The following is a 130,859-nucleotide window of genomic DNA, read 5'->3' on the forward strand; positions in this document are numbered from 1 at the left end:
GCACTACTTTCTAAGCATATTCTATAAAGTGGCGCACATAAATTCTGGTGTGCAAATCTCAAAAGGGGGCGTGGCCAGGAGGAGGAGCATGTGCGGGATGTGGGCATTCCTCACAGTTAGATGCACTGTTATAGAATATGCCAAATCCATGCACAACTTCTCAAGGGAGGGAGGATTCTTGAGTGGGCAGACTTGATGGGCCGCTGGCCCTTTTCTGCCGTCATGCTCTATATTTCTCTATGTTTCTAACTTAGGCACAGGTATTTAGACCTAAATGGCCTAAATGGGTACGCTTAAATGCGTATGGGTGCTAAGCATGATTCTATGAACTGCTTATAACTTTGGAGGCATTTTATAGAATCACACTAAACACCATCTTTATCGGTGCAAATTTTTTAGAAACCATATATAGAATATTGTTTATTGAAAGCTTCTATACCACTACTAATGACTAGGGCAGGGGCGTCAAACTCAAATCACATAAGGGGCCAAAATCTAAAAGACAGGCTAAGTTGCGGCCAAATTTTTTTATTAAGATACTTAGGGCTCCGTTTATCAAGCCCCGCTAGCGGTTTTTATCTTTATCTTTATCTAATTTTTTGATTAAACGCTTATCCAAAAGTACAAAGCGTTGCACAAGATATTTAAAAATAGCTGGAAGATAAATAGCGTGCGTTAAACTGCCGGCCGCGCTAGCCTCTAATGCCTGCCTTGAGCAGGCGGTAGTATTTTGGCCAGCATGGAGGTTAGCGCGTGATTAAAAGTCACGCTTGCTAACCCCGCTAGCGCGGCTTGATAAAAGGAGCCCTTAGAGGTCCTTTTACTAAGGCACGCTAGCTATTTTAGCACGCACTAAATATTAGCATGCGCTAAACGCTAACATGTCCATTATATTCTATGGACGTGTTTGCTTTTAGCGCGCGATAAAACGGCTAGCGTGCCTTAGTAAAAGAGGGGGTTAGTCTGAGTAGAAGTATAGGGATACACCGGCTCTTTAGTATAAACAAAATAAATTAAAAAATACTTTTCCTCTCTTTTTTTAGGTCCTAGTTCACGCTTGCTGTCTAACACCAGATCTGACAGGATACACATTTCAAATCTGACATATTGTAATCACAAAATAGAAAATAATTTTTTTTTCTACCTTTTGTTGTCTGGTCATTTTGCTTTTCCATCATCTTTGTCCCAGTTTCTCTTTCTGCTTTTTGTCTATCTTCTACTAATTTTCTTTCCAGTGTCTGCTGTCCATTTTTTCTCCTCTTCTCTCTTGTTCCATTCCCTCCTTATGCCTGTCTCCAACATATTGATTTTTCCCATTCAGCTTTCTTAACTTTTTCACCTCTGTCCACTCAAATCTTGCCCTCTTTTTCACCCTTCTTTTTAAATTTTCAGCTACCTCTCAATTCTCCATCTCCTCTCAGACCCTAGCTCTCCCATTTCCCATCTCACTCCTTTCCCAGCCTCCTATTTCCTCTAGCTACTCCCCATTACCACATCTCTCCTTCTCTCTACCCATGATCCAAGATTTTGCTCCCTCTTTTTTCTGTTGTTGTTCTTCCTTCCCTACTTGAAGCTGAACAATGAGATGGAAGGGAAAAAAGATGCTGCATCTCTCTCTCCCTTCCACCCCTAAGCCTAACATTTCTCCCTCCCTTCCATTCCCAGATCCAACTTCTCCCCCCTTTCTCTTCCTAATGGCCCCCCATCCCATCTCTCCCCCTGTCTGCCTGCCTGCCTTCCTCCCTCTCCCCAGGTCCACTATTTCTCCCTTTCTCTTCCCAACAGTTCACCTTCAAGTATCTCTTTCCCTCTTCCTCCATACCACCCCAGGTCTAACCTCTCTGCCTTCATCTCTCTCTCTTCACAGCCCAGCATGTCTTCCCTCCTGCGTCAGTCCCCCTTCCTCACAGCCCAGCATGTGCTCTCTCCTGCACCGGTCCCTCTCTCTTCACAACCCAGCATGCGTTCTTTCCCACGCTGCTCCTTCTCTCCTCACAGCCCAGCATGTCTTCCTTCCTGCGCCGGTCCCTCTCTCCTCACAGCCCAGCATGTCTACCCTCCTGCGCCGGTCCCTCTCTCCTCACAGCCCAGCATGTCTACCCTCCTCTGCCGGTCCCTCTCTCCTCACATCCCAGCATGTCTACCCTCCTGCGCCGGTCCCTCTCTCCTCACATCCCAGCATGCGTTCTCTCCTGCACTGGTCCGATGTCGCCGTCAAGCTGAAAAATCTGCCGGCCTCAGCAGTGATTCATTAATGTTGTCCATGGCTCCTATTCCCGCTTTCCGTCTGCCGTGGTCTGACTCCAATGATGCACAACTTCCTGTTTCCACCTGGGTGGACCACGGCAGACAGAAAGCAGAAAGGGGAGCCATGGACAACATTGTTGAATCGCTGCCAAGTCCGGCAGATTTTTCATCGTGACGGCAACATCGGACCAGCGCAGACGGGAAGACATTCTGGGCTGTGAGAAGGGGATGTTCGGGAGTACTGGAGCAGGCCACATAAAACAACCAGGCCCGCGGGCCTTGTGTTTGACACATGTGGACTAGGGAGTCGATTCAGAGAAGTTTACATGAGCTTTAATAATGGTGTTACAATACATGAGCTTCTGTAATTGTATCAAGTTTCAAGTTTATTATAAAATTTGATTAATCGCTTATTCAAAATTCTAAGTGATGAACAAATCAATAAAATTACAAAATAGTGAGGACAAACAAAAGTAACAAAAAAACTGAACCTTACAAAACATATTGAAGACTAACTTAAACATAATAAAACATGAGGAAAGGATGGGGACAGAAATATAATTTGGTTGATAGAAGAAAAGACACTTATGGTTGAAAACAATAGGAAGGGAAAGAATCTCAAAGAAGTTATGAAAATAAAATGAAGCTCCTAGACAGTCCTTTTAGTCATTAAATGCATCTATAAAAAGAAAGCTTTTAAGTTTGCTCTTAAATTTATCCAAATTTTTTTCTTCTCTTAAGTAAATAGGGAGGGAATTCCGTGTTTGAGGAGATGTAACGGAAAAGATGAAGTGCCGTCGGTATTAATAATTTTAAGTGAGGGGATGACTAATAAGTGTTGGTCATTGGACCTCAGTAGTCTGGATCAGGTATAAGGAATCAATGATTTGTAAATGAAAGCCGGAGTTTTGTATATTACACTACATGAGTTTCTGCAATGGTGTTACACTATGTGAGCTTTTGTAATTGTGTTACAATACACGTGCTTCTGTGATGGTACAGAGTTAGCATGTTTCTGTGATGGTCCTTAGGAGGAAATGTCTTTACAGAATTCTAATGATAGTCAATTAAACTATATCGGAACCTGCAAAGAATCCAGTTTGTCTCATGCTACCAGACTTCAGTATCGTAAGTCTGCAGAACTAATACAAGTAAACCCTTACAAGGTCAAAGTTCATTCTCACTGTTTGCTTTTGCTGTCTTTTCTCAGGCTTAGCCATTCTTTTCACTTTCAGTCAACACTCTTCTGGTCGGATTTGACTATGCTTATTTATCATAATTATTTACCTATAAATCCTTAGCTTTTATTTGCCTATCAGGGAGCTGTTCGTCAGATTTAAGATCCCTTGACAAAGCTAATTCCCCTAGGCTTGGAGAGCCCTGCTGACTGCTGCTGGAATTCCACACAGAGAAAGCAGCAATTGAATCCTCATTCTTTAGTCGTTTTTTTAATTTTCTTCTGACACCAGGGGTCTTCAGCTTCAGTTTGCAGACATTGGCAGGACTCCGCTCGGCCTTCGGACCTGGCTCCCCTGCACTCTTGACAAAAGATGACATCACAGGGAACGGTCGCCATGGATACCACAAGTTCCCATGGCAGAGATTAGATAAAGCGCCAATGCTACCTCCAGAAAATAAATAAAAGTTTTAGATAATTCAGCTGGTGGCTGAAAGGAGTGAAAACTGCCCAGCTCTTCCTTTTTATGCCATTTAATTCTTGAAGTTTTATTGTAAGCCACCTAGAAATATGCTGATATGTGACTTCTAAATAGAGCGATAATGTTATAGATGTCATCCAGATGTCTGTGCAACACCTAAAAGGTGATTCTACAAAGCATGCACATAAGAACACTCAATTCTATAAAGGACACTTAACTATATACAAGTAGATGCGCTTAAATTCGCCGGGCACGATTCTCTATTGTGCATCTATGCATAATAGAATCACGCTGAGTGTTAAGCTGCTGGACATCTAAACGATGCCTAACTTTTAGGCGTCTTTTATAGAATTTGCCCCTCTATGTCCACTAAAGAGGAACTAGAGTCCCTGTTCATTATCTTACCTATCAGAATGCAAAAATCATAGAGGTTGGGACAATCTTCCACTAAGATCCAGACTTGTGTGTAAAAAGAACGTTCAGATGCTTCACTGACTCTCAGATGCCTGCTCGGGTGAATCATCAAAGATTTCTATCCCGAATAGCAGGAGAAGGTATCATTCATTGAGTACAGTGCAAGCAAAAATATAAGCAAATTAAACTCAGTGCTCAAAAGAACTCAAAATACAAATTAAGGCTTCATCAGGGGTCAAAATTGTGCCGGTTAGCTCGATTTATGAGACAAAATGGCGCTGGCTAACCGGCACAATTCCGACCCCTGATGAAGCCTTAATTGGTGAAACGGGTCCCCGTAGGGTTTATACCACTCTGCAATGATTCCACTTTGCTTTAAGATAAGTGTGGTTTCTTTGAATTTCACTGGCACGTGTAATGTATTTTGAGTTCTTTTGAGCACTGAGTTTAGTTTGCTTATATTTTTGCTTGCACTGTACTCAATGAATGATACCTTCTCCTGCTATTCGGGATAGAAATCTTTGATGATTCACCCGAGCAGGCATCTGAGAGTCAGTGAAGCATCTGAACGTTCTTTTTACACACAAGTCTGGATCTTAGTGGAATATTATACTTGTGAGACTTGTTTCCATTGATACTGTTTAAGTATTCTTACTACAAATATAATGGCGGTTGGGACAATCTACCATTCATTTTGCAAGGGCATTTCTTTCCTTCATCGCTTTTGGAGTCAAGAATACATAGTCTTGCATCCATGAGAGTCAGGAGAAACAAGAGAGGCTGTAGAAGGCCAGAGGGGGCCCAGGAAATGCCTGATGTCCTTACTTGATGTCTAGCTAGCTCATCAGCTGGACATACTGTTATCCCATAAGCAACTAAACTTAACAGACTACAAGTTTATCTATCTGACCAATGAGACTGCAGCATTTGATGGTTTTGCAGAACTACTGAGCAGCACATTGTCAGCAAGCACAAAGCATATAACTAGGGATTCTCAAGAATGCTCTGCCATCTATTTGCCTCAGAATCTGATTAGATGCAATATCATAGTCCCCTTGCAATTCCAGATACTTCCACTAGTGGCCAGTATTTTCAAAAAGGCTGGAGGTGCTAGACTCAACAGAAATTACATCTTTCTGTATACAGTGAGAGTTTGGATCTGGAGTTTCTGTTACTCACATTTTCAAATTACTGCTAATCGTATATATACATTACAATTATCATTCCCATAACCTCACTTACGCAAGAGACAGAACAACTCACCTCATCTGTCCTCACTAAGGTAGAACAATGGACTACGCAATTTAAATTAAAACTGAACTCAGAAAAAAACAAGATTTTCTTGGCAAGTCCTAATTACAAGATCATGAACGGCTCCCTTGAATTGTTAACTTCTATCTGTCACCTCTGTTAAGTTCATTCAACTTGTACCATCTTTTAATCTTTGTAAACCGCATAGAACTTCACGATCCTGCGGTATATAAGATATTATTATTATTATTTATTATGAATACCTCTTTGAGATTAAATGTGTTAGATTACCCAATTAGTTCTACTATCAAAATCCTTGGAGTCATCCTGGACCTATGCTTGACTTTTGAAGACCATACTAATGCTCAGGTTAAAACTTGTTTTTTCACCTTATAGAAACTTCGTACCATCAAACACTATTTTGACTTCCTCTCCTTTCGACTGATGGTTGAATTTCTGATCTTAAGCATCTTAGATTACTGCAATATTATGTACTTGGGATCCTTTAAGAAAACCATCAAATAGAAACATAGAAACATAGAAAACATAGAAAAATGACGGCAGAAAAGGGCCAAAGCCCATCAAGTCTGCCCACTCCAGTGACCCTTCCCCCAACCTCCTGCCCTCACCTCATTAGAGATCCCACATGAATATCCCATTTATTTTTGAAATCTGCCACGCTGTTGGTCTCAATCACCTGCCGTGGGAGTTCATTCCAATGATCGACCACCCTCTCAGTGAAGAAATACTTTCTGGAGTCCCCATGAAATTTCCCTCCCCTGATTTTCAGCGGATGCCCTCTGGTGGACGAAGGTCCCATAAGACGAAAGATATCCTCTTCCACCTCGATACGACCCGTGATATATTTAAATGTCTCAATCATGTCTCCTCTCTCTCTTCGTTCTTCAAGTGAGTACAGCTGCAATTTATTCAGCCTTACTTCATACGGAAGATCCTTGAGCCCCGAGACCATCCTGGTGGCCATCCGCTGAACTGACTCAACTCTCAGCACATCTTTCTGGTAATGTGGTCTCCAGAATTGAACACAATATTCCAAATGAGGTCTCACCATGGACCTGTACAGTGGCATTATGACCTCTGGCATCCTGCTGATAAAACCTCTACGGATACAACCCATCATTTGCCTTGCCTTGGAGGAAGCCTTTTCCACTTGATTGGCAGTTTTCATGTCATCACTAATGATTACTCCTAAATCCCGTTCTTCCGTGGTCCTAACTAAGGTCTCACCATTTAACGTGTAAGTCCTGCACAGATTTCTTTTACCCAGGTGCATCACTTTGCATTTTTTAGCATTGAAGTTGAGCTGCCAAGTCGATGACCATTGTTCTAATAGTAGTAGGTCCTGCGTCATACTGTCAGGCATAGTGCTTTTACCTACTATGTTGCACAGTTTGGCGTCATCGGCGAACAATGATATTTTTCCTCTGAGCCCTTGGGTCATATCACTTATGAATATGTTGAATAGGATTGGACCTAAGACCGAGCCTTGTGGCACTCCACTGGTCACATCTGATGTTTTGGATGGGGTACCATTTACCATCACCCTCTGAATTCTACCGCTCAGCCAATCTTTAACCCATGCAGCTAGTGTTTCCCCTAATCCCAGCGATTTCAACTTGTTCAATAACCTGCGGTGTGGGACGCTATCAAAAGCTTTGCTGAAGTCCAAATACATTACGTCCAGGGACTCCCCGGCATCCAGTTGTCTTGTTACCCAGTCGAAGAAGCTAATCAGATTTGATTGGCAGGACCTGCCCTTGGTAAATCTATGTTGATGGGGATCACGTAGATTTTCTTCATCCAGTATTGTATCAAGTTTCTGTTTGATCAGTGTTTCCATGAGCTTGCATACTATGGATGTGAGACTTACCGGTCTGTAATTTGCCGTCTCTGTCCTGCAGCCCTTTTTGTGGAGTGGAATAACGTTAGCTGTTTTCCAGTCCAAGGGGACTCTTCCCGTGCTTAGGGAGAGATTGAAGAGCTCAGACAATGGTTCCGCCAGGACTTCACTCAACTCTCTGAGCACCCTGGGGTGTAGGTTGTCTGGTCCCATGGCTTTGTTCACTTTGAGTCTTGAAAGTTCGCAGTAGACGCTACTGGGCGTAAACTTGAAGTCTTGAAATGGGTCTTTCTGGCTTTCCCTTGTCTGTAAAAGTGGACCGGATCCCGGTGCCTCACAGGTGAAAACCGAGCAGAAGTATTCATTTAGTAGCTCGGCCTTAGTGGAATCCGATTCTGCATAATTCCCGTCCGATTTCCTGAGTCGTTCTATCCCATCTTTGTTTCTTTTCCTGTCACTAATATACCTAAAGAAGGATTTATCCCCTTTCTTAATGTTCCGCGCTAGATTCTCCTCTATTCGGAGCTTGGCCTCTCTGACTGTCTTCTTGACAGCTTTAGACCTGTCCTGATAGTCTTCTTTTGCCTCCTGCTTTCCTAAATGTTTGTAGGCGATAAATGCTTTTTTCTTCTCCTTAACGAGGTCCGAAATTTCAGTACTGAACCACTGGGGTCTCTTGTTTCTCCGACTTTTGCTGACCTTTTTTACATAGCGATTTGTTGCTTCATGCAAGGTGGATTTCAGAGTCGACCACATATTCTCCACGTTGTCGGTTTGTGCTTGGTTCTGCAGCTCCCGGTGGACAAAATCTCCCATGTGTTCGAAGTCTGTGCCTTTAAAGTTGAGGACTCTCGTCACTATATTTGATCTAGAGAAACCCCATCTGAGGTTAAGCCATACCATGTTATGGTCGCTGGAGGCCAGCGTATCTCCTACCAATACTTCTGTGACGCTGTCTCCGTTGGTGAGTACCAGGTCTAGTATCGCCTGGTTTCTAGTGGGCTCCAGTATCATTTGTTTGAGTCGTGCTGCCTTTATGGAGGTTAACATTCTTTGAGAGTCATTCAGAATGCTGCCATCCGTCTCATTTATAGTCTCAAAAAATCAGATTATGTAAGCCCTTATTACAAAAAAACTACACAGGCTGCCAGTGGAAGCAAGGGTCATTTTCAAGTTTGCCTACCTCTGCTTCAAAACTATAACAGGTTCATCCCCAATCTACCTATCGCACCATTTTGAATTTCCAGGCACCACTTGCACACGTAGAGCCTACCTGTTTGCTTTTCCATCCTTGAAGGGATGTATGTACAAGAGATCCCTTGATAGATCATTATCATTCCAAGCAGGCAAAAGGAATAAATGTTTAACCAACTTCATTTCAAATGCACCCTCCTACCAAACCTTCAGGAAATCACTTAAAACCTATCTCTTTGATAAATAGCTCTGACTCCTTTCCTGTCTTGTATCTTTGAAATGCTTCCAGATAAATCTTGACTACTCTTGGCATGCTAATATAAACTGAAAGTCTTTTTTTGTAACATCGCTGTCTGTATAAAGTCTCTTCCTCTGTAAACTGCTCTGAACTGCTTGTGGTATAGTGGTATACAAAAATAAAGTTGTTGTTATTATTATTATTAAATGTGAATTATACATTCAGGTATAGTTTGCTCAGTATTGTACTTCATGCACAGTCAGACCTAACACCTAGGCACACTGCAACACTTTGGTTCTATGCTTTCCTTTTTATTTCCTACTAGTCTTTAAGCCCGTTACATTAACGGGTGCTAGAATAGATGTGTGTGTCTGTCTTTCTTTCTCTTCTTTGACTGGGTAACAAGAAAGTTGGACTTGGGAGAGTCTTTGGACGTCGTGTACCTGGACTTCAGTAAAGCTTTTGACAGTGTCCCACACCGCAGGCTGCTAAGCAAGATGGAATCGATGGGGTTAGGAGAGACACTAACTGCATGGGTCAATGATTGGCTGAGTGGCAGACTTCAGAGGGTGGTGGTTAATGGTACCCTCTCTAAAACATCGGAGGTGACCAGTGGAGTGCCGCAGTGCTCGGTCCTGGGTCCACTCCTTTTCAACATATTCATAGGGGATCTGACTCAAGGGCTTCAAGGTAAAATAACACTATTCGCCGATGACGCCAAACTATGTAATATAGTAAGTGAATGCAGTTTACAGAATTATATGGCGCAGGACCTGCTTACATTGGAAAGTTGGTCCTCAACCTGGCAGCTAGGCTTCAATGCTAAGAAATGTAAGGTCATGCACCTCAGAAGCGGAAATCCATGCAGGACGTACTTCTTGAACGGAGAAACTTTAACTAGGACTTCAGCAGAACGAGATTTAGGAGTAATCATCAGTGCAGACATGAAAACTGCCAATCAAGTGGAGAAAGCTTCATCTAAGGCAAGGCAGATATTGGGTTGTATCAATAGAAGTTTCGTCAGCCGAAAGCCTGAAGTCATAATGCCGTTGTACAGGGCCATGGTGAGACCTCATCTGGAGTACTGTGTGCAATTCTGGAGGCCACATTACAGTAAAGATGTGCGCAGAATTGAATCGGTTCAACGGACGGCCACCAGGATGATCTCGGGGCTCAAGGGTCTCTCGTACGAAGAGAGACTGAACAAATTGCAGCTCTACACTCTTGAGGAACGTAGGGAGAGGGGAGACATGATAGAAACATTTAAGTACCTCACGGGACGTGTCGAAGTGGAAGATGATATTTTCTTTCTCAAGGGACCCTCGGCCACAAGAGGGCACCCGCTCAAACTCAGGGGCGGAAAATTTCATGGCGACACCAGAAAGTATTTCTTTACAGAGAGAGTGATTGATCATTGGAACAAGCTTCCAGTGCAGGTGATCGAGGCAGACAGCGTGCCAGACTTTAAGAATAAATGGGATACCCATGTGGGATCCCTACGAGGGTCAAGATAAGAAAATTGGGTCATTAGGGGGTGGGTAAGCAGAGTGGGCAGACTTGATGGGCTGTAGCCCTTTTCTGCCGTCATGTTTCTATGTTTCTATGTTTCTCTCTCTCCTTGGCTGCTTTCTGTCTGCTTGTTTTTCTTTCTTTCTGTCTCTCTCTTTCCTCGGCTGTCCACCACCACCCCTTGCCTGCTCCCCTTGTCCAGCAGCAGCCCTTCTCTCTTTGTTTACATCTCCCCTGTCCAGCAGCACCCTTTCACTGCTCCCCTTGTCCAGCAGCAGCCCTTCTCCCTTCGTTTTACCTCCCCCCTGTCCAGCAGCATCTCTTCCCTGCTCCCCCTGTCCAGCAGCACCCCTTCTGGCCCACCGGCAAGGACCTGATGTCCATCTCTCCCTCTCTTACTTCCTCTGTCCATATCTCTCCCTCCCCCTCCTGTCCCCTCCCTGAATCTCTCTCCCTCTCCCCATCTTGCCTCCTCCACATCCATTTCTCCCTTCCCCCTGCTTCCCTCATGTCCATCTCTCCCTCTCTTACTTCCTCTGTCCATATCTCTCACTTTCCCCAGTCCCATATGCTTTTCCCTTCTACACCTAGCTATCTGTCAGTGTGCTTGCTGGTTGACACTCTGTAACGCACCCCTGCCAGCATCTATTCCTCCCCCTCCTCCCTCCCACCTGCTCATCCGCCCGCCCTGTTTAACTTCATAGAAAAGCACTGCACCGCGCTGCTGCTGGCCTCGGCGTCTTCTGTCCACTGCAGCCAGCCCTAGCAGAAACAGGAAGTTGTCAGAGAGGGTGGGCCACAGTGGAGAGAAGACGGCGAGGCCAGCAGCAGCACAGTGCAGCGCTTTTCTAAAAAGTTAAACGCGGCGGGTGGGTAAGCAGGCAAGAGGAAGGATGGGGAGAAGTAGATGCCGGCAAGAGCAGCAAGCTCCCAGCCTCGGAAGAAGTAGGGGGTTTCCCCCCCCACTGGATCATGTACAGGAGGGGCAATTTTGGGGAGGCCATGGTCCCTATGCTGCCCCCTCCCCCCCGTTCCGACGCCTATGGAATCAGCGGCGGCAGCGGTTTGTCTGGCAGTGAGTGAAGGCGGGAGGAGGAAGTCGCCAGCGTGTTCCCTGTCTCCATGTTCGAAAATGGAATTCGGCACGGAGGGACACATCATGCTGTCAGGGAACACGCCATCCTAAGTGCGCATGCACACTTAGGATTTTATTATAGAGGATGGATCCATTTCTTACAAGTGTTTGAAAGAATACTTAAATAGGGTTAAGCAGTGTCAGATGCAAGCAAGTGTTTTCAGCTGTTTGCCCATATTCCACACTGACATCACTCCCTGCTCTATTCCAGATGTTGCCAACATCATCAAACTACTTTGAATATAATGGAATAATGAATCTCATCCACATTTATAACAAAACTGATGGTTGATTGCATGTTGGATAGGGGGTGCTAGCCTAAAAGCCCCCCAAAAGGGTAAAGTTTATTCAGATTTTCCACTTACACAAGACTTTTCTGGAGCCTGAACCAATACTTTTTATCACTAGATCACGGTGAGTTACCATCTGACACAGTAAGAATTTTTCTGTCAGAAGAGGACTTAAAATCTAAATTAATTCCTGCAGCAACAGCAGACAAAATGACTTGTCCAAGGTCAAAGGAGTAAGCACTGAGGAAGAAGAAGGTTTGGAATCCTAGCACCACTCCATACCAGGGCTAAATCTCACAGACTTGCAATCTCTGGCCTAGGTGCTCAAAACTTCAGTGCTGGAGGCACAAGAGCAGTACTGAAAACTAGCCCCCCTGATACCCAAAACAAATGGGATGCAAATTGTAGGCAATGCCATGCAAGATGGGAGGAATGTGACTGACGCATGGGCACAAGAGCTGCGTTTACCAAGAAACTCCCAGGTGCATGCGCCAGGCAAAACTGGAGTGAAAGAACACATCGGTACCCTTCCCCCAAGCCATGAAATATAAGACCCTTCCCCCCCAATTTTTGAAGTTTTAAATCCCTTAAGAGGCTCACACCAGAGTGCAGGAAAACATGTGCCAATGCCCACCCACACATTCAGCTTTGCTCAGACTTGCAGACATGCTATCAGTACTACACATAGGCGTCGGAAGGGGGGGCCCACAGGGACCATGGCCTCCCCCATATTGGCAGTCAGTGTCAGTTACGGCTCAACTACCTCACCCACCCCCCTCCCGGCTGCTGTAATTTTAAATCTTCAAGCAAATTTCCACGCAGCATTGCTGCAGAATGAAGATTTCCTGGGCAGGCCTGCTCGTTGACACTGCGCAGTGGCTGCTGGAAGATTTTAAATTACAGCGACCAGGGAAGGTAGGTGGGGAAGTCGGGAGCTGAAAAGAGAGGTCATGCCACAGGATCCTACTGGGGCTAGGGGACAAAGCCTTTGAGGTCCTCCCCCCTCCCCCGCCATCCCCCAATGAAATAGCGTTCCACTGCCTATGGTACTACAGGCTGCACAAGCTTTTTTCTCCTTTCAAAAGAAGCCAAAAACCAGCAAGCTAATGTGAAAAAATGCAGAAGAAATCCTCTCCTCAAAACCCAAACTCCATCCCCAACCTTGTGGTGTGTTTTCAGTGTAAAGGCCAGAGTTAGCTTCTGGAGTTAGCACTGAAGTCACCCTGATTTGAATCCATTTAGATGTATGTAAATACAATTTTCACTGATCTTCAGAGTAGGTCCTCGGGAGTGGAATAAGCTTCAAGAAATATTTATGACAGCAAACAAGTTTGAGTAGTTTTACGAAATTGCTGAAGACACACTTCTTCTGTAAGATGAAATATGGGACTTGATTTATAGTTTTTTGATGCGAGGCGCTGGTAGCCTCTTCATAATGTTAGGAGGCTTTACATTATTGCTATTATGTTTTACTGATGTTCGATTTGTTGTAATGTACGTGATTCTGTTTGTGTATGTACTCTATTGTGACCCGCCTTGGGAAAGGTGGGGTATAAATAAAGAAATACAAATACAGATTAGCGCACACGCTGGAGGGTTTTCTGCATGCTGCACACGTTAACATGCGTGCAGTTCTGGTGCTAATCATACCTAGCGTCGGTGCAAGGTTTTCAACATCTGGGCCTCTGGATTCTCCAATAAATAGATTTTTGATAGAAGATGTATATGACAAGCAATGGAACTAAACTGAGCCTTAAATTCCATTGTAAAACTCATAGTCATGGCAGTCTCCTCCCACTATTGTGGCTTGATGAAGCATACCCAATCAGAACATCCTACAGGACTCCAGCCGCATTATAAGGCAGCGCAGGGTAACATAAACTAACGCTGCTTTTGAACTTTTAACTTCAGGGTTGTTTACAGCAGTGATTCCCAACCCTGTCCTGGAGGAACACCAGGCCAATCGGGTTTTCAGGCTAGCCCTAATGAATATGCATGAGAGAGATTTGCATATGATGGAAGTGATAGGCATGCAAATTTGCTTCATGCATATTCATTAGGGCTAGCCTGAAAACCCGATTGGCCTGATGGCCCTCCAGGACAGGGTTGGGAACCACTGGTTTACAGTATGTACCCTTTCACCATAGTGGTATTCTGATTATAACATTTGGCATAGCTCATACTAAACACAGTATAATTATATAACCATAGCATGGTATTACATAATTATTTTCAATTTATTACAACTACATTGCAAAAATTCTTTACAGATAAAGACGTCCACAGCGCATTTGATTCGCCTAAACAAAAGGTCTTACCCTATGAAATATTTTAAAGCCGCTGTACAGTTGGAACCCAAGCACAGTACCGGGTAAAGCTTTGGATTCTCGCCCAGAAATAGCTAAGAAGAAAAAAAAAAAAAAAAAAAAAAAAAAAAAATTTAAATTGAATCAGGTTGGGCAGACTGGATGGACCATTCGGGTCTTTATCTGCCGTCATCTACTATGTTACTATGTTTCTATGTTTTACATAGAATGTAGAGGTTGGAATTGAAATCTATCGAAAAGGTAAAAACAAAATAATACACTTGCCAATTATCTGTGACTGAATTATGATCCTCTTTATCAAGCCGAAGTAGTGAGTGCAATGCGGCAAATGCACTGAAGCTCATTACCTAAGAATTACCATAGTGGGACAGACCGAAGGACTATCAAGCCCAGTATCCTGTTTCCAACAGTGGCCAACCCAGGTCCCAAGTACCTAGCTAGATCCCAAGTAGTAAAACAAATTCTAATGCTGCTTATCCTAGGAATCAGCAGTGGATTTCCCCATGCCATCTCAACAATGGTCTATGGACTTCTCTTTTAGGAAATTAGCCAAACCTTTTTTAAACCCCGCTATGCTAACTGAGTTCACCATATTCTCCAGCAATGAATTCCAGAGTCTAATTACACATTGTGTGAAGAAATATTTTTTCTAGTTTGTTTTAAATCTACTACTTAGTAGCTTCACTTGCATGCCCTCTTGGCCTAGTATTTTTGGAAAGAGTGAACAAGCAAAGTGACATTAGAGAGACAACCGAGGCTGGTGCAAGAGGCAGGTTACAGATGCTGCTTGCTGCCAGTGAAGATTTAAAGAGGTATGGGGAGGGGAGGGGAAGCAGAGAGGAGGAGAGGTGCCGGGGACAGAGCGTGTTCTAAAGATGACTATCATTGGTTTGGCAAATGGTTAATCCAGTAAGTGTTTGGAACCAGGGGTGCTGGAAAATCGGTGGTGTGCCTGTACATAAACCTCCTCAGAATTTAGAACCAGGGGTGTTGGAAAATTAGTAGTGTACCTGTATGAGAAAACCAGGATAGACTCACTTGTATCTGATGACTTGAAGTCATATGGTCAAGCACGCCACAATTCACAGTTTTGGACAGAAGAAACTTCTGTTGGCCTATCTAAGTTCAAAAGAATGAAGTTTCTAGTCTATAAGAAGTCAATTGAGGCACAACTAAAAATACCTCAGGAGCCAAGGAGAGATGACAGCTATAATGAGCCAAGGTGAATGATTTGAAAAGCAGTAATCCTGTATCCATGTCATAAAACACTGCAGCAGCATTCACTACATGGTATATCTCAGGTGATAGGTCATCCCTTCAGGAGAGAACCAAGAATTAGCATTCCTCAAATCTACATGTTCTGTAATAGAATGTCCTGTTTATATAATTAAGCTAGAAGGCAGAACAGGGCACACATTGTTAAGCCCAAGTCAAATGCCTGGAATAAACTAGAAGAAAGCTTTACGGGAGTCAGCTCTGCTTGAAATACAGACATATGCTGTAAATACTTTTCCAAAAGAAGCATCAACGCTTTACTAGCAGTCCGTTAAGTCATTCGGCACTCAGAGTTCAAAAGGAAAGCCCCTGCATAACTAAACAACTTCCTCTGTGTATATCCCAAGCTTTCCTGAATTCCCATGACATTTTTTGCCTCCACCATCTCCCTTGAGGGAATTACCACAGACGTCCTAACACTCTATTCAAAAGTGAGACCAACTGTTAATATTTTTTGTTCAGGGTCTTGGTACTCTTTACTTATGTCGCTGTAAATTAGTCCCAGTTGTTTCATAACAGTCTAGAGCACAGGTGTCAAACTCAAGGCCCATGGGCCAAATCCGGCCAGCCTGGTCGTTTTATGCGGCACACAGTCTGATGCTCCCAGTGTTACCTTGTGGCCGGCTCCCTCCTCCTCATAGCCATAGTGTACACGGAGCCCCATGCAATGGCTCCTCACGCGTCCCACCGTCCCACACCTCATCCAGAAGCATCCCCTCTAACGTTGCGACGTCAGAGAGAAGGCTTCATGTTTAGCTGCAGGACACACGAGGAGCCGCTGCACACGGCTCCGAGCACACTACGGCTGTGAGGAGGACGGAACCAGCCACATGATGACACCGGAGGGCATCGGACCGCGGGCCGCATAAAACGGCCAAGTTGGAGCCAGCCAGAAGGTTAGACAACCGCCAGAGGGAGGCACAGCATGGAGGGAGGGAGACAACAAAGGTAGGGGGAAATGATTTTATTTTCAAGTTAGTGTTTGAATTGTGTCAATTTTGAGCATTTTAATCTTCTGTCTATCTTTTGCATTGCTCAGGAAGAAATACATTTGTTTCTTTTTCTCTGGGGGTTGTACCGCATGCAGAATCCTGAATCTTAGGGTGTTTTTAAAAAAATATATTAGTACTTTTAGTTTTTGGTCCCGTATTTGCATAGTGGTTATCTGTGTTCTGGTAGGAATGACTGTTGAGAAGCATACGGTGTGTTTTGTGTAGTTTAATTTTGTGGTTAACCATTACCATTATGTGTTAATAAGATTATATTGTGTGTGTATATATATATGAAAAATAAATGGAAAAAATGGTGTTATAATTAGTATTATTATGGGGTTGTGGTGTGGGGCAGAGATTGGGCAGGGTTTGGGGGCGGAGATTGAGTGGGGTCTAGCCCGCGACTTAGCCTTTGTTTTGGATTTCGGCCCCTTAATGTGATTGGGTTTGACACCCCTGGTCTAGAGGATCCTTTTTGGTGTGTATTGATAAGAGATCCTGGTGAATAAGGCCATTGTGGCAAAGTGATTCAATGGCTAGGGTTGGAATTCTCAGGCACACAGCCACACACAAGGGTTGAAAGTGCAACAATAGCTTTGTTAACTTCTGCCATACTCCTAGGCTGGGCTTGTAATGCTGTTAGCAGAACTTAATCTGAAGACTGTGAATAAATATCTATATTAGGTACCGAGAGGAAGTCAGGACCAGTGGCATACCTGCATTCATAGGGGGGTCAGAGGGTCGGAACGGGGGAGGCCACAGGGGCAATGGCCTTCCCAATAATTGATTGTCAGAAGAGTCAGTTATGGCTCTACTCCCCCCCCCCTCCCCCACTGTAATTTAAAATCTTCAGGCAGCCGCAGCGCATAATCAACGAGCAGGCCTACCACGGAACCCTTCATTCTGCTGTGTTTCACCTACATGGGAACAGGAAGTCGCTACAGAATGAATGGAATTATCTCAGGAATCCTAGTACACCCCCTACTGGACTGGAACAGTTACTGTCCCGGCAAAGAGGTTACAGGATTATACCATTCCTGTACAGCAAAAGGGCCTTACATTAGTTTACTCGACATGCTGGTAATCTACAACTGTAGTGTTTCATGTTTCATGCCTTATAAGGAATTGCAGGCATTGTTATGTGCCCTAATAGAATGTTTTCTGCTTATGTGTCTTCATGACCATATGTTATATATTATTTCTTATAAAGCGAGGCAAGTGTTAGTTTGAAAGCATATTTAAATGAGGCCATAGGCCAGCTGAAATATAAGATAATGGTTTTGGTTTTGGCTTCTTGCTGATGACACACCATGACTTGCTTCATGCATTTGCTTAGACCAGAAGTTAGTGGCTGCGGGTCAACAGCATTGCATGTTTAAAATGGAGCCTCATTCACGATGCTTAATAAAGCTTATAGGTAATACATGATGCGCTGGAATGTGAGGCAGACCTAATATTCTGTCTAAAAAGGTTGTATTTGCGGTTGCTGGGAAACATGAGAATCTCTCAGCAGCATTTTATAAACTCAGGGCATGATCTTTTTTTAATGAGAATAAATACATTTTTACCAGAAAAAATTCTAAGTACACAAACATAACCAAATCTACCCCTAAAGAGAAAAGGAACAATTTCTTTTTAACTTTCTTGGCCAAATGACAGGGGGCATCAGTCTTGAAAATGAAAGTCCTCAACTATGGAGAAGTGCTTCTTTCCTCAGATTACGGTAGACTAGGGTTACCATATGGCTCCAGAAAAAGGAGGACGGATTAAGAAATCTTTCAATGGAAGTAAAAGCCCAGATATCTCAGTCTATCCTCCTTACTTCCATTGCTTTCAATGGAAGTAAAACCTGAATGACTCAATCTGTCCTCCTTTATCTGGCGCCATATGGTAGACCCTATTAAATAAAAAAAAATATTTTCTATAGGTGCAGAATAGATTAAGTGCAGTTAAAAAAAAAAGCCCAAGCCCATCAGTCAAAAGCAAAATCTGGAACAATCTCCATGCAGGAATGTATCCAGCTATAGAGAGTGGTGTGGTAAGAACACTGCAGCCACAAGTTCAGCTGTGAGGGAGCGCTGTCTGATTTCTGAAGCTTTGTGTGACCACCGCATGGGCTTGTAATTAGCAGCAGATACCAGTTGTGTCACTTTTGATCTTGTCATCAATCTTCTTACAAAGTAAAGCCTGTGAATGATGGGGGGGTGGCAATTTTGTCTCAGAAATCGTAGGTTATGACGTTTTAATTGTTTGCAGAGGAATGGGAACCCAAGTCTGCTAAGGAGACCCCCACCTGAAGTGGGGCAGAAAGGAGAAACAGCCTAAATTGTCATCTGTAGACCCAGAGAGCAGCTGGGCTGAGGCTCTCAGCGGATCCCCACTGCAGTTTATTAACTCATTAAGGCCACATTTCTCAGATCTTTTATCTCAGCTTTTACGAGGATTATAAAACTGTAAAATTTCCAGCGTGAGTAATTCTTTCCTTTCTTTAAGTGGTCCCAGCAGGCTTTTTTTTTGTTTATCACATATATATGCAGCCAATCTGCACCAGGCTGAATCTAGAAAATGTCACAACGTCTTTTTAGATAATAATTAGGCCCCTCTTATCAAAACTGCCAGAAACTTCAGGGATAATATCTCTGTATGAAAACATTTGTAACCACACAGAAGAATTTTAGGTACTGTCCAGTGAGATCTGGGGAAATACCATTCTCCTGCGTACATTCCGGTTCAGCAGGAACTTGTCTTTGTCTTGAATCCCTGGAGGGATGCTAGTCTGTGTTTTTTCCCTGATGCAACCTAGGGTGAAACATGGCCGTGTCGGGTTTTGTCATGTTGGGTTTTTTTTATTTGAATTGCTTATGAAGTTTTCATTTTAGACTTTTCTACATACTGGCGCAGATTTTGTCTTGCATAATTCTGGAGGGGACAAGTTTCTAGTTTATGGGGACAGTTTTCAAACCAGATGCTTTCTACTCATGGACTTTGCACTACATTTCTAAATGGAAAGTGCACACATCTTCTCCCTTTGAAAATGGGCATGGTACAAAGTAGACATGGACTTTTGTACCTGCCTTTTGTGAGGGCAAGTTATTTGTGGACAGCAACACAGAGAATCAGGGCAGGATTAATTTGTCGAGGGCCCCTAGGCACACAAGTATACTGGGCCCCCCCCCTGCCCTGCCCCACCCCACCATGTGCCCAGGCGGAAACAGAAAGCTGCAACAGAGGGAAGCTTTGGGCAAGCAGCACCGCTTGCAAAATTACAGTTCCCGTTGCCTTTCTTACCCGCGTTGCTTGCTTGTCTTAATTTCCGTCGATGGAGGTGGGCGCATTGCTGGTCGGGGGGGGCCCGCATTGCCGATCGGGGGGGCCCGCGTTGCTGATCGATGCTGGAGGGGCCCATCGCTGTTTGGAAAAAACAATGTTGATGCCCTCCTTCATTGGGCCCCCCTGACCATTTCGGGCCCTAGGCACGTGCCTACTAGGTCTATTGGTTAATCTTGCCCTGCAGAGAAAGCAATGTTACTTACCGTAACAGTTGTTATCCAGGGACAGCAGGCAGCTATTCTCACTAGTGGGTGATGTCATCAGACAGAGCCCCGGTACGGACGTCTCACAAGCACGTGTTGCTTGTAGAAACTTAAAGTTTCTAGATGCCCGCACCGCGCATGCGCCGGTGCCTTCCTACCCGGAGATCCGGGCGTGTCTCCTCAGTTCAGGTAGCTAGCCTGAGAAGCCAACCCAGGGGAGGTGGGTGGGACGTGAGAATAGCTGCCTGCTGTCCCTGGATAACAACTGTTACGGTAAGTAACATTGCTTTATCCCAGGACAAGCAGGCAGGTATTCTCACTAGTGGGTGACCTCCAAGCTAACCTCAGTGGGATGGAGGGGGAGTTGGCGACTTAAGAGAATAAATTTTTCAATACTGTTTGGCCAAACTGTCCATCCCGTCTGGATAGGGTATCCAGACAATAATGTGAGGTGAATGTGTGAACCGAGGACCAGGTGGCAGCCTTGCAAATTTCCTCGATTGGTGTTGATCTGAGGAATGCTACTGAGGCTGCCATTGCTCTGACCTTATGGGCTGTGACCTTACAAGGGAGTGATAATCCAGCCTGGGCATAGCAGAAAGAGATACAAGCCGCCATCCAGTTAGAGATGGTGCGCTTTGATACGGGTCTTCCCAACTTGTTAGGGTCGAAGGAGACAAAAAGTTGAGGAGTGGTTCTGTGTGGCTTGGTGCGATCCAGGTAGAAAGCCAAGGCACGTTTACAGTCTAGAGTGTGAAGGGCCGATTCTCCGTGGTGAGAATGAGGCTTAGGGAAGAATACTGGAAGTACAATGGATTGGTTGAGATGAAATTCGGAGACCACCTTAGGCAGGAATTTCGGGTGAGTGCGGAGGACCACCTTGTCATGGTGGAATACTGTGAATGGTGGGTCCGCCATCAATGCCTGGAGTTCGCTGACTCTGCGAGCGGACGTAAGGGCTACAAGGAAAAGAACTTTCCAGGTGAGATACTTCAGAGGGGCCCTGTTGAGTGGTTCAAACGGGGGCTTCATGAGGTGGGAAAGGACTACATTGAGGTCCCAAACCACTGGGGGTGGTTTGAGAGGAGGGTTAACATGGAAGAGTCCTTTCATAAATCTGGCGACCACCGGATGGGCCGAGAGGGGTTTCCCTTGTAGAGGTTGGTGGAACGCCGCAATAGCGCTCAGGTGGACTCGTATGGATGTGGACTTGAGCCCAGATTGAGATAGGTGCAGGAGATAGTCCAGCACGGAGGATAAGGAAGCTCGCTGGGGTTCCTTTGACTTAGAAACGCACCATGAGGAGAATCTGGTCCATTTCTGGGAGTAGCATTGACGAGTGGCGGGCTTCCTGGAAGCTTCCAAGACTTCCCTCACTTCTTGTGAGAATTGGTGAGGGGTTACGTTGAGAGGAACCAAGCTGTCAGGTGGAGAGACTGCAGGTTGGGATGAAGTAGTGATCCTTGATGTTGAGTAAGTAGTGAAGGAAACACTGGAAGTGGTACTGGTTCCCTGCTGCTGAGTTGAAGTAGGAGGGAGAACCAAGGTTGTCTGGGCCACCGAGGGGCTATTAGAATCATGGTGGCCCGTTCGAGTTTCAGCTTGACCAGAGTCTTCTGGATCAGCGGGAATGGTGGGAACGCATATAGAAATCGTTTCCCCCAGTTCAGTAGAAAAGCATCTGCCTCGAGGCGATGAGGAGTGTAGATCCTGGAGCAAAACTGAGGCAGTTTGGCGTTGTGGGGAGCCGCAAAGAGGTCTATCTGAGGCGTCCCCCATTGCGTGAAGATTTGGTGAAGGGGGTTGGAATGGAGAGTCCATTCGTGCGGTTGTAGCAGACGGCTTAGTTTGTCTGCTAGGACGTTGTTCTCCCCCTGGATGTATACTGCTCTGAGTAAGGCGTTGTGGCGCACCGCCCAGTCCCAGACTCGTAGAGCTTCCTGGCAAAGGAGGGACGAGCCCGTGCCCCCTTGCTTGTTGATGTAATACATGGCAGCCTGATTGTCTGTGCGAATGAGGATTACCGTGTCGTGAAGTAGGTGTTGGAAAGCTTGGAGCGCATTGAAGATGGCTCTGAGTTCCAATAGATTGATTTGGTGTAGTCTTTCCGCACTGGTCCAGAATCCTTGGGTGCGGAGACCCTCCAGGTGGGCCCCCCATGCGTAATTCGACGAGTCGGTTGTGAGAACTTTCTGATGGGGGGGAGAGTGCATCAGCAAACCTCTGGATAGATTCGAAGAGGTCATCCACCAAAGTAGAGACTGCCGAAGAGCAGGTGTGACTACGATGCGTTTGGATAGTGGATCGGATGTCTGATTCCACTGTGATGCCAGGGTCCACTGGGGGATCCTGAGGTGGAGTCTGGCAAAGGGTGTCACGTGTACTGTGGAGGCCATATGGCCCAGGAGCACCATCAGTTGTCTCGCCGGTATGGTTTGGTGAGTGATCACCGACTGGCAGAGGTGAAGAAGAGACTCCATGCGTTGCCGGGGCAGGAATGCTCGGAGTCGGGTGGTGTCCAGGACCGCTCCGATGAAGGGGAGGGACTGGGTAGGTTGTAGATGGGACTTGGAGAAGTTGATCTCGAAGCCCAAATTCTGGAGGAAGTAGGTTGTAGCCAAGGCCGCCGAAGTGACCTCTGGGGCTGACGGGGCCTTGATGAGCCAGTCGTCGAGGTATGGAAAGACCTGTAGACCCCTGTCCCTGAGTGCTGCGGCCACTACCACCAGGCACTTTGTGAAGACTCTGGGGGACGAAGATAGGCCGAATGGTAGCACTCGATACTGTAGGTGCAGATTTCCCACCCGAAATCTGAGGAACTTTCGGGAGGCCGGGTGAATGGGGATGTGAGTGTAGGCCTCTTTGAGATCCAGGGAGCATAACCAGTCGTTCTGCTCGAGGAGGGGGTATAGAGAAGCCAAAGTCAACATGCGAAACTTCTCTTTGACCAGGAACTTGTTGAGGGCCCGAAGGTCTAAAATGGGTCGCAGGTCGCCCGTTTTCTTCGGGACGAGGAAGTACCGGGAGTAAAACCCTCGGTTCAATTGGTCTGACGGGACCGTCTCGACCGCCCGAAGCTGAAGTAAGTTTTGGACTTCCTGAAGAAGAAGGGAGGTCTGCGTCGAGCTTGAAGGATACTCTCTTGAAGGATGGTCCGGGGGGACCCGGTGGAATTGAAGGGAGTATCCTTCTCTTATGATGGAGAGGACCCATAGGTCCGTGGTTATGGCCTCCCATCTGTGGTAAAAAAGATGGAGGCGGCCCCCTATGGGAGAGGCCGAGGTTATGCTCCCGGGAGGGGCGTCAAAAGGGCTGGGGAGCCTTAGGTACAGCGGGTGGCTGGACTTTTTGCTGAGACTTCTGGGGGGGTTGTCTCTTCGCAGGCTGTCTCGCCGCGGGCGTTTGTCTGGGCATGTAACGCCGCTGGTAAATCAGGGGTGGCCTGGAAGGTCGAGACTGTTGAGGTTTGGGTTTGGGCCGTAGGATGGATTGAAAGGATTTTTCATGATCCGACAGCTTCTTGGTAACAGTTTCGATAGACTCATCGAACAGGTCGGCTCCAGCACATGGTACGTTGGCGAGTCTGTCCTGTAGGTTGGGATCCATATCGATAGTACGGAGCCATGCCAGGCGACGCATAGCTACCGCGCTTGCGGCGGCGCGTGCCGAGAGTTCGAATGCATCGAAGGAGGATTGCATCAGCTGGAGGCGTAATTGGGAGAGGGAGGCTACCACTTCCTCGAACTCGAATCGAGCTTGGTTGTCTATGAACGGAGTGAACTTGCGGAGTACCGGCAAGAAGAACTCCAGATAGGAAGAGAAAAAGAAGTTGTAGTTTAGCACCCGTGACGCCATCATGGAGTTTTGGTAGAATTTTCTACCAAATTTGTCCATCGTTCTTCCCTCTCGGCCCGGCGGTACAGAAGCGTAGACCTGGGAGGGATGAGAGCGTTTGAGGGAGGACTCGACCAATAGGGATTGGTGGGAGAGTTGGGGGCCCTCGAACCCTTTATGGTGCACGATGCGGTATCGAGCATCGAGTTTGCTGGGGATCGCCGGTATGGAATACGGCGTTTCGAAGCACTGCATGAAGGTCTGGTCCAGTAATTTATGCAGGGGGAGCCGGAGCGACTCCGTTGGAGGGTTAGGTAAGTGCATGGTGTCCAGATACTCTTTGGAGTATCTGGAGCCCGTGTCAAGGGTCACATCCAGATCATCCGCCATTTGTCGGAGGAATGATGAGAAGGACAATTGTTCCGCCAGCGTCGGTCTGTGGGACGGGCTGGAGGAGGATGAGGCCTCCAGGTCTGTGGACATCGGGGAGTGACAAGGAGAATCGGGTACCGGTGTCTCCTCGTACTCCGGGCCCCTCGGAGGGGACGCCTCTGTTGAGGAGTATCCCCTACGTTGCAGTTTTTTCTGCGGTGACACCTCCGAATGGCGTGAGGAGTGCCAGGATGAGTGTCTCGATCGGTGCCCGTCTCGGTAGCGGGACGGGGATCGGGATCGTATGTGCATCGCATGGTCTCCCGAGGCCCCCAAGTGGATAGGGCTGGAAGCGGTGGATCGCAACTGGGTTTGCGATGCGGATTCTTGCGATGCTACCCAAGTCTGGTAAGGAGTGCGGAAGAACTCTTCCTGACTATGCCCAGGGCTTCGAGTATCGAGCGGGGGTCTGGTCCCATGTTGGCGCGGAGGCGTAATGGGTTCTAATGGCGGCATATCGGTAAGCGAGGTTTGCCGCGTGGGCATCGCCGCCCTCCCCCGTTCGTCCTCGTCGGTTGTCGAGGTCGAACGGTGTGGGGGAGGGGGAGGGGGCGGACCGCCCCTTTGGGTCGGTACCGGGAGGTCACCCTGTATGGCAGCGATGAGCCCGGGTCCGATGGTCTGCATGAGCTCAACGAATTGAGCTTCCAGCACGGACCGTAGCGAAGCCGATAGGGAGGGATCCGCACCGAAAGGGGGTCCTCCTGCACGGACATCGCGCTCCTTCGAGGTCGAGTGCTTCTGCTTAGCAGCTTTCGGCACTTTGATGACCATTGGTGGCACTGTGGAAGGAAGAGGTACCTGAACCGAGGAGACCGGGGCAGGCACCGACGTCGAGCTCGTGGATGGTGTCGGGGCGAGCGATGCCGGTTTCACCACACTCGATGCAGGGGTGGTCGATGCCGGTTTCGCCCGAACCGGGGAGGTATCAGATGAAGTGGAGGCTGTGGGATCCTTAGCTGCGTCCATCTTGAACATCGATTCCCACAATAGGCAACGCCGCTTGAAAGAGCGTGCCGTAAGGGTAGAGCAAGGCCCGCACGATTTCGGGATGTGGTCAGGGCCCAAACACTGCAAACAGCGCCAGTGAGGGTCCGTGAGTGAAATCGCGCGTTGGCACTTGCTGCACTTTTTAAACCCGGTGGTTGGCCGGGACATAGGCCAGAAAATCTCCGCCGCGAGGTCGAAGCCAGTGGGCCTGAGCCACGTGGCCGGCCCGTTCGACCCGCCGGAGGAAATAATCTTCTTTTTTTTTTTTTTTTTTTTTTACGAAAATAAAAGAACTGTTAACTGTAATTAAAAGAAAGGCGAAAACGCGGACAAGGAAGGCAAATTTAACTGAATTCAGCTAGCGCATGATGAAGTTGAACTTCTCAGCTCCGCGGAAAAGAAAGAACTGAGGAGACACGCCCGGATCTCCGGGTAGGAAGGCACCGGCGCATGCGCGGTGCGGGCATCTAGAAACTTTAAGTTTCTACAAGCAACACGTGCTTGTGAGACGTCCGTACCGGGGCTCTGTCTGATGACATCACCCACTAGTGAGAATACCTGCCTGCTTGTCCTGGGATAATTGAAAAATTAATCTATGTATTTTTATTTTCGAAACCCTCTGCAGGAATGCCCCTGTCAAATGCAGTTAAAATTACGTGTATTGAGAAACACTTTTGGGTGGATTAGAGGAGGCCTGTTTTCAGAGAGCCAAAAGAACTGTTTTCTGCACCCTCACTTCAAAAGTGTTCCTACTACCCTAAGTAGTTCATGGTTCTGAAAAATAGGACACCTCGAAGTAAGAATTAAAAACAAATAGAAGGGAACCACTCCTAAGGCAGGTCTCCCAGGAAAGAGGCAGAATTATCGAATGAGGTGTGTCAGAGAGTGATGTTCCGACTTGTAGAGAATAATTGAAAAACACCTGCGTTCCCAAAGCACCAATGCAGCTTTGGGTAGTTCCAACGCTTCTCTGAACTGGCAGCTGCTGACTAATCCATAAATTGTTATTCTCTTCATCACGATGTTAGGTCATGCCATGATGTCAAGGCATCCAAATGATCCTGAAAAACATAAACATGAAAAAAAGCTCTTTTGCTAAAGCAGTGATGTCTGAGCCATTGTTCAGTATATCTCTATATCTCTAATCAATATGATGCACCTTCTGTCTCCCATGTGCTACTAAGGAGAAGGACAGTAATGAAATCAGAGCAGCAGCTGTAGGAGTGGCTCTGAACCCTAGAGAAGAAGCTTAAAACCAGAAAATCAGGCTCCCAGTACCTAGAAATCATTACACTATTAATGGGAGAAGGAAAAAAAAAACCCTCTTAATATCTACATTTGCGCAAGCGGAACCTGGATGCCATGAAGAATTATTGATGTGTTCTAAGGTCAAAAGCCCACTTTGAATAGCAACCATTACCTGAGTGCACAGTGCCTTGCAAAGGTTTCACACTTTTTTACATTTTTTTCACATTTTGTTATCTAAGAAATATCACTTAAAATGCATTAAAAAGGAGTTTGTTTCACAGATCTCCACAACATACTCTTATGTTTTCTGGAGGGAAGTAAAGGAAGTAAAACTATCAGGTAAGATTTGATTTTTTTCTTATTCAACAAATAATTAAGAATAAGAAATCAAAAAACCTTGATTGCATCAGTCTTCACAATCTTACTCAATGGTTGGTGAAAGCCCCTTTTGCAGCAATAAAAATCATGAGTCATTTATAATAAGTGCATATCGACTTTGCAAGTAGGATGGTACACTTTCTTGGCAGAATAGTTCAGGCTCTTTTTAAGTTGGCTGTGGATTGTAGTCCTCAAGCCTCACCATAGATTTTTTTTTTTTTTTTGGATTCAGTCTGGTCTTTCATTGAGCCACTTGAAGCCATTCATTTTTTTTTCTTCTTCCTGAGTCACTCCATTGTTATTTTTGCTTTGGGCTTAGGATCATTGTCTTCTGCAAGTTCTATGGCAGACTGGATCTGGTTTTTCCTCTAGATCTGCCTGTATTTTGCATCTCATCTTGATTTTCACAAACCTCCATGGCCCTTCTGCTGCGAACTATCCCTGTAGCACAGTGTTTCTCAAACTTTTTTTTTTGAGCTCTGGCACACAAAACGGAGCACATGTTTTTCGCGGCACATTATAATTGAAATTATAAAATTGCAAAACAAACCAAAAATTAAATTTGAGAGTTATTTATTAGAAAGTTCTTTAAGCTATGTATGGGTACTTGTAACTACGGTGAAACTAATGTAGATAGAATAGAATTGCTAATCAATGTGATGGATGGGCTAGTTTTTGAGTGCAAATTAGCTCAAAAAGCGGATCTGTAGTCAAGAAACAAACACGCACTTCATCATCCACCGTCTGCAGTCATTCTCTTTTTTTCGATTTAATTTCTGTCAGAGCTGAAAATCCAAGCTTACAAAGATAAGAAGATCCAAATGGTAACAAAGCCTTGATTGATTAGTTGCTCAAGTCTAAGATAATTACTGCATAGAAAATAAAATTACTTGCTGTTAGTTCTCAAGGACCAATCACATCAAAGAATAAGAACATAAGAATAGCCTTACTGGGTCAGACCAATGGTCCATCAAGCCCTGTAGCCCGTTCTCACAGTGGCCAATCCAGGTCACTAGTACCTGGTCAAAACCCAAGGTGTAGCAATATTCCATGCTACCAATACAGGGCAAGCAGTGGCTTCCCCCATGTCTTTCTCAATAACAGATTATGGATTTTTCTTCCAGAAACTTATCCAAACCTTTCTTATAACCAGCTACACTATCCGCTCTTACCACATCCTCTGGTAACGCATTCCAGAGCTTAACTATTCTCTGAGTGAAAAAAAATTCCTCCTATTGGTTTTAAAAGTATTTCCCTGTAACTTCATCGAGTATCCTCTAGTCTTTGTAATTTTTGATGGAGTGAAAAATCGATCCACTTGTACCCGTTCTACTCCACTCAGGATTTTGTAGACTTCAATCATATCTCTCCTCAGCCATCTCTTTTCCAAGCTGATGAGCCCTAACCGTTTTAGTCTTTCCTCATCCGAAAGGAGTTTCAACCCCTTTATCATCTTGGTCGCTCTTCTTTGAACCTTTTCTGGTGCCACTATATCTTTCTTGAGATAAGAAGACCAGAACTGAACGCAATACTCCAGATGAGGTCGCACCATGGAGCGATACAGGGGCATTATGACATTCTTAGTCTTGTTAACCATCCCTTTTTTAATAATTCCCAGCTCCTGTTTGCTTTTTTGGCTGCCACTGCACATTGGGTGGAAGGTTTCATCATATTGTCTACAATGATACCCAGATCCTTTTCCTGGGCAGTTGTATTCTTACGCACACAGACGCTTATAACATTGACAGACTCTTGCATACGCAACGTACATGTCATCTATTCTAGTGTATACTTATGAAGGGAATTTTAAAAAATAAAGTAAAATTCTGAAATATCTTGTGGCACACCCAGAATCTCTTTGGGGCACACCAAACAGAAAAAGTCTTTAATAATTTCCTAAAATGCAGATAACTGCATGTATCTCTAATATAACCTGCGAGAGATTAGAGAAACTGGACCTCTTCTCCCTTGGAAAGAGGAGACTGAGAGGGGATATGATCGAAACATTCAAGATACTGAAATGAATAGACTTAGTAGATAAAGACAGGTTGTTCACCCTCTACAAGGTAGGGAGAACGAGAGGGCACTCTCTGAAGTTAAAAGGGGATAGATTCCGTATAAACGTAAGGAAGTTCTTCTTCACCCAGAGAGTGGTGGAAAACTGGAACGCTCTTCTGGAGGCTATTAGAGGGGAAAACACCCTCCAGGGGTTCAAGACAAAGTTAGACAAGTTCCTGCTGAATCGGAACGTACGCAGGTAGGGCTGGTCTCAGTTAAGACACTGGTCTTTGACCTAGGGGCCGCCGCAGGAGCGAACTGCTGGGCACGATGGACCACTGGTCTGACCCAGCAGCAGCAATTATTATGTTCTTAGAGAGCTCCAGAAACTGAGAGCTTGATAAACAAAACTAGCTGAAAAGATAGATTTATATTTTCCTTTAGAGGGATTTGGGAAATGCAACACAGATTTATCCCTAACACCTTTGTCACTCTTCTAATAGATATAGAGAGGTCTTACCATTAATAATTTTATGTATCATCATATAGACTTTAAATTGAATACACACCTCTATTGTTAACTAATGGAGTTCCACCAAAAATGGTGACATTTTAAGAAATATTTTTCAGAACAGATCTCATCAGCTAGCAGGCATCAAACATCTCCACAAGCAAAAATAAGAAATATGGCGGGGGTGTGGGGGGAGAAGGAAATGCATTGCCCCCCAGTCCACTCCTAGGCCTCCCTAAAAATCCAGGGCTGGCTATGCCCCTGCCAGAGGCATAGCGAAGGTGAAAGGCATCCAGTGCGGTGGCACCCCACCCTCTTCTCTGCACCCCCCTCACTACTTCTTCCCTGACCCTCCCTGCTGCTCCCTCCTGCTCCCCCCCCCCCACAATGATGGAACCCAGGGTAGACACCCCCCTTATTCGCCACTGGCCCCTGCTATAGCAACACAGAGAGTGGTAGAAATCTGGAACGCTCTTCCGAAGGCTGTTATAGGAGAAAACACCCTCCAGGGATTCAAGACAAAGTTAGACAAGTTCCTGCTGAACCAGAACATACGCAGATAAGGCTAGTCTCAGTTAGGGCACTGGTCTTTGACTTAAGGGCCGCCGTGGGAGCGGACTGCTGGGCATGATGTCTGGCCCAGCAGCGACAATTCTTATGTTCTTCCATAATGGGATGAGCAGGACTCTATTTTTTTTTTACTCAGATGTAGCTTTTAAATATCACAGTTTCCCCTGGACATACTGGCAAATACCCATGATTTCTCAAACCTTTTACCAATTACCTGGGAAACTGAGCATGTTCCAATCCAGTGGTCTCAAACTCAAACCCTTTGCAGGGCCACATTTTGGATTTGTAGGTACTTGGAGGACCTCAGAAAAAATAGTTAATGTCTTATTAAAGAAATGACAACTTTGCATGAGGTAAAACTCGTCATAGTTTATAAATCCTTAATTGCTTCTGATAATTTCAGCTATATACAAGGCCTCAAAATAGTACCTGGCGGGCTGCGAGTTTGAGACCACTGTTCTAATCTGAATGTCTCACTTCCTTCCTTGACATTCTGTGCAAGAAAGAGTATTTACATGCAGATACATAGCATTTCATAATCATGCACATATAAATAATAGTTTTACACATGCCGGTACATTATATGTACTTGAGCCTCAGCAACACCACTTAAAATTCAAAAATTTCATGACTTTAGGCAGCATTAGTCCCAAAAAAATCCACAGGCTAAGTAACCTGTAATATTTATTGAGAATTTGGATAAAAGTTATTAATGAAATAATTTAAATTTGAGCCAGTGAAGATTGAACACATAAAGTTTTAAAGTAATGACATTTTTTAACTTTCAGTGATGTTGCTGAGGCTTGAGTATGGATAATGTGTAAAACTATTGTTTATATGTGCGTGATTATGAAGAGTACAAGTTTCATTATCCTAGGAGAATAAGTGTTCGCCCAAACCGACAGCACTAAACACAACAATTGGAGTACAGGAGATGATTGGAGATGCTGGCCCCTGGCAGCTAGTAACCTCCTCTACGGGCAAGCGAAATAAACCCACCCCATTCTCACGCTCTTCTTCTTTTTCTTTTTCTCTTCAACAGGATAGCCGTTCATCAATACCACAGCTAACTCTCAGAAATAGATTTCAAATCCTACAAGATGAAACCACCGAGGAAACAGCAGAAGAGGCTTACGAGGATACCCAGCACACAACGTCAAATCCAGAGCACGCAGACCGACCCCCTCGAAAGGAACGAAGAGTGGTAGTCATTGGTGACTCCATGCTAAGGGGCACCGAGGGACCAATTTGCAGGCCTAATTTACAATCAAGAGAGGTCTGCTGTCTCCCTGGAGCCAGGATCCAGGATATTACCACTAGCCTGGACAAAATTCTAAAACCTAATGATCATTTTCCCATGTTTCTCATCCATGTAGGCACAAATGACACTGCTAGGAGCGACACAGAGAACATCCCCAGAGATTTTGGAGCACTAGGAAAGAAGCTGAAGCAGACAGGAGCACAGGTGGTCTTTTCGTCAATTCTTCCAGTGAGAAACAGAGGCAGAGCGAGAGAAGAGCGTATTCAACGGACTAACGAATGGCTCCGAAAATGGTGCATAGAAATGAACTTCGGATTCCTGAACCACGGCGATACACTCCAGGGACTGCAGGGGCCAGACGGACTCCACCTGACCAGAAGAGGTAGAAACGTATTTGGACATCGATTGGCCCGCCTACTCAACAGGGCTTTAAACTAGGTAAGTTGGGGGAGGGTACATACTTATATCCCAGAGCAGTAAGAAACCACCCTGAGGAGGCGAGTCGCACTGACACTACCAAATCTAAGGTAAGTACCAATGATATCCACAATTATTCAGAGAGAAAAATCACTGATAATTTAGAAGCCACACTAACTCATAAAGGAATCTCTTCACAGATATGGAGGGCTATGTATGTTAATGCACACAGCTTGGGCAATAAAATTCTAGAATTAGAGACTGAGATAGCAAACGCTGATCTTGACGTGATAGCGATATCTGAAACCTGGTTCACAGAATCGCATGGGTGGGATATGGTTATACCAGGGTACAACCTACTTCGTTGCGACCGAGTGGGAAAATTGGGGGGAGGAGTAGCACTATACACTAAGGAAAGCATCAAAACCACCAGAATCACAGATGTTAGATACACCGGGGAATCCATCTGGGTGAACCTGGCCAGAGGAAAGGAAAAATGCCTATACCTTGGTGTGATATATAGACCTCCCAGGCAACAGGAGGACAAAGACATAGAATTAATCGAGGACATGGAGAACATCACACTGCGCGGGGACTCAGTAATGCTAGGAGACTTCAACATGCCAGATGCAGATTGGAACACACTCTCCGCGACTACGGGTAGCAGCAAAAGAATATTAAACTCCATAAAGGTAGCAAATCTCAAGCAATTGGTATTGGAGCCCACCAGGGACCAGGCATTACTAGACCTAGTTCTCACCAATGGAGATAGCGTCACGGAAGTCTCAGTAGGAGACACACTAGCCTCCAGCGACCATAATATGGTATGGCTCAACCTCAAGAAAGGTTTTCCTAAGACAAAAACAGCAACAAGGGTTCTCAACTTTAGAGGCACAGACTTCAACCGCATGGGAGATTTTGTCCATCAGGAGCTACATAAACAAGCAAGATCTGACAATGTGGAGGACATGTGGATGTCTCTGAAGTCCATACTACACGAAGCAACAGACCGATACATAAAAACAGTAAATAAACGCAGGAGAAACAAAAGACCCCAATGGTTCAGTAAAGAAATTTCAGACCTAGTTAAACAGAAAAAAGACGCATTTATCACCTACAAACACTTAGGCAGAGAGAGGGCAAAAGAGGACTATCTAGAGAGATCTAAAGCTGTCAAAACAGCAGTCAGAGAGGCCAAACTCCGAATGGAGGAAGAGCTAGCACGGAAAATTAAGAAAGGGGATAAATCTTTCTTCAGCTATATTAGCGACAGGAAAAGAAATAAAGATGGGATAGTACGCCTGAAGAAATCGGACGGTAACTTTGCGGAATCAGATTCTGAGAAGGCAGAACTACTAAACCAATACTTCTGTTCAGTGTTCACCCGCGAAATGCCGGGAGCTGGTCCACAGCTGCAGAAAGGAGATAATCAGAAAGACCCATTTCAAGATTTCGAATTTACGCCCAGTAGCGTCTACGAAGAAATATCAAGACTCAAAGTAAACAAAGCCATGGGACCGGACAACCTACATCCCAGAATGCTCAGGGAGTTAAGGGAAGTCCTAGCTGAACCATTATCTGTTCTTTTCAATCTTTCCCTAAGCGCAGGAAGGGTCCCCTTGGACTGGAAAACCGCTAATGTAATCCCACTCCACAAGAAGGGCTGCAGGACAGAGACAGCAAACTACAGACCAGTGAGTCTCACGTCTATAGTCTGTAAACTCATGGAAACACTGATCAAACAGAATATTGACACAATCCTAGACGAAAAAAAACTGCGTGATCCACACCAACACGGGTTCACCCAGGGAAGATCCTGCCAAACTAATCTGATTAGCTTTTTTGACTGGGTTACTAGACAACTGGATGCAGGAGAGTCACTGGACGTGGTATACTTGGATTTCAGTAAAGCATTTGATAGCGTCCCTCATCGAAGATTACTGAACAAGCTGAAATCGATAGGATTAGGAGACACTCTAACTACATGGGTTGGGGATTGGCTGAGCGGTAGACTTCAGAAAGTGGTGGTGAACGGTACCCCATCCGAAGCATCAGAAGTGATCAGTGGAGTGCCGCAGGGCTCGGTCCTGGGCCCGATTCTATTCAACTTATTCATAAGAGATATGACGCGGGGACTTAGAGGAAGGGTATCACTGTTCGCCGACGATGCCAAACTTTGCAACATAGTAGGCAGAAGCTTGTTACCTGATGATGATATGACACACGACCTACTGCTTCTGGAACAATGGTCGACTACTTGGCAGCTGGGATTCAATGCTAAAAAATGCAAGATAATGCACCTGGGAAAGAGAAACCCGTGCAGAACTTATGTTCTAAATGGTGAGACCTTGGTTAGGACCACGGCGGAACGAGATCTAGGAGTGATCATTAGTGAGGACATGAAGGTTGCCAATCAAGTGGAAAAGGCTACCTCCAGGGCAAGACAAATGATGGGATGTATCCGCAGAGGTTTTGTCAGCAGGAGACCTGAAGTTATGATGCCGTTGTACAGAGCCATGGTGAGGCCTCACTTGGAGTACTGTGTCCAGTTTTGGAGACCACATTACCGAAAGGATGTGCTGAGGATCGAGTCGGTGCAGCGAGCGATAACCAGGATGGTCTTGGGGCTCAGGGATCTCACGTATGAAGAAAGACTAAAGAAATTGCGGCTGTACTCACTTGAGGAAAGAAGAGAACGGGGAGATATGATTGAAACGTATAAGTACATCACGGGACGCATCGAGACAGAAGAGGATATCTTCTGGCTCATGGGACCCTCGACCACCAGAGGGCATCCACTGAAAGTCAGGGGAGGGAAGTTTCATGGAGACTCCAGGAAGTACTTCTTCACCGAAAGAGTGGTGGATCATTGGAACAGACTCCCACTCCAGGTGATAGAGGCTAGCAACGTGACGGAGTTTAAGAGAAAATGGGATACTCATGTGGGATCGTTAAGGGAGTAAACTCAGGGGGGAGGGATACTTGGAATGGGCAGACTTGGTGGGCTATAGCCCTTTTCTGCCGCTTTTTTTTCTATGTTTCTATGTTTCTATACTCAGGTACAGATAACATAACATAAAATTGCATTTGTATACCGCAATATACCATGAAGTTTGATGCGGTTATCAGGAGTTAAGTAGAAGATCATACATGAGAGGTGAGGATACGAGTACAAATAATACAGGATCATGACGCGGTCAGGGTCAAATACAATTATGGTAGGGTAATATGAGAAGAACTTGAGTAGATGAACAGCTTTCGAATAGCGCCGGTACAGATAAAGATACAGAGACCCAAAAGAAGGAGGTGAGAGAAGTGAGGTGGGGGGGCGGTGGTAAGAGCTGAATGAGTCTGACATTTTCCTTCACCTCCCTCTGTTCCTTCAGAGAAAAAATGGCCACACAATAGTAAGATGGGAGAGGAGGAAAAAGGAAGTTTGACTGAGATGTATTGAGAAATCCAGGCACTCAAATAGGGTCACAAATCATGTGGAAACACAAATCCAGCAGGCTAATTCTATTTTTTTTATTAGGTGTTTATATACCGCCTATCAAGGTTGTCTAAGCGGTTTTACAATCAGGTACTCAAGCATTTTCCCTATCTGTCCCGGTGGGCTCACAATCTATCTAACGTACTTGGGGCTATGGAGGATTAAATGACTTGACCAGGGTCACATGGAGCAGCATGGGGTTTGAACCCACAACCCCAGAGTGCTGAGGCAGTAGCTCCAACCACCGTGCCATACGCTCCTCCTCCATTGTATTTAAGCTTGTAGAGCTGTTTTATTTTTAGCATGATAAGCTAAAAAGAAAAAAAGAAAAATGCTGGCCTCTGATCTCCTTCTGCCTGGCAGATGCATGCATGGGGGCACAGAAGAAATTTTCCCGTTTGAATCCTTTCTGTTGTCTTTGAAACGACAGCACAGAGAACTGCGGAGCACGCAGTACAACAATGTTGCTTAAAAATGGTTTGGCTGGAAAAGCAGCACAATCAATCCAATGTGAGGTCACTGCATTCTTTGCATTCTTCAGCTTCCCATCTGTGTTAAAACCAGATTTGCTGCAGGGGTACCACCAACTACCAGGGAAAGTAAATGCTGAGTGGGTACTGACTGTACAGGCAACAAAATTGCCCACTAATGCCCTGATTCCATGGAAGCACTAGGCAGATTTGCATCATACTTGAGGGAACCTATATTCAAATACAGCCCATATCAGTCCAAGACAAAAATCACAGCTGATACATTTTAATAAGACTAACCAATCCCCTTCTGATTGAATTTCGAGAGCTATATGAGTACTTCCTTCATCAAGATTAGAATGCCTTCAATCTCAAAGGCAGTATTGTGACTAAAAGGGAATCAATAAATAGGTGTGAAAGGGAAATCACGTGTGAGACAAGTCAATGTACGGGTTTATTGAAATGAAAATAATTCAGTTCAAGAAAGAGCTGAAAACATTTCTTTTTTTCTGATATGGGTGGGGACTAACTACCAAATAATGGAAAGGGCCTGCCTTGGGGGATGGTTGGGTCAGGTTGGGGCCTACCTTGGCGGGGCAGGTCTGGCCCTGTCTTGGGGATCCGAGTCAGGGTCCCAACTAGGCCAGCAATTAAGGTCATTGAGGTCCAAAGTTAAATTTGGCCTACCTGACTTTTGCTGTTGCAGTTCACAGACATAGGGTGGAAGTATACACAATGGGCCTTCACTGCTCCCTCTGGGCCTCCTTAATCTAGCTATACCCTGAGTTTTATACTTCCTGGACCATGCCCTCCTAGCTCCACCCCTCTCATGTCACTTCCCTGTTAGTTCTGACTCTGTGAGGGAGTGTCCTTAAGGGAGGAACTGGCCATGTCCTAGAGACCCTCACAGGATCTTTACATTGTAAGTCATAGAAACATAGAAATAGACAGCAGATAAGGGCCATGGCCCATCAAGTCTGCCCACTCCAATGATCCTCCCTATCTATCTTTGCGGATAGATCCCACATGTCTATCCCATCTGGCCTTAAAATCTGGCACACTGCTGGCCTCAATAACCTGAAGTGGAAGACTATTCCAGCGATCAACCACCCTTTCAGTGAAGAAGAACTTCCTAGTGTCACTGTGCAGTTTCCCGCCCCTGGGGACAGAGAACTACCTAGTGTATTTGAATGTAATTCACCTCAAAGTATCACCAGAAAGGTATGAGCTAAATTCTAAAAAAAATAAATAAATAAATAAATGAAAGAAAAAAAAAAACCCACAGAGTTCGGAGCAGAATGGTCAGCTTGTGAATGTTTCCTAAAACTAAAACAGATGCTTAGCTCTAATTACATGGTATCATCTGGAAATTTTAGGAGACTGAACTGGAAACAGTTCAAGTACAAAACATGTTGCAGGTGTTATTGACATTTGAAGGGGCATTATTTTGTGGTGGTTATCTTGATTATAGTATAACTCTTCCATGTATCCTGAGCAAAATAGAATTTTGGGAATCAGTGGCACAGTTAAGATCAATTCTTGTGCACAGCTGTGCACTGAGCAGGGCCTTCAGAGGTTCACTGAATTTAATTGCTGTATACTGCAAATTACAGATATTGCTGCGTTCCGCAGATTCCACATAATGCTACATAGAGAATGCATCCTCTCCACTCAGCCACCTCGGCCACACTACTTAATAACTTTCAGGCCACCATTCAAAGCTATTTAACTGGCCAGGAACAACTCCTGGCTGGTTAAATAGCATTTTTAAGTCTAACTGTGGATATTGAGCGGGAGATAACTCGCACTGATTATTGGCAATTAACAAATACTAATTGGCAATTACATGCTCAACATTCTAAGTATCTTAAATAATAAAATGCTAGCCTGCGCATGCGCACTCGCGACGCGTGTTCCCTGATCCCTTTTCTGTCGGGATGTGGCCGCATGAGTGCGCATGCGTGCGTAGTACCTCACAACAGCCTCCCTGCTCTCCACCTAGCGCTGCTTTCAAAGGGCCCGGTAAAGGTCGGAGAAGGCGGCGAGCTCTGACACCAACAGCAGCGCCACTGCACACCCGCCGCCACCCCCCTCCGGCAGCTCGCACGGCAGCTCCAGCAGTCCCCGATGATCCGTGTAGCCGCCCGCCTCGCGTGCTCTGGTCGGCATTCGCCCCGCCCCCGCGAAGGGAGCCACCTCTCCATGAAGCGTGCCGGGCACCTGGTAGCGGGGACGGCCGGGCTTACCTCCTCAAGGGGGGGATAGGGGTAGCGCCTCTCACTCACCCACCGTTTCCCTTGAGCAAGGGTCTCCTGAAGCTCTTCGTTCCACGCGCAAATTCCAGCCGCCCCGAGCAACGGCCGTGTCCAGCGCGAGCTTTTAACCAGCGCGGGAGAGGTGCGAGTGCAGCCCCGCCCACCCCAGCGCTGCGAGGGACCTTACCCCCTCTGCTCGCGCTGCGTGAGGTGATGGACAGCGTGGCTTTCATTGAAAGGGGACCAGCAGCGGCTCAGGTAACGGAACGCGGGGTGTGGCATGGATCACCACCCACTAACACCCCTCCCTTCAATCCTTTGACTGACAGCTGAAGAATCCTCTCTGGACCCAGGGCAGTTGGTGATACTCTTCCAACCACTAATATTGAAAATCTTGCACATACTCAGTTCATGTACAGGGGCTGTCAGCATTGGTGGCTAGAAAGGTGCTACATTGCTACCAACTGCCCTAGGCCTGAAACAGTTCACTGTGGGCTGCTTACTCCATCCTCACACACAAAAAACACCTGTACCTGGACTTTAGCAAAGCATTCGATAGCGTACCACACCGCAGGTTGCTGGGCAAGATGAGTTCTATAGGATTAGGTGACACATTGACGCAATGGGTTGGGAACTGGCTTGGAGGTAGGCTTCAAAGGGTGGTGGTGAATGGCACCCCCTCCGAAATGACGGAGGTGATCAGTGGAGTGCCACAGGGCTCAGTCTTGGGCCCAATCCTATGCAACATCTTTATAAGGGACTTGGCAGAAGGGCTTCGAGGTAAAATAACATTATTCGCCGATGACGCCAAACTAAGTAATGTAGTGGGCAAATGCACAACAGATGAAGATTCAATGCCCGACAACATGATGCACGACCTACTCCTGCTGGAGCGCTGGTCTAGGACATGGCAACTCAACTTCAATGCCAAAAAATGCAAAATTATGCACCTGGGCAGCCAAAATCCATGCAAGTCTTATACCCTTAATGGCGAGATCCTAGCAAAAACGGTAGCAGAACGAGACTTGGGGGGTGATCGTCAGTGAGGACATGAAGTCTGCCAATCAAGTGGAGCAGGCTTCATCCAAGGCAAGACAAATAATGGGTTGCATACGAAGGGGTTTCGTCAGCCGTAAGGAGGAAGTCATTATGCCATTGTATAGATCCATGGTGAGGCCCCACCTGGAATACTGTGTGCAATTTTGGAGGCCACATTATCGCAAGGATGTGCTGAGACTGGAGTCGGTGCAGAGAATGGCCACCCGGATGGTCTCGGGACTCAAGGATCTTCCATATGAAGAACGGCTTGACAAATTACAGCTATACTCGCTCGAGGAGCGCAGAGAGAGGGGAGACATGATCGAGACGTTCAAGTATCTTACGGGCCGCATTGAGGCGGAGGAAGATATCTTCTTTTTCAAGGGTCCCACGACAACAAGAGGGCACCGTGGAAAATCAGGGGCGGGAAACTACGAGGTGACACCAGGAAATTCTTTTTCACTGAAAGAGTGGTTGATCGCTGGAACAGTCTTCCACTACAGGTGATTGAGGCCAGCAGCGTGCCTGATTTTAAGACCAAATGGGATAGACACGTGGGATCTATTCACAGAGAAAGGTAGGGGAGGGTCATTAGGGTGGGCAGACTAGATGGGCCGTGGCCCTTATCTGCCGTGTATTTCTATGTTTCTATGTTTCTATGTTTCTATGTCTGCACAGACTGAACAGACATGTGGCTAATTAACTTAACTGTGTGAGGGAGAGAGGACAGGGAAGAACATGTGTCTCTTAATATCCAGGATGGCGTGGCTTTCGCTGAAAGGGGACCAACAGCGGATCAGATAACGGAACGCAAATGTGTGGGGGTGGGGGAGGGGGGATGGTCTCTCAAGGCCAGAGACCTTTCAAGGATGCCATTTCTTCTGGGTTGGTACATTGGCTCTGGCTCAGGCTACGAATGACTCGGGGAACCGATTGTTTTTTTTTTTTAATTGTTTTTATTACATTAGCAATAATGTATCATATCCACAGAAAATTTAAAAGGCCAGGCATAAGGTGCTTTTTGGACACTATGATCATCTGTTGCTATAGATCAGTGGTCTCAAACTCGCGGCCCACCAGGTCTATTTTGAGGCTCTGTCTTTCTTTCTGTCTCTTTCCCTGGTCCCCTGTCTGTCTTTCTTTCTGTTGCTCTCCCTTCCACCTGTCTGTCTTTCTTTCTTTCTCTCTCTCCCCCTGTATATCTTTCTTTCTGTTGCTGCACTGACCGTGTGGAGCATCCTAAGGAGTAGCACTACCGTACTACGTGAAAAGGGAAGAAAAAAATATTTTGCAAGAACTTCTAATACCAAAAATAGGAGAGGCACAGAAACTATTGTCTTGAAACAGTGGGAGAAAGACAGAAAGAAAGACAGACAGGGGGAAGGGAGAGTGACAGAAAAGAAGACAGACAGGGGGCCAGGGAAAGAGACAGAAAGAAAGAAATAAATGCCTAAGTCTACACATTTATTCTAGCACCCGTTAATGTAACGGGCTAAAAAACTAGTATTCTATAAAGTGGTATGCATAAAATTCTAGTGCATGGTTCTCATGCCCTCTGGACCATCTCCATCCTACTTATATCTTTTGGAAGCTGTGGCTTCTAGAACTGTATACAGTACTCTAAATGAGGTCTTACCAGAGACTTATACTGAGGCTTTATCACCTCTTTTTCCTACTGACCATTCCTTTCTGTATGCACTAGAGAGTTGCACAGGGACAGAAATCCCACCCATCCCCACCCGTCCCCGCCAGGATCCTCTCCGTTCCCACCCGTCCCCGCAAGGAATTACCTCCATCCCCGCCCATCCCCATAAAAAGCAGCAATTACTTCTGACAGGATCATCAGTTCCACAGTTTCTTTTGTGTTTGCACTGCTGTTTTCCTTGTGGAATCTCTTTGGTGGAACCCTTTTTTTGTTTTCTGTTCAGGTAATTAACTTATAAACCCCCTCTTTTACTAAGGCTGACGTGTCCATTACATTATATGGACGAGCCCTGCTTCCAAAGCCTTCCATCCCCGTGGGAGTCCCGTGGGCCAGAGGGGGGTCCCTGTGGGAGTCCCTTGGGATAAGGGGGGATTCCTGCGAGACCCCCACGGGACCCGCAGGATTTCCACGATCCACGTTCCCGTGCACCTCAGCATCCTTCTGGCTTTTGCCGTCACCTTCTCTACCTGCTTGGCCCCTTAAGATCATCACACACGATCACACCCAACTCCTGCCTCTCTTTTGTGCACTGTAATATATCACCCCCTAAACTGAAGAACTTCTGACAGGTATGTTACCCTGGTAAATCATTTTCCCCTAATCTCAAAAGGGTAAATTCACAACAGATCTCTAATACCAGTTGATAAGACTTCTCATAAATCTGAAAATCTGAAAACTCACCAGTGTTGGAATTGAAAAATGGAAGGGAAAGGAGAATGGAGGGGATGAGTGCCAGAGAGAAAGAACATACGGGAGGGAGGGGGGTGCTGAAAGGTTCTCAGTTAACCGTTTCATAAATTCTGAGCGTTATTTTGCCACTGTAGCTGAAAAGTGTTATCTTATTATTGCAGAAACAAAATTCTGTTTTGACCCTGGACAAGAAACTTAATCCCCTCATTGTCCCAGGTACATTAGATAGATTGTGATCCCGCTGGGACATACAGGGAAAAATGCTGGAGTACCTGAATAAATTCATGTAAACTCTTCTGAGCTCCCTTGGGGAGAACGGTATTGAAAACTGAATAAATAAATAAATATTTACCCCTCAATAATTCCACAGTGGGGGGGGGGTCAGCATTCTTGTTCCACTTGCTGCGCTGCATTAAGATGAGCCTTAAACTGACAGACCAGGAGAAAATTCCCCCAGAATATCATGGAACAGTTGCTGAATCTCTTGTTGATTAATGCAAACCCAGCATGAAATCACCAGGTCTTTAGGATCCACTGGATAACTGAAAAAAGGGCTGTAAATGGCCATTTCTTGTACTACGTGGCATGGGCTGCTCCTTATAACGGCTCAGGAATGACTCAAACTATTTTCATGACAATAACTTGATCCAAACCTCAGGCTCAGATTAAATCAATTTTTTTCAGGCAGCAACATTTCCATCCATGAGCCCTAACCAGAACTGTTCCGCTTCCAGCTCCTGTCTGTCACCACCAAGGCTAACAATAGCCTCCTTTTAGCCATGTCTTCCAAAGTCATGCGGAAACTTCCAAAAACAACAAGGACGAGGTATTTGAGATCCAGAAATTGCTGGGTAGGCGGCAGGTGGTTTCTGTCTGTTTTCAAAAGGATCTTATTCCCTTTCCCCCCACTCTCCCCAAAAGAAAAAAAAAAATTATATTGTGAGCACATAGATGTTTTATTGTATTTCCTGTTTTCTCTCTTTTTCTCTTCCTGGCTGTTTCTTTATGTTCTTAAATATTTAATGTATAGTGCCGCATATGTCTAGTAGCGCCATAGAAATGATAAGAAGTAGTAGGAGCTCTCTCTCTTAAGTTTTCTCCCTTTCCTTCTATTTTATTCTTTTCTCCCTTTCCTTCTAATAATAATAATAATAATAATAATAACTTTATTTTTCTATACCGCCATAGTCAGGCGACTTCTAGGCGGTTTACATTGTAAGAAGGCTGGACATTCAGCGAATAACAAGTACAGTACAATACTAATACAATACAATAAATTCACATATAATACAGTAGAGTGAGTCCAAATTCAAAACATACAATAAGTTTAAATACAGTACCGAATAAAGAGACTAGATGTAGTACAATAGTCTAAATGGTAACTTACATATTAATTGGAGATCTAAGGGTAATGAGTGTCTGAAAGATTTAGAACATCCGTGAGAGGGGTCTTAGTGGGGAGGGGACCGTTTTAGCCGATGAATTTAGCGAATAGGGTGGTTTTGATCGATTTGCGGAAAGTATTATAAGTCATGTTTGGTTCGTTTATGTGGTTTTTCAGCCAGGTTTGCTGTCTGTTCGCTTGGAACTGGAAGGTTCTGTCCATCTAATGGAGACTGTGAGTTTGCAGAAGCTGCTTGGCTTTGTGTTATGGGAACCTTTCTGGTGAGGACAGTTGACTCAGCACTCAACATTTGTGCTTGTTCAGGGCTCTGGCTGCAGGTGCACAGCAGGGGCCGAGCTGACTCAGCACTCAACATTTGTGTTTGTTTGGGGCTCTGACTGCAAATACACAGCAAGGACAGTGCTGACTCAGATAGGCACTGGCTATAAGTTCTTTTTTTCTAAAGATGCTGCACATTAAGGCCCCGATTCTATAAAGGGTGCCTAAAGCCCGCCTAACGCTGAACGGGACTTAGGCGTCCAAACTAAGTGGTTAATGAGCCATTTAAAGGTCTTAACGAGCAATAATTGGCATATGGACGTCCAAAGAATGTGGATGTCACTTTGTAGGCGTGTCCACAATTTCATGGATGCCCATTGGGAAAATTCACACTTAACAGAATAGGCGTGGGCGTGGAATGGATGTGGTCTGGGTGAGGCTTCAATATGGGTGTCTTTTGATTCATTTGCATAACGCTGAGTGACCTAAGGCGTCCATCTCATGCCTACATTGTAGACGAATGAAAACCAGGTCTACTTTTGAGCCTAGTTTGGACTTCAGATAGATCTGAGTTCTATAGACAGAACTTAGGCACAGTTTGGACATCCTTAATGCGATCTGCTAACTAGCTCTCTGGGTTTTTATTTTTGCTTTATTAAGCTCAAAATGCATTTAATAAGGTACCACATAAACATGGCAAATCAAAACAGATATATTGCATGCAAAACCTTCTATTTTGTGGACAAACAGCAATGTTATTTGCTAATTAGAAGAAAACATCCATTAACTGAAGCAGAACATATGAAAAAAACACCGCTTTAGGTTTCTTGAAAAAGCTACCCCTTTTTCTCTGACTAAACAGTGCTCCAATCAACTCATTACAGAAAGTAAGGAAAGCACATGAAAAAAATATATAGATTGCATACATTACTTCATTTGTAAAAGCTTAAAAACTGAAAAAAACAGACTCTGTAATGAATGACTCTATAGAATGGCCCGGGTGCCGCTCACTTTTACTACGCCACTGCCTATCCAGATAGTGGCTCAAGCATAGGGATTAAGTTAAAAAACCACTGCCAGCAATTCTGAAAATAAAGATCAGATTTATCTTCTTATTGATGTCCCATAAGGGTAATTCGTATTCCAGGAGATCTCAGTCCTATCACTCTTTGCAATACTGAACACTGAGGGGAAACACATGAATAAGGAAACTCAGGCAGAAGATGTAGGGTGAATCTAGCACCATGTGTTTATTTTGTAAATCTATGATACATATGAAATATCCAGAACTTGCTTAACTATTGGACCAAGGTGAGGCATTGGTTTAGTGCGCTGAGTGATAATGGGCGCCAAACTCCGCAGCCTCTGATGTCACTAGTGCCTCTAAAATGTTAAACTTTCTCTCTCCCACCCTTTCCACTATGGTCCCATACACTTTACCTTGGTTGAAGGCAGTGGCAGCAGCAGCAGCAGCATAAAGAACAGGCGGCTTTTGACCCCACCCTGCAGCTTCCCTCTGTCATGTCCCACCCACAGGAAATTAATCAGCTGAGGCAAGATGCAGCAGAGGGAAAATGCAGGGGTTGGCCGAAAGGCTACTGTTGTTGCCAGCAACCAAGGTAAAGTTTACAGGACCCGATGGAAGAGAGAGGGAGAAAGAGACTGGACTAGGGGGAGTGGAGAAAGATACTGGACCAAGGAAGTGAAGGCGAAATGCTGGACCTGTGGGAGGCACTGGAAATGTAGGCCCAGAAAACCCTGGCCTACATTTCTGGTGCCTATCTTTCCTGTAGGCAAGATTCTGACATGCAATCGGCAGCTACTTTTAAGGCGGTTGCAGATATCGGCACCGGTTACACAATCTGGCCTACCGTGTAATATAAAACATCTAATCTCACAAGCTACTACTGATACCGAGATTCAAGCTCCTGCTAGGGACTTCTTGAAAAGCCATGCTTTCAGACCTTTGCGAAACCGTGCATATATAGTAGTTCCATGAATTTTGATAGGGCATTCCATACTTTTGCAATTTGATAGTTAACTGATTTGCTGTATTTTATATCCATCTGAGTTGGAAATGGCAGGATCAGGTGGTCAAAGTTACAGTGATTAGCAGATCTACCTAATAGTTCGGTAAATCTGGGGAAGCTATTGGGAGCAACACCACATAGTGTTTTGAATGCCAGGCAGTATAGCTATTTGTATTTTCTATCGGTAACCAGTGTAGCTCCATGAGCAGTGGTGTGACATAGTCAAATCTTGATTTGTAGCAGTGGCGTAGTAAGGGGGGAGGGATGGTTCATCCTGGGCGCCATCGTGGTGGGGACGCCAGCACCTGTCCTCCTTCCCCACCCCTCGTTCCTTCTTTACTCCCCCCACTACTGCACGCGCGCACCCATTCCCTTCTCCTGTACCTCTTTAATGTTCCCAGCTTGCGCCAGCATCAGCTCTTCCTCTGATGTCACTTCTTGGACCCACCCCTAGGAAGTGACATCAGAGGATGAGCCAACGCTGGTGCGAGCAGCAGGTTGGGGTTGCTGCTCACCCCGGGAACATTAAAGAGGTATGGGGGGAGGGAAGGGGCAAGCACACATGGCAGGAGGGGGCGGGGAGGAGTGAATGGGGGTGGGGGTGGAGAAGAGGGCCTTGGAGGGGTGCCATCGCCCAAGGTGCCTTTCACCCTCACTGTGCCACTGATTTGTAGTATATACATTGTGCTGCAGTGATTCATATCAGCTGGAGTTTTACTATTAGGGGTGATGCTGGAGTGATACTGTTTGAGTTTAATTATCGAAATCTTAAGTGGAGGCCTAGATATATGAAAGTTAATCGACAGTGAAAAGGTGCAAAACTGAAAGTTTGCCTCTGAGCCTAACTCCCTTGTACTAGCCCCGCTGTTGAGTTAATAATGAAAACTATTTGCCCAGCCCCCACATTACACTCTTGACAGATGCCTTGAGAAAGATTACACCCCAGAAACTATGACAATGGCATCCTATGCAAAGGAGGCTAATACCATCCCTGAGACTGAGTCACGGCGGCCACTGTGCACCACCTGCAACCCCAGCCCAGTGCGGACACAAAGGGCAAAGCTGAGTCAGCAGACTCGCGAGGACAAAACCCTTTCTCTCTGAATTCAGGACTTATGAAGCGCCTTCTCCTCAAATGAGTTTTCTTGCTCTATTAAAGCATTCCTATCCTTTCCTCAAATGAGTTTTTTTCTCTGTTATCACATTCCTGCCCTGTTGTATGCCTCTTAGCATAGCACTTATGTAGCTCTTTCAAAACACGGATGAGAACTGAACCTTCCTGCCTGTAGAAGCAGGCGGTTTAGCAATTTTGCTGAAGGACAATGTGATCCAGTATAAACAAGGGAACAGACAGGGAAGTGCAATCAGAAGAAGAAAATCAAAATAATAATTAGTCTTTTTCACCTACTCTGTGCATGCCAGTTTTTTTTTTTTTTTTTGCTGGTAACGCAAATCCTTTTGATTTTTAGCGATATGCATGATGTGTGCATGTATATTTGCTTGTATATTTGCTTCAAGTTGGTTTGGGGATTAGCCCCTACCTATCTTTTGTCCCATTTCGTACTATACAGTCCTACAAGGATAACCAGAAATTGTAATTTATTTCCCTATCCAAAGATCACCGGTTGCAGATACAGGTCCTTTTTGGATAGGACTTTTATGCTTCAAGCAGGTAAACAGCAGTCTTGGTTAGGTAATTACATTAATGGAGCCAGGCTGACTTATGGTGCATTTCGGAAAAAAATCAAGACTGTATTGTTTGATAGATTCATTTCATAAAGAGAAGTTATACTAACTACAATAACTTTACTCTGACTATTCTTAAGAAATATGTTGTACTTTTGCTATTTGTAATTTGTATTTCGCTGATTGACCAGCTCTCTTCGGTGTAAACTGCCTAGAAATCGTTTGATTGTGGTGGTATAGAAGAATATGTTATGTAAAGGGCCCCATTAAGAAATTTCATGTTGGTTACCTATGCTGGCTCTTGCACTAGAGTCAGAAAGTTGGAGTAGGCTGACCAGCAGCAGAAATACGCAACTTTGGTTTGTGTTCCCATGGCTAGAGAATATGGCTGGGAAACATGGAGAGCTCAGCATGTTTCCAAAAGCACTTAGTCTCAGATTCTATCATGTTACACACTTAAGTTTCCAACTAGCATGGAAGTTTGGGAGTGCAAGTTATAGAATAGTGCCAGTTGCTCACATAACTTAATTATTAAATTAGGTGTCAATGGGCCTTAAATACCAATAATAGCCCTTAAGTGGCGTTAACCGGTGCTAATTGAAATTAGTTTGTAGTAACTGCTCTTAGGCATTATTCTATAAACTCAACACCTAAATTCTATAGCACACAACTACAAATGGGGTGTGCACAGATGCAGATCAGTTTAGACACCCATTTTTACAGAATAGCGCAGAGCCAGATTGGCACCTAAATTGTAATTGATGCCAATTAAGGCCCGGATTCTCTATACAGCCGCCGATATCGGCAGCCGCCATAAAGCAGGAAAGATAGGCACCAGATGTGTAGGTCAATGTGTAGGACCTACATTTCTGGTGCCTATCTTCGTCGCAAATCACACCTTTGTAGACACTTTAGGCTGCCTAATGCCATGCCCACAGTGGCATTAGGCGGCTTAATGCACCTATAGAGGTGCGATTCCGGCACTATTTTAGGTGTCAGTAGACGCCTTGAAATAGTTAAAAATATCATTTAAATGGTGGTTTGGTTTGTTTTTTACTGAACTTGGGCGCTTACCGGCGCCAATTAGAGATCCTGATTGTGGGTGAGATGAATGAATATCTGTGGCCTAAAGAGAGGAATGTTTGTGAACACTTGATCTGTGAAGAAATTAGAGTATTTAGCGTGGTGGTAGATGCGCATCTATCCTTCAAAACACAGATCTCAAAAGTAGTGAGGTCTGCTTATTTCACCATGCGGAAACTGTCTCATTTGAAGAATATTCTGTCAGACTGGGATTTGAGCCAGGTACTTCGAGCGCTAGTACTATCCCAGATAGATTACTGTAATGGTATCTACCTAGGTTTACCTCAAGTACGTATTAAAGTGTTACAAATGATACAAAACTCAGGTGCCTGGCTACTGGCAGGAGTATCTCGATACGAACACATTACACCTATTTTAAAAAATATTGTACTGGTTGCCGATTTTGTTTCGGATCCAAATCAAAGTTTTGAAACTTGTCCAACAAGGTGTTTATGACATCTTGCAAATTATTTGGCAAAATGCCTAACACTATATCCTCCGCCAAGGACGCTGAGGTCACAGAATTGTTGGTTGTTAAGACACATCAAAAGGGAATATTTTACGATATGTACGAACCAAAAACTCATGTTTCTCTATAGCTGGACCAATTAAGTGGAATGCATTGTCTGGTACCTTACACTTTTGTAGAAATCTATTGCAATTTAGAAAGCTGCTTATGTCCCATTTGTTTGTTTAAGCTTTTTTAAGCTAATATTCTGCTCCCTGAGTTAATATTTTACTTTCTGAATATCATCTTTTTTGCAGGTTATTAGATTTGCGCTGCTTGATTGAATTAATGTAGTAAATGAGTAATTGAGATGGTATTATCTTGTGATTTTTTGCTGATGTATGAGATTTTTATGTTGTGCAAATCCTGAAATATCTATGTCAGGGGTAGGGAACTCCGGTCCTTGAGAGCCGTTGGGTTTTCAGGATTTCCTCAATGAATATGCATTGAAAGTAGTGCAAGCAAATAGATCTCATGCATATTCATTGGGGAAATCCTGAAAACCCGACTGGAATACAGCTCTCGAGGACCCGGAGTTCCCTACCCCTGATCTATGTAATACTGTGAGCCGCCTCGGATAAAGGCAGATTAAAAATGTTTTAAATCAATCAATCCGGGCCTAAGTGCTTGTTATCTCTAATAATTAAATTATTGGGAGCCCAATAACTAATTATTTGGGATGCCAACCTGGGGCCTTTACAGAAGCTGAGGTTACACTATGGAAGACCATGCATACTGTTAACTGCAAAGAGGGTTACTTCTGTCAGGGCAAGCAGAGTCTTGCATGGGCGTAACCACACCGAAGCGCCATTATCGTTGAGAACTTTAGGATCTCCTCGTGCTCTCCTGGCATCCTAACCTCTCCTGTCCAGTGTACTGCTCCTGAAGAAAGGGGCTGTAAACTCCCGTAACGGAGCTCTATAGAGCTGAGCACCTAGCACGGACTTCGGAAGTGTTACAACCATTACCATCATGGACACTAATGCTATTGGAGATAAGTACTTGTATTATATTCTGAAAATTATCACAGACATTGATGTTTAGAGCCGCACTTGGGGATAGGATCTTCCTTTGATTGATTTTGATTTTTTGCGCCATACCCCAGAGTAAAGCCCTTGTTCAATTAGGAGGACGTTGTGTTGACTTCATTTCCAGCACTTTATATAATCAGGTCCAGGGATGTATTATGTTTAATTTACCCCTTTGTGTTTTCAAGTTTACAACTCACTACCAAAACCCTATGTGAGCTGTTATTACTGAGGACCATACAATTGATGACTGATGTGCCGATATGCAGTTTTTCCCACATAACTTTACACTTTTGTTAGCCCCCTTTCAGTGAACCTCGCTGTAGTATTAAAAAGAATTCTATTTTATTTTTCATACACCTTTACTTGTCAGGTTAAATGTTTTGGACCAGTGTCCTCAGTGTAAATAACCCAAGCAACACTGGCAGCTCTCTTTGCATTCCATCATTGTTCAATAACCTCAAGACTGCAGGAGTTTTCCCAAGTCACTTGCAAAGATCTCCCGCCTTCAACAGCTTCCAGTAAAGCTTCAGCTTCAGAAGTATGCCTGTGTCTGTCCCTGCTGATGAGAGACTAGTACTCTTGGCTTCAGGTTCCAGGTCATGAGAGGTCAGGTTTTAGTCTTTTATATTAGTTTCATCATTACTTATATTTATTTGGTGTTAGCTCATGTCTTTTCATTGTGAGTTACATTCAGATAAAGTAGGTATCTGTGTCACAGAGGACTTATTTCAGGAATGAATCTAGATTGTAACAGAGGACAAAGTAGCTTGCCCAAGGTCACAAGGAATAAGCAGCGAGGAAGAAGTGGGTTTTGAATCTTAGCACCAGGGCTAAATCACACATACTTGCAAACTCTGACATGGATTTATCTTCAGCATCCAGAACATATGATTTAAGCTCCTGTTACCCAAAACCTGTCCTGGGGAATCCCCAGCCAACAGAGATTTCAGGATATCCACAATGAATATGCATGAGAGATATCTGCAAACAATGGAGGCAGGGCATGCAAATGTATCTCATGAATATTCATTGCAGATAACTGTCTAACTGGAGGTACCCCAGGACAAGTGTGGGAACTTTAGGTTCTAATGCAGTGGTTCCCAAACCTGTTCTGGGGGACCCCCAGCCAGTCAGGTTTTCAAGATATCCCTAATGAATATGCATGAGAGAGATTTGCATATAATGGAAGTGACAGGTATGCAAATCTCTCTCATGCATATTCATTAGGGATATCTTGAAAACCTGACTGGCTGGGGGTCCCCCAGGACAGGTTTGGGAACTACTGTTCTAATGTATCTTTTCACATGTCTTCTAGTGTAGTGGAGGACCACCAAGCCAATCTGGTTTTCAGGCTAGCTCTAATGAATATGCATGAGAGAGTTTTGCATATAATGGATGTGACAGGCATGCAGATCTGCTCCATGCATATTCATTAGGGCTATCCTGAAAACCCGATTGGCCTGGTGGTCCTCCAGGACAGGGTTGGGAACCACTGTTCTAGTGCAGACTCCATAACATGTTGGTCTTTCTTTTCTTTCCGTCATTTCCATGGGTTTTGGACCATTCCTCACTTTCTGGAAATCTCTCTCTGCTACAAGAGTGATGCTTCTAGACAGGTCAGTTATCTCCAGATACATTTTATGTATTAATTTACCCAGCTTCTGGAAAAATCACTATTGGGCCGACTGGATTTGCCATTCTGGTGTTTGTCTACTCTCATTTAGAGCTCCTTTCACAAAGCATTAGCAATTCCGGAATGGCTTCATCACATTTGCCAAGCTGGGAATTGTTACTGCAGCTTTGAAAAAAGTAGCCCTGACTAAATATCTACCATTACTTCAATGTTTGAACTAGTAACTGTACAATGCATTATAATTCCGTTTGGCTATTGTAACTGCAACTCGGTATCTAAGCCATTCTAACTTAACAATGTGATTTTTTTAAAAACACACACACAGTAATATTATGTCTGGTGGATGTTCAGTGAACTTGGGACTAGTTTATCAGACTAAAATTGAGTTATTAGAACCTTATCAGACAGCTTCCCAACGTCAACTCTATCCTGTATCTCCTGCTGGGGACAGATTAGTGTCTGCATTCCAGCCTGGGGGGGACACAGAAATGGATGTTTCAGGGTTGTTGGGGTGAAAGCTTTTTGATGCCCTTGGTTTTAACAGGAATTTTTCATCGAGCCACTTTATGAAAACCTTAATTTCTTACAATGTATGCTGTTTAATAGCATATTCCGGATTCCATTTCCAGAAGCTGCACACACCCCCTCCCCCCAAAAAACAACAAACTAAAGACAGAAATGCTAAAGAAGGTGAAGAGAAAGGCCAGCAGATTGGTGCAGTATCTATTAAGCTTAGAGGTACATGAAAAAAGTGTCATTTTGGTTTTCATCTTGGGGGAGGAGGGATTTATTTTCAGAAGGAGGGAGTTTTGTTCTTAAGCATATACTATTTATCACATGTATATTTTTTCTATTAGCGTGTGATACACTAATTAAGCATGTTCATTGTTACAAAAACAAACAAGCCCATAACAATGACATTTTAGCAGGTGCTGTTTTTCACAAACAGTATGATGCAAAGTATTTATGAAATATAAAATTGGAAACAACACAACCTAATATACATATATAGGGGTAAATATTCAGCTGGTTGCAGTCAGCATCTTTTTTTTTGTGGCAGGGGTGGTGTTGTGCCTGCACATTCAATTCTAAGCCACGTCCGGGCACCAGCACGGAATATCTGAGTTTGTGAGGAGTGGCCTAGTGGTTAGAGCAGCTGATTCAGCACTCTGAGGTTGTGAGTTCAATTCTCATTGTAGCTCCTTGTGGCTAGTATTGCCAGATTTCTAATGTTAAAAAGAGGACACATAGCCCTGCCCTGTTTTGCCCCCAGTCACGCCCCAACACAAACCTTCGTCTTCTTCCCTGAGCTCAGGGCTGCATTTGGAGGGCCTCAAGCATCTGCAGATGCAATATGATAATGTCGTGTGCATGTATGTGATGCCATCATGTCACATCCACGCATGTGCAGAAGGCCGCCCCCCCCTAAGGGGCCCATCAAGACGTGATTCCATAATATTAGCGTAAGGTCAGCATCGGGGCACCCATGTTTAGGCACGCCCTATGAGACCATGTCAATGGCAGATGTAAGTTGGTATGAAACCTCTTTAAATCTTCCCCAGCGTAAGCAGCTTCTCCGGCCTGCTGCTCGTGTCGACGTTGGCTTTCCCTCCAACATCACTTCCTGAACCCCGTAACCCGGAAGTAATTTCAGAGAGGAGCCAGGCTGGCACGAGCCGTTAGATGGAGAATTTGCTCACGCTGGTGAAGATTAAAAAGGTATGGGAGGGTTACGAGTGTGGTGTGAGGGGGGTGGAGGTGCCAGCGCCCCCACCAAGATACCAAGATAGCACCCGGGGCAGTCTGCCCCCCTCACTTACTACACCACTGATGTTAACCATGTTTACCACATCCTCTGGCAATGCATTCCAGAGCATAACTGTTCTTAACTATTGGTTTTAAAAGTATCTCCCTGTAACTTCATCAAGTGTCCCCTAGTCTTTGTAATTTTTGATGGCATTTACCATCACAAATTTCTGACTAATTGTCAAGTAATAAATTACAAACCAAGTGTGATCCAATTATGTGTTCTTACAGGACTTTTCTGGGAAAGATGGTGATTATGACTGAGCTTAATTATCAAGAGTGAAGGTTTGCTTAGGGCACCTCCCTTCAGTCTGTAGTAATAGTCACACAGATGAGTTACTATTATGTAAAAGAAAAGAAATAAAATATAGATATTGCCAAGTTCTTAGTTTCTCATCTCCCCACCCACCCTCATATCATAATACAAATGTATGGTAGGTTCTCATACAACCAGACAACCAAGTAATTTAGTTGACTGGTAATAAGATGGCTGTAGAATTATGTTTTAAGTTCCCAATAAAAAATAATGTACAAAGACATAAAAAAGTAACACATGTTAATTGAAGAGGACTTAGCTGGTATGGAAATGATTCACTTATCCAAATACAAAAGATTGCAATTAAACCTTTATAAAAATAAAAAGCAACAAAACAAGTTTGGCTCCATGTATTTCTGTCATAAGAAATAACTTCAAATTGTACACCAAGCTTTTTACAAAGCATCAATGTTAAAAGTTGTTTTAACTCTGCTCTATTCCATTTACAACACTTTATACAGATTCAAATGCTACACTGTTTTAAAGATGTTTTTAAAACATTAGTATTCAAGAGATACACGGCAGGTTTTCCTTTCTTAAGACATGGGAATTTCTTAAAAAAAAAAAAAGAACACACACACAAAAAAAAGAGCCATAATACAATAACTTAGTTCTCATTTACAAGAAGAGGAATTGCTTAAAATTTGGCCTTGGTACCGACTAGCTCTGTTGGTCGTACCTCTGGTGCTTTCAGTGGGTTTTCAGCATGCTGTGTACTAAAAAGTCTGTTTGACCACCACTTGACAAGCAGCTTTCTTCCTCATATTGCTTCTTCCGCTGGACGCCTTCACTATCGCCACAAAGCAGCACAGTCCACAATCTATAAGCCAAGGGTCCCATCAAAGAGAAGCTTCATTCTGTGCCAACTTCACATGGGTTTAGCCCTTTGTCCTTGGCCTCTCTGTACATCCTTTGGAAGTCTTTATAACGAGGGGCACAACCTAGTCTGGGCTCCCCAAAGTGCATGCGTCCCATGAATAGGAAATCTCCTTCTCCCGGTTTTACCCCACATTCTAGCAGGGTCCAAATCTGTCCCACCCAGCCTCCCGTCTTCTCCTTGGGCATGAAGATTTTATTCTTTTGTTTATAGAGTTTTTCCACATTGACATCTATGATCGATTCCTGCTGCTCCGCATTATTTGTTACCTTGCCAATGGATCCTTTGACAACTGATAAGAAAAAAAAAAGCAGAGGGAACAGGATATTAGTGATCGATCTGGAAGAGCTAAGAGTAGCTATGAAAAAATATGAGAAGCAGAAATAATACATAGTATAACATATTCAAAGCAGCTTAACCCTTTCAGGACCATAAGGATCGTAGGCCAATTTTTGTGGTTTTGACGACATTTTTATGGTAAAAAGGGCTTGCAGATGCCAAAAAATTGATTTTTTTTGTGAAATATCATTATTTTTTTTTAAAAAATCACACTTCTGGCTTATGGACAGTGTGGCAAGTGAATCTTCTCGTCAATCTGGCAACGACGCTAATGAATGAATGTCGGAACCAGTTTGTTTACATAAAGGCAGTATCCTATGGAATCCGTACATATCAAATTTAGAACTGTAGACTATCCCAATCAAAATTTATAGGATTTTAAAGTTATGGGACAAATATGTCCCTTGGTCCTGAAAGGGTTAAAACAATCAGATACTTTAAATAAATCCTAAAATACCTAACCAGGAATCTTGTGGAGGGGAGGGGGAGGGGGAGACGGTCTCTTCTGGGAGAAAGGAGGCAAAAAGTTACTATGGGTCATTTTAATAAAGTTCATTAGGCACTTGGGACTAGATTTTGGGTGCTGAAAAAAAATCTACATGGGAGCACTATTGTGTAAGTGGTGCTCCGAATTAGAGAATGACACGGAGGCAAATTTTTCCCCTTTCCCGCAAGTTTTGTCACTCTCCCTGTCCCTGCCCCATTCCTGTAAACTCTGCCTTTACCACACAAGCCTTGAACACTTATGATTTTAAAGCGTTTGAGGCTTGTGCAGTTGTGGATGGAGCTTGCAGGGACAGGGGAAAAAAAACCTCACTGGTTGAGACGGGAAAATGAGTTCCTGCGGGGACGGAGAAAAATTTGTCCGCATGTCATTCTCCGAATTGCACCCCCATTTATAAAGTAGTATTTAGAGCAGATTTCTACACCAAACTTTAGGCGTGAGGATATACACCAACTGAAATACACCATCCTTACACTAAGTTAGGTGTTGATCCCTGCTACATACTCTGTAATACTGCACACATCCTTCGTGAACACTCCTAACCCGCCTTTGCCCCTCCCATGGCCACACCCCCTTAGTTGCACATTATAAAATTTGCATACAGATCTTTATAGCAACATGTACACATAAATCCAAATTGTTGCCAATTAACACCCATAATTATTAGCTCCCAATTACTGGATCTAAAAGGTGCCATCCAGTTTAAACTGGGTGGCTAATAACATTGGGGGAAGTCAAAGCCCAAAGAAAAAGATTGGGTGGAGGCAGGGGAGAAGGAGAAGGCTTAGGATAGATACGAAAGGGAGAGAATAGGATTGGTTGGGAGGGATGGGATCGGGATTGGCTGAAAAAGAGGTAAGGAGGGAAAAAGAAAGGGATTGGGAGTCAGGTTTGTGCGGGTAAAAATTAGTTTGGTGAGAAGGGTTGAAGGGGGCGGTGTGGGAGGTGAATTGGGGGACAGGGGTACGTGGTGGAGATTGGTGTTTGGGACTGTGTGGGGACGGATTGCAGCTGGGGGGATGGGCCTAGAGGAGAGCATTTTATTTCAAATGGTTTGAAAGTTAATATATATGAGATAGGAGTTGAATTATGTCCTCGTGGGCGGCACCACCACGAGTTGAGGTAGCTTGACGACACTGTGGTCACCGGAGAATGTAAAGGAGGATAGGGGGAGACGGGGGCTAGTGTCGATACTGAGTAGCACCAGGAATTGATTCAAGAAAATTTTGAGGAATTGTTTGAGAATTGGTTGTATGTTAAATGTTATAAATTGAGTATTGAAGATGATAAAGCTGCGGCCAACTTTTTGCCAATTAAAGAGTGTATTTGAATTATTTGTAAAAGGGGCGTGGTAAATATGAGATATATATGAGGAGTGTGGCTGATGTACGAGTCCCAATGTTATTGGCTCATTAGTCAATCTAGTTCTACACATCTCAAAATATCACGCAATTTTCTGCACCATTTACAAAATCTTGGGGTTAATGTGTGAATTAGTGCATATTAACTGCTAGCACACAACATGATAACCAATTGAGTCATTTTAGCATTTGATAGAGTGGTCATTTGATAGAGTGGTATATAAACAAAGATGAAGTACTTCTGTACATGAAAGAGTAGAACTCAGAGGTGTTCCTATCTCAGAAGGTTACTTGGTTGGGTGCATAAGGAGAAGGGGGATTGATATACTTTTTGTGGCCTTGGCAATTCAAAGCTGACATTCAAAGCAGTGAGTACTGGAGGATTGACTTGCCCAGGGACACAAGGAGCAGAACTAGGATTTGATCTCACAACCTCTAGGTGCACATTCCAGCTGAGAGGAATGGCCAGCGTGAAAAGAGGAGGCGAAAGCACATATGTACGGTATATTAAAAGTCTCTGGTGAGACCCCATTTAGAATCCTGTGTATAGTTCTGGAGGCTATACCTTCAGAAAGATATAAAAACAGGATGGAGTCGGTCCAGAGGGCTGCTGCTAAAATGATCGGTGATCTCCGTCATAAAGTGTATGGAGTGAAACTTATAGACCTCAAAATGTATACTTTCGAAGAGTGGGAGGAGATAAGTGAGATACATTTTAGCATCTCTATGGCACAAATGAAAGGAAGCTCAGGAAAGAAGGGACACAACATGAAGGTGAAAGTGGTCTGTCCAAGGAGTAACTGAAGAAAATACTTCTTTATGGAAAAAGTGTTGGATGCTCGTAAAGGAGGTGGAGACAGACTGACTGAATTCAAGAAAGCTTGGGATCTCTAAAGGAGAGGGATGGTATAGATGGTATGGATGGGCAGACTGGATAGGCCCTAAGGTCTTTATCTACTATCATTTTCAATAGGTCTCTCAACTGGTTGTGGCTAAAGCAAGATAGTTAGAGCTTATAGGTCCAACTTCTATATTGGTCCAATTTATATATTGTAAAGTTTAGGCGTTTGATTCTTTGATGTTTGTTTTGTTTTGTAGCTCAGGTATCATTGCTGGGTACATTTTTTGGTGGAATTAAATATATACATTTGTGAAGCTGAGAATGAGTTAACAAGGACCACCCCCCCCCCCCCCAGAAGTAGAATGGAGGGGTATTATATTGTTCAAAATATAAAAATCAAAAGCCCTGCTTATTGCATATATCCATGAACATTGAGATCCTGTTGAGACCTCATTTTCCAAATGTCAATTAACCCCCACACTCTTTTTAAAGTTAAACTACAAACCGCTTTACGAACATCTCCATTGAATTATCTCAAACAATACATGCTACACCATATTAGTGCCGACTAGGATCAGATGTTTCACAGAGTCACTGATGCCAATTTAACTCCCTGCTGCTTTCCCAGACCTAAAGACAGGGAGTAGAGGCCCAAAATAAAGCTGTGATGTGGATCATAAAACACAAACCTTGCTCAACTATAGAGAGAGAGTTTAATCCAGTGATTCCCAAACTGGGTTTCGTGGAACCTTAAGGAACTCTGTGTCAATCAGGGCAGGAGTGATCCCCATGCTGACTCCACTGAGAAAATGGCTGCTGGGACCTCCCTTGCAAGACTGCCTTGGGAAGTACCTGCAACCATTTCGTTGTTGGAACCAACATAAGCAGGAGTGACTGGGGGTCACTCCTGCCCTATCTTTACTACCAATGTGGTAGGACTGGAAGGGGGGTATGGAGGGCCAAAATGTGGTTCTGGGAGAGGGGTACTTTGTGTAGGGAAGATGGGAGTGGGGTTTCTCTGCGTATGAAAAAATATTTTGGGGAGTTCCACCATAGAAAATAAAGTTTGGAAATCTTTGGTTTAATCAGACCACAACAGATCCCTTTAAAATGAGGGGCAGCAAAATAAAAGAGCTGTAAACAGAAGGAAGAAGGAGCCCCAGAGAGAAGTAAAGAACCAAGAGAAGTAAAGAACCAGGAAAAGTAAAGAACCAGGAAAAGTGAAGCAGAGTGGTTACATTATAGAGAAAAAGATAGAAAGAAGATGAGAAGGAAGAAGAAGCCTCAGAGAGAAGTAGAGAACCAGGAAAAGTGAAGCTGAGTGGTTACATTATAGAGAAAAAGATAGAATAGTATATTACATTACATTATCAACACAATAGAACAAGATAAATATAAATATAAACAATCCTATATAATAAAATCCTAGAGCGCTCATGCGCTCTTGAAATTTCGTGATCCCTGCCGCCGTGATTTCTGATCTGTGGCAGCCAATCCGGCAGCAGGGAACATTCTGGCCACTCCCCCCTCCCGCCCTCACTCACCATGGAAGCCAGGCAAGCTCTCTCCCTGCCCCCGTCCTCAGCAGGGAAAACACCTCCCGCTCTAACTCGCCGCTGCCGCCGCCGCTGCTGCTGATCCTCCTGTAAAGAGCAGCCTGCGATGGTGTCCGGCTTTAGCGAACCTCGCAGGCCGCTCTCCAACCTCGGTAGCACGTTCCCTCTGACGCACGGGATCGCGTCAGAGGGAACGTGCAACCGAGTTGGAGAGCGGCCTGCGAGGTTCGCTAAAGCTGGACACCATCGCAGGCTGCTCTTTACAGGAGAATCAGCCACCACGGGGATCGTGAGAAGAGCCGCCGAAAAAAACCCTTCAGCCGCAGCAGGCCAGCCCGCGGGAAGGGAAGGGGGAGGGGCCGAACGGAGCAGGGCAGCTCACGGTAAGAGAAGGGAATGGGGGGTGGGGGGAAATGCTGCTACTGCTTCAGCAGGGACCTGGAGGGGAAGGGAAATACCGCTGCTGCTTCTGCAAAGGAAAGTGGTGGGGGGGGGAGACAGAAAGAAATACAGACAGACAAAGGAGGCCAGGGAGAGAGAGAGAAAAATAGCAGGAGGGAGAGAGACAGAAAGAAAGGAAGAAAGTAAGAGACAGGAGCAGGGAGAGAGACATAAAGAAAGAAAGACAGACAGGCATATATTCTAGCACCCGTTAATGTAATGGGCTTAAACACTAGTATAAATATAAAATTAGTAAATCAGGCAGGAGAAAAGAAAAAAATAAAATAAGACAAACCCAGCAAAATAAATACAAAACAAGGTAGGAATAGTTGGAGGGAGAAATTGCAATTGTGGATTATGGAGAGCATCGCACAGAATTCCATAGTGTTGATGAAATAGAATAGAATTTGGGGTTTAGGTGCTTCAGTGTGATGCCTATGTGATATTCACAGCACAATGACACCCTCTCCCTCAATACATAGTGGTAGGGATGGTTGAGTGACAGAAGTTTGCAGAAAGGGAGATTCCAGCGATTTCATTTTTAGCTGCTATGTGAATTACCTAAAGTTTAATGAAAACCAGATATCGGGGCCCAGATTGTTTAATAGTTCCTCTCTTCTTTCATCAGTTCCTGTCTACCAAGCACAGATCTAACCCCATAGTCACCTTTTCTCGTTTGTCAATTGAGATGAAATACCATCTCCCCGTCTTAAGAAATCTTTACCCCTGCTTGTGCTGCCAGGCCCTTCTCTAAAATTAACCAGGCCTCCCCCTCCTCCTGAATACTAGGAGCATCTAGTTATAAAGGAGATGCTGCTCACTTCCTGTTTGCATTTCAGCTGTTGTACGAGGAGGTAGCGGCAGCCAACAGAGTAGGATTTAAAAAAGCATTACTGGAGAAATATATTACTCACCAAAATCACTAGTACAGGCAGCCAGAAGGACCTCTGTATCACTGCAAGGTCGACAAGGAGCTGGAAAGAGAAGGAGCAGGAATTAACTTCAGTCAGTAGCATGAGAAAGACACAATGGGAAAAACTTCAAGGAAAAGCATCTTGGATATATTCCATCATAGCTAACAAGATGGAACATGCCAATTTTCAAATTAAGAAAAAAATATACACTAAATCCCTAATGGATATAAGCTGAGACTAACATTACTCAAAATCAAATCTCATCAGAAACTGAAGCATCTTATACTCTGGATTATCCACTGTGTGTGGCTAGTCATCATTGCCAGACCCTATGGTGGTGACTTAAACATATGACATGAGTTACACTGTTCTAATCACGATAATGTTCCTATTTACCACAAGAGCATTAGTAAAATCAATTTAATATGAGGCTGCTACAGGATGGGACATATGTTGAGACCCAAAAATTTAAACTCTCCAAACCAGATACTTCTCTATACAGTTCTTTGAATATGAAAGTTTAAAAGGCCAGTGATGTTGGGAGGGTGGGAAGTGCCCTAGGTGGTGGTGACCCCTCCCCCCTCCTCCATACTTGTGCCCTCCCTTCCCATCCAAGTACCTCTTTAAATATCTGCAAATGAGAGCAGTTTCTCTGGTCTGCTGCTTGTGCTGGCATTGGTTTTCCCTCTGATGTCACTTCCTGGCTCCTGTGACCCGGAAGTGATTTCAGAGGGAGACAGGCCAGTGTGAGCAGCAGGCTAGAATAGTTGCTTGCGCTGCAAAGATTTTAAAGAGGTACAGGGGCAGGTAAGGAAGGGCGCAAATATGGCATGGGAGAGCACCCACACCAACAGTGCCCCCCCTTTACTACACCACTTTAAAAAACTGTGCTATTGTAGAAGGATACAAAACAATAGTAAGTAATTTGCACACTTGGTACACACTGTAAAACAAAACAAAAAAAAGAAGCCTCAAAGAGTGATTTCAAATGGCAGAAACCCCTATTTAAATATTAGTTCAGCTATGTGGTATTTTTGTGGCATAAACCAAAGCTCACTGAAGGTTTAGAAAAGCCACGACTGGGAATACTCTGAAAACCAATGGGTTGTTGTTTTGTTTTTGTTTTTTTCATAGTTTCACTTCCCTTTCATGTATTTCTGCCTCTTATTCTTGAATCCTTAATGGTGCCACAGCTTAGAATTAAAGCACCAGAGTAAGGGGTCCTTTTACTAAGCTGCGGTAACAAATGACCTCAGCACGCCCTTACACAGGTCATTTCCGCATGCTAAGGCCATTTTTACCATGGCTGTAAAACCCCCAATTTTCTATTTTGTTTTATGAATGGCTGTGCACTAATGTTGCCATGAGTGTGTGGACATTTTTATAAATTATCATGGGAGCATTTATCCATTATCCATGCGCTAACTGGTTAATGCAAGAACATCCACTCTCCTTCCCTAATACACCCCCTAAAAATTTCTACAAAACAATATTTACCAGACGACGTAATAGGACAGAGTACGGTACTGGAGTTCAAGAAAGGATTGGACAATTTCCTACTGGAAAAAGGGATAGAAGGGTATAGATAGAGGGCTACTGCACAGGTCCTAGACCTGTTGGGCCGCCGCGTGAGCAGACTGCTGGGCACGATGGACCTCGGGTCTGACCCAGTGGAGGCATTGCTTATGTTCTTATGTTATTTGGTTAGTGCACATGCATGCAAACACTAGCATCTGACGCTTTAGCACAGCGGTCTCAAACTCAAACCCTTTGCAGGGCCACATTTTGGATTTGTAGGTACTTGGAGGACCGCAGAAAAAAACAGTTAATGTCTTATTAGAGAAATGACCATTTTGAATGAAGTAAAACTAGTTTATAGTTTATAAATCTTTCCTTTTGGTTAAGTCTTAATAATAATATTGTCATTTATAGCTAAAGAGACATATGATCAAGAAACTGTTTTATTTTACTTTTGTGATTATGATAAACATACCAAGGGCCTCAAAATAGTATCTGGTGGGCCACAAGTAGGCCTCCGGGCCGCAAGTTTGAAACCTCTGCTTTAGCAAGACCACGTGCATTAGCACCTAACGCAGCTTAGTAGAAGAACCCTTAAAAGGGGGGGGGGGGGGAAATTCATCAAGAGACGCTAAACCAGTTTTAACCGGTTTAGTGTCGAAGCATTTCAGCGATCTATGCCCAAAATGACTAATTGCGATCTTTTCCGTGGTTTGTAGCAGCCTCCGATCATCGTATGTAAATGGATAACAAGCTCATCAGTTTTAAAATGAGTACTTCAACCAATGGCCAGATGATGCACAAAATGAACTGCTGGCCTTTAATGATCCAAAATTTGTGGCAGGTCAGGAGGCTCCAGTGGCATTGAAATGCGTGTATTAGAAACGTCTGGGCCGCCCATTGCAAGTAAAAGTTCATAAAAATGCTCTTCGTGGGATTGAGGACCATATAATATACGCGTGTGTAAAGAGCACAACTCATGCATGTCTGTTAAAGGCACGTCTCATGTGTGCTCGTTTGAAGCTGCCGATTGTATAAGATATGGAAGTTAAAAAAAAAAATTGGGGAGGGGCTGCATATATGTGCCACAGAAGCAGTATAGAAAAAAAGCATTTGCATAGTTTGCTGGAATTTCTCTGCCCCCCCCCCCACCTCCTCCTCCGCCTATGACACGCAACAATAAAGCACGCCCATGATCGATACTCAAGCGTAAGTATAATGTAGCTTTTCCTGGTGCATGCGAACATTTCTGCCTCTATCCTTGATCTATTCTGCGCACACGTCGGTCGCTTTCTCCTTTGACCGATCGGATGGGATTACGGCAGACTTCCGAGACACTCATTTGCATGCGAAGTTGTTTGAACATTGATCGCCATTTTAAAACTGGACAATTTACCGGCACCACAGTGACCCACAGGATTTTAGTGATGATTTTAGATTGTGTGGCACAGCTTTGGCACCCTGCGGTTGTGGGTTCAAATCCCATGCTGTCCTTGTGAGCCTGGGCAAGTCCCACTTAATCCCTCTAAAAAAATACTCTCTTTTCACTATTTTGTAATAAGTGAAAACATAGATGCAATGGGACGATTTTATTTATTTAATTATAACATACTTCGGAGGAAGAACCTCAGATCCTAGTTTGCCATTGTGATAGCCTAGGTCTGATGGGGACACAGAATTCAGAAGATACCACCTACATTTTGTTCTCCATGCTTCCTCCTCCTCCCCCTTACCCCTCCTTCCCACCCCCACCCCATCCTCAGCTGGAAAAAGCTCACACCTGAGGTGTCCTGCCACACCAGCCCTAATAGAGTTTAGCAGGAAGCTGGAACAAAGGAGCACAGCAGGAAATAAAGCTCCAGATCTATTCTATAGATAGGTTTATCACATTTTCTTTTAAGCACATAAACATGACCACTTATGTTAAATGTTCAACAACTCAAAATTCCTTCAGGTTAATGGGGGAGACAGGGCATGTCTCTCTCCCCTATGTACAATCATTTTGATCTAAATTTAACTGTTGAGATACGTGCGATTACACTACATTAACAGAGAAGCAGGATGCTTACAGAAATGTGTCATCCTGATACTGCCTACACCCAGCTTCTTGTTCCCTGTTTGCAAGACAGCAAGTATTCAATATTATGACTCACGGAGTTGTTTTCTCTTTCTCTTTGTACATCTAAGACACCCAAATGAAAAAGGACAAGACTAACCAGTTTCATTCCTTCTAGGCTTTGGTGACCCAACAAACCCCGTTCAATCAACATAAAAGTACCACTCAAGGGCCAGATGCCCAAAAACTGTGCCACTTGTGGCAGAGATTTAGCCTTGTGTGTGTCGGCTGCCAAACCTGCCACACTGAGAATCCCGCCGACAGAACCTTGAAGCGGTCCCTGAGGGCATCTCTACTCCCTTCTCCCTTCTCAACAGAATGGATGTAATTAACATCATTCCCCAAGGGCCTGCACAGCTTCAGCTGCTAAGAGAGAGACTTAGCCTTTGAACCCAAGGTTACCAAAGGCAGTGTGGGTATGCTAACAATAGGGAACACTTGTTGAGTAGCCGAGTTTCTTGCCCTTCCCAGCCTACGGAGGAGACCTGCTATTCCAACGCTCACAATAAAGGCATTACTGAAAAAGGTGGCAGGTTCTATTTCAGAAAGGTACTCAAGGAATAAGGCAAGACGTGCAACAGCTGATTTCAGCCCATTGGCAACTGGTAACCAGGTTTGCTCATAAATTGCACTATTGTGTGCAAGTTGTGTAAGTGAAAAGTGGGGGGAAGATTACAATGAAGAAAAAGGTGCCAATTTACCAAAGAAGCATATAGGTCCAGGTCTGCCCAGGTCCAGTCATCGAGATCTACTGGCAGGCCAGGTTTTTAGGATATTCACAATGAATATGCATGAGAAAGATTTGACTGCACTGCCTTCTTGGTATGCAAATCTCTCTCATGCATATTCATTGTGGATATCCTGAAAACCTGGCCTGCCAGTAGATCTCGAGGACCGGACTTGGGCAACCCTGGTTTAAACAGTGCCTTAAGTTAGGCGCCGGTAAACACCCTACTGGGGCCTAACCTAAGTTGAAAACACCGTTTAAAAACAAAAGGATTTTATTTGTTTTCTATCCCGTTCTCCCCAACGAGTTCAGAACGGGTTAAAGGTTAACATACATAATATAAAGTCAACATGGGTTACAAGCAGGGGTCTCAAAGTCCCTCCTTGAGGGCCGCAATCCAGTTGGGTTTTCAGGATTTCCCCAATGAATATGCATGAGATCTATTTTCATGCACTGCTTTCAATGCAAATTCATTGGGGAAATCCTGAAAACCCGACTGGATTGCGGCCCTCAAGGAGGGACTTTGAGATCTCTGGACAGGTACACATACACAGAAGAAAGCCGCATTTAACTGCTCAGAGCAAAATTCGAAAGGGTCATCTCGAATTGGGATTGGTTTTCCTATATATACAGTGTTCCCCCGGTTATTCGCGGTTCGCTGTCCTGGTCATTTGCAGATTTTCCGACCACAAATGACCAGGCAGGAAAGGGCAGCCAGAGCACCGGTGAGTGAAGGAAATCACTCGCGGTATGCTTCGACCGCCTCTTCCTGCACTAAAGCTGGGCCTCACCAATCAGGAGCTGCGTGTCAAAGATGGATATTGGTGTTTAGCAAGTGGGTTGGAGTTTGGAATTGAAAGCAGCTTCAAAGTGGGCTTTGAGTCTGGATTAGATAATGATACGGGAACAAATTTTTCCCTGTCCCCGCGGGAACTCATTTATCGGTCCCGTCCCCGCGAGTTATTTTCCTGTTCCTGCCCCTGCCCCATTCCTGAAAGCTCTGTCCTCATCTGCACAAGCCTCAAACACTTTAAAATCATAAGTAGCAACATTCTAGAGCTCAGATTGTGATGTCATAATGCCTCATTCCACCAATGCCTAAGCTCTGTCCTCATCTGCACAAACCTCAAACACTTTAAAATCGTAAGTTTTTGAGGCTTGTGTGATTAAGGCACTCCCCCCCCTCCCCCGGCTGCGCACACACACCCTTCCCTTCCCCTTACCTCTAACTTCCCCGGCGCAAGCAGCTTCACTCACTAACTGCCTGCGCTGACGTCAGCTCTCCCTCTGATGTCATTTCCTAGGTGTGGGACCCAGAAGTGACATCAGAGGGAGAGCCGATGCCAGTGCAGTCAGCAGTTTGGAGCTGCTGCTTGCGCCTGGGAAGGACTGGAAAAGAGCAGAGGGTGGAGAGGAGTAGGGGTACCAGCACCCCCACCCCCTCCTTACTACACCACTGGGTTACACTAGGGGGCTCTTAAACCAGTCCATGGGACATATCCTGAAAACCCGATTGGATGGGTATCCATAATGAATATGTACGAGTCAAATCTGCATACACTACCTCCATTTTATGCAGATCTTTCTCATACCTAACTAGCTATGTATATTCTGAGGACTGGGTTGAAATTTCCTGTTACACAGTAATATAGATTAAAAGCGGGGGGAAAAATGGGGGGGCATCTTAGCAGCTAATAAAGAGAATTACCATGCCATGGCACTAGTACGAACTGGTTCCAATTTACATGAAAGCCCAAAGCAGCAAACGGAAATTAGCTGGGGATAAAAACAAAAAACAACAAAAAAACCACATAAAAACAAAAACACACCCGACATCAATGTTGCAACAAAGCTTTTACGTTTAATTAGTTTTCCAATAAAACGTTTCAGCTTTTTCAGTATTTTTGAGACGCTGCTTGTAAATTTCTCCAGGGTTAAATGTGGGTTTCTCGGTTCTCGGACATAGCCAGAAAGCAGAGTGTAAATATTTCACACAAAGTGCAAGTGGCAATGGTGTACCAACACCTAAGCAATACGTTGACCTACTTTTCAAACTAATTGTCTCTGGGCAGAAACATGTTGCCCAAGTTAAGCAATTAATTCCAGTGACTAGAGTTCCCCCAGGTGACCTGCAGGAGAGACATGAATCCATTAGCACAGTGTTGCACCAACAGAAGTGTGTACATTAGGTGGTACTGTCTATACATTTCACCATGTTTGGGAGAGAGATACAGAAACTACATTAACATAATGATTTCTTAAGTCTCATTTTAGTGGTATCTGTCACGAGGTTACCTGTACACTTACCCCTCCATATTCGCGGTTTCGCAGTTTCGGTTATTTGCGGTTTTTCGCTCGAAGGCCCCGCCCCCAAATTTATGTCACAGGAAATCACTGCATTGCATAGAGAATATAATCGCTGCTCCCAACTTCACTTTCTTCACTGGAACAGGTCAGGTTATTTGCAGTTTTGGGTCTTTTTGGGTGTTTGTGGTTTTTTGTTTTTTGTTTTTGTTTACAGAAAAACCATGAATAACATATGAAAAGTTATTCACAATTTTTCTCTATTCGCTGCCTTGCTGTTCCCCTATCACCGCGAATGCGAAGGGGGAAGTGTATTTGACTTTCATATTCCTCACCTTAGATTTTTCTAAAAAAAAAGGGATTTTTGAGTCTCGGCCCCCATTCATCATATTTTAATAAAGAACCGTGAGCTGTATGTTCTCTTTTTTTCCAGTTTCCCCCTGCTTTTCTGTTGGGCTATGACGCTAGGAGAGGGGAGGGAGGAGAGAATAGAGATGTTTTATTTATTTGTTTTAGGTATTTATATACCGCCTATCAAAGTTATCTAAGCGGTTTACAATCAGGTACTCAAGCATTTTCCCCCTATTTGTCCCGGTGGGCTCACAATCTATCTAATGTATCTGGGGCAACGGAGGATTGAGTGACTTGCCCAGGGGCACAAGGAGCAGCATGGCAATTGAACCCACAACCTCAGGGTGCTGAGGCTTTAGCTCTAACCACTACGCCACTCCTTCCTCCTCGACATAAATGCGCATGAGGCGAGTCTCTTTCAACCGAAAAGAAAACTCTGAGATGAGGGGGGCATAGGATGAAGATGAAAAGGGGAGAGATTCAGTGTTTGTGTGGTGGGGTTTGGTATTTTAAAATGTCAATTGTGAGGGGAACCCACTCATGGGGTTTTTTGTACTGCGATTATTTGTTGTTCTGATATCCTGTACTGTTTCTGGATGCTCTGTTTTCTGATTGTTTCACTCGTGGTTGTGTGTTCCTTTGCAGTTGTCAATAAAGATAATTTACAAAAAAAAAAAAAAAAAAAGAAGTAACCTCAACAAATACTTTTTCACAGAAAGGGTGAATACATGGAATGGCCTCCCGGTAGAGGTGGTGAAGACAAAAAGTGTATCTGAATTCAAGAAAGCTTGGGACATGTACGCTGGATCTCTAAGGGAGAGGAGGAGATAATAGGAAGCTTGGTTAGGCGGACTAGATAAGCCGTATGGTCTTCATTTTTCTCTGTTTCCATGTAACTCAGTCTAGTGCGTGCAGAACTAGTGGAGGGGAGGCGTTGGTGGTTAGAGCACCAGGATTCCAGGTTTATTAAGGGTTTACCCTGCCCACCAGTTTATCTGCCTTGGCTGTTTAGATTGTAAGCTCTTTCGAGCAGGGACTGTTTTCTTCCTCTTTGTGACTCTGAAGCGCTGCGTGCATCTGGTAGTGCTATACATATAAGAACATAAGAACATAAGAACTGCCATCTCCGGATCAGACCCATGGTCCATCAAGTCCGGCGATCCGCACACGCGGAGGCCCAGTCAGGTATACACCTGATGTAGTTTTAGTCACCCATATCCCTCTATGCCTCTCATAAGGAGATGTGCATCTAATTTGCCTTTGAATCCCAGCACAGTGGATTCCTTGATAACCTCCTTTGGGAGAGCATTCCAGGCGTCTACCACTCGCTGCGTAAAACAGAACTTCCTGACATTTGTCCTGGACTTGTCCCACCTTAGCTTCAAACCATGTCCTCTTGTCCGTGTCGCGTTGGACAATGTAAATAATTTATTTTCCTGCTCTATTTTATCGATGCCTTTCAGCATACAATACAAATAATTAATAGTTGTAGTAGCAGCAGAGTAAGAAATAAAGACAGGAATGGAATATCAGGGAGAAAGGATGTGGGGTAAGAACAAGGGGGATCCTAGTTCAAATCCCACTGTTGCTCTTTGTGATCTTGGGCAAGTTACTTAACCCTCCATTACACCTCAGGGACTAATTTAGATTGTAAACCCTTGCAAAGACAGGGAAATACCTATTGTACCAAAATGTAACTCACCTTGAAATTACTACTGAAAAGGTGGGAGTTAAATCCAAATTTATTTAAAAAAAAAAAAGCAAGCCCTTAGCCCGGGGAACATAGGCTTCAGCTTCCTCTGGACCCTCCTGGACTAACATAGATCTAAAGTCTATTCAGTAGAAATCTCCTCTATAGCATCTCCAGTCTGAGATGCAGACACAGAAAACAGAAATCAAGCTCAAGTCTTCCACATGAAAATATAGCACACTTGTTAGAGAATTAGCCAATCTTCGGATTACACTGAAGCAAATGGAGGCAGACCAGCAAAGCAGTATTGCACTATTGGTTTTCAAAGTGTGTACAACGTATCTATGGTGATATTTAGTGCTAACACAGACACTGCACCAATGTGCTTATTTCAAGAATCTTCCAGTTTGTAAGCCTGAAGAGAAAGAAGGTCTTGCAACTTGTTGAGGTTATTTATTTATTTATTTCGATTTCTATCCCGTTCTCCCAGAAGCTCAGAACGGGTTACAAGTAAACATTCACAATCGTTTGAAAACAGACTAGTCATGACAACAAATAGGTTACAGTAGACAATAACGGAGCTTATTCTAGAGACCAGGTTGATGGTTAGGGTGCTCAGAAAGAATTCTGCCAGGGGTCCTGGCCGTGTGGAAAGTGGCAAGCTGGGTCAGTAGCAAAGAATGTCCATGTAGCCCAGCAGCGAGTGCTTTAGGGAAACTGTTCTACACATAACCTATCCTTCCCTTCCATGTCCAGCAGTCATGGTTTAGGGACACACTAAAACCAATTGTGATGGGAACCCACCCATGGGGTTTTTTGTACTGTGATCATTTGTTGTTCTGGAATCCAGTGCTGTTTCTGGCTGCTATGTTTTATGATTGTTTTACTCGTGGTTGTATGTTCCTTTGCAGTTGTCAATAAAGATAATTGAAAAAAAAAAACAAAAAAAAACAAGATGGCATCTCCAATTGTGCTCTATCAGCCTCTGAATTCAGACAGTAAAAAAAAAAAAAAAAAAGTGATGGAGCTAGGTAAATCATAGCCGAGGGAGGCATTTGATACAGTGCCATGAAAAGGTTATATGAATACACACACACAAAAACCATACAGTACATACTGAGACCCACAGAGAAGTTAATTAATCTTCCTAACATTCTATGCTACCTTTTCACCGGATCAGGGTAGGCATGCGATGATGCAACAGTTGGGTGGCAAATGTTTTCCACCACCATGAGGAGAAGACACTTCAGCGATTCAAGCACTTCATCTGACATGTCCTACCATGCAGCAGCCAGCAGAAAATATAGTAAAACCAGACTCCAAACCAGCTGGATGCGAATATTACTCACCTCTCCAAACCCAAGCTCAAGGCAAGCCACATCACAGGTACAGGAGGTATATAATTAGCCTCTGAACATTATTCCTAAAGAATTATCACTCTTTAAATCATGACCTGTATGCCGCATTGAAACTACCACAGCCCAATGGACTGGAATTCTCTAGTTCTGGTTAAACATAGGACTTTCTGGCTTCTAGATCATTCCTTGCTACTGAAGTCAAGAATAGTTTTAAGTGGCAAGGCCTCATATCTTAGCTCTAATCTGCAAACAACATCAAGACGCAAGGACTATTATGCTCAAGCCTTTCACAAATGCTCTGTTCTGAGCCACTTAGCACAAACTGCTTGTTGATAAGATTCTGCGATGGCTTTCAATCAAATCAGGTAACAACAACCATAGTTTTGAGAAGGAAGAATCCATGGAAAATGCTGAAACAAAACTAATAAAAAACCCCCTATATATGCTCAATTGAGAATCTAACTCCCTGGAAAAACAAATTAACTTTCCACATAAATCCAAGTCCTGTGGCCAACTTTTGCAAATGTTTGTGCCCAGGGATAATTAATAATAATAATGTTACATTGTCTCTTCTAAGAGAAATTCATATGAATTGCCAGGAAAAGTCCAGACCCTCCCAGTGCTGTCCACCGGGGCATATCACATCTCAAGAGCACATTCAGGCTGGCCCAGAATGTCCTCTCTGACGTCAGAATTGACGTCGGAAAGAAGACTTTGTGTCAGCTTTAGCAGTAGCAGCAGCAGGGCGGTAAAATAGCAGCGGACCGGGGGAAAGGAAGGAGGGAGGCTTTTTTTTTTTTTTTTGCGCAGCAGGGAGGGAAGGAGATAGGTAAGCAGGCAAGCAGGCTGGCTTTGACTAGGGAGAGAGGTAGATAGGCACTGTTTCCTGTAAGCTGAGCAAATGTCCTCCACCTACAGTCCTGCTAGTGGGGGGTGCTACTTAATTTCACATTTTTGCAAAACTCCAGAGAACCTGCGTATCCCTAGCATTTGAAAACACAATATTGAAGCGCCACCCCCTATTGGCAGCAATGACTCCCATGCAGTGCCAAAAGAACTCGGACCATGCTTCATACTCTGCAGGATTGTAGGGGTGAAGGACAGAGCTCTTTGTTATTATGCAATTTCTCTTCTATTTTTATCATTTCAGAATTTTTTCTTTTATTCTTTTGTCTGCTGGTCTCATATGACTCTCACTGTGTAGTTTTTAACCACTCTCTTGGTTTGTGCATACAGGTGGGCTAGACCAGTGGTTCCCAACCCTGTCCTGGAGGACCACTAGGCCAATCAGGTTTTCAGGCTAGCCCTAATGAATATGCATGAGAGAGATTTGCATATAATGGAAGTGACAGGCATGCAAATCTGCTCCATGCATATTCATTAGAGTTATCCTGAAAACCCGATTGGCCTGGTGGTGCTCCAGGACAGGGTTGGGAACCATTGGTCTAGACTGCACTACTATTACATGGCTTTAAAGCACTGTCTAGCATTTGAAGCATCATACATCATCTCTGTTGCTATGGCTTTGTTTCTTTATGATCTCATATTTCTCTTTAGTTTTCAATACAACCACAGCACTTTTGCCCAAGTCCTGAATGGCAAGTAACAGGGAACGGAATAAGCACACAAAAGTTACAGGCATATCTGAACAGACTATGCCTGAAGATGACAGAGCTTAAAAATGTGGCTATGCCACCAAGACAAGCACTTTTTTTTTTTACTGTTATAAAACTTGTCCTGGGAGTTGTAAATGTTCCGAATAGAGAAGAGTTCAGATTAAGAGCAGTTTTCTCAGTGCCAGAGCATCCTTTTATGCACTGGACCACTGTCTCTGGGCTAGCTTGGAATGAAAAAAAAAAAAAAATCCTTGAAGGTTTTCCACACAAAAGTTTGTATTTTGTGGTGACCCTGGGGTGACCAGTTTTCAACATAAAAATGACTATCAAAATAACAGCTTAAAAAAATTAAAGAAAAGAAAGAAAAAGAAATTGCTTTTGAGTTAGCCGTAGCAAACCGTGAAAATAAATTGCATGACCAGTGTCACAAAGAAACTAAGTTTGATAAATTTTTGCATGATACCTTCCCCGAAGGCTTCATGATATCAAAGATGTGTTTATGTTTAAATCTTTTTTATTCATTTAAATAAGTAACAAAACAAAGAATCAATCAATCCAGCAACAGAGTCAAGGCAGCACTTTCCAACCCTAACAAGTCAATCTCCCAACCACCCGACCACCCTCCCGCTCCCTCCCATGGGAACAGCCATAAAATTAGCACATCAATTCAACAGTCTACTGCATACAACTGGTGTCAAAGTAGCACAAAAAGGCATCCAACAACGTAAATATAATGAACCTGATTTAGAGTTCATATCTGCAATGGCCAGACGTTCATATCCCGCCAATTGAATCATCTGTGTTCGCCAATGGGCTACAGTTGGGGTATGTGAGGACAGCCAGCATTGGAGGATAGTTTTAAGGCCCATGAATATAGTCTTTTGAACAAACGCTGCTGCGCCTGGACGGTTGGGTGTTAAAATAAATTTCAACGTAAAGAGAAAAGTGTTCGTTGGTGTCCAGGTACAGTTCCAAATGGATTGAACATGTAGACAAATACGTTTCCAATAAGCTTTTATGCCCGGACATAGCCAAAACATGTGTCCCAAAGAGGCCCTCGGGGCCGCGCACTTCGGGCAACAATCAGTAATACTCACATGTGCCCGATAGGCTCGAACTGGGGCAAAATACGCCAGGGCCAAAAACTTGTAATAGCGTTCCTTTTCTGCAGGAGATACCAATAGTTTCATTCCCAAGGAGAAACTCCGTTTAAGCACATCCATCGAGATAGTAATATGTAAATCTTGAGTCCATTGAAAGGCCAAAGAAGCATAATCCAGTTCACCGGCTAGGTCTTGTAGAAAGCGGTGATGAAAGCGTAATGGTATGGGCTCCTGAGCCGTCAAACAGAAAGCTTCTGACAATTTGTCCTGAACTTCTTTTCTTAAAGCTGGTCTGGGCAAAGAGCTGACATAATGATGTAGTTGGTTATAGGAGAACCAATCACCGGACTCTAGCACGGAAGAGTCACATAATGTATGAAAAGATTGGAGAGATCCATCAGACTGTAATACATGAAACAAGTAATACATTCCCCTCCCAGTCCACCAAATGCGGGCTCCCAAGTCCATGCCCGGGGAAAAGGCTCCATTACCAGTTACAGGGAGACATGGGGTCACATCATATCTAATGGCCAGTCGCTGGCAAAGAGATTTCCAAATTTTCCTCAGGGGAAGCAAAAACAAATCACCATAAGTCACCTCCCTTTTAGGTAGGCAACTAACATGTAGTAGGTAACTAAAGTGGTAGGGGGCAAATGCTAAACATTCCACCCCCGTAGCCGTAAAATATGAGGTGTTACAGAACCAGTTGTTCAGATGCCGGATTTGGCAAGCCTCGTTAAATCTACCTATGTGTAAGAGACCCAGACCCCCTTGGGAGGTAGGTAGTGATAAGTTATGCAAAGTAATCCTAGATCTTTTACCCCCCCCATAGAAATCGTGTAACTGAACGGTGATGCTGTCGGAGATGGGTGTGCAATAAAAGAATAGGTAAAGTTTGCAAAATATAAAGCCATTGTGGGATCACCATCATGTTATATAAAGCGATCCTACCCATTAACGTCAAAGGATAAGCTCGCCACGCCTGCAGACGCTGTTCAGTTCGAGAGAGCAAAGGCAATACATTTATAGAATAAAGGGTGGTTAAGTCCCTAGGAATGAGGACACCCAGATATCTGATGGATGAGATAGCCCATACAAGAGGAAAGGGACCAGGCCAGGAGTCACAAATTATGGGTTGAAGTGGAAGTACCAAAGATTTCTGGTTATTCAGCGTCAGTCCAGAATATAAATGAAATTCATCCAGAAGCTCCAAAGCACGCGTCAAGGAGCGATGCGGCTGAGCAAGGGTAAGCAGAATGTCATCCGCAAAAGCTAGCACTCGTAATTGGGTGTCTCCCTCCAACAACCCAACCACAACATCATACCGCTGTATAGTTCGTAAAAGAGGCTCTAAGTAGAGAAGAAAAAGTAAAGGGGACAACGGGCAACCCTGACGAGTACCCCGGCCAACTGCAAAGGTCCGTGTTAAGATACCATTCACTAATAGGGAGGCAGTAGGAGCAGAGTATAACACCCGCAGAGCTGACCAAAACCAGCCACCCACCCCCACATATTGCAATACCTCAAAAAGGTAGGTCCAGTTGACTTGATCGAAGGCCTTTGCAGCGTCTAAACTGGCCAAAATACCTGGTGTAGATGTCGCCTGTGCTCTGGACATTGCCAATAGTACTCTCCTGACATTCACCACCGAGTGCCGGCCCTGGACAAACCCTGCCTGTGCAGGTGAGATCACATGCGGTAAGATAGGAGTCAAACGGTTGGCCAACAAACGGGCCAAAATTTTAATATCTACATTAAGGAGGGATATGGGACGGTAAGAGTCAACCTCATCTTTGGATTTACCCGGTTTAGGGAGTAATGTAATGGTGGCTGTGTTGGCATGAGATGGAAAGGTTCCTTTCTCCAATGCCACCACATAGTAGCTTAGAAGAGATTCACACACCTGCAGTGACATGGCTTTATAAAATTCAGTTGAAAACCCGTCAGGGCCTGGAGCTGTACAAGATCGTAAATGTTTGATCGCTTTCTGGATCTCCGTACCCTAAATCGGTCCATTCAACACCGATCTCTGCAGGTCTGTGAATTTAGGCATGCCCGCATCTTCCAAATAGTCTAAGACATCAGGGCCCATATAATTGCCAGGACTTTTATAAAAATTAGAGAAATGTTGATAAAATGTCTCAGCAATGTCTGCCGGTTTAGTATGGTAAGAATGAGTTCCTGATTTAACTCGGGGGATATAGCGATCGTCCTGCCAGTTCCTAGTCAAGGTGGCTAACAATTTACCTGTTCTGTTCCCGAAACGATGAAACCTATACTTTCTATAAAAAAGGGAGCGCTTTGCCCGATCATGCAATAAAGCATTCAATGCTACTTGCGCTGAGTGCATTTCCTCTCGAAGTATTCGAGTAGGATGGAGGAGGTAGCGAGCTTTTAAGCGAGTATATTGATTCTCCAGTCTAATAATACCATTGGAAATTCGTTTGCGACGAGCTGTGACAAAAGAAATTATCGCCCCTCTAAGTACAGCCTTGGCCGTGTCCCAAAAGAGATCTGGAGTGGATTGATGGTGTCCATTAGTTACCAAGAAATCCTCCCAACAAGAACGTAAGTACGCTAGAAAAGAAGGATCATCCTTCAAGTATGAAGGAAAGTGCCACCGGTAGCTTCCCGAAGGAGACGAGCCCCAGGACACATCCAGCCAGACAGGACAATGATCAGATATCGCCAACGGTCCAATGGATGCCTCAGTTACCCGAGAAAAGAAAGATTCCGAGATCAGGATATAGTCTAAGCGGGAAAAGAGCCCATGTGCCCGAGATTGGTGAGTATAGTCCCGCTCGAACGGATGAAGGAGGCGCCAGGGGTCCACCAGGCCCAGGGACTTGCAAATGAAGGGTAATCCCTTAGTATTAGGTGTAGAGGGAGAAGTGGAATGACCAGAACGGTCAACTGTAGCATCCATTACTTGATTAAAATCCCCCACCACCAGTAAAGGAACAGAAGCATCTTGGAGTCCCAGCGAAACTAAAGAATTAAGGTAGGTTTGAGAGTGAGTGTTAGGCCCATATGTAATCAACAGTCTGAATTCTGTACCCTGCAATGAGATATGTAATAGTAAATTCCTACCCCGAGTGTCAGGATGGCAGGAGGTGACAGCACACTTCAAACCCTTGCGAATCAGTAAACATACTCCAGCCCGCTTACCTGAGGAGGAGGCATAAAAAACAGATCCCACCCATCCTCGCCTCAATTTCTCATGTTCTGCGGCAGTCAATTTAGTCTCCTGCAAACAGGCCAAATCTGCTCAGTGATGTTTCAATTGTTGTAATATTTTGGATCTTTTAACCGGTGATGTTATACCGGAAACATTCCAAGAGACAATTCGAAACGTGCTGTCACCCAGGGTCCCTCAAGGAGTCATTTATACAGAAAAGTATACCCAAATGCCACGCCCAGGTGCCCAGCCTCACCCGAGCGCATGCCACATAGCGCCAGTCAGATCGCAGAAGAAGCAAAAAGAAATGCAGTATTGAAGCATTCAAACAAACCCAAAGTAATAGCATAACCATAGCAAATTGTATCCCCCAAGGCTGTTCCCATCCCCTCCCACAACCCCAAATCCCACCCCCAGCAATCCCAAATACCCCACAGATCATATCCCTTCCGGAATATGCTAGAGGCCCGTAGGACACCAAACGGAACCCCAATCCCCTTAATGAATAGTAACCTAAAGTGCTCTATGAGCTTCAATACATTGAACACATACTTAAACAGAACAGTGGGAAATCCATCTCAGCCAGAAGTAAAGATGATCAGTTCCAGGGACACTCAAGGAGGGTCTCCCGGAGATTTTAGGCGAGTATTGATGAAATCAGCTGCTTCAGATGCATGAGAAAAAGAGTGCCAAGCACCCTCATGTTGGATCTTCAAGAGAGCAGGATAAACAAACAAAAAGCGCTGTTTAAGTTCCACCAAACAAGTGCAGAGAGGATAAAATTCCTTTCTCTTGTCGGTAAGGGCCGTCGAATAATCTTGGCTAATTCGAATAGTCGACCCACGTAGTGTCAAGGAATCTTTTCTAGCCCGGTACTGGCGTAGTATGGCCACTTTATGTCGGTAATTCAGAAATTTTGCAATTACCACACGTGGTCTAGCATCTTGTGCAGGCCTCGCTCCCAATCGATGGGCCCTTTCTAAGCAGAGGGAGCTGGAAACCATGGCCTCCGGAAATTCTTTTTCAAGCCAGCCCTCCAGTTCTGCAGGCAAGCGTGCATCGGGGATTAGTTCTGGAACACCCATAAAGCGGAGGTTGCTGCGACGCGACCTATTTTCCAGGTCGTCAATCTTTTCAGCTTGCCGATGCACCGTTTCTTGTAAAGCAGCTACATCCATCTCGTGGGAGTTAATGTTATCCTCTGCCGTGGAAACCCGCTGTTCCAAATCTGTCGTGCGGGCCGCTGTGTCGGTAAGCAATTGTTCAAGGCGAGTCATTTTAGTAGCTAGTACCTCCATTTGTGGTCCCAACACCTGAGCCACCGCCGATTTTATATCGTTCAGCGCTGTGTCTGTAAACTCGGACACAGCCATGCCCGAGGCGGCCGCCATTTTGGTCGTGCCCGAGTTCGATTTCGGCATGCTGGCCCGTGCAGCTTTCGACCTCGCCGTCTCTTGCGATCGGGTCAAATATTTGTCCATATGTGCCCGATGCTGCGCGCTACCAGGAGACCCGGCCAGGATGAAATTTTTGAAGGTTTAAGCTCTGTTAAGAGGATTGGGGCCCGGAGCCGATGTGGAACACGTCCTCAGCGGTTCATAGCGTCACGTGACCCCTCCAAAGATGTGTTTAATAAGTGTTATCAACCCCAGTTCAATGTGTTCTTAACTGTGACAGCAAAAAACCTATGGGCTAGTGCAGAAACCATGCATTACAGTCAAGCGCCAACACTTAGCACCTGGGTTCCTAATGCAAGAGCAACTTCAACAATTTGCTCCCCAATATACCCCCCTTTTACAAAACTGGTTTTTAGTGCAGGCCAACACGCTGAAAACTCTGCGCTGCTCCCAACACTCACAAATTTCTATGAGCGCCGGAAGAAGCGCAGAGCATTCAGCGCACCGGCCCACACCAAAATATTTCTTCATACAACATGTAATTAAACTCTAGAATTTTGTTGCCGGAGAATGTGGCGAAATCAGTTAGCTTAGCAGGATTTGATAAAGGTTTGGATAATTTCCTAAAAGAGAATTCCACAGGCCATTATTGAAATGGCTTGGGGAAATCCACTGCTTATTCCTAGGATAAGCAGCATAAAATCTGTTTTACTACTTGGGATCTAGCTAGGTACTTGGGAACTGGGTTGGCTATTGTTGGAAACAGGAGACTGGGCTCGATGGAACTTCGGTCTGTCCCAGTAAGGCAACTCTTATGTTCTAGTACGTGAATCTCAAAAAGGGGCATGGACAAGAGCAGAGTATGGGCATATCATTCCTAAAAGTCTGGCGCACTGTTATAGAAAACACCCGGTCTATGCACAACTTAGGAACAGGTATTTAGGCCTGGTTTTCCTTGGTCTAAATGAGTACAGTCTTCACAGACTCCAGCTTATCCAAAATACAGCAGCCAAGCTGATTTTTGCAAAACGCAAATTTGACCATGTCTCCCCTCTCCTTACCAACCTCCATTGGCTCCCAGTGCTTTCCAGAATTCATTTCAAATGCTCCTGTCTGGCTTTCAAGATCATTCAGGGCATCCTCCCTCCCCTAATCCCACTATCCTTTCACGCCTCGAGGCCTGCTACCACCAGATCCGCCCACAGACATAAATGATCCTTTCCCTCTCTACGCGGTATTCTCTACGCAGGCAAACTGGGAAATTCCCTCCTCTCCAAAATCACGGGCCTTTGGAACAATCTCACAATCCCGCTGCGGAATCTGGGCTCCCTCCAATTATTCCGTAAACAACTGAAAACCCGGCTTTTTTCTAACATATAACATTTCTTCTCCTGTTTATTTTCCCTCTGTTCATATGCTTTTGTAAATCTTTCTCCTCTCTCTCCTTATATTTTTAAGCTTTGTAAACCGTGCCGAGCTCCACTTCCGTGGAGATGATGCGGTATATAAAACTTAAGGCTTAGTTTAGTTTAGTATAGTATAGCGAGGAACTTTTATAAAATTGTGCTAAGCGCCGTTCTGATTGGCACCAATTTTTAGGCAGCATATATAGAATTTGAGGGTAAAACCTTGCAAACTGGTACACAAAGCCTAGTTCACTTTACTGCATGGGCCCCTGAAAAGATAAGCCATAGATCAGAAGAGAACTGGCATTAAATTTCCACTGCTTCCCACCGTTTGCAAAAAAAAAAAAAAAAAAAAAAAAGATGTTGGCCTAGACCAGGGGTAGGCAATTCCAGTCCTCGAGAGCCAGAGCCAGGCCAGTTTTTCAGGATATCCACAATAAATATGCATGAGATAGATTTGCATCTCAAGGAGGCAGTGCATGCAAATCCATCTCATACATATTCATTGTGGATATCCTGAAAACCTGACCTGGCTCCGGCTCTTGAGGACCGGATTTACCTACTCCTAGCCTAGACTGACAAACAGTTATTACATGCTGACCACTGCTAAGCCCAGGATCATTGCTATGGAAACTGAACGGAGCCTGTTAGTTAGGTAATTCATAGCCCTGTGGTTGTCAGTGGCATGCCAGCATGGTTCGGCACACTTTCATACTTCCCACTTAAGAACAAGGGATACTGGTTTGCGTGATGTTCAAAGCCAGCTCAAATAAATGAGCTAGTTAATAAAAGAACAAAGTCAGCAGGTACACTTACTTCTCTAACTTTTGATCTATTCAAAATTAAGGTCCCGTAACCCATTGCTGTTTTGTCTGAACACAAGCAAGAACTGTTGAGTTCAGACATTGAGTGGAGCAAAGAGGAAAGATTTAAAATGCTTGGAATTTTAATACATCTTTTTAAAAGGGTTACATTTACATTTAAAAAGAGACCGTGCTTTGAATTTGTTACTGCTGCTTGAAGGAGCAGAATGAGGGAAATATTCTTTCAAATAAACACAGTGCCAAACTTATAATTTTATGGGGAAAACATGGAATTCTGTGGCCATGCAAGCACTCTCTTCATTAATGCTAGAGCACAGATTCTCAGCCAGCGCATACCCAGCTTGTCAGATTTTCAGGATATCCACATGTAGGAGATAAATTTGCATATCATGGAGAAAGTACATGCAAATACCTTGCATATTCATTGTGGATATCCTGAAAACCTGACTGGCTGGGTGCGCCTTGAGGAACCGATTGAGAAACAATGGGTTAGAGAAATGGACTAAGAACTAGGGGAGCCCAGTTCAAATGCTACTGCAGCTGCTTGTGATCTTGGGCAAGTCATATAACCCTCACTGCCTCGGGTCCAAACTTAGGAATATTTTTACTGAAGCTTAATGTGCATTGTGCACTAACAGACACCAAGGCTCAGATTCTCTAACTAGCATCGATTTTTTTTAGGTGATGGTAGATGTCCAAGATCAGAAAGAAAAAAAGCCATTTAAATGACATTTTTAACTGAATTTCAAGGCGCCTAAAAAAAAAAAAAAAAAAAATCGGTGGGCAACACCAGAAGTGATGTTAGGTAGCCTATGGAGACTTGATTCATATCAAAGATAGGCGCCGGAAATGTAGGCTCGATCCTGTACCCGGCACTGTCGCAAGATTGGCAAGCAATTGGCAGCCGCTTTTAAGGTGGTGGCCAACAATGGTGTCGATTACAGACTCCAGGCCTAAAATGCTAAGATGTCAATTTTAAAGCAATGAAGCAGCTCTTTCTGTAGCTCTCAGGACAGTAGACTACAGCAGGGAATCCGGGATACTGCTGGTCTAACGCTTAAGTTTTCTGACTTTTTTTACATGGTTTTTTTTTTTTTTTTTCTTTAGCAGCATCAAATGAGGGTTAATTGGCCAGCTTATACTGAAGACAGGATCTACAACATCAGGACTTTTACACAAAAGGAGCATGGGACTTTGGTACAAAATTACAGTAGTCTATATCTCCCTGAGGTCTATGTGCTTCTGTACAATACTGAAATCTGTTAACAAGTCATCGGAAAGAAAATAATTTTGTATGATCTCAAAAATTCTCATTTGACAACTCTGTGCAACCTAAAAAAAAAACATTTAGAGTACCCTAAACTTTAGTACAAGGGCCTCATAGATTGCATACTTTCCAAGGACATGGAAATACCTACTGTACCTGAATGTACAGCACTTTGCAGACGCTATATAAGCAGTGGCGTAGTAAGGGGAGAGGTGGACCGCCTCAGGCACCGTCTTGGTGAGGGTGTTGGCACCTCTTCTCCTCTCTGCCCCCCGCCCCCGCTCCTTCCCACTCTTCCCCCCGCTGTGCACGCGCCTTCACTTCCCCCTCCCCCAATCGTACCTCTAACTCATCACCAAAGCAAGCAGCAGCTCCAACCTGCTGCTTGTACCAGCCTTGGCGCTCCCCTCTGTCTTTACTTTGGGGTCCTACCACTAGGGAGAGACGTCAAGAGGGAGAGCCGACGCCGGCGGAGGCAACAAGTTGGAGATGCTGCTCGCGCCAGAAAGCTAAACAGGTACGGGGGAAGGGAAGGAGCAGCAGGGGGGGTGGGGAAGGACCATGGGGGTAGAGAAGGGGAGGGTGACACTGCCCCGGGCATCTCCCACCCTCACTATGCTAGTGTATATAAGAAATACATTTTAAAAGCTTCTTTATTTGTATGTACAATTAACCACTTGCAATTAACTATCAGATACTTGGCAGTGTGAAATGTTCTGCTGTATAGTTTACAGGTCATTTTTATGTCACATAAGTCCCTTTATCATAGGCACTGAAAGACCTTATACCATATATAAAAATGGATGTTTAGAGAGTCAACAAAAAAGTCTTTTACAATTAGGTAGGCTCAAGGAATCAACTTCAAGAGATATTCTTCATGGAAAGGGTGACAAATTCATGGCACACAAAATAGCAGTCCTCTATAAGAACATAAGAATTGCCGCTGCTGGGTCAGACCAATGGTCCATCATGCCCAGCAGTCCACTCATGCGGCGGCCCTTAGGTCAAAGACCAGTGCCTTGATTCAGTCTAGCCTTACCTGCGTACGTTCAGGTTCAGCAGGAACTTGTCTAACTTTGCCTTGAATCCCTGGAGGGTGTTTTCCCCCTATAAAAGCCTCTGGAAGAGCATTCCAGTTTTCTACCACTCTCTGGGTGAAGAAGAACTTCCTTACGTTTGTACGGAATCTATCCCCTTTTAGCTTCAGAGAGTGCCCTCTCGTTCTCTCTACCTTGGAGAAGGTGAACAACCTGTCTTTATCTACTAAGTCTATTTCCTTCATTATCTTGAATGTTTCGATCATGTCCCCTCTCAGTCTCCTCTTTTCAAGGGAGAAGAGGCCCAGTTTCTCTAATCTCTCACTGTACAGCAACTCCTCCAGCCCCTTAACCATTTTAGTCACTCTTCTCTGGATCCTTTCGAGTAGTACTGTTTCCTTCTTCTTGTACGGCGACCAGTGCTGGACGCAGTATTCCAAGTGAGGGAGTAACATGGCCCGGTACAGTGGCATGATACCCTTCTCCGATCCGTTTGTGATCCCCTTCTTAATCATTCCTAGCATTCTGTTCACCCTTTTCGCCGCCACCGCACATTGCGCGGACGGCTTCATCGACTCTTTCCGCACCGGACATCCTGCTTATATAATTTTTTTTTTTAAACACCCAACTGTACATACAAGTACTTATCTTGTCCGGATTCCAGTAGCTGTAGACAGAATATTTCTTAAATTCTGTCAGTGGGTCTCTCACCCATCCCCTGTGATCCCATCTATAATATTTTATAACAGTTCATATATAAAAGTTCAGATTTGCAAAATCTCAATATTAAAATCTCTAAATCCTTTTAAATCATAAATCTTTTCAAATTTTTGACACAATACCATGTTTCCCTATATTGCATCATCAGGAAATTCAACCCACTGACAGAAATTAAGACATTCGACGTGTCTCCAGCTACTGCATTCCAGACAAGTGCTTATATATATTTTTATTGTAAAAGCATAGAGGGCTACTATTTTGAATTTAATCTGCTGGAACTTCAATGACTGCAAAAGTGTGAAGTTATTTCACAGTATGGTCACTTTGTTCTGAGCGCTTTTCACATAATGATAAAGTTTTTTTTGTCTGTTAATGTGTTGAATAGATTGGGGAGGGTGACAAGAAGGAAGCCATAGCTGTAGGAAAGCCATATAAAAAAAAACTTACCTCACATTGATTTTGCAAAACACTATGGGGTCATTTTATTAAGGTGCACTAACCAATTTAGTGCATGCTAAAGGCTAAGGCATCCATTATATTCCTATGGGCATCTTAGCACACGCTAAATTAATAAAAGGACCCCTATACAAGAGACACTGTTTATATATGGAAGTAGCACTCATAGTGCAGGAGTAGCCCAGTGGTTAGAGCAGCAGGCTCAGAGCCAAGGAAGCGAGGATTCAGATTTCATTGATGTTCTTTTGACCTTGGGCAAGTTACTTCACCTCCACTGCAAGCTTTAAAATTGTAAGCCTTCCCCCCAAAAAAAAAAACAAAAGCCAAACAACCACCCTATAGTATCCAAGTGTAACTTCCCTCTGGAAAAGCATGAAGTCCAAATAGTATAAAAAGAAAATGGAACTTTATAGTCTCAAATAAGTGACATGTGGCATATGACAAACCTCACATCACCCTGCCAACAACATCCCTATAGCATGGCAGTGACTGCATTGTGTTTTAGAGATGCTTTTGACAGCAGCAGATGCATATGGTGGATTGTGAAGACTGAAGGAAAGGCAGATCTTGGAAAAAACCTGTTCCAGTCTGCCCTAGGTCTGGTTCTAGAGGTGAAGATTCACCTTTCAGCAGAACAGTGATCTGAAGCATTAAGCAAAAGCAACAATGGAGTGGCTCAGAAAGAAGAATGTTTTTGGATGGTCCGGTTAAGGCTGAAATCTGAATCCAACAGAAAAATCTATGGCAAGACTTGAAAGAGCTCGAGTTATTCTGCCAAAAACAACGGACCTAACTGCATCACACTGCTGTGCAAAGTTGGCAGCCTTTTAGCCTGAACAACTCGTGGCTGTTATTGCTGCAAAACGGGTTTTCACCAATTATCGAGACCAGGGGTGTGAAGAGTTTAAGCAATCAGGACTTTTAATATTTCTATCACTGGTTTTTCCACATTGAACGTGTCGACGCAGTGTTTCTCAACTCAGTCCTGGAGTACCCCCCTTGCCAGTCAGGTTTTCAGGATATCTACAATGAATATGAATAAACTTGATTTGCATGCACTGCCTCCATTATATGCAAATTTCTTTCATGCATATTCATTGTGGATATCCTGAAAACCTGGCTGGCAAGGGGGGGGGGGTACTCTAGGACTGAGTTGAGAAACAGTGGTGCAGAGTATGTTGGGTAGATCACTGAGATTCCTAATTTAACACATTTTCAATTGTATTTTAGAGACAAGAATGTGAAAAATGTAGAAGAGAGTGTGAAGAATTTTGTAGACTTATAGGCCAGTTCGTCTTTTCATACCATTATTTATTACGCCACTATTGTTACTCATTCTCCATCTGAACAAGTCTTCCACAAGAGGAGAGACATTTTCCTTGCCTGGCTCATCACCACTAGAGGGTTGCATGGGGACAGAAATCCCACCCATCCCCTCCCGTCCCTGCCAGGATCCTCTCTGTCCCCACCCTTCTCCGCCAGGATCCTCTCCATCCCCACCAGTCCCCGCAAGGATCCTCTCCGTCCCCACCCATCCCCGCAAGGAATTACCTCCATCCCCACCCGTCCCCATAAAAAGCAGCAATTACTTCTGACAGGATCATCAATTCCACAGTTTTTGTGTTTGCGCTGCTGTTTTCCTTGTGGAATATCGTTGGTGGAACCCTTTTTTTTGTTTTCTGTTCAGGTAATTAACTTATAAACCCCCTCTTTAACTAAGGCTGACATGTCCATTATATTATATGGACGAACCCTGCTTCCAAAGCCTTCCATCCCCGTGGGAGTCCTGTTGGCTAGAGGGGGGTCCCCGTGGGAGTCACGCGGGCCAGAGGGGGGTCCCCATGGGAGTCCCATGGGTTAGGGGGGATTCCCACGGGACCCCCGTGATCCCCATGCAGACCTCTAATCACCACACCCTCACCTGTCATCAGGACAGGGAATGAAGCAATGGCCAGGGTTTCTTCCCCCCTTCCTCCAAGAAAAGAGGGGAAAAATAGATTAAAGGGTTCTCCCCAGAGCCATTTAATATAAACCAACTTTACTATCCTGATCAAAGTTTTATGGTCTATGGACACCAAAGATCGATCATACTCAAAAATCACTCTGTAATCTGCTAGACCAGGGGTGTCAAAGTCCCTCCTCGAGGGCCGGAATCCAGTCGGGTTTTCTGGATTTCCCCAATGAATATGCATTGAAAGCAGTGCATGCAAATAGATCTCATGCAGATTCATTGGGGAAATCCTGAAAACCCGACTGGATTCTGGCCCTCGAGGACCGACTTAGACACCTGTGTGCTAGACAGATCTCAAAACCTGAACTAGGACCACACTACAGGATCATAGAAACATAGAAAAAAGCAGCAGAAAAGGGCTATAGCCCACCAAGTCTGCCCATTCCAAGTATCCCCTCCCCTGAATTTACTCCCTTAAAGATCCCAAGTGAGTATCCCATTTTCTCTTAAAATCCGTCACGCTGCTGGCCTTTATCACCTGGAGTGGGAGTCTGTTCCAATGATCCACTACTCTTTCGGTGAAGAAGTACTTCCTGGAGTCGCCATGAAACTTCCCTCCCCTGATCTTCAGCGGATGCCCTCTGGTGGTCGAGGGTCCCATGAGCCAGAAGATATCATCTTCTGACTCGATGCGTCCCGTGATGTACTTATATGTTTCAATCATATCTCCCCGTTCTCTTCTTTCCTCAAGTGAGTACAGCCGCAATTTTTTTAATTTTTCTTCATACGAATCGAACATCATTCTTTTAGAACAGTTATTTTAAAGGTTCTGTGCACTTGCCTCCATAATTAAATTAAATCCTACATGAAAAGAGTGGACCCTAACGAGTTTAACCTCCACTCACTGCAAGACATTCAACTTTATTCATTGCAACAGAGTACTTATTCATCAGTTTCTAATTCAGCACCTGTATCACTGTATGCCTGTCAAACTTAGGAGCCTTCTTTTTGGCAAACAGCTGATCTGGACTGCTTGCAGTTTTTTCTACTGCAGCACATGCTAAGCCTGCTGTTATGGCATCAGGTATGCACATAGGTGGCTCAGATCAGCTCCCGGTATCTCTAGACACACCTAAATCAAAAAAGTCCTCTTCTCGGAGAAGAACAGAACTCACAGAGAATGGGCCACAGTACCACAGTAGGCCTGTCAAATGTTTCAATTTGTTCACAAAAAAACAAATGAGAGGTATAGATGCCTTAATAAGATTTCAGAACTACCAATTGTTAAAAAAAGGCCCAAGCCAGTGGTTCCCAAACCTAGCCCTGGAGGCATCCCAGCCAGTCAGGTTTTCAGGATAGCCACAATGAATATTCATGAGGGAGATATGTATGCAGTGAGGCAGTGCCTGCAAATCTCCCTCATGAATATTCATTGTGGATATCCTGAAAACCTGACTGGTAGCGGGTGCCTCCAGGGTCAGGTTTGGGAACCATTATCCTAAATTGTCACTGTTTTCCAACATTCCTCAGTCACTTAAAGCTTTCTGTACCCAGCAGTGGGGTAGGTTTTAATAGGGGTTATTACTCAGTTACATGTTTGCTTTGTAGATGGACAGGACCAGCTGTCCGCCATCAGCTGCCCTCCCCCACCCCCTTTACAGGAAGGTAACCGACTTAATCTTGAAGGAAGAAACAGTCCCTTGGCACTTGCCAAGTCCTGAGGTTTATGAAAACATGAACTTTTAAAAATATTTTCTTGTGTTTCTCTTTTTGTGACCACACTGCAATGGTCCAGTGTGCCTAGATGAAGACATTCTTACACGCTCTAAGTACTGAAGTTCAAAATCGTCTCCAAGGCTACCTGTTGCACCAACAGAAGCGTCCAATCACTGCAAAGCTATGCTTCTCCTCTTTCCACTGCTGCACACATGGTTCTCATTTGCAGACTAAATCGTTTTGGAAATATTTTGAAATAACTGAAACTATTGAAAAACAGATGAAACGTGCCAAAAGAAACAGTCTGAGCATCAATGCAATTTGGAGCACAAACCTCGGAGAGTTTTACTGCACCTATATTTCAGGCGCCTGGCTTGATATTAATCTATTAATCAAGGTTTTTAGAATTCAATTTATGGAACTGGAAATAAGTTAGAGAGCTCTCACAATCAACGCTATGAAGAGCCCTGAAAATGTGTTACAAAACCCTGTGGCAGAAAAGTGAAGCGTGTAGAAGTAAGAATCCTTGTCAAATAGGCATCCTAATTTAAATATAAGAGATGTTCATAGTGTAAGTATTAAAAAGGATAGGACACAACATTCTTCTTTATTTATATGCCATCTTAATTTAGACTCTATTTTCTTCTTTGTGACTTGTTCCTCCTCACCCATTCTCCGCTCAGTATGGGCGTGTTCATCAGCCTTCCCGATTCTGCATCTTTCAACAGGCCCCATTGTCTATTTATTGCCCCAATGTCCCTTTCTCTCTCGAGTATCCCATATATCTGTCTATTACCCCCTCTATTTCCCCTCAGTTGCTATTAGGGTTTCTACTAAGCCTGGCCTGAACAATTAATGCTTCTTGATTTACTCTGCCATGCAAAAGACATATAAAGGGACTCTAAATGCTAGTGGAGGGTTCCCTACCACCACTGGCTAGAAATGTGTGTTTGTTTCATTACAGAGCAAAGATCATATAAGCAAAAAAGAGAAGCCCCAGCTGTAGCAGTTTATATAGAGCAGTGGTCTCAAACTCAAACCCTTTGCAAGGCCACATTTTGGATTTGTAGGTACTTGGAGGGCCTCAGAAAAAATTAGTTAATGTCTTATTGAAGAAATTACAATTTTGCATGAGGTAAAAGTCTTTATAGTTTATAAATCTTTCCTTTTGGCTAAGTCTTAATAATAATAAATGTAATTTATAGCTAAAGAGGCATTTGATCAAGAAACTCTTTTACTTTACTTTTGTGATTATAATAAATAATAATAAACAACTTTATTTTTGCATACCGCCATACCAATGAGTTCTAGGTGGTTTACAAAAAGAAATGCCGGACAATCAGCGAATCTTATAAATGCACCACATGACATATCAGAAATACAATACTAAAAGAATTAAGATATGAATTAATCAAACAAGTAGGTTTTCAGTATTTTTCTAAAAGCATGATAAGATTGAGCTTGAGGAATTAAGATACTCAACCAGGTGTTCATTTTACTAACCTGGAAATGCTAACGTTTGATCAAAAAAATCTTGTATAAATGACAAGCTTTAGGTGATGGAAATGCAAACCAGTGAGATTTGTGTGTATTCACGTTTGTTCTATGAAATTCAAAATGAGAGACAAGATAAGCTGGAGCTAAACCGAATATTACTTTAAAGCAGATGCAACCAAGCCTCCTTTTGAATTCTCTTGCTTAGCTTCACTAGTGTTCCCTGCGCTTGCTCCCATGGTCAGTTACTGCCTATCCCTTTCTCTTTTTTGTTTTGTTTGTTTAGGGGGGGGATTCCTCTTGACGTAGCCCAAGGGCCACAAGAGTACGGGCCTTTGGCATTCGGGAGACTTTTTGGTTTCTTTTGTATATTACTGGAGGGGTAGTTGCACTGTGTGGGGGGAATTGGGTTTGCTTCTTGAACTGTTTCTGAAAAGTGTGTATTGATGGATGTTGATTCCTTTGTTCTTGTATTTCTTGCGCTTTGTTCTTTTCACGTTCACAATAAAAAAGCTTTGAACATAAAGCAGATGCGACCAAATTTGAATAAAACTCTTGCATCAAACATACCGAGGGCCTCAAAATAGTACATGGCAGGCCGCATGTGGCCCTTGGGCCGCGAGTTTGAGACCACTGATATAGAGCATGAGCACGTACCATGAGAAGGCACAGCAAAGATCAGCAAAAGGAAAACAGACAGGATATCACCATAAGAGGGGGAAATGAACATAGAGAAACACAACATTCACACCCCAATTCTGTATATCGTGCCAAAAGTTAGATTCAGTAAGAAAAAGCAGAAAACCTCCTCAGTTTGACCAAAGACAACCAAAACACGGTGGAGATGTTGGTGTGCAATTTTTCTTAATTGTGAAATGAAATTGCACACCAACATCATTGAACATTTGCCAAAAGTTAGATGCCAACTAGATGCTCAAACAGTAGTTAGTCACCAAAGGGGAAACTCTACAAACAGCGCCTTAACTTAGGCACCTAATTCATAGGGAAACGTCATTTGAAATGGCAAATAACTTTAAAAGAAAAGACACCAGAATCGTGCCTCTGGAGGTACCTACGGGCACCTAATGCCACTATAGGCGTGGCTAATGCCAGACGTGACGTCAGATGCTATACAGCACTCACGTAGGTGCGATTCATGGCAAAGGCACCGGAAATGTAGGCCTGGGAAACCCTGGCCTACACTTCTGGTGCCTACCTTTCCTGGCGGCGCAATTCTCTGTACAGCGCTGTGTGATCGACGCGATCAGCAGCCGATATTAGGGCGGCCGCCAATATCGACCCCATGTAGAGAATCTGGGCCCACATGCAGATGAGATTGCAATTGCACTTAGGTGATATTTTGTAGCTCGGTGCCTAGTGTGTAACTGAACGGGGAAGGTATTCACATGGGAGGGGTATGAGAGGGTCATGAGCGTTCCGCCTATTTATGCACACACTTTATTGAATACGGTCAGTTAGGTGCCAAACGGCTGCTTTTAGGCGCTTCCATTTACACCTGCTACAGAGCAATCATAAGTGGTGGCTCCTTAATGTAGCTGTCTAATTGCTGGCTTAGGCTAGTGCACGTCTCCCCCCATAGTTGCGGTTTCAGCAATCGCGGTTTCTAGCTTGCTGGCTCCTCCCCCCCCCCAAAAAAAAATGTCAGCTTGCATAGAGAAATCGCCAGTTCCCAGCACATTCTTCACCATGTTTTGCTTCTCCTTCAGGAACAGGCCAGGTCTCCCACCATGTTATTTGCAGTTTCACCATATTCACGATGGTCTTTAATATCACAATGAATACGGAGGGAGAAGTGTATTCTATAATGCATTAGGTGCATAAATTTGCCATTATGGGGGAGAGTGTGGTGAGGTGGTTAAAGCTACAGCCTCAGCACCCCGAGATTGTGGGTTCAAACCCACGCTGCACCTTGTGACCCTGGGCAAGTCACTTATTCCCCCCCACTGCCCCAGGTACATTAGATAGATTGTGAGCCCACTGGGACAGACAGGGAAAATGCTCGAGTACCTGAATAAATTCAGGTAAATTGTTCTGAGCTCCCCTGAGAGAATGGTATAGAAAACTGAATAAATAAATAATCAATATTGAAATGAGTCTAGCCAAAAACATCCTATTTTCTTTTGCCTTGGATGTTTTTACAATGTTCCATTATTGCAGACTGAAATGTCCAAATTGTAAGCCCACTCAAAACACACCTCCAACTTGCCTCCTTGAGGTTTAGACAGACTACATTGAAAAACATCTTTAAAATGAGTTCCAAAAATAGCACTTTGGACATTTTTATTAAAAAAAAAAAAAAAAAGCCATCAGCTGCTCTGTGCCATTTTTTGGCTGGTTTTCTGTTTTGAAAATATACCCTTTAGTACAAGGGTGTCAAAGTCCTTCCTTGAGGGCCACAATCCAGTCGGGTTTTCAGGATTTCCCCAATGAATATGAATGAGATCTATTTGCATGCACTGCTTTCATCGAATGCTAATAGATCTCATGCATATTCACTGGGGAAATCCTGAAAACCTAACTGGATTGCGGCCCTCGAGGAGGGACTTTGACCACTCTGCTTTAGTACTTAGATTTGGGGTGCCTAACCTTTAGTGTCATTTACAGAACTGCCCCCCCTCCTTGAATCCAAATACCTATGAAGGGGCAGTTAAAGAAGTGCACTTAAGAGAAAGCATCTTCTCTATTATTTCCAAAAATGATTTTTTGGGGGGGCGTTTACATTTAATTAAACCATCATTTCTTAGGATTAGCTAGGAAATGAACCTTGTATCACCTACTTAATATAAAATTATTAGCTCTCAAACCTGGGAAATTTAAGGTACATTTCAGTATTTAAAACTGTGCCATTTGTTTCAATAGCAAACACACCACCTATCAGCCTTTTTAGGTACTACATCAGTTCCAATAGCTTGGAAAGAGATTTCTACCCATCCCATATAAAGGCTGATTCTATATAAGTCACCAAAAGTTGTGTGCCATAATTTGGGCACGCGGGGTGGATGCACCTGTAAATTAAGTAGTTAACAAGGCATTAATCAATAATTGGAGGCAATTGGCAACAATTGTAGTTACACGCGCAACTGCCCTAGTCACTATTCCGTAAGCGCCTAAATTTCATAGCGTGCAAATGAAAAGGGACATGGCTATAGGAGGCGCATAGGCAGATCAGGGGCTAACTGTCAGAAGTGCCAGCATTTATATCAGCAGCCATAAATTAGGTGCAGTAATCCGCCCTAAGCACTATTCTAGATAGGGTGCCTATCTCTGGGCACCATTTACAGAATTCCCCCTATAAGAGCACACAGACACTTGTAAAGGCAGTTTTAGTTCATATTGTTAGCACTTTCACAGAAGCCTAAGAACGCACCAGTCCTAAATGTAAAAAGTGAAGAGTCTATTGGTAATGAAAAGTCTTTAAAACAAAGATTTTGATGGATAAAGGAGGAAATCTTTTATATCTATAACAAACAAACAAAAAAAGACAGATATACAAAAAGTTTAGGTATTACTTAATGCAAACTTCTACAGGTTTTCTATAAATATTTCACAAGGAACAATGCAACAGAGGTACACTGGAGAATCTTCAGTATTGATTGAGTGTTATAATATTGCCTCCGTCATGGGCTTGTCATGCCACTCAGGTTTGCGCACATCTGAGAAGCTGAAAGCTACGCCATCGGTAGTTTCACTACCGGCAAGGCCTCCCAAGGTGAGTAGGTTTCAGCGGAGATGTTAAACTAACAATCTACCACTCATCTGGGCAGCAGCAGATGGGCAGTGTTAGAGGCGGAGGATCGCGTTTGATGCGACAACGGTGACAACAGCTATTTTATACTGTGCAGAAGAAAGGCTCAGCAATCTACTTCTGTATTGTGCCATGAAAACTTGATGATGTTCATCAAGTCGCTAGGACTCAAACACAAGTCAATGGAATCTGGCAATATAATATCGCCATGTGCTAAAGTTAGTTTAACAACAAAGGCTCACACTTAATACTTGGGTTGTCATCATCACTACTTACCCGACATTGTGTGCAAATCCGAGATTGCTTTCTGGTGAATCAGCTCATACTGGAAACCAGTAATCTTCCTGCTAATGTCCAGCTGAGGGGAAGCTTCAATGAATAGTCCACCTTGGTCAAAGCCAAAGCAATACACCTTATTTGGGAGATTATTGCCATCTTGAACCAAGAGCTTTAACTCCCCAGTCTTTTCCAAATAAATATTTGCTCCCCTGGAGTCCTTAAAGGGCTTTATGCACACAGTCAAATGTTTATAAGTTGATGACAACATATTGGGTTTCAAGTTGATTATCAGTGCTCCAGTAGGATACAGCCACTCCACAGATCCTTCAGAACAGCGGAGGTAGACCTGTTCCACATCCTTCTTGTGAGATTCATGGGTCAGCCCACTGCGAAGAGAGAACCAGAGGAAAGAAGATAAAAGGAATGACATTCAACACCAGGTCAACAAACGATGCAATTCCTGACAGTCCCAAAGCCTAGTTTAACCTGCCCCTACCAAAATTCTTATCTTTCATAAGGAATAGGAGAGGCTACTGACTAGTTCAGTTCTTCACTATAGGACCCTTTTACTAAAGAGATTAAGTCCTTAGCACACACTTCGCGTGCAAAAACAGGGTGTCACACAGAGTTAAGTATTTTGCGATATTTTCCCTGTTTCCTGATTTTCCCTGATTTTGGGGGGAAATTTTTTCTACAGGGGCATGGGGGTGAGAAATGGGTATTCTTGTGTTATCCAGCTAGTGCACGCTAACTGGTTAAAGCAGAGTTAATGCAGGAGCACTTAGCGCCTCTAAAAACAGGAGGCGGTAAATGGTCCCACGTTAATTTTAGTAGGTTCCACAAGGTAATAGGAACATGAATGCATGACCTGCAAAAAAAATCCCCCAAGAAAATAAATGCTCTAAAAAGCGCCGTGTTAACTCAGCTTAGCGCACAGGAAGAGACCTCATGTTAGAACATGCTAAGCCCAGACTTTAGCCTAAAAGGGCCCCTTTGCTTCTTATATTAGTGAATTCACCTTTTAAGTCATATAGAAAAAAAATATATATCTCTAGATCTTCCTGAACCAAAACACTATGAAATGGGACAAAATATCACCTATTTAAAATGGAAACAAACAGTTATCTTACTTATAATAAAACAGCCACAAAACTCATAGACAAAGAAAAATACAAAGATATGCTTTAGTCCTTGTTTTAAAATTTCTCGACTTCTCAGGACAAGGTGGCGATATTTTGCACAATTGAGTTATAAGACATAGGCACAAAGAGAGAAGCTCAATTAGGTCCCAAGAAGATTAGTGCAAGAACACTATGAACTTCTGCTGCTGAAACACACTGATGATTTGTCAAAACCTGAGAACAATCAAACCTTACGTTAAAGTTCTGCTAAATGTGGTCCTTTATGGACATATTCTATAAATAGCGCCATTGCGCCCTAATTGCAGCTGCCTAGGGACACCCAAGATCAGGATCCACGCCTAATTTTTATTTTTTAATTGGCTGAATTGGTGTGGTAATTGACCATGCCAGTTTTCAGCCAATGGGAAAAAAAAAACCCACTTTAAGAACTCTTAGGATGCCTAGCTATGCCTAAGTGGAGGTGCCCTCCCATGCCTAAGGATGCCTTACAAGTCGAGAATGATACGGGGACAACTTTGTCCCCATCCCCGCACTTAAGTGTTTGAGGCTTGTGCAGATGAGGACAGAGTTTGCAGGGATGGAGCACAGACAAGGACACAACTCGCGGAGAGAGGATGGACACAGATCCCATTGTCATTCTCTGATAAGAATGCTGTAAGGGAGCAAGGGGGTTCTCCCTTGTTAGAGATACTGTTAAACCATGGACAGAAGGGGACGTTGCTTAAGAGTACACCAAACTAAGGAGAGTAATGTAACCTTGCTGAGTCATAGAAGTGGGACTCAGGCAGGGAGGGGGGATATATGACCTAGCCTGAAGTTATTTGGGAGAGGGACCCCCCCCCACCCACCCAACAGGCACCACCAACCCCCTCCAAGACCCTCAGGAAAGACTCCAGGCCTACCTTGTTTCCCTGGTGGTCTAGTGGTTGCGCTGGGGCACCTGCCCATGCTCTGTCGGCAACAAAAATAGCTGTCGAGACTTCCAGCTATAGCCACAAAAGACTGCCCCTGGAAGTCTCAACAGCTATTTTTGTCACTGACAGAGCATGGGCAGGCGCAAGTAGGATCGCTCCTGCTCCTAGACCACCAGGGAAACAAGGTAGGCCTGGGGTCTTTCCTGTGGGGCCGGAAGAGGGTTGGTGGGGCCTGTTCAGTGAGGGAAGGAGAATGCTGCGTTTTCTTGTCCGGAGGGGGGGGGGGGGGGAGAGTTGCGCTGAAGGTATTTTTTTTTTTTAATTAAAAACAAAAGACAAAAAATTATTCAGATTTTGATTATCTGGACTACCCTCTGCCGAGGTGAATCCGGATAATCGGTGTTCCACTGTAGATGAATAAAGTCTCAGACATGGTTCAACAGTTACACCTAGGCCAGATCTAGGGTCCTTGTTACCAAGTTCCAGAGAGACACAGTTCTTGATCCCTGGCCAATGACTCATTGCAAAAGGGCTAGGGCTAGATTGGGAGAACCCCAAGTAGTCCAAAATAACTGGTGTCTGGGTCCAATTAACCGGGAACCAGAAAGAGCAGAAGGAAAATAGCCAAGCCAAAAAAGAAAAGAGTAGCGTAAAGAAACCAAAAATATTGCGAGACAATTCACTACTTTGGGATGTTTGAACAGAACCTACTGTAATTGCCAAACTTTCACAACTTTGTGTAGGCAAAAACATCTCACCCAGGACCAACACAACTGGAAGTGGGTGACTAACAGTTACCATATTTCTCCCTCAGCATAATGAGTTTCAGTTAGTCACTGAAAGACGGGATTCAGTATTTCCTAACAAAGCTAGGCCTGTAGTCAAAATATCACTCCAGAGCAGAGTGCACAGGGCACAAAGGAAACCCAAGACCAGCAGACTAACTCTGCACAGGGAGGCTCATATATCTTCAACATTTACATACTGAGCTGTAAAGATGAGATACCAGAGCATAACCGAGTGAAAATTCTGACCTTTATAAGTGTCAGAACAAAGAACTCAATCTGTAGCAAGAGAAAACATCTTATTAGTAAAGTAATCCAATCAAGACACAGCATCCTACTGAAGCATTCTTAAAAAGCAGAGGCCTGATAGAGTAGTAATGTGATCCTAGATAATTACCGCATGCCACTCTTCTCAACCTCAAACCAGACTTTATGGACCCTTGATAAAACCTACTGCAAAAGCATTAAAGAAGTCCATGGCCTTGTAACACAGGAATTTGGTTTTGTTTTGTTTTTTTAAAAAAAACATCAATATTTAAAGATTCCATGTCCTTTCAGTGCGTTTTACTGGAGAAACCTCAGTTATTGTTAAAAGTCTCGCGTTCTAGTGACCATGGAAAGGTCTTTAAAAGACCATGGAAAAAGCTCGAGGCACAGACTCATTCAACTCTAGACCTGACTTCTCTCGCCTCCTTCTTTTGGGACTCTGTATCTATATCCATAGGGTTACCATATTTTTGACCTGAAAAAAGAGGACACATGATCCTGCCCCCATCCCAACCCCGGCTCTGCCCTCGCCTCACTCCTGGCCCAGCCCCCCCCAGAATCTAGTTTGGCAGAGCCAGCTTACAAGGAATTTGGTGGCTTTCCTAGGGTTACCAGATTTTTGGGAACGAAAATCCGGAACCTTGGCCCTGCCCCCAAGCCCGCCCCATTCCGCCCAAGTCCACGCCCCATTCTGCCCAAGCTCCGCCTCCAGCTGGTGCGACGCAATGATGTCACGTGTGTGACATCACCGCGTTGCATCCACGCATGCCCAGATGCTGTCCTGACGTCGCTCGTTGCTAGAAGCTTTTCAAAACCTGGAGAAAGTGCCGGGAAAGGTCACAGGTTCTTTTAATTAAATTCATTCCTGCAATGCTAGCATTAACGGAAAAATCACAGCCTCATCCTATGATATTGGCTGTGCCAGCTCTCGGTATCCACCCCCCCCCCCTTTTTTTTTACAAAAAGCACGGTTTTAAGCGCCAGCCGCGGTGGTAACTGCTCCAATGCTCATAGAATTCCTAAGAGCGTCGGAGCTGTTACCGCCACGACCAGCGCTAAAAACCGTAAAAGGGGGAGGGGTGGTATTTTTGACATATGCACACCAACGGTATGCCACTGTTTGGCAAACAGAACCAAGAATAAAATAAAGCCCGGTGACATGGAGTATGAGGCGGCACCCAGATTCATTTTAATGCTGATGATTCATTAGAGAAGTTCATAGGCCGCTTGTTTCACTCAGCTAGTTCTTTTGGGACAGGAAACAGACATTATCCCCCAGATTCTACAAATGCCTATCGAATGGTGCACCTAACACCACAGAAGGTGGATTTAGGCACCACTAGGCATGATTCAAGGACTTAGGCCTTTAAAACTATTTAATTCCCAAGAGCGTTGTAGCATTTAACACTCCCCCACCCCTTTACAAAACCATAGCACCGGCTGCGACAGCAACAGTTCTTCATAGAAATTCTATGAGCGTCGGAGCTGTTACCACCACGGCCAGCGCTAAAAACCATACTACAGTTTTGTAAAAGGGGGAGGGGGTGTTACCTTGCTGGCCTGCGGTAAAATACTCTACCACTGCTTGATAAAAGGAGCCCTAAAGATATCTTCTATCAGAAACTCCCCAAGCCTGAGATGTCCTGTCTGTCTGTCCAAATTAGATTGTAAGCTCTTCTGATCAGGGACTGTATTGAATATTAAATGTACAGCACTGTGTACGCCTTTCAGCACTATAAAATTGATAAATTGTAGTAGTAATAGTAGGTTAAAGAAAAAAAAACAACACAAAAAAACCCCCTAAGAACGGAATAAAGCACAGAAAATAGCACATTAGAAAGTTATTCAAAGTTCACACACTCGTTAAAATGTAATTTTTTGTTAATTTGTAGAGGCTTTTATTTAACATTTTGTCAACATAACAAGGTCCAAAGTCAGGAGTAATAAAGCAACACATGTCGCAGCAGAACTAATTTTGACAAAATGTTTCCCTTCTTATGGAATGACTGTTTTATAAGAGCAAACGAAGATGGAAATGGCATAGTATACCTCCATTTTTTGTAAATATATTTTTCCCTATAAATTATCAACCCAGTAGTAGTAAACAGCTTTATAAAACATCCTTAGCAAGATATTTTACACACACACATCTTTTTACAAAACCACGAAAGTGGTTTTCAGCGCCCGCCAGAGCGCTGAATGCTGTGCACTGCTCCATCGCTCATGGGAACTCTATGAGTATCGGAGCAGCGCACAGCATTCATTGCACCAGCCGGCGCTAAAAACCGCTTTTGCGGTTTTGTAAAAACTGGGGGGGGGGGGGGAGGTTAATTTTTTAAAAGTGATGCAAAACAACCCAGTCAAAAATACCCGATGCTCAACAATCTCTAACCTGTACATTGCTGTTTGTAAAATGATGCAACTTAAATCCTTGGATTTGATTCTAATCTTCGCAAATATCACTTAAATTTAGAGCCATGACTCATTCTGTATATAGCAAAACTTTCAGAAAAAAAAAAACTAACCCCTTTTTAATTACTACTGCTGTTATACTGACTTGGTTTTCACAATGATCCTGAGAAGCCACATGAAGAGCTAAGGGAGAGAATCTAATTACCTTCATCCCAAGTTAAGGCCCTCTACTTAATGGACCATTATGATGTCATAATGCAAAAACTGAAGTAGTTTGGTTTAAACTTAGGGCTAGATTCTATAAACTATGCTTAAATCAGCAGGAGACTTGACAAAAAAAAGGCACTGGTCGCGTGTCAGTCACACTTAGGCACCATTTACAGAATCGCGCCTTATGTTACGGCGCCTATCACAAAACTTAGGTGCTGGTAAAGTAGGCCAGGGTTTTACTGGCTTATATTACAAAGGTCTAAGTTCTTTTCAAAATCGTGCCTAACGGCGCCTAGCTCTCTTTCTACCCCCAAACGTGCCTGTTTAGGTGTTAAGCGCCACGTGATAGATACTTAACTTTTATAGAATTGGGTAGGTGCCTAATTAGATATTTTTTCCCCCAATTATGAGTTTCCTTTATAGAATCTAGCAGTTAGGGCCGGATTCTGTGAACAGCGCTGTCATTGGCGGCGACCAAAAAAAAAAAAAAAACCAGCCACAGACTGTATGTCAATCACACAATGACGCCGTTTACAGAATCGTGGATTTCATCAAAAGGTAGGTGCCAGAAATGTTGGCCAGGGTTTTAAAGGCCTACATTTATAGTGCCTACCTTCGATGAGAATCATGTCTATAGAATGCCCAAGGTCATTTCCGGGGTTAACCACTCCTACTTCAAACTTAGGCATTCTAAGGTGCCTCCGTAGATGCGTTGAAGGTGCCGTTTTGCCAGGCACTGGTAGGTGCTTACTTTAACGAGTTTTAAATTATTTTTAAATGCTTTACCAATTAAGTTAGGCACCGGTAGGACGCCATTTATAGAATATGGGCCTTACTGGATAAAGTTGGTGACACTGCCCTAAAGCTCTCATATAAAATTGCCTTGCTTGTCTCTTCTGGGACTAGTTTAAATGAAAATGGATAAAAATTGTCTCCTTTCAAATCCAAGCGCAAGACAAGTTACAATTCAAGTACAATAACTCTTTCCCTCTCTTATATACTAGTAAGGGTAGGGGGGAGGGCTGAACTGAGTTGCCCAAAGGTCACAAAGTGCAAGAAGAAACAGGATTTGTAGAAGAAGCTGTTCTAACTATCCAGCCACTCCTCTAAAAGCCACTCCTGCAGCAGTTGAAGTGTGTGGGTATATTCTTTTATATATATCTAAATTTAGATATCCAAGGTATAAGCCAAGCATTGTTGGACAATATCGCACAACAGGAAAAAAATTCAAACCAGAGTTTTTGGATCTGTCTCATGCCTTTTTTCAGTTCATGGCAAGTTATATTCAGGTAAAGAAGGTTCCCTGTCCCTGAAGGGTTCACAGGTTAAGCGTGTACATGAGGCAATGGACAAGCTCACCTTTAATGAACAACAAAGACACACACTGGTTATGTAAATCAATTATCCAATGGATAGTTCCAACAAGAGACACATTAAAACAAGTATACCTTTGAGTCAGATGAATAGCTGGGCAATATTCCCACATTCTATATTAATTTTGCTGCTATTATTTGTAAAATATATACACTTCTCCCTCCGTATTCGCTGTGATAGGGGATTAACAGAACCGCAAATACAGAAAAACCGCAAATAACTTTTTCATACGTTATTCGCTGTTTTCTATTAAAAACCATCGTGAATATGGCGAAACTGCGAATAACCTGGCGGGTGACCGGGCCTGTTCCTGAAGGAGAGGCAAAACACGGTGAAGAAAGTGCTGGGAATCGGCGATTTTCTCTGTAAAAGCTTGGAACCAGCGATTTCTCTATGCAAGCTGATGTAATTTGGGGGAAAGGAGCCAGCAAGCTAAAAACCATGAATACTAGAAACCGCGAATGCTGAAACCGCGAACGTGGAGGGAGAAGTGTATACTGTATATAGACATAGACATATATCAGATGAACAAAAAATGTGAAAAGTCTTAGGAAAAATACAAGTAGAATGGGATAAATGCCCCATGCACTACCAAGACACCTGTAGTGGATGGCATTTGAGTCAATAAGTAACTAGGAATAGCGCTAAAGTTATATGCTTAGAAATAATTCCTTTATAAGCAGTTCAGAGTGTCTCAGCCAGAATGGGAATGTGCAAAATTTCATGAGCTAACAGGTGTCCAAAAAAAACCTCTGCGAGAAAATGGGAGTGCCCTATACATGCCCTTCCTTCAGCCCCCCCCCCCTCCTCCTCCCCGGACTTAACCATTTACTGGAACAATCTGAGAACTATCCAGATGTGAACATCTGTTTTCCTGTGGTGAAATAATCTGTTAGTTTAAAACTGCCATAAAACGTCCATCTCCTTCTCCAAAGAGAAACAAGTAAGATATGAAAAGGCACAAACATTCTGACTTTTAGTGAAATGTTGCAACTCATTACTTTATTTATTTTCCAAAAACAAAAGAGGCCAGAGGCACCTTATAGAGCAAGCTAACCAATTTATTGAGAGCTCGTGTCTCAAGGTAATGAGCTTTAAGAGAAAGGCTGAAAAAAAATTAGAATATACAGCCAAGAAAGAGTACCGTATTTTCACTCATATACCGCGCACCTGTGTAAAACGCGCACATGGGTATAGCGCGCGGGAAACTGTAATTTATGTAAATAAATTTTTATATACCGCACACACCCGTATACCGCACATGCCGCCCCGACTCTCCCGTCGCCGCCCGACTCTCCTTTCGCCCGCCCCGACTCTCCTTTCGCCCGCCCCGACTCTCCTCTCCCCCTTGAAGTCCTGTCTCCCCCCCTCGACATCCGATTCACCCCCCCACAGGACCGCTCGCACCCCCACCCCGAAGGACCGCTCACACTCGCACCCCCACCCCGAAGGACCGCTCGCACCCCCACAGCCTCCCCACCCCCCCCTATCATGGAGAAGCTGCCTACCGTTGTCCTGCTGCTTCCTCTGCCGGCAGTTCTGCCCCTTCTCTGAGCCCTGCGTCTGCGCTGCTTCCTCTTCTCTGAGAAAGGGCGGGACCCCCGGAAGAGGAAGCAGCGCAGACGCAGGGCTCAGAGAAGGGGCGGGACCGCCGGCAGAGGAAGCAGCAGGACAACGGTAGGCAGCTTCTCCATGATGGGGGGGGGTGGGGAGGCTGTGGGGGTGCGAGCGGTCCTTCGGGGTGGGGGTGCGGGTGGTTCTCGGGGTGGGGGTGCGAGCGGTCCTGCGTGGTGAATCGGACGTCGGGGGGGAACTATATATATAAAAAAAAGTGTACAACGTGCTCACGAATATAACGCACATGGTTATACTCGGTTTGTAAAATCGTGTATAATGCGCGCGTTATATGCGTGAAAATACGGTAAGCCTCAGCACTTCCTAGCATAAACGCCATAAGATTAAGCAGAGAGGCATGGAGAGGACTATGGAGTGGGAACAAGCAGTATGAAAAATGTCAGCTAACCTCGTTTAACAAGGGGTCAAAAGAGAAAGGTTGTGGTACAGTGTACCCAAGACTTATAAAAACAAAGCCAATGCAGGCATAGTTTGGGGAGGCAGTGCCCAAATGTTGCAGATGCCAATGTTCAACTACCAATATGACTTCCTCACCTTTTGTTGCCTCTCATTGCCCCCAAGAAAAGCAAGCAAATTATACAGAGGAAAGCCAAATACATTTCCAGTACATAAGAAAGGGATCAGAATGAACTTTAATGGTAGCAAGAGGCACAGAGGAGTGCCTGCTCACACCCAGAACAAATCATGGCAGACATTCTTACATATCCACCCTATCTTTTAAGATGAATGTATGTTAGCAACAGATGAGATATTGGGCTCCTTTTACTAAGCTGCGTTAGGATTTTAACGCGCAGAAGAGCATGCGCTAAATTGCTGCGCGCGCTAGACCTTAACGCCAGCATTGAGCTGACGTTAGTTCTAGCCGCGTAGCGCAGGTTTAGCGCACGCTAACATGCTGGATCACAGATGGAAAAGGTCTTGTCCCTGGTCAGATTTGAACGTAACAAAAGAATGAGGACAAGCCAATAAAATCTGTTTAAAGAATACGTCTTTTTTTTAATTTTTTTTTTTTTATAGTCTAACAGTTTAAGGCTTCCCGCTGTGAATATTAAAGTTCAAACCCACTGAGGCAAGGATTAACTTTGCATTGAAATCATGTGACTAGAACAAAATGTTTTCAAACCCAAATAAAAAAACCAAACCAGATATTGGATCCTGCTCTATTGCACGTTTTCCACATTAGCAAAATAGCATGAATCAGCGAGGTCTTGCAAAATGTTCAAACACGATTTGCCCAAGTTACATTTGCAATAAGTTCCTTGACTTTACTGTCACACGGTGACCAAAACTGCTACAAAGCGCAGCAGATGTTCCTGAATTTTGGACTAGCCACATTCCAAAACAACCAACTTTGGTTTTAAAACACACCCAATATAAACTTTCATGCAATAAATAGCAAATATATTTTCTGCAGATTCTTTTTTTTTTTTTTTTCGATCTAAGGGCTCTTTTTACGAAGCCGCGTTAACGGCTTTATTGCACCGCGACGTGCTAAGCCCCACGCTAGCCGAAAAACTACCGCCTGCTCAAGAGGAGGCGGTAGCAGCTAGCGCGGGCGGTGGTTTAGCGCACACTATTACGCGCGTCAAACCGCTAACGCGGCTTTGTAAAAGGAGCCCTAAGTAAGGTAACATAGTAACCTAGTAGATGACGGCAGATAAATGGTCCATCCAGTCTGCCCAATGGTCCCCGAATGGTCCATCCAGTCTGCCCAACCTGATTCAATTTAAATTTTTTTCTTCTTAGCTATTTCTGGGCAAGAATCCAAAGGTACATGACAGGTGTCACTACAATAAATTAAGAAATGCGCAGGACTTCAATCGTGGTGAAAAGTGCATTAAATTATACATTAGTCCTTATAAAAGTAATCCCCACTCTATTATGTTAATTCCCCACTTAACTCAGGGAGCTGGTGGCGAACATTTAGATGAAAAAGAAGCTGACATAAGGATTCTAAGAATCCTTACAAATAAGATTATATAAGAAAAGAGGGGAGGGCCAGAATCCGTAGCAAAATCTATTCAAACCCCCAGAACGTTTTAGTTATCTCAGCCGCTTCGCTTCCAGTTTACGAAACCGCATCCACGTCAACCCAAACCGAAGAACAACAAAAAAAAAGCCTTACAGGTGGATTGAGTTACTGCAGACGGCTGGGGGGGGGGGGGGCTAAGGAAGAAAGGTCACCCAAAAAGGACGCCAAGAAAACGGATTCAGGGGCTGGAGGTACACAGATGTGAACCTGCTCCAATTAGGTATAAGGGAGGGTTAGAGTTAGAATTTGATGATATATTAAGTGATGTTAAAGTATAAAATGATTGTATTTTATGTTATACTTATTGTGAGTTTTAAAAATGAATAAAGATTTTTTTTTTTTTAAAAAGAAAGAAACTCTCTCCCTCTTCTCTGTATCTTTATAAATCCTTTTTATTTTCCTTTCTGAAACTCACTGGCTTTCTGGGGCGGAGCCTGTCGTTGCCGCTGGAATGTTAATCTCCCCCCCCCCCTCCTTCCCCCATTCACTAGAGAAAAATGAACCCCCATAAAGGGGGGGGGGGGAGATGCAGATTTTCCTATTATTCACCCGAGACTTTTTTTTTTGACTGTTATGCCAAAGCAGAGCTTTTAGGGCAAAGCACACAAATAAAGGAAATAATACCGAGACGTAGGGGGAGGGAGACGACTTCCCTCTCACATACTTTCAAAAGATCTTTGTACTGTAGATTCATTTGTCAACGATAAGACGCAGTAGCGAAGAAACCATAAACCCCGAATATAACAACTCGGTTGGCAATCAGCTGATTTAAGAAGCAAACCTGTTCTTCTGCAATACTCGATTTTTTTTGTAGCTTGAACCTGTGACTAGTTCGCTCCAAACCATCCCCCAAACCTCCCAACACCAACCCACAGGTTCCCAGCGCAAGAACTAGACGCAACCTCCTGCTGGGCATTCCGGACCCCTGCCGTTCCCTTAGGGGGCGTGGGGGGGGGACTTTTTGGTCCTTACCTTCCTTTCCAGTTGCAGAGGTCGCTGGAGTATTGTGCCGCCACCCCCCTGCTCAGCACTAAGACGGTCAGGACGCACGGCAGCACCAAGCTCTGCATGTCTGGGCAAAACCCCCACCGGCACCAGAGACGCGAGAAAAGTTGGGGGGGGGAAGAGATGGCAAATCGCTCCAGCCGCGAAGACCCCCCGGTTTCATGCAGCCGCGCTGCCGCTCCGGGGACGTGGCTTCATCGCTCCTGTGGCACTGGAACCGAAGCCGGAGGAATAAGGGAAGCTGCAAAGAGCCGGAGGGGAGGGGGGGGATCCACGGGCAACCAGCTAACCCATAACCCAGCGCTAGCAGGTTGTTCCCCGAGTCCCGCTCGCCGGTGGTTCACTCCCGATCACTCGCTGACGAGTGGACTCCCGCGTCCCAGATCACCGACCAAACCCCAATAAGTTCAGCTGCTGCTGTTCAGATCACTGCGTTACTCTCCCACGCCTGATTGACCTCGGTCACCACTGCTCTCCCCGGCACAGGTCCGTGAGTGTTTTGTTATCGCTGCTGCTCCTGTCCCCTCTCTCTCCCCCCTACTGCCGGTGCCCGACTGCCCAGAGATCTGAGCTGCAGAAGTTTGCTTCTGAGTAGCGATGATGTCACTGAAGCCCGCAGCTCTCCCGCTGGCCGGCCCTGGCCCCGCCCCCCTCTCCATAACCCGGCGAAAGAGATGGGCGGTCCCTTACCCGCCCCTTTCCTTCAGGGCTCTGGATTTAACCGTTTCCCGTACGCGCTGAGAATGGTCCAGGCTTTGAGCACCTCTTTGACTGTGGTGGTGAAATTGAAACGGCTGTAATAATCTTATCGCTTTTAGTACCGTCTCTCTCCAAAGAGAAGCAAGCCAGCTACGGAAAAGTAAAACTTTTTAGGGAAATGTCCCAAGTCGCTATTTTAAGAGGAGCATTAGGGCTGCCCAAGTCCGGTCTTCGAGATCTACTGGCAGGCCAGGTTTTCAGGATATCCACAATGACTATGTATGAAAAAGATTTGCCTACACTGCCTTCTTGGTATGCAAATCTCTCTCATGCATATTCATTGTGGATATCCTGAAAACTTGGCCTGCCAGTAGATCTGGAGGATCGGATTTGGGCAGCCCTGATTTATAGAATAAGCTAGCCAATTTATTGACACCTGAGTTTGAGGGGATATCTCTCACGGCAATGAGCTTCAAGAGTCAGGCTGAAAATAAAATGAGAGAATACAGCTAACACCATACGATTAAGCAGGGAAACATGAAAAGGACCAAGATTTGCATACCAAGAAGGCAATGCAGGCAGATCTCTCTCATGCATATTCATTGTGGATATCCTGAAAACCTGGCCTGCCAGTAGATTTCGAGGACAGGAATTGGGCAGCCTTTATGCAATGGGATCAGAGTGTAAAAAAAATTCAGATGACTGCTTTTAAACAAGGGGTCAACATAGAAAGGTTTAACTATACCCAAGACCCATAAATACAAAGCTAATATAGGCATAGTTCCCAACCCTGTCCTGGTGGACCACCAGGCCAATCGGGTTTTCAGGTTACCCCTAATGAATATGCATGAGAGAGATTTGCATATAATGGACATGACAGGCTTGCAAATCTGCTCAATGCATATTAATTAGGGCTAGCCTGAAAACCCGATTGGCCTGGTAGTCCTCCAGGACAGGGTTGGGAACCACTGGTCTAGGGTACGCATGCAGAGTTGGTGTCCCCTCCCCAAATGTTGCAGGTGCCAATGCTAAATTGGTGCCCCTCCCTCTATTGCCAATAAGACTTCCTTACCATTTGTTGTTTCACCTCCCCCCCCAAAAAAGATATGCAGGCAAATTATACAGAGGAAAGTTAATCACATTTCCAATTAATAAAAAAGGGATCAGACTGAGCCTTAATTGTAGTAAGCGGCACCGAGGAATGCCCACTTATACCAAGGATTAAGATGAATATATTTTGATTGTTGCAGTTGTCTGGGTCTCACTTCATTTGGGTAGGTAGAACTGACGTTTCAGCCATCATGCTGTGGCTTTCTTCAGAAGAAAGTGCAAGTGAGCACTCCTTGGTGCTGCTTCAGAAGAAAGCCACAGCATGATGGCTGAAACGTCAGTTCTGCCTACCCAGATGCGGCGAGACCCGGACAACTGCAACAATCATGGCACCAGCCGCGGAAGTCTAAGAGAGCATGAATGTATTTTAGCAACAAGAAATACTGTGTTCCACCTTTATACAGGGACCACAGCTGGAAAAAGTCTTTTCCTGGGCAGAACTGAGCATAGTAGAAGACAGAGGACAAGACAGAAAAATTTGCTAGAAAAATATTACAGGATTAAAATGGTTTCTGCCAGTGGCGTAGTAAGGGTGAGTGGTGCCTGGGGCGGTGGTGCCCCTCCCCCACACTCCGTGTCACAGGCGTGAGCACTCTTCCCTTTCCTTGTACCTTTTTAACATCTCCAACATGAGCAACATGCCCATGTCAGTGTTGGTTTGACCCTTTGATATCATTTCCTAGGTCCCGGAAGTGACATCAGAGAGAGTGCCGATGCTGATATGTGCAGCAACCTCGCACCGAGGAAGTAATAAAGGTATGAGGGAAAGGCAAGGGGCACACACGAGTGGCAAGGAGAGGAGTGGGGGAGCAGAAAGGAGGAGGGGAGCTGTGCCTTAGGATAACCACGCCCTGGGCGGACCGCACTCCCCCCTTACTACGCCACTGGTTTCTGCCGACAGCTGTCTTTTTTAACTTTTAATAGCTTGCAACAGTTAAGGCTTCCTGCTATGGGCATTAACGGTAAGTTAAGGTTCAAACCCCTGAGGGCCGGATGCACAGTGCAATGGCAACCAGGGAACACTGGGATGGGAACAAGTTTCATTTACCAGGTGATGCTCTGCAAGGGCAAAAATAAAAAGCCGCAGTTCAAACCTCTTTTGCTGCGGCAAGTTTGGGAAAGTTTTTGGGTTTTTTTAAGTTACACATCAGTTTTACACACGGCTGCAAGCATGGGAGGGCATGCACACATACGTACAACACACATACATCAGACTAACACATGTATGCACATCAGACATATAACTGCTCAAATGAAAGCAAACCGCTCCTACCTGGGAAGTCACAGACAGCTCCAGACCTGCTAGAAAAGTTTTGCACCATAAAAGGTGGGTGTTCCTTGCTGTGCATGATATAAAATGCTAATTTTAACACTAATGAGCTCTTTTGTAATGTATTTGCACAGGATTCTCAGTGGCTGCTGCTGCAGTTAGTAAAAGCACCCAAGATCCCTTAGGTGCATCGGAGGCTGAGCTAACTTTCAAGTAAAACCGGCAACAACTGGTCTTACTTGCACAGCAAGCTTTTGAGTATTGGGGCCAAGTCCTTGACAGGCAGGGACTAACTTTGCATTAAAATCTCTAGAAGACACCATTCATCAAGCCCTGGTAAAACAAATCAGGTACCAGATCCTCTGTTCTACCTATTTCACCTTACCATGCAGCATTAATCAGTGAGATCTTGCAAACTGTTCAAACGTGATTTGTCAAACTACATTAACCCTCACTTCCTTGACTTACTCTCACCCAGGTGAAGGATAATTCTATAAAGGGCACCTAATTTTAAGTGCCAGTTGTGCACACCAATCTATAGAGTTTAAAAAAGCGTGGGATGAACACAGAGGATTTAGGATCAGAAAATAATAGTGCCCAAGAAAGGGACTTGGGGTAATGGTGGACATGACAATGAAGCCGACGGCACAGTGTGCAGCGGCCGCTAAGAGAGTGAATAGAGTGCTAGGTATAATCAAGAAGGGTATTATTACCAGAACAGAAGAAGTTATCCTGCCGTTGTATCGGGAGATGGTGCGCCCGCATCTGGAGTACTGCGTCCAATATTGGTCGCCCTACCTAAAGAAGAATATGGCAATACTCAAGATGGTTCAGAGGAGAGCAACACGTCTGATAAAAGGAATGGAAAACCTTTCATACACTGAGAGATTGGAAAAACTGGTCTCTTTTTCCTGGAGAAGAGGAGACTTAGAGGGGATTTGATAGAAACTTACAAGATCATGAAGGGCTTAGAGAGAGTAGAAAGGGACAGATTCTTCAAACTTTCAAAAAATGAAAGAACAAGAGGGCATTCGGAAAAGTTGAAAGGGGACAGATTCAAAACGAATGCTAGGAAGTTCTTCTTTACCCAACGTGTGGTGGACACCTGGAATGCGCTTCCAGAGGGCGTAATAGGGCAGAGTATGGTTCTGGGGTTCAAGAAAGGATTGGACAATTTCCTGTTGGAAAAGGGGATAGAGGGGTATAGATAGAGGATTACTGCGCAGGTCCTGGACCTGTTGGGCCGCCGCGTGAGCGGACTGCTGGGCACGATGGACCTCAGGTCTGACCCAGCGGAGGCATTGCTTATGTTCTTATGTACTAAGGCCAGTACTGGGCAGAGTTGCACGGTCTGTGTAGATATATGGCCGTCTGGTTGAGGATGGGCTGGGGAGGGCTTCAATGGCTGGCATGGTGTAGATGGGCTGGAGTGAGCTTTGACGGAGACTTCAATAGTTGGAACCTAAGAACAGTACCGGGCAGGGCTTTGGATTCTTGCCCAGAAATAGCTAAGAAGAAAAAAAAAATTTTTTTAATTGAATCAGGTTGGGCAGACTGGAAGGACCATTCGGGTCTTTATCTGCTGTCATCTACTATGTTACTATAGAATTTATGCACTTATGTATGTAAATGATGTCACAAATTGGCATTTATGCACCTAAGTGTTAGGCACCATTATATAAAACTGGCATTCTAATCACATATCCCTGGATTCTATATAGATCACCCACAGCAGGGCGCACAAATCTGAGCACAGATCCCAGATAAGAACACAAGAATAGTCATACTGAGTCATACCAGTGGTCCCTCTAGGCCAGTATCCTGTTTCCACAGTGACCAATCCAGGTCACAAATACCTGGCAGAAACCTGAATAGTAGCAATATTCCATGTTACCGATTCCAGGGCAAGCAGTGGCTTTCCCCAGGTGTGTCTCAGTAGTAGACTATGCACTTTTCCTCCAGAAACTTGTCCAAACCTTTTTTTAAACCCAGCTACACTAACCACTGTTACCCCATCCTCTGTTAATGTGTTCCAGAGCTTAACTATTCTTTGAGTGAAAAAATATTTCCTCCTATATTTTTAAAATAGTTTCCAGGTAATTTCATCGAGTGTCGTCCTCCGGTCTTTGTACTTTTTGAAAAAAATGAAAAATTAATGTACTTCTACCCATTCTGAACCACTTTGGATTTTGTAGACCTCAATGGTATTCCTCCTCAGCCATCTCTTTTCCAAGCTGAAGAGCCCTAACCTCTTTAGCTTTTCTTCATACGCAGGGCTGGCATTAGGGGGGAGCAAATGAGGCAGGTGCCCTGGGTCCCAAGGCTCTGGGGGGGGGCCCTAGTGGGTCAGCATGTCCACCCTCTTCTATCCGTGCCAGTCTAATGTCTTCTTCTCCTGTTCTTGCAGATTAGAGAATGACATGGTGACAAAATTCATCACCGTTCCCGTCCCCGCGGATAATCGCGGGAAATAATCCCATGTCATTTTCTAGTGTCTATTTCAACCTCAGTCCTTCTACACCAGCATTCTTCAAAGCAAAGCTTGCGGGTCAGTGGTTGTGCCCAATTATACTCTGATTCTACCCTCTCTCCTTAAAGAATGACATGAAGATGGTTTCCCGCGGTTATCCGCGGGGACGGGAACGGTGATGAATTTTGTCACCGTGTCATTCTCTATTGCAGATTCATCCATTTTTGTTACATGGCACTGATTCTCAATTGCTGCTTGAGGCCCAGCTCTGTGCTTTCCTTTTGCCATGGTTCATCCAGGCGGAAACAGGAAGTTGTGTCATTGGGGACTGACCGTGACAGAAGGAAACCACAGAGAAGGGTGGTTGAGAATTGCTGTCATTGCTGGTGGTCCCCTGCAACAAAAATGGATGTGTCTGCAAGACTGAAGGTGAGGACGGCATCGGACCAGTGCAAATAGAAAGGGTAGGATATGCCAGGTCAGGAAGCCCTCTGGTCCAACTTCTTAAGTAGAATGGGGGAGGTTGGGGGTGGGGGAGAGGTGAAGAACTTATGAGGCTGGAAACAGAAGGGAGAGAGAGAAAGATAGTGGGCAACAGTGTTGAGGGAAAGAAGTTGGACTGGGATGGTAACATAGATGATAGCAGATAAAGACCCGAATGGTCCATCCAGTCTGCCCAACCTGATTCAATTTAAATTTTTTAATTTTTTCTTCTTAGCTATTTCTGGGCAAGAATCTAAAGCTTTACCCTGTACTGTGCTTGGGTTCCAACTGCAAAAATCTCTGTTAAGACTTACTCCAGCCCATCTACACCCTCCCAGCCATTGAAGCCCTCCCCAGCCCATCCTCCACCAAACAGCCATATGCAGACACAGACCGTGCAAGTCTGCCCAGTACTGGCCTTAGTTTCAATATTTAATATTATTTTCTGATTCTAAATCATCTGTGTTCATCCCACGCTTCTTTGAACTCAGTCACAGTTTTACTCTCTACCACCTCTCTCGGGAGCGCATTCCAGGCATCCACTACTCTCTCCGTAAAGTAGAATTTCCTAACATTGCCCCTGAATCTACCACCCCTCAACCTCAAATTATGTCCTCTAGTTTTACCATTTTCCTTTCTCTGGAAAAGATTTTGTTCTATGTTAATACCCTTCAAGTATTTGAACGTCTGAATCATATCTCCCCTGTCTCTCCTTTCCTCTAGGGTATACATATTCAGGGCTTCCAGTCTCTCCTCATACGCCTTCTGGCGTAAGCCTCCTATCATTTTCATCGCCCTGCTCTGGTGTGAGGAAAGGGGGAAAGAGATACTTAAAGGGAGGAAAGTTGGGAAGAAAAAGGGAAAGATGGTGGACCTAGGGGTAGTGCAAAGGAAGCAAGAGATATAGGATGGGAGGGGAGGGTAGCTGAAAAGAGAAAATAAAAGATCGTGGACCTGAGGGGGGGAAGGGAGAGATAGGGGAGTGCAGAATAGTTGGTAAGAGAAAGGGAGAGATGGTAGACCCAGGGGAGGGAGGGAGGGAGGCAGGGAGAGATATGGGGTGAGAGGGAAGTTGAATCTGAGGATGGTAGGAAGGGAGTAATGTTAGGTCTGGGGTGAAAGGGAGAGAGAAATGCAGCATATCTTTTTTTCCTCATTGTTCAACATCAAAGAGGGAGGAAGAAGATAGAGGAACTTAGGAGAGAGGATGAGGGCAGGAGGGAACAGGGGTGAGATAAGATTATGCTAGGACAGTGGTCTTCACTGCAAGGCCCGTGAGCCCTCTGAAACCTCTATCCAGAGTTTTATCCCCTCCCCCAACCAGGGGGGATCCAACACTTTTTTACCCCTTTTTTTTCTAGCACTGCGCTCTTCAGGCTACAGACACCCTGAGTGAAATAAACATGCTGCCTTCAGTGGTCCTAGAAGCTTCCCCTTTGTTACAGCTTCCTGTCCACAGAGTAAGAAGCTATAGCAAAGGGAAAACTTCCGGGGTCACTGAAGGCAGTGTGTTTACTTCATTCAAGCTGCCCATGGCCCAAAGAGTGCAGTGCTGGAAATAAAAAGGGTGAAAAAGCATTGGATTCTGCCAGATGTAGGGAGAGGGTACTACAAAGGGTAAGAAGATGCCAGACCTTTGTGGGAAGAAAAAAAGGGAAGGGGAGGACAGTGATACTAGATCACAGGAGGGGGAAGGGAAGGAGAGAGAGACACAGAGCAAGGATGTAAGAGGAGGAGGGGGAGAGAGAGTTAAGCTAGATTGCGAAGAGAGGAGAAAGATAGTACACAATGGAAAGGAGGGAAATGGACCACAGGAAGGGGAATGGGGGAGACAGAAGGAGAGAGAGATGCCAGACCACAGTAGGAAGGGGAGGATTGAAGGAGACGAGAGATACTAGACCATGGGAAAAGGGGAAGGGAAGGAGAGGGATGTCTGACCATTGGAAGGGGAAGGAGGAGGGTGAAAGAAGGAGAGAAATATACCAGAGCACAGGAGGGAAGGGAAGAAGGTGAGAAAGACATGCCAGACTGCGGGAAGAAGAGAGTGATACCAGATCAGGGGAAGGGGGGATGGAAGGAGAAAGATGTCAAACCATGAGAAGGGGGAGGGAAGTTTTAGAGAGAGATGCCAGATCACAGTAGGGAGAAGGAGGGAAAGGAAAGAAGGGAGAGAAATGCCAGAAAGGAGAGATGTAGAAAGTGACATGGATACCCTGGACATACAGATGCTTCAACTGGACACTACAGACCTATATTTTCACTTGTGTATGCTGGACACTACAGACCTATATTTTCCCATAGCCAGGCCCAGCCTGTACCTTGCTGTTGCAATGCTCCAGCGGTGCCAGCACACACCGACTATCAGCTCCGGGCGGCTTTCCCGCAGAGGAGAAAATCCTGCAATCACCATGAGCCTCATCTGGGGCAGCCTCCTTGGAGCGGCTGGGGCACGGGCAGTGTGTCTGGGAAGGAATACATGGATATGAGACCATCGCAGGGGAGGAGACATAGGCATCCTGGGACTGTCAGCCAAGTCTCTTCCCTGAAGAAGCCCTTTTTCTGGGAACGTCATCGCTCCTCCTAAACTTACTTGCTCCATTTCATCAATGACGCTGAAACCGTGGATTGAAGACAAAGTTTTATTTTTATTTTTCTTTCCAGCTTATGATTTATCTTTAATCTTATCTATTGTTTTGCCTTTTGTCTTTGTTTTGTTCTATTTTCTATCATTTAAATTTCTCCAGAATTCTACTGTTCAACGGTTCCCCCTTCTGCATCTATTCCTTTCTCTCCTCTCTTCTAACTTCCAAAGTATTTAGATCAATGCTGTCTTGTTAAAATGTTATTTTTATTTTTTATTTTTCCTCTATCTCTACTTTTCACTTCTCTATTACCCTCCAGGTACTTTAGTTAGATTGTGAGCCTTCGGGACAGTAAGGGAATTTTTCAAGTACCTTTCTTCTTTTTAATCTTAATGTATATTTTCTGTAAACCGCTTAGAACCTAACGGATGTAGCGGTATATAAGAAATAAATTACATTACATTCCCTGCTGGGAGGATATTTCTCCAAGGTTCTGCTGAACTGTTATCAATGCTGTATGACTTCATATGCCAGGCACCCTGAAAAGCCATAAAACTTTTATAATGAGCAAGGATCCCTGCAGGACGATGTGGGTGTAGCGAGATGAGAGAACTTGGTACCAAAACATTTGCTCCCTGTCTCTGAACCAAGTTATGGGAACCAAGCAGCTGGATTGTTGAAAGGTCACCTTTGCCAACTTTCAGCATACAAGGATACCAGAAGATGCACAGAATTGTAAAACCACTAATTAGCAGCTACATGTCTCAATGCTGAAGAAAGAAAGTTCACCAAGAGTTCTCTGTTTCTGCAAGGCCCCCCCCTACTGCGGAGGGAGGGGGGTGGAGGTTAGAGGTCTGCACGGGAACGGGGATCGCGGGGATCCCGCGGGTTCCCCCCTGGCCCACGGGACTCCCACGGGGACGCCCCCTGGCCCACGGGACTCCCACGGGGATGCCCCCCTGACCCACGGGACTCCCACGGGGACGCCCCCTTGCCCACGGGACTCCCACGGGGATGAAAACAACCTACCTAAATTCTGGCGATGCAAGCATGCAGCTTACAAGTCTGGCGTCGCGTCGGGAAATAGCCATGTTGAGCAGTGAGCTCAGCACGTACACAGATGAAAGCCTTGCTTGCTGATTGGTCCGGCGGCCCCGCCCCACCGTGCCGCCGGACCAATCAGCAAGCAAGGCTTTCATCTGTGTACGTGCTGAGCTCACTGCTCCAGCATGGCTATTTCCCGCCGCGGGCATTAGGCTGTTTTTTGTCATTTCGGGTGGGGGATGGCAGCGGCAGCAGCAGCCTGAAAAAGAAATCATTCTGGCCGGGTTCGGTGTCATGCTCCGGAGCTTCTACAGCCTTCCTATCTCCCTCTCCCTTCTACCTGCGGCTCTCTGCAGCAACGATCGACACAAGCTTCTGGCGTCGGGGCCTACCCTCTGCGAGTCCCGCTTGTTTCAACTTCCTTTTTCCACAAAGGTGGGACTCGTAGAGGGAAGGCCTCGATGTCGGCAGCTTGTCTTGATCACCGCTGCTGACGAGTTGCTTAAGAGAGCCGCGGAGCAGGGGGGTGTTGCCAGGTGCAGGTAGAAGGGAGAGGGCCAGATGCAGGACTCGTGGGTGAGGGAGGAGAAGAGAGAGGAGAGAGAAACAAAAGGAAATATTTCATACTGGGCTGGGCCGGAGTGGAGAGAGGGTGGAAAGATTCTGGCTACAGGGTGCAGTAACAAAGGAAAAGGGGGGAAAGCTGAAAATGGAGATAGTGACACAAAGAAGAGAAAGGGTAAGCAGGACCTTCTGAATAAGGATAGAGATACAGAGGGGACATGAAGAGGAGGTGAAATAGAGACATAGAAGTAATGCTGAAAAAGTGTGTGTGTGGGGGGGGGAGATAAAGACATTGAAAGGGCAAATGGTGAATATGGGGTAAAGACAAGGACAGAGACAAATGAAGATTCTGAAAAAGTGGTGAGATAGGGATATAGGTGAGATGGACACAAAGAAGGGTGATGCTGGAAAATAGGTGGAATGGTAATTCTGACAGACACAGAAGGGAAATGCTGGATCAAGGAGAGATGGGGCTCAGGCTGGATGGAATGAGGAGAAATGCCTTGTTGGCCCGGAACTTCCTCTCCTACGTCAGAATTGACGTCAGGGAGCGGAATGCTGGTCAGCGCGACGCTTCTGCAGGGAAAGCTTGGGACAGCGGTGGCTTGGGGACTATTCCCCGATGGCGGTGGCAGCAAACCGAGTGGCTTGGGGGAGGGCACGGAGAAAGAAAGAAAGGGGGCAGACAGAGAGACAGAAAGAAGGGGGAACAGGGAGACAGAAAGAAAAAGTTGGGGGAGAGAATGAGGTCTGGAGGAGAGGAAACATACAGGAGGCTGAAAGAAAGGAAGAAAGATTGGATGCACAGTCAGAAGAAGAAAGTGCAACCAGAGACTCATGAAATCACCAAACAGCAAAGATAGGAAAAATGATTTTATTTTCAATTTAGTGATCAAAATGTGTCTGTTTTGAGAATTTATATCTGCTGTCTATATTTTGCACTATGGCTCCCTTTTACTAAACCGCAATATTGTTTTTTAGCGCAGGGAGCCTATGAGCATTGAGAGCAGCGCGAGGCATTCAGCGTAACTCCCTGTGCTAAAACCTACTATTGTGGTTTAGTAAAAAGGGAGGGGGTGTATTTGTCTATTTTTGTATTTTGTTACCGAGGTGACATTGCATAGAGTCATCTGCCTTGGGAAATGTATATGGCAGATATCTTTGTTTTGTGTTCAAAAGAAAAGGAAATGCATTTCTGGTTTTATTTCTACAGTGTTGAAGTACTTGTTGGCCCTTGCTGTGACTGGTGGGGATCCCCAAGCACCGCCAGCAGAGGACCTCCTCTAGAGATGGTCAGAACTCCCCTCCACCAAGCGCAGCAGTCGCTGGCAGCATCCATGAGCCACTGAGGTGCCAGCATCTGTGACTCAGGGACGCTACTGCTGCCTGCCAAGCTTGGCAAAAGGGACCCCAGGCCAACTGCAAAGGAAGTCCTCAGCTGACAGTTTGTGGGTTCTCATCAGCTGAGTATTTATATTTTATATTTACATTAGAGGTTCTGGTAGAAACCCATTTACAAAGTATGTATTCTTCCCAATTAATATTTCCAAATTAATAGTCTCTTTGCTTATTTGTAAATGGGTCTCTACCAGAGCCTTTAATTCAGTAGCATAATTAAATAAAATAACTATTTCTGAAGTTTATAGGGAAGGATGGTGACGGAGGGGATTCCTCGCGGGGACGGGTGGGGACGGAGGGGATTCCTCGCGGGGACGGGTGGGGACGGAGGGGATTCCTCGCGGGGACGGGTGGGGACGGAGGGATTCCTCACGGGGACGGGTGGGGACGGAGGGATTCCTCACGGGGACGGGTGGGGATGGGTGGGATTTTGGCGGGGACGGGTGGGGACGGGTGGGATTTCTGTCCCCGCGCAACTCTCTAGTGGAGGTGAGAGAGAGGCGTGGACTGAGAGGAGGAGGAGTTAGATATACATTATTTTATGTACCAATAGGGAATTACATAACCAGAATTCGGGGGTGTACTTTTTGGAACAAAGGAAGAATTTCTCTGTATAAAAATCACGTGTATTTTAGGTAGAGCCAGAGAGATTCACTTACTTATGCTATGGGGAACTGCTAGCCCCCTGCTAAGCATATGGGTGCAAATTCTTCTCTCCATTGCATATTCTGAACTGACAATACATTTTTCTGATATGCCTTTGCTGCTGTAATACTGTAAGTTTTTATACTAACAATAAACGAATATTGTCTGTTTTAGAAGATACAATGCCGTCTTGTAGTTATTCCAATGAGGTAAACAAAGCAGCCTTTACTGCAAAAGGAGAGAGAAAAGATGCCAGACCATAGGAAGGGAAAGAAAGAGATTTTCATACCACAGAAGGAGAGAGAGAAGGAGGAGATGGTACATAGGCATGGGAGGCGTGGGGAAGGGAAAAGAGATGGAAGAAATGCTGTTTAGGATTGATGGGAATAGTGGAAAAGGAGGGAGAAGATAGTGTACATGTATGAAGAAGAGGGGAAGACATGGAAAAATAGATTGAGAAGGATGCAGAAAATGGAGGAAAGTTGAGTGTTAAAGGTTAATGCCAAAGATTAATGTAGGGCAGAAAGTGAAGGAGAGAAAATCAGCAAATAGATTTGAAGATCTTGGAAACAGAGTTAAGAGCACAGAAAAAAGGGAGTGCAGCCAGAGACTGGGAAAGAAATGAGATGGGAAATGGGAAAGCTAGGGACTGAGAGGAGATGAAAAATTGATAGGTAGCTGTAAATTTAAAAAGAATAAGGGTGAGAAAGAGGCAAATATTTGAGTGGACAAGGAGGAAAACTGAAAGGGAAAAATGAATTTGTTGGAGACAGGCATAGTGAAGGAAAGGAGCATGAGAAGAGAGAAGAAAAAATGGACAGCAGTCACTGGAAAGAGAATTAGCAGAAGATAGACAAAAAGCAGAAAGAGAAACGGGGAACCACAGCAACAAAAAAAGGGGATCCAAAAAAGATCTGCAGAAAAAATCAGCCAGGAGCAACCAAAACAAAGCTGCAGAATGTGTACAAGATGCAGGCAAATTTTAATATGACAAGAACACAATATATAAAATCCTTTTACCAATAAAGGGACCCGACACGGTCCATGTTTTGGACAAACCTTCGTCAGGGGTCCATGGTAAAATAGGGGGGCTAAAAAATGCCACAAAAAAATGAAGAATCTCGACGGGATGCCTGTGTGTATCAAGTTCGCCAAAAAAGCCAACAGCAGTAAAGCGTATCAAAAAGAGAAACGGGACCATGACGATGGAAAAACAAAATGTCCAGACAACAAGGAAGAAAACCTTTTTATTTTGAATTTACTAACTGGAATATTATAACTTTGGGATATGTGTATCACAAATATGCTCTAAAGGTGAATGCCTGGAATGCGCTCCCGAGGGAGGTAGTGGAGAGGAAAACGGTGACAGAGTTCAAAAAATCGTAGGATGAACATAGAGGATGTCAAATCATAAAAAAATAAGGCCAGTATTGGGCAGACGTGCATGGTCTATGTCCGTATATGGCCGTTTGGTTGAGGATGGGCTGGGGAGGGCTTCGATGGAGACTTCAGTAGATGGAACCTAAACATAGTACCGGGCATAATAACTACGAAGAAGGACGATTTAAATTAAGGGCTCCTTTTACAAAGCCACGTTAGCGCGTTTAGCGCACATGACTTTTCATCATGCGCTAACCCCTGCACTGCCCGAAAAACTACCGCCTGCTCAAGAGGAGGCGGTAGCGGCTAGCTCATCTGGTGGTTTAGCACGCGCTATTACGCGTGTTAAACTGCTAATGCGCCTTCGTAAAAGGAGCCCTAAGTCAGTAATTTAAAGAGTGGGTAGGGTTGGGCAGACTGGATGGACCATTCGGGTCTTTATCTTCCGTCATCTGCTATGTTACTATTCTTTCTCTCAGGATTCTTTCTAATCGCATTCCCCAAGCTGATTCTTTATCAATGAACAACAACAACAATCAACCTAAAAAGGAATGCCATAGGCTACCAAAGATTATACTTCATGCCTTGGGTGAATCTCTTCATAAAAGTGGTTAATAAATAAGTGTTTGAGCTTAAGTTGTGCGTGAACCGGGCATATTCTATAGCAATGTGCATAACTTTTAGGAATGCCCCGATCCGCCCACAATCCACCTCTGGCCACGTTCCCTTTTCAAATTCACAACCTGCAACTGATGCATACTTTTTATAGAGTTGCACTTTCTGAGTTAATTAGAGCCAAATAGCATTGATTACAAGCCAATTTTCATTAACAGCCAATTTTCATTGCCGAATAGGCCAATTGATTGATTAAGTGGGAAATCATGTGGAGTACGGCTCAAGGAATTCTTTCCAAATACTCTAAGTACATGTGTCTGATGATATGAATGTTCCAAACATACCCCCTCTATTACAAAACCATAGTGAGGTTTTTAGTGCGGCCACGGCAGTAAAAACTCCAACGCTCATAGATGTTGGGAACCACTCTTTGTTGGGAACCACTCACAGCTGTTACCGCCGCGGCCGGTGCTAAAAACCATGCTATGTTTTTGTAAAAAGGGGGGCGTGGATAATCACTTTCCACTAACTTTTGAGATCACTCGGGCTACTACTGTCTTTACAGTTCAAAGTTACCTGATAGTAATTGAATAACTTGCAAGAGTGGGTGTTCCAATTAAATGCAACAAAAGAAATACAGGAAAAAAAAAAAAAGCGCCTTTTTGCACTGAGCACTATAATTATAGATCAAAATGTAAAAAATAAACCAGGCATGCCATAAATAAATTAAATAAGTAATTATATCCTTAAATTAATCTACAGTTCAAATTATTTTTGGTGTGTCTGGTTCACTTTTATTCATTACTACATGAGAGAGACTACATACATCCTTTAAGGATCTCATTTGTTTGTATTGGCACTTAAAGCAGAGCCTGTATAACAGCTTACAATATGGAGCTAGTTCTCTGCAAGCTGATGTAACCTGTTGGCCTTCCTTGCCATTGGACTACTCACTAGGCCACTCCCACACCCTGAGGATGGGATTTGTATGACTTATCCTTTGACTGAACCACTAAAAGGAATCACAAGCAAACAACCCAGTCATTTTTCCTCTGGATTATAGTGCTGTGTGTGTCTGTATTTCCCTTTTTCATTGAATCCCTACACTTCAGTTCAAACTCCTCTTACTGACTTAAATGCATTCATTTTGTGACACTTCAGTATCTCTTTTCTCTTATCTCTCCCTACACCCCTCCCCGGGAACTCCATTCATCAGAAAAGTCACCCCATTGCTAACTCCAGACAATGGCATAGTAAGGGGGGGGAGATGAGGGGGGCGGTCCACCCTGGGCGCCATGTTGGCCAGGGCGCTGGCAACCCTCCTCCTCTCCGCCTCCTTTGCCTCTTCCTACTCCTCCCCTTGCCATGTACATGCCCCTTTCCCAATACCCCTAGTTGTTCACCATCACGAGCAACAACTTCAACATATTTCTCGTGACTGCGTCAGCTCTCCCGCTGACATCACTTCTGGGTGTCGTGCAAAGGAAGTGACGTCAGAGGGAGAGCCACTGGCGTCCCGCGGAGCACAATGAAGTTGTTACTCATGGAGGTGAACAACTAGAGGTATGGGGGAAGGGGGGCGCATGTTTGGCAGGGGGAATTGGGGAAGGGGCAGAGGGGGGGTGATGAGGGCGGGGGGGGGGGGTGCCTCCACCCCAGGCGCCTCTCACCCTCACTACACCACTGACTCCAGATTTCATTCCTTCAGTGATGCTGTGCTGTACACCTGGAATAGACTTTCTGAGTCAGTGCGGCAGGCCCCTTCTCTGGCTCTGTTCAAATTTAGTCTAAAAGCCCCTCTTTGTGAGGCTGCTTTAACTCGTGACCCCTTAGGGGGAATTCATCAAAGGGTGCTACCTCGGTGCATACTAACATCATTGGGGCACACTAAATGCTAAAGACACCTATAGGAATCTAATGGGCATCTTTAGCATTTAGTGTGCGCTAACACGGTAGCTCCCTTTGAAGAATTCTCCCCTCATTTACCTGTTCAAGACATATGGGGTAAATTCTCAAAAGTCTACTGAAATTTAGGCTCTAAGATGATACCCGCTAAGCGCAAACCCTATCATAGTAATTGTGCATTCAACTGCCATTATGCGCCCGAATTCTATATTAGGGCACCGATCCAAGATATGTGCCCAACTAAATTGGCTAATGAGCCAATAACTGGGTGCTAAGCTAATTGGCACCTGATTAAATTCTTTTGAAGATGTGTTCTTCATAATTATACGTGGTATTTCAGAGTTCCAGGCCAATGATTCTCAACCCAGATCTCAGGGCCCACATAGCCAGTCAGGTTTTCACAATACTGTATCTACAGTGAATATGCATGAGATAGATTTGCATGCACTGCTTCCTTGGTATGTAAGTCTATCTCTTGTATTTTCATTGTGGCTATCGTGAAAACCTGATTGGCTACGTGTGCCCTATAGGTTGAAAGCCATTGTTATAGACCGTAAGTTCTTTGCCATAGAAATCCTAGGTTTTGGCTTGTTTGCATACTCTTCCTGGTATTTTTGAGCCAGTAAGGGTTCTCATTTTCAAGAAGGAGGCTTTTTGGTATTTTTCTTGTACACTAAAATCCAATCACATGGCCTGAGCTATGAGCTTAAGTCTGTCCTTCTTTTTATGGTCTCATGGGTATCTGATCTCAGCCTAGTCCAATGGGTCTCCTTTCCTAACCACCTGGCTGGCCATACCCTAGACTTAATACAGCTCATACAACCCATACAGCTTCTGGGCTTCAATTATGTCATTATTCAACTACATCAGTTTCCTGGTCAGATCATTTTTTGGTTCATGCTATTTTTGAATACTCACTATCACATCACATCACAGACTTAGCCCCTCAAAATTCTAGACAACCTTATCATATGGACTTTGAAAGAATTCTGAAACTAGCATCTTTTTTTTACATCTTATTTCAATAAAATATCCCTTGAAGATCAGGTACAGTTCTGGAATAACGCAATTTCAACAACACTGAATACCTTTACAATTCCTTCTTCCAAGACTGGACTGAGAGCCTCAAGCCAACTATGGTTATCATGGAGAGCTACAGTTGCTCAAATGGAAGCTCCGACAACCAGAGTGTGTCTGGAGGAAACACCATTCTTTAGCTGCTCAGCAACTTTGTAGGACCCAATGACACCAATATGATACCCTATCTAATACGCGCAAGCCAAATGCACGATTGTCTGAGCGTGATTGTCTGCGTGCAATTGTCTTGCGTGCATTTGACCAGCCACCCACCAGTATATAATAGCCTTCTGAAGCAGGCCAAAAGGTGTTATTTCAGTGGTCATATAGATCAATGGTCCCCAACCCTGTCCTGGAGGACCACCAGGCCAATCATGGTTTTCAGGCTAGCCCTAATGAATATGCATGGAGCAGATTTGCATGCCTGTCACTTCCATTATGTGCAAATCTCTCATGTATATTTATTAGGGCTAGCCTGAAAACCCGATTGGCCTGGTGGTCCTCCAGGACAGGGTTGGTGCCCACTGATATAGATAACTCTTTAAAACCTTCTAGGGACCTTTTATCTTTATATCAGTCCCTCGCCTGTCATTCAATATCAACTACCAACTCTTTAATGATAAAGAAGGGGATCACGAACAAATCGGAGAAGGTTATCATGCCGCTGTTCTGGGCCTTGGTGCGCCCTCACCTGGAGTACTGTGTCCAGCACTGGTCACCGTATATGAAGAAGGACACGGTACTACTCGAAATGGTCCAGAGAAGAGCGACTAAGATGGTTAAGGGGCTGGAGGAGTTGCCGTACAGTGAAAGATTAGAGAAACTGGGCCTTTTCTCCCTCGAACAGAGGAGATTGAGAGGGGACATGATTGAAACATTCAAGGTACTGAAGGAAATAAACTTAGTAGATAAGGACAGGTTGTTCACCCTCTCCAAGGTAGGGAGAAAGAGAGGGCACTCTCTAAAATTGAAAGGGGATAGATTCCGTACGAACGTAAGGAAGTTCTTCTTCACCCAGAGAGTGGTAGAAAACTGGAACACCCTTCCAGAGTCTGTCATAGGGGAAAACACCCTCCAGGGATTCAAGACAAAGTTAGACAAGTTCCTGCTGAACCAGAATGTATACAGGTAGGGCTAGTCTCAGTTAGGGTGCTGGTCTTTGACCAAAGGGCTGCCGCGTGAGCGGACTGCTGGGCACGATGGACCACTGGTCTGACCCAGCAGCGGCAATTCTTATGTTCTTTAATATCTTCGCTGAGGTTCTCACAGATTACTTTATCTCTAATATAAAACAACTCTCGTGATTTCCAAAATCGATTACTGCAATGCCCTATTCAAGGGAATAGCTCAAAATGAAATCAAGCGTCTACAAATTATTCAGAATTCTTCTATCAAGCTCATATTCAAAGCCAAGAAGTTTGATCACGTAACACCCCTTCTCAATAAAGTGCACTGACTTCCAGTTGCTCACCGGATAACATATAAACTATGTTTGCTCACATTCAAATCCCTTCTTTATAAAACTCCAGCTTTCATTTATAAGTTATTAATTCCATATACTTCCAATAGAACGTTAAGATCTACTGAACAACAGCACTTGCTGACGATTCCCTCTCTTAGAATTATTAATACTAGACGGCAATTGATTTTTTCTGTTACAACCCCCCAAACTTGGAACTCACTTCCTATTCACTTGAGGGAAGAACACAACTTAGAAAAATTCAAAAGTAAACTAAAGAGCTTTCTTTTTAAAGACGCCTTTGAAAATTAGCCATTTAGTCTTCCAACCAATTTTACTTTTTCTCTCTAATTTTATTGAAATAATTTTTAACTTCCCTTTCCTTCTGTATCTCCCTTATATGTCTCTTTAACTTTTAAATAATTTGTAGTTCTTATCCCTCTCTTCCCTTATGTTCTTAGTTTTGTTACGTTTGTCAATAGTCTTGTCAGACCTGATTTTTGTTATTTATTGTATTGTTCCCCACATTTTGTAATTTTATTATTATGTACATCGCTTAGAATTATGATTAAGCGATTAGTCAAATCTCCATTAAACTTGAAACTTGAAACTACAGTTTCTTCTTACTTCCACTCAGACAGCGTGTCTCCCAAGACTACCTATGCTCCCTCATATTCTTACTGCCGACCCCTCTGATGGTCTGCAAAGTCCATCATCTCTAGAAAATCAGGTTTGTGCTAGGACACCCAAATGAAGTGATTTTGATGTCCAAAACAAATGTTGCATTTACAAGATCTTTGTTCTATGAGGCTTACTACCTGTTTTCTCAACTCAATGCCCTCATTTTTACTATAGAACCCACACCATGATTTAGTTTAGTCCCATTTATCCTACTCATGATCAATCTTAGTTTAAAAATGAGTGTTGTTCCTCCACAATGGAAACAGGTTATTCTTCATCCAATTTTAAAAACCCTATTGTCAGACCTGTTTTGAACCTGTGCTGTATTACAAAAAAAAAATCTAGAAAAAAAAGGTTTACTTACAGCTTAGCCAATATGTTGAAAGAACTCTGGCACTGCACCCTTGACAGTCAGGCTTTCGTCTTCACAGAAGTACAGAAACAATTATTACATCAGTGTTGAGTGAAGTCCACACGCATCTGGAATGCAGCAATATTGTTCCTGCCATTTTGCTGGATCTATCCGCAGCATTCGACTTGACCAATTCTAACTTGTCTTTCTGATCTGAGGATTACTGGTACTGAGTGGAAATGATTTAGATCCTTCTTTCAAGATACATCATTTAGGGTTCAAACTAGAGAATGACATGGGGACAAATTTGTTCCCATCCCCGCAGGAACTCCATTTCCCCGGCCCTGCGAGTTTTGTCGCTGTCCCTGCCCCATTCCTGAAAGCGCTGCCTTAACCACACAAGCCTCAAATACTTATGACGAAGATGGAGCTTGCAGGAATGTGGCAGGGATAGGAAAAGAACTCACTGGGATGGGGGATGCCCGCTATGTTTGGTAGGGGTGGGAGGGTTCCGGTAGGAGGGATTGGCAAGCTCAGCGACAGCCTGATTCTCTAACCGGTGCCTGTGACATGGATGTCGGTTAGAGAATCAGGTTCATAGGCGGGCTTAGGAGTGATTCTCTTTAGGACGCCCATGTGCGATTCTCAAAAGCTGCTTAGGTGGCTTCATAGACTGGGCGTCCTATACAGAATTCGGGCCTTTCATAGCTCCAGTGTTATGGAACTCAATTCCTTTGGGGATCCATAGTGAGTCTTCCTTGAAAAAAGTTCAAAGTCGCAGTTAAAAGTATTACCTCCCCTTATTATTACTGTACTATCTATAGTCATAAGGGCAACAACAAACAAAGAATCCAACAGAACTGCAGTGAAATGTCAAGTCGAAAGACGTTTTTGCCCTGCACTACATAGGAGCCCTCACGTCTGCTCAGCTGTTCACTACTGATTCCAGATTTTATCAGTTGTTATCCATTAGGTTTTTTAGTATTGACACACTCTAGGACCCCTGAGGAAGGAGTGTTTCTTCAAAACACGGACCGTGTCGGGTCCGGGTTCATCAATCCTTTTGGATACAAACTGATTTATGATTATATTTATTTATTTTTTTTTTTTTTTATGACTGTTCATTAAAGACTTGGTATCTTGTACACCATTACTGCAGTTTTTTCCTTTGTCTTTCTATCTGTAGTCATACCATCATGGTAATATAAGAGCTTGTATCTACAAACCTACTGTGTCTTGTCTCCACTAGACACATTATATACTCGTGTATACATGTATACAGTATATGTAAAACCACTAAAAGGATATTTATACACTAAATCCCCTTACCAGAGACTTCAATTTAGTAGGTATCTAAATTATATGGAGAAAAGACCTCAGTGTTCCAAGAAAAAAACTCAGAGAACTTCTATGACAATTGCAAAATTGTCATAGGAAACACATCCTTGGTATAAGAAAAACTCTGTTCAATAAATTATTATCACAAAAACATATTTCCAAAAACCTTAAAGGTATCTTTCTGTCCTCTGGTGTGGGCAAGATTACTGCAGCGCAGTGAAAAAAAATTACTCAATGCTGTTTCACTTAATCTGACATAGCACTGGAAATAACCAAGAAATTCCCATTAAAGATAAGTGCAGGTCTTTTATCTAAAAGATTTTTGGAAATATGTTTTTTATAATATTTTTGATATTCAGCTTGTGTGGAATTATTGTTTGTTACAGTATATGTAAACCATTCTGAGCTCTTCCAAAAGGATGGGCTCCAAAACCAAATAAATAAATAAAACATGGCAATTTGAGCAAGTTTTTAGGGACTGATGGATGGGCCTCTTGGGGTCTGACTGCTCTGCTTCCTGGAATCTCTGTATTAATTCCCTCTCCCCTTTTGGATTTGAATATTGTGTTTGTATGTGTGTGTTGTAGTTCTGAAGGAGTCTGGGACTGGTTTTCCTAAGTGTTGAACTAAGTTTTCTCTTTAACAAAATGCTGAATTATGTTTAGCTGCAGACCTAACTTATCTCATGTTCGAGCCTGCCTGCACTGGGGGTGTTAGCTTGGGCATTCTAGCTTCTTATGGCTATCTCAGCATACATGATATTGTATTCCGCCCTCTTGGACATGTAACAGAAAGACTGCAGTGCTTAGATAAGTGACCTGCTAGTGACCTGCTAGTGTGAGCTTAGGACCAATGATTGTTAAGAAAAGTAACATGTGAAAAGTTTTTTCTAGAATTCAGTTGTATAGCCAGAAGAATGTATAAATATTTCTGTAACTTCCTGGTTTCGGGACTTCTGAAGCCAGCTTGGAGCTCAGGAGTCGCATACGTATGCTAATAAAACCTGTTGCTTTCTTCAAGTATCTAAGTTTTGTGGCTGCTCAAAGTGACCTTTCAGTTCCTTTCAATTATTTGAAGTTGTACATTGTGCACTGCCTTGATCTGCTACCAAAGTTAAAGGCGCCGGGCGGTATAGTAAGTTTGAAATAAATACAATTTTCTTGCATGAGAATAAAAATCTATTCTACATAAAACAATGAACTGACATATTGCAATCTATTTCCACTTGGACAGGAAGATATTATGACCATAAGCAGAAAGTTTAAACCTACGAAAGATACACAGTACACGCATCTAGCCTTTTGGTTCAGAGCAGATGAGAACTATGACTAGAAGCTGAGCACAATTCTTTCTTCACTTTTTGGCTACGATTGCAAATCTGCACAATAAAGCTGGGGGGAAGGGAGGAGAGAAAGGAGAATTGGTGTCCTGTACCCACTGCCACTAGGACACAGTTACCATGATAATTTCCACACGGAGGATCAAACGTTCTGCTAATATTTACAGTATATATATCTGGCATAACTTCTAGGGTGGCAACTTCTCTGGTTAACTTCATCAGGTTTATCCAGTCCTAGCTTTGTTCTAGTACAAATATGGAGCTGCAGTTTCTTGTTTTCCCATAGAAATCAAAGTTGTAAGTTTGCAATGTATTAAAGCTATGATCAGATCACTCTGACTGGCAGAAATGGAACCCTGGTCACATAACAGAGCATATCCCTAACATGCCCATTTCAGATTGTAATGCCAAACCCACATAATTTAATTTAACTTATAAAGTAATGTAAATTCCACTTTATTCTCCAAGAGGTTTAAAGGGGATTACAATATAATCTGTACTATAAAATAATGCACAATAATAATTAAAAAAAAGGTTTAATAACCTCTAACTACTGATGAAAAGTCTAAATACAATTCATGATACCTATGTGGACAGACAACAAACTTGTGTTCCTTCCCCAAAGAGCTTCGATCTCCTCAATGGTGAAATAAGGAGTGGAGCTAGGACTGTTTTGGATATGAATTTTAGAAGGACAGGACAGGAAGCATCAACCTGCTGTCCAGAAGCCCAGATATATCAGCGAGCTACCTGTGAAGTTATAGTGAATAATTTCATTATTGGATTTTTTTTCTGACATTATAGGCTCAGCAACAGGAAGTTAGTTTTCTGTCTATCAAACAGAGCAACAAGATTCCATGAGCAGAGATACTTAACCCAGGACCTCGGGACCTAGACAGTCAGATTTTTAGGATACCCACAATGAATATGCATGAAATAAATTTGCATGCACTACCTCCATTGTATATAACCACCACTCTTATTGTGGAGAAATATTCCCTTAGGTGTTACTCCTTTTTTTACTCTCATTCTAGAACTTCCTTTCCATTGAGAGGGGCCTGTATCCTGCACATTTACTCCTTGGAGATACTTGAACATCTTTATTGTCTCTCACCTTTCTCTCTCTCTTTTCCTTGAGGATATTTATTACTGTATTATTAATTTTACTTGATTTTATACCACGTTCTCCTAGAAGAGCCCAGAATGGGTTACAGGTTAACATACATAATAAGATCTTTAAGGGATCCTTTTACTAAGGTGTGCTAACGGATTTAATGTACTCTAACAGCACGCACTAAAGGTCGGAATCTACAGCTGGCGCTGGCATTGGCCAGCGCCGGTCACGTGTCAATCGTGTACTTGCGCCGGATGCAGAACTACAGCCACGTGTAAAGTAGGCATCGGAAAGGTAGGCCAAGGTTTTCAAGGCTTACATTTCCGGTACCTGCCTTTGACATGAATCGCGCCTAAGGAGGCGCTTTGCGGCACCTAATGCCACTTTCAGCATTAGCCACACCCACCGTGGCATTAGGCATCATAAAGCACCTCCATAGGTGCGATTCCGGTGCCTTTCTTGTAGGCACCTGTAAGTGCCTTGAAATATATTTTAAAAGCGCTTTTAAAAAAGGTGCCATTTATAGAATATGGGCCTAAATGCCAAAGAAGCACATAGGAGTAAAAAGAGCTTTTTAGCATTTAGTATATGCTAATTGTTGTTGCTGTTGTTAGGTGCCATCGACTCATGCTTTTTAACATTTTTATAAACAATATTGCTGCAGGGCTGCCGGGTAAGATTTTCCTCTTTGTGGATGATACCAAAATCTGCAATAGTGTAGACACCCAGGATGGTGTGAATAACATGAAGAAAGACCTGGTTGGCAGCTAAAATTGAATGCTAAGAAATGCAAGGTCATGCATTTGGGCTGCAAAAACCTGAGGGAACAGTACAGTTAAGGGGGTGAAGAACTTATGTGCACGACATAAGAGCGGGACTTGGGTGTGATTATATGTGATGATCTTAAAGTGGCCAAACAGTTTGAAAAGGTGACGGCAAAAGCTTGAAGGATGCTAGGGTGCATTGGAAGAGGTATGGCCAGAAGGAAAAAAGGAGGTATTGATGTCCCTGTAGAATATTGTGTACATTTCTGGAGGCCACACCTTCAAAAAGATGTCATAAGGGTTAAGGAAAGAACATAAAATTTTATCCATTAAGCAACAGGTAACCAGTGATCAGTGACATAGTGAGGGGAGGCGGGAGGTGAGGACTGCCTCAGGCGCCATCTTGGCGGGGACACCAGCACCTCTTCTCATCTCCTCTCCACCCACCCACCTACCTCTTCAAATGATCACCGTCAGCAAGTAGCTGGCAAATATTTAAACAGGATCACAGGCACAGATGAAGAAGATGTATGATATGTAACTATACAGTGTTTACCTAATGCTGTACAGCCTCAGGGAAGAAAGGTTACCTTAAAGCAGAATTTGTTTTCTACAAGTCTCTAGTAAATTCAGTTGAAGCATCCTATATCTGAGGGAAATCTTTCTATGGGCCCTGAAGGGAAATTCTGCCCCCTCCCCCCCCCCCACGAGAACCTCAGAGAAGAGCGAAGGGAAAGGAGACCAGGTTCTAAATTACTGTTTAGAGAACCTTGGACATTCAGAAGGATTGGAAATCCCTTGCGAGAAATATTTAAAGGATCTTGGCCCATGAGATGATGTCCTCACATTGACCAATATGGGGGACTGAGAATTTGGAGCTTGTCAGAGTGTGGCCAAGAGCCAAAGTATTCTGACATGATCAGAGCATAGCTAAGGTGCTAGAGTGGTGACCAGAGTGATCCACGGTGACAGGACAATCAAAAGGGACCAGACTATACAGAGGGACCCGAGCTGTCCATCCAACACAACTCATATCCATAACATAAACATAATGAAGGTATTAACTATTAAATCCTGATGCAAAGAAATGCATAGCTCAGCACACTAAAGATTTAACAAGTCTGAGGAGAAGAAACGTGAACTCCTTTTTCTACAGCCAGTGAAGTGAGCATTTCATGCCCGCGTCTTCTCTTTACTGTGAACATGAGGGACTCGCATTCTGCGTTGTTGATAGAGGTGGGTGAAAAAAAAATGACAGGGCTGGGCAGTTGAGGTTGAGGTGCCATCAGTATGAAGAGTAATGTGCTGGACTTCAAGCATTCAAATGATGCCATAAAATAATAATTGTGTGCAAGATAATGATGATGATATGGGCAGAATTGCATTCCAGCAACCTCATGTGATGTAAGGGCACACAAAGTATCACAATTTTATGTGTGCAAAACATAGGCAGCTGCTGCTGGCACATACCTGTGAGGGCATGTTTCTCATACTTCTGGTGTGCTCCTCATGTTTGCTCACATCGTTTGTGTGCTCGACTTATTTGCATGCTATTTGGGTATTGGCTGGAACGTTTCTCACGCTTCTGGTGTACTCCTCCGCATGTCTGCAAACATTGTGTGTTTGTGTGTGAGTGCAAGTTTCTCATACTTCTGGTGTGCTCCTCATATTTGCACACATCATTTGTGTGCTCAACTTATTTGCATGCTATTTGGTTATTGGCTGGAATGTTTCTCATACTTCTGGTGTGCTCCTCATGTTTGCACACATCATTTGGGTGCTCAACTTATTTGCACGCTATTTGTTTATTGGCTGGAATGTTTCTCACACTTCTGATGTGCTCCTCCTCACGTCTGCAAATATTGTGTGTGTGTGTGTGTTTGTGTGTGTGTGTGAGTACATGTTTCTCATACTTCTGGTGTGCTCCTCATGTTTGCACACATCGTTTGTGTGCTCAACTTATTTGCATGCTATTGCAAACATTGTGTGTGTGGCTTTTAGTGGCATAGCCTTGGCCCATAGGTGGGCTGTAGCTCACCCAAAAGTGATGTTTCCTTGGTGTGGCTGGTGGGAATCACCAAGCCCTGCCAGATGAAACACCTGCAACCAGGGCAGTCACCAACCCTCTTATTTCCTATCCTGCACATGGGGAGGGGAGGTGTGGCCTCACGGTTAGAGCCCCTGCCTGAGCACACTGAGGTTGTGAGTTCAATCCCAACCTGCTTCCTGTGACCCTGGGGAAGTCATACCCTCCATGGCCACAGGTATCACAGTTAGACTGTGAGCCTGCTGGGAGAGAAAGGGAAAATACTTACCAGATTACTTTTCAGTGCATTGTAAACCACTTTGCATGAATCTCTTCATGAAAAGGGAGTTAATAAATCCCAATAAATAAAATGCTTTTTGGCTGTGCCCTTTAATTAAGTCTCTCTGGTCTGCCATCCGATTATATTTGGGTTCTTTATGGGATAGTCCTGTTGTGGGTTCTCCAAGGGGAGTAATTTTTGGTAAGGCAGCTTGTGGGGTATTTGGTCAAGGGAGATGTCTTTTATTTCAGAAGGCATACATGATTGGGCATAAATGTATTATGCAATATTGGTTATGGAAAGAATCTCCAAGTTTTTGGCACTGGAGGAACTAGTTGCATCGTTTACGTTTATTTGAGGTATGGGAGGTTCAGCGATCTCCTAGATGAACTCGTCTTTTTATGAGGACTTGG

At 44.2% G+C, this 130,859-nt stretch overlaps 1 protein-coding gene across 1 annotated transcript; it reads right to left on the reverse strand.

Moving 5' to 3' along the window:
• Positions 1–53,264: 53,264 nt before the first annotated feature.
• METRNL (meteorin like, glial cell differentiation regulator) lies at positions 53,265–104,469 on the reverse strand. Its single transcript, XM_033961578.1, has 4 exons — positions 103,819–104,469; positions 92,073–92,461; positions 59,802–59,861; positions 53,265–54,136 (listed from the first exon to the last, which is right to left on the reverse strand). The coding sequence occupies exons 1-4, from the start codon at positions 103,914–103,916 to the stop codon at positions 53,820–53,822; spliced, it is 864 nt and encodes a 287-aa protein (XP_033817469.1). The 5' UTR covers positions 103,917–104,469; the 3' UTR covers positions 53,265–53,819.
• Positions 104,470–130,859: the final 26,390 nt, after the last annotated feature.

This window comes from Geotrypetes seraphini, chromosome 10, assembly GCF_902459505.1.
Source record: "Geotrypetes seraphini chromosome 10, aGeoSer1.1, whole genome shotgun sequence".
Taxonomy (NCBI): Eukaryota; Metazoa; Chordata; class Amphibia; order Gymnophiona; family Dermophiidae; genus Geotrypetes; species Geotrypetes seraphini.

What these genes read in the sequence shown, in the direction of transcription:
- METRNL (XM_033961578.1), bottom strand. Translation starts at nt 103,916, where the DNA reads ATGCAGAGCTTGGTGCTGCCGTGCGTCCTGACCGTCTTAGTGCTGAGC. An exon ending in GGATTTGCACACAATGTCGG is followed by an intron (nt 59,862 to 92,072) that starts GTAAGTAGTGAT and finishes TTCTCTTTCCAG; the next exon opens with CTCCTTGTCGACCTTGCAGT. An exon ending in TGCCTGTACTAGTGATTTTG is followed by an intron (nt 54,137 to 59,801) that starts GTGAGTAATATA and finishes TTTTCTTATCAG; the next exon opens with TTGTCAAAGGATCCATTGGC.